Genomic DNA, 144,179 nt, shown 5'->3' with positions numbered 1-144,179 from the left:
CCACTCTTCAGCTGCTTGCATGTTCTTGTTGGCTAGTTTCTCGTACTGTGAGCGGATATCCCTCAGTGCCAGTGACAGGTCTGGCTTAGCTACCTCCACATCAACGGTGATGCTGGCTGCCTGAATCTGGGCAGAGAGTTCTGCGCTCTCCTCACTGAACACTTTCTTCAGGAAGGTGATTTCCTCCACCAGAGAGTTGATGTTGCCCTCGGCATCATTGTTGCTCAGCACCACCTTATCTGCTTCTTCCCGGATCTTCTGCAGGCAGTCTTCCGCCTCCATGCGTAGCTGGACTTCCTCCTCGCATTTCTCCTTCATCTGTCTGTAGACCTCTCTCATGTGGTCCCTCTCTCCTTCCATTCTCATTTTCTCATCAGTCTCGGATTCCAGCAGGGCCCTCAGGCTCCTCAGCTCCTGCTCGTAGATGAGGTGCAGACGGGAAGGGTCAGTCTGCTTTTGCCTTAGAGTCTCCAGCTCCACCAAGAGAACCTTGTTCTGCTGCTCCAGGTAATGGACCTTTTCGATGTAGGTTGCAAACCTGTCATTCAGGTTTATAAGCTCCTCCTTCTCCTGAGCCCTGAGATTAAGCAGCTCGGTGTTTAGGGTACTCACCTGGGAAAGGTCAAACCTTTCCATGTGGTGGGGAATGGAAGTCAGGGTAGTAGTCCTCACTGACCTTTTGACAGGAGCCACAGACTTGTGCATGGAATAGGCAGATGTAGAGATGGTGGACTTGGACGTGCGAGTGCACCTGTAATCATCCCAGGGTTTGCGAGAGCTGAAGGGGTCATAGTTCATCTTGGCTGAATAATGTGGTTGCTGGATTTTTTTTTCTTCCAGCTAAACAGCAGCTTCCCACACAGAATGACTCTGATACAGCTTTCCCTTGCCACTGCACCAATAGCAAAATGCTGCAAACCCTGCCTTTATATAGTTTTTTTCAGCCGCACATCCCCGGAGAGCTCAGCTCAGTCTTACAGATGCAGCCAATAAGAGCACGCTGCAGTGAGAAAAAAAGATTGATTCTTTGCTTCTCAGACCAAGAAAAAGCAATGAGTAATCACGAGGGAGGTCTCTTTTCCTGCTGAACAGAAACCTGGTCTTATTTTTAACAGGAGACATTTTGTTCCTGTTCTTCCACTCAGCAAAAGAGGAATATCCCATCCCAGTTCACAGGACACTGCTTAATGTGGTTAATTATCAGTATCTCAGTCTCAAAAAGACTTGTACTCAGAATCACAGTTTATAGGTCCAACATATTAACCATAAACTATTTTAGTTTGCTAAAAAGCCTGTAGACATGATTATAAATAGCGCAAGGTATAAAGCCCTATAATAAATTCAGTCAGCAACACAAAATAATACTGAAGAAGGAAATTTAATGCCAACATTTCAATATCTATAATGGCTCTGATTAATGTGTTTTGAAGAGACATGGCATAATGTAATTGGAGCATCAGGACAGAACAGCCCCGTGGACCACATTACTGGCCTCATGTTTAGATCTTGCGCCTATTTTGTATTACAGATTTCTCTGTATGTATTTTTCAGATGCTGTGTCAGTGATCAGGAACTAAAATGGAAGTGTCTTAGAGGGGTCAGAGTGGAGTGAATTAAGTCCCTACTCAGGGCACCCACTATTCTCTCGCTATTCCTCTGCCCTGGGTCACCACTGCTGGCTGAATTTTATGAGCAAAAGATTTATAACGTGCTGTCTAGTTGTCCTGTCAAGCTTCTTTAAATATATATTCCTAAAATGCAAATGATAGGGTTTTCTCCACCTGGTTACCTGACTTGCCTAAACTGTACCTGTTTGGGGGTTCCAAATATTGGACGATTTGCAGTGGTGGGAGCTAAGGTATAAAAATACCCCTTTTTGTAGGGGTTGGTATTCATCCTGAGGTTCAAATCAGGCAAGTAATGAAAAGTCTCTCTTAAAGGTTGTTGTATCGATTAAAGGTGACAGAAAACAATAGTGCCATTAATTAAAAAAAAAAAAAAAAAAACCCTCCTGTTTTGGCCTTTCCAGACGTTTATTAAAATATAATAAAATCTGCCTGCCGGGTGAGGTAGGAGGATACCTGAACTGTGAGCTGAGGATTGCCCCTCCTTGGCCTGATAACCTGTACTATACTGGGGAATACTGCCATCCAACTCCCTCTGGGAACACTGAACTGTTTGGGCCCTGTAAAAAAGAAAGGCAGAGGGTAATTTTATAACTGTACATTCAAGTAAAGTCTGCTTGTGCCTTTCATTGCAGACTTTACCCTGGCTTTTCAAAATGAACTGACGTTGGCTTTGACAATTCATGCGTAAGTGGCCTGGTACAGGCGCAAAGTTATATCTGCTCTGTCGAGGGCGGAACTTGTGCAGGTTCTCGTACCTGCATTCATTTTAAAATAATAAAAAAAACAATGGGTGGAAGGCACAGCTCCACTTCCCTGGAGCACCTCTCCCCAGTCCAGATAAAAATTATGTACAACACTGGGCTATTTTATAACAGCCATTTGCATGATTTTATGTAAGTAAATAGCTTTGATATATATATATATATATATAATTATTTTTACATTAGATGAACTGTTTTTCTTTTATTCTGCAATTTCCATGTCCCTCTTTTCATCCATTCCAGCTGCCACCATTATCACTGCTGCCATTGATTTAGTCCTATCTTTTAGTTCTTCCTTATTTATTGATTGTTTCCAAGCTATGCCTGTATTTTATTTCACTTAAGATGTTTTGTGTCTTATTTTATTTGTGTGTATTTAAATGATGATATGTATGTTACATTTTAATTTGGGAGGGGCGGGATATAAATACTTTTAAATACATAAATAAATAAATGTTCTGTATCACATTATAAAGCCCCTGGTGGCATAAGGCAAATAAAATTGCTCAATTGATTGACACTCGCGACTTCTAAATTTTGTACAGTATTGGCATGTATGATGCAATGACAGCTGAACTCTTTCACTGTAAAAATTCACCTCTGGCACATTTTTAAACTTGAAAGTTAAAAATTGTTATACATGATTAAAAAGCACATTAATTCCGTTGTCTGTACCCCCACCTTAGCTCCACATTTTACTCTTTCTTGTTTTCTCCTTATTTCCAGTCCTGCACATGGGTGTAGATGATGAAGGGTAGACCTGCCAATTTCATCATATGAGACAATCCCATTGATGTCATCAAGTGGGGCAGTCTCTATTGTTGCGCTGGAGGTGGACCCTTGGCCTGGTGCAGGATTGATACGGCCCTCTGGTCGGACCCAGAGAGTGCCTGCCACCAGGAGGTGGAGCACACAAGGAGACAGAGGCTAACTGGAGCTTCGCCAATAACAGTCCGGGTTTTCTGCAGGTTGAACCCTTGGGTACCCGGACCGCCTGGACTTAGGTGGGCCTCAGATGGTCTCCCAGAGAGGTAGTGGAGGGATGTGCCCACCACAAGCAAGGGTGCACAGCTCATGCAGAGATGATGGACCAGACCTGAACTGGAGGCTCCGGAGACCTCAGGGAGGTAACAGTTCAAGAAGGCTCTCCGGCGAGGCAGGCAGCGCCTGCGGGTCTAGTCAGGTGAAGGCCACGGGTAGAATCCAAGCAGGTTGGTCTGGTAGTCACGGAAGGCCAGAAGAGAGTGTCCGAGTGAAGCGCAAGGGTCAAAGCCAGAGTATCTGTCCAGAAGTGGTCAGCCAAAGCAGAGGTCAATACCAGGGTCAGTCTGAGCGTAGTAAAGGCAAGTGAGGGTCAGTTCCAGGTAGCAGACGAAGAGCGTAGTGAGGCAGGCAGTGATCAGTTCCAGGCAGCAGATGAAGAGAGTAGTCAGGCAGGCCAAGGTCAGTACCAAGAGATCAGTCCAAGAAGGTACTACCTGAGTAGGAACACAGGAAGGAACACAGGGCGCAGGAACACTGGAACACAGGAAGACGCAGGAACACTGGAACGGACTGGAATACAGGAGCAAGCAGGAGCATGAAGACAAGCAGGAATATAGGAACAGAGTAAACTTGAGACCCTGAGGTGTAGACCCATTTGCCAAGGCGAGGTCCTGGGGAACAGGGCCTTGCTTTTATACTGGAGTTAGGTGACATCATCGGGCTGCGTCGCAGAGCTGGTTCCTTCCCTTGGCCCTTTAAAGGGCCGGGTGATCCGCATGCCTAAGGGCGGGGCCGGCACCGTAGAGGACGCTGCGCCCCGGCGTGGAGCTAGGCCCGATGTGGAGGGCCTAGGAGATGCCGTCGCGGACGGGCGGTGCAGGCAGCGGCAGCAGGAGAGGATGGCCTGGGACCCTCTAGCACAGGAGCAAGGTGAGCAGGCCCGGGCGCGGGCCTAGCGCGATGGGATGCACAACATCTATGATGTCATCAAAGAATTTCCTTGAGATAGTTTAATAAATAGTTGGTGACTAAGGGATGTAAATATGTGATATCTTTGCATAAAAACCACCTCCATGAAAGTTGGTTTCAGCTAGAGAACCAAATTGTTGGATTTTGCAGATTTATTATGCTTTTCAGAGTGACTGACTTGACTCTACATCAATAAACATTTTCCATTAGATTATATGGAAAAACATTATAGAAGAAATTTTTGCCTTTTTGGGGTTTTTTTTTTTTTTTTTTTTGCTAAGCCAACCCTTAGATATGATAGTTTTTGGTTCGGATTACCATTTTTTTTTTAAAACAAATGCACATCCTTAATAATAAATTCAGCTGGTACTGGAACCTATTTCTTTAGTGTCTGCAATATATTATTTAGAAACGTGACAGCATGCAGCTCCTGTCCACATGTTACCTACCCTCACTATCTAAATTGACCTCCTTTCCACCCACAGTCTATTCCTACAATGTTATGACTGACTTATTATCCTGGCTTTCTTCCCATTAACATAGATATCTTCCTGAGGAAAGGTGTTATATCTTACTCTACCTATTTTGATATATAGCAAGAAATCTTACATTGGTCACTTTGTGACATTTGCTAAAGTTGTTAAATGTCAAGTTTGCCTTGCCTGTCTCCCCATTGACCCCACTCAGAAATATTACAGTAGACAACCAGATATTTGGATGGGGGTGGAAGGGACATAAGTAGAAAAATATTTGAATGACAAGTGGTCTCCATCATGGCTGCTTACTGCAAATGCTGGGTGGGCAATCCTGATCACTGCACAACAGCAACACCTAGTGGCCAGACCCAGCATTCATACAAACCAGATTCCAGGGGAAATACTATTGCTGTGATGACTGGGCTAGACAGAGATGGAGTTAAAAATTGTGGAAAAACCCCAGGTAGCAGTGGATAAAGATTGATTATAATTTAGCCCCAGTAAAGCCAGGTTCTGATTGAACTGGAAACCCAAAAGAGCAGCAAGCTACTACCAACTACTATCAACTGGTGCTTTCATGAAAACCCTAAGTTATACCCGCGGGATCGTTTGTACTAACAGCGCTAAGAATCACTATGTACAAAGTATGATGGTTTTGCATTGAAGTATCTGTAATCAGAAATCCATCTATACAGTAGCCCCTGAGGCAGCTCCTGTGTGAGCGAAACTCGGCCAGAGTCGGGCAAGTTCTAATAAAAGGCCCTTGGTACACCAATCTTCTTTGTTTCTTCGCTACTTTCCTATGGGCCACACTGTATAAAAAAAAAACTAACAAATGAATAAAACTATTTTAAAACAAAATTTTAAATAATAAAAAATGAGTAGACATTAAAATAAGATAAAAGTAAGATAATCACAAATAATAAAAGAACAAAACAAAGAAAGAGAAGACTGGGGAGAGGCAGTATGGGGAAATTTGAGAAGGCAGTAATGTCAAATCACTATAGTATTGGAGTAAGATGGTTAATCTACATTTCTCTAGTAAACCATGCAGGTACATATACTCTGGGTCCCTGGACCCCAGCTCCAGGGCCTCCTTCACTGCTAGGTGCAGGGTGTGAGCAAAGCATCATACTCCCTGATATTCCCCATTGGATATTGTCTTTACCATGTTGGAGCCATTGTCTGTGACAAAGAACCCTGCAATTTCAATTTTGGCTCTCTCATCCAGCTGCCAATCCTCCAGCATTCCTCTAATGGCTCCTAAAATATTGATCGAGATATGGGCCCCATGTGCCAGGTGGGTGTACAGGAAAGCCCACCTGCGCCCTCTTACTCCTTCCCCTGTGGAGCTGCTGCCTGTCCCTACCTCAGCCAGGTCCCACCAGTGTGCCATCAGGGAGAGGAAGGAGTGTGAGGTGTTTGTGGATGACAAGATGTCACTAGTGAAATGCACACTGCTCCCCGTGACTTCGCCAGCAGCGCCTGTATGTGACTATGACAATGTTTGTACAAACTTGGGGTGACCTTTCTACTAAAAGTGGTCCTGGAGGACACTTTATAGTTTGGCGCTAATAGCTGCAGCAAACACCTGAGACCTGTGTTCTCCATGACCTGCAGTGGCTGATTATCTAAAGCGATCATCTCATCATTAGTCCTAGTCATCACTTTGGATGCTGCCTGCCTCTCCCCATGACAATGTCACCGAGCACCACTCCATTTCCTCCATTCTGGGCTGTCTCTTCTTAGGTATAGCTGGGAACTGCTGCTGCCGGCCTGCAACCTGGCTGGTAGAAGGAGCTGAAGATTGGAAGCAGCTTGAGGAGCACCCGGCCCCTTTTCAAATAGTGTCCTCTGTCTTGCAGAAGGGCCCCCTGACTACTGCTTCTACCACCATCCTTAGGTGCATATTGAAGGGAATGCTGATTCTTCAGGTGATGCTTCATCCCAGAATTACTTAAAAAGCCCAGTTGCTTCCTTTGGCTGAAGTCCTTCACACAATAGTTACAATCCAAAAAGTGTGAGTCCTTCCTGATTTAAAAATGGCATCAGATCACAGATGTCTTTCGTAATCTCCTGCCTCTGTCTGCAAACTTGGGGGTGGATGATGCTGCTGACACTGAAGTGGTGGTGGAGACTGATGGAGCCTGAAAAACCGGGGATTTACTCATCCTCTTTTTCTGTACTATCAATGTAGTTTGCTCTCCCTCACCAACACAGCTCCTGCCTCTCTCTCCTCTGCCAGTGAAGCAGAAGCCAGCACTGTATTGGTCTTCAGCTAATGCCTCTCCCATATCTGCTTCTGGAAATCTTTTAAAAAGAAGATTCTTCAAGCTCTGATTCAGTGTGAAAGGATGACAAAACTGCTTTTATGGCCTCTACTGCACTAAGGGATTGCGCAGCTGGTGCTTTAGGTTTCACCACTTGTACTTCTACTTCTAAATGCACTGGTGGTTGTAGTCTGTGGCTGCTGCTGCTGCTACTAGTACCTGCCCTTTCCCTCTCCTCTGACACAACAGGATCTGGCTGAGACACTGATGGAATTGACATATCCTCCCCAAATTTCAACTTTTTGTGACTTGACATGTCTGTCTCTCCTGCTGATGTTTTAGATTTGAAAAAATCCCTGTTTATTTTGGTTGGGGGACTCACTGTTGTCCTGCTAATAAATCCCCTAAGAACAACTGCAGGATTCCCACATACTCTATTTATTTATGTATTTATTTTCAAAACATTTCTATACCACCTTCTCCATGGGTTGTTCAATTCAGTTTACAAATAAAGGAACATACAACATTCTTATAAAATAATAAACATTAAGTAAAACAAAATAAAAAGTAACAAACATAATAGTAAACATTAAATAGTATAAAATAAAAACAGAGATAAAACTGCAGCTGAATTAATATGCAAAGAAAATAACTTGCACATGAATACTACTAAGTAGGAAAGAACACGAAGATGGAGCTCAATCAGCATATACATTCCACAAGTAAAAGTATGATTGCTAATGTCCAAAACATTACTGCTAAATCATTTCATCACAAATGTTTTAATCTTTATTTCTATAAATGAAGTGGATTGCATGTGACACACTGATACCTCTGTGTGTAATGTTAAAAAACACTCAGAGAGAATGCACTATAGTAGAAGTATTTTAAGATTTTGCTCTGCTGACTAGTGCACTGCATGTGCATGCACACATGCAGTGCATGCATGTGTGCATGCACATGCAGTGCATGTTTTTTAACATGCATACACACAGAAAAAGCAAAGAATGGTATAATACTCTAATATGTGTGTGATACTCTAATATGCAGTGCATGTGTGCAGGCACATGCAGTGCATGTTTTTTAACATAACATACACACAGACAAAGCAAAGAATGGTATAATACTCTAATATGTGTGTGAGCACACAGCCTAGCAATAAATGCAGTAACAAATTAAATTAGTCCACAAATTGGCCAACTGTACTGTGGTGGTGACTGGCACAGACTGTTCTCTTTGTGGATGCACTGACTCTTGTACAGACACAAACCCAGACACAGACAGTTGATAGTTAAAATAGCTTCTCTATCTTGGATACTGTGGCACAGCTAGTAGCGCTGGTATTACACTGGTTCACACAGCAACAGGTTTAAATTTTAATAAATCATTACAAATGTAGCCATTGCCAGGCAGCAGCCTACCTTTCCCCAGGAAGGGAGAAGGGGATAATGGAAAAGTCTAACATTCCTCTTGGTCAGTGGCAGTGACAGTAAGATGTTAAAAAAAAAAATTTAAAACCTGTGCATAGGGCAGGTGCAAGGATATTAGGTGCCATAGGAAAACCTTCTGTCTTGCGCACTGTCCCCCTCCCCTGATCCAGGCCCCAGTTCTGGCCCTGATCTCGTTCACTCAGACAGGCACCCCTCTCTTACACACATTTAGGTTCCTTCTCACATTCACACATGCGCACTTACACTGACTCCGTCTCTTTCTCACTAACACCATTGAGTCTCTATTCTTCTCAGCCATGAGTGGGATGGGCTCTGCTTGTGGCCCCATATAGCTGCTCTTTGCTGCCCCTAATGGCTGGCACCCTAGGTGACTGTCTAGTTCACCTATTGGGACACGCCGGCCCTGCCTGTGCAAATTAACTCAGTGTGACAACAGCTAAAAGGATTAGAAAAGATGGAATGCTTCTAATGTTGAACAAAAGCACTGTTGATACAGAAGACTGTAGTAAAATACAGAATTTACACACAACAGCAAAGCACTGTGTATCCTCCATGAGAGAGAGATCCAAATGGAAGCTGTAACAGTCTGGGGATACTATAAAAAGAATAGGCAGAACAGTGATTCGCTGATTTAGAAAAATGCATCCCTCTGATACATTCCTTTGCTTTGTCAGTGTGGTTTCCTTGACAATAGATCCAGGTTCTTCTCTGACCTCACACATGAGTCGCAGGCATCAGGGCCGGTTGCTATGGAAACTCCCACATGATCTGCCCAGCCTCAGGCTCTATCTTTCCAATGCAGGCAATGCTTTTCAAAGGGAAACATAAACAAATGAAAAAAATGAGATATGTTTCATTCATGGGATTTGCTCATTCCTTTTCAGGGGTAAACGAATCAAATACCAGAAGTTTTCTGAATAATGAGTGACTTCAGAATATAAGAACATAAGAAGTGTTCTGTCCCCAGCAGTGGGTACATGTTTGTATCTGTACATATTGTAGTTTAAATGTGATTAGTGCTGAAATATGTTTTGTAACCCACAATAAAAACCTGTGAGCCTTGCCTTTACGGAAGCTTTGCCCTTAAGAGAAGTTCCCTTCCCCTTTGCTTTCTCTCACTTGGGAAGAGCTTGAATGCCTTTCAGTCTAACTTGAGTCTTCTTATGTGCTTCATAGGCTCAAGGAGCCCATGTCACATGGGTCTTAGGCTTGTTGCCATTGGACTTTGCCCCCCCCCCCCTGCCCCCAGCTTGTGGAGGCGTTTTCTGCTACAGTTCTCCAGGAAAGTCTTCAGTCTTGCCCATGCGAGCTTCAAAGCCAGCAGCACTTTGTAAAGCTCTGTGAAATAATTAGCATTTTTACATTTCTTCTTATCGCTTTGTTCTAAAAAGATTAAATCAGCCTCAGAACCCTCTTGCCTTCTCACCCTGCAACCCAAGAAACTCCGTTCTCCCCTCTCCTACCTATCTCCAGCTACAAAGATCTTTGCCTGGGGCTTCACGTTTGGAATGCAACAATTGTAAGTAATGAAAAACTACTTGTACAATAAATAATTTCAAACTTAAAGGATCTTTGTCTCGAGGACTGATTAGGAAGAAACATTAGATGTCTGGATGAGCCAGCACAAGAAGCTTTCATAAGGGTCCATCAAGCTCAGCATCCTGTTTCCAACAGTAGCCAATTCAGTTTACAAGTACCTGGCAAGTATCCAAACATTAAGTAGATCCCATTCTACTAATGCCAGTAATAGCAGTGGCTATTCTCTAAGGGGTAGATTTTAAGAATTTGCGCGCGGGCGTCCATGTGCGCGTGTTATAAAATCCAGAGTCCGTGCATGCAAGGGGGTGCACAATTGTGCACCTTGTGTGCGCTGAGCCACGCTGGCTTCCTCCATTCCCTTCCCTCTAGCCTGACCTTCCCACCCCTTCCCCTAACCTTTCCCCCCCAGCCCTACTCTAACTACCCCTTATCTTTATTTTACCTTTTGTGCCTGTCTCCAGGCAGGCGCAAGTTGCATGTGCTGGCCGATTGCTGGCACACGATCTCTGACAGCGGCAAATGGCCACTGTGCCAGGAGCCACTGACCCTGCCCATGCCCCACCCCTGGACCACCCTGGACTGCCCATACCCTTGCATTTTTTCAAGCCCTGGGACTTACACGTTTTAAAAATAGGCCCAGCGCGGGTAACCCCCCTACGCACGTAAATCCTCCTGGATTTACGTGCGTAGGTCTTTGAAAATCTGCCCCAGAGTGGGCAGATATGGAAGGATGGCGGGTCCTAATGAAAGGTTTGTTGCCACAGTAGAATGCTTGTAGCCCACAATTATATGTGAATGATTATATGAATAATAAAAGCTGTGGCCTTTTTCTTCTTCTTAAAGAAAAGAATCATGCCTGAATTTTTGGAAGGAGGAAACAAACAATGGAGTGGGGAGTTGGGATTTGGTAATGGACATGCCTTTTGTTTTGTTGCTCAGCCTTTCAATTCCAGAGGAAATGAGGAACAGGAAGAGACACATAGACAACACAGGCAGAACTTGGACCGAAGCAGTCCTGAATTATCTTACTACTTAATGATTGACCATACCTTGGGAATAAGCTGGGTGACATTTTCTGGAGCTGTCAGGCACAACAGAAAATGCTAATAATGTATATACAACTTGTTATTGGAATCAAAATTACATCACCATAGTTCATTCAGGAACACCTGTCCCCCTAGCCAGGTCCATAGTGCATATAAGTGAAGGTTTTATGCAATTCAATAAGGCTTTGTTCTTACGAGAGAAAGAGATAGCCCTTTTCAACTACCCACTCTCTCCTCAGCTTCAGTAATCTGTATCCAGGAAACAGCAATGCAGGCTCCTTTCCCAAATCTGGCACAGGCGAGGACATCAAACAGAGCATTTCTGTTGCATTCCCTCCCTCCCTCCCTCCCTCCCTCCCTCCCTCTGATGGGAGATGCTGTAGTGCAAGGACTGTGAGCAAGGGCAGCAGGAAATGCTGACAGCCCATTAAAGTGGATTGATGCTTCTGGCACAATTGAAATCAGAAACAATGGGAAGCACATCTTTCTCCCTTTGGTCTGAGAGAAACATGCAGGCACCACAGCAGTCCTCATTACAGCCCCCTCAGACAGGGGTTCTCAACTCAGGTCCAGGAAGGCCGCAAACAGATTTCGTTTTGAGGGGAATCAAGTATGGCAGGTTACCTTTGTTCTTAGACCATGTGTATGCAAATGTTTCCAATGAATATTCATTGTGTTTATTCTGAAAAGCAAACCTGTTTGTGGTTCTCAGTGTGAACCCCCCTGTCCTAGAATACACAGGCAGTGGAAATGGGGACCAGCTCTTTGAGCTCAGACAAGTCCTGCTGCATTCAACCTCCAGCCCAGAGAGATGCACTGAGGGAGTAATTGGTAGATTTTATGACATGAACTGAGGTTTTATTCTCTGCAGTTGTGATGTTCTTAGGGATCCATGCAATTCAGTCCTAAATTCCCTTTCTAACCCTGTGTTTGAAAATTGTTTTCCAGCCAGGATATAAAAAGCACAATGAACAATATACACATACTTCAAAATAATCCAAGAAACATTTTTATGCAAGAAAAATAAATAAAAACAAGTAGAACTAGACAGGGAGAGAGAAATGTCTGAGGTACTTCTACCATTTTGTGTCTTAGTGAAATGTTTAGTAAATGTTAGGGATGTGCTGTCATTTTAACAAACAAGCAAATAACAACTGCATTTATTGTTTCATTTTGTGTCGTTTCCCATTCAAAATGACACAAAAAAAAACCAAAATGTAATTTTGTTCTGTTTCTGTCATGTTACATGGGAGTCGCTAGTGAAAAAGGACTGGAATTGACTTTACAACATCCAAAATAAAAGGGTGATGTGTTAAACACGGTGGACTATCTATCTGCCAAAACCCAGCAGCATTGTAACAAATGTAACTTTCTCAGCTATATATCCATTAGGGATGTGAATCGGGCTTCGGACGATTGAAAATATCGGACGATATTTTCAAAATCTTCAGAAATCAGGGGCTCCCCCGAAACGATAGGAAACCCCCATGATATTGTTCGTGGGGGTTCTCTTATCGTTTTGGGGGAGGGTGGGGAAAACGACACACAAAAATAATCCCTAAACCCACCCTGACCCTCTAAAACTAATCCCTTAGCTTCCCCCACCCTCCCGACCCCCCAAAAAACATTTTACAGGTACCTGGTGGTCCAGTGGGGGTCCCGGGAGCGATCTGCCATTCCTGGGCCATCGGCTGCCACTAATAAAAATGGCGCCGATGGCCTTTGCCCTTACCATGTGACAGGGAATCCGTGCCATTGGCCGGACCCTGTCACATGGAGGGAGCACTGGATGGCCGGCACCATTTTTAAAAATGTTGTGCTGTAGCCGAGTAAGTCTATGCCTTTAAAAATATGGCCCCTGTAACCAGCTACAGTTGTGCAGTTCAAGCCACAAGACACCTAAGGCATTCCTGTGGGCGGGCTTTCAAATTTAGTCACTTAGATCAATATTCAATGCTAACCCACTACATTTACCCTGGTAGCTCTGCTGTACAAATGGCAGGTCTACATCTACTTGCTCAAATTTTGAACGAATGATGAACAGGAACAGGAGGACGCTGGAACTAGGAAGCTAGAACAAGGCAGGAACAGAACTGGAACAGAAGGATCCTGGAACGAGACTTGGAAAAAGACAGGAACAAGAACAGGCGTGGAGACAATCTAGCATACAAGCCGACCCGATTGCCAAGGCAAGGAAGTGTAGGCAGGGACTTCCTTATAACAGATGCTCAACCAGGGTGCGCCGCGGAGCTAAGACCCGCCCTTGGCCCTACAAGAGGCCGGGCAGAACGTGCATGCGTAGGGGCATGGCCGACAGCGCCGAAGATGCCGAGCTCCAGCATTAGGCCTGGTGCGCAGTAGAAGGCCCGGCGACTGCTGCCACGGGACGCCGGGCCTGAAAGTGCTAGCAACTGCCGCTAGGGAGGCCGACCCGGGACCTGCCCTGGGACCATGAAGGTGAGCAGGCCCGTGTGCAGGACGGGCGCGGACGGGGCACGTAACAGTATCAATGTAGGTGTGTCTCAATGTTTGGGGGTCCCAGGAATATCTTACCCTCCACAATATTTTATTTATTTATTTATTTAACTCTTTTCTATATCAACATTCATGATACAAATCATATCATATCATAACATGAAAAGTAAGAATCCCACGTGGGCAGGGGACTCCTAGTTGTGGACATAATTTCTTTCTAAAAAAATTCCTGAGATCCTCTTCTCCAGAAAATCCAACCTTCTCAACTTCTTTTTTTCCTGGAGTGAAGACTCCGATGGGGGTCTCCAGAAGAAAAAACAACCCTTACGCATAGCTCTTCTTTCCAGATGATCCGTGACTCTTGGAAGAAAAGTCTTTTGCAGATTAGCAGAGATAACCTCCTTTCTTCCCAAAGAAAAGTGATGGACAAAACTTCCTCCAAAACCAAAAAGACAAAAATCTCCACAAAAATACTCTGACACTCAAAACTGAATCACCACTGTCCTTCCAATGGATGTGAGCGGGAACAGCAGATTTTCTCTCCAAAAGATAGAATCACTACTATACATACACAGGATGGCACAGCAGGTCTTCTTTCTCCTTATCCTGCATAGCCATGGGTGTAAGGCCTAGCCCACCAGGGACAGAGAAACCAGGAAACAGAAACAACTCATTCTTCAGTAAACTGTTAGCTGAAAATGCCACCCAGGTCTCTAATACAGCCGGCCCTTGAGCAGGCTGGAGCCTACCACTGCAGCCATCACACAGTAGGCATGCACATGGGCTAAAAAATGTGTTTCATTTTTCGTTTCATTTTCAGAAGGTTTTCTTTCTCCACAAATTTCATTTTATGTAATGTTAATTCATGTCTTTTGTTTAAAAAAATGAATCAAATAAAAAACCAAACAAGAATAAATAAATAAAAAAAAGGAAACAGGACCTCTCCCGGAAAAATTCCGGGCCCTCACTTATCTGGACCAGTGGGGATCTGCTGGCAAGGCCTAGACCCAGGCCGAAGCCTCGGCCTATGTTCTACACAAGCCTGAACCTTGGAGGCCTGGTCCCAATACCTCAGTCTAGACCCAACCCTGGGGCCTAACCCGGACACAAGGGCCTCAGCCTCAGCCTAGGCCAATGCACTGGGCCCAGGTCTGATGCCAAAATTATTCAGAGTAGTTAAATCACAAGCAGATTGTGATAAATTGCAGGAGGACCTTGCAAGACTGGAAGATTGGGCATCCAAATGGAGGATGAAATTTAATGTGGACAAGTGCAAGATGTTGCATATAGGAAAAATAACCCTTGCTGTAGTTACACGATGTTAGGTTCCATATTAGGAGCTACCACCCAGGAAAAAGATCTAGGCATCATAGTGGATAATACTTTAACATCGTCGGCTCAGTTTGCTGCAGCAGTCAAAAAATATAAACAGAATGTTAGGAATTATTAGGAAGGGAATGGTTAATAATATGGAAAAAGTCATAATGCCTCTCTGTCGCTCCATGGTGAGACTGCATCTTGAATACTGTGTTCAATTCTGGTCGCCACATCTCAAAAAGATATAGTTGCAATGGAGAAGGTACAGAGAAGGGCAACCAAAATGATAAGGGGAATGGAACTGCTCCCCTATGAGGAAAGACTAAAGAGGTTAGGGCTGTTCAGCTTGGAGAAGAGACGACTGAGGGGGGATATGATAGAGGTTTTTAAAATCATGAGAGGTCTAGAATGGGTAAATGTGAATTGGTTATTTACTCTTTCAGATAATAGAAGGACTAGGGGGCACTCCATGAAGTTAGGAAGTAGCACATTTAAAACTAATCGGAGGAAATTCTTTTTCACTCAATGCACAATTAAACACTGGAATTCATTGCCAGAGGATGTGGTTAGTGCAGTTTGTGTAGCTGGGTTTAAAAAGGTTTGGATAAGTTCATGGAGGAGAAGTCAATTAACTGCTGTTAATCAAGTAGTCTGAGGGGCAGATTTTAAAAGCCCTACGCGCGCCGGGCCTATTTTCAAAATGCCCTGTGGCATGCATAGAGCCCTGGGACGCGCGTATTTCCTGGGGTTTGATAAAAGGGGAGGGGCGGGGGCGGGTGGGGGGCAGTCCGGGGAGGGGTGGGGGCATGGACAGAGCCTCCAGGCACAGCGGCCATTTGGCGCTGTGCCCGGGATCGCGGGCCGGCTGTTGGCTGGAGCGTGCAACCTATGCCTGCCCGGAGGCAGGCGCAACTTATAAAATAAAGGTTGGGGGGGTTTAGGTAGGGCTGGGGGGCGGGTTAGGTAGGGGAAGGGAGGGGATGGTGGGGGGGGTGGAAGGAAAGTTCCCTCCAAGGTCGTTCCGATTTCTGAGCAGCCTCAGAGGGAACGGGGAAAGCCATTGGGGCTCCCCTAGGGCTTGTCGCACGCAAATGCACCCCCTTATGCGCGCAGACCCTGGATTTTATAACATGTGCGCAGCTGCACGCATATGTTATAAAATCAGGGTACATTTGTGCGCGCCGGGTTGCATGCACAAATGTACGCCCGCGCGTATGTCTTAAAATCTGGCCCTTAGAGAATAGCCACTTCTATTACTAATATCAGCAGCATGGGATATACTTAGTGTTTGGGTACTTGCCAGGTACGAGTAGCAGGATGCTGGGCTTGATGGACCCTTGGTCTGACCCAGTATGGCATGTTCTTATGTTCTTATGCCAGGGCCCATCTTGGAGGCTGGGTTCCAATGCCTAGGCCTTGGCCTAGGCTAGGGCCCAGGTCCAGGCCCAATGCTGCAGCCTGGCCCAGAAGCCAGGTCCTGACACCAAGGCCTAGGGTAAGGTCTAGGCCCAGAGCCCAGGCCTCGGACACCCTCTACATAGGTCTTCTGTCTTCTTGTTTGTAATGATGCTGTCCACTGGGGTCACACCAGAGTAAATTAACTCTGGTGCATCCTCCTCAGTGGATGGCACGATTCTGCTGTATGGCATTGCCTTGGGACCCAACCTTTCCTCAACTTCAGATACTCAACAGAACTAATAAGTAATTTTTCAGGGGCCCTGAGCCGTTCCTTGGATCTTGACCGAGGACCCGGCATTGCACTCGGTCCTAGACCATGGCCCTGCTTTGGGACTCGGCCTATGCCATAGGCAAGGCCATGGCTTCAGGCCTAGGCCGAGATGCTGGCGTCACACTCAGGTGTAGCCTGCAGCACCTGTTTTGGGACGAGACCTATGCAATAGACGAGGCAAGGAATTTTTAACCAAATTAAACAAATAAGTTTTGTTTAATTTAGGGGACTCCTCAATTCAGTTCAGGACCACCCCCCCCCCCCCCCGAATGAAACAAAGTTGCCCTTATTCATTGCATTTTTGCAAATTTGGTTAAAACGAATACACATCCTTATCACACAGGGGTGTTGTAGCAAGTGGTTTGCTCCTTACCCCAGGTATTTTACTAGGGCCAACTAGTGGAAATTCCGAAGGGTATCTACATCTATAATTGCTGATAATCATCTATATAGTCTCATGAAAATAATCTCCAGAGTTTATACATGCCTGTTGAACACTTTTAACCTTTGCAGCTGCACCTTTCAGTTTTTTTCTAACTATTTTTCTCATTTTATCAAAGTTTCCCTTTTTAAAATTTAGTGTCAGAGCTGCAGATTTACTTATTGTCCCCCTTCCAGTTATTAGTTTAAATTTGATCATGTTATGATCACTGTTGCCAAGTGGCCCCACCACCGTTACTTCTCTCACCAAATCTTGCGTTCCACTAAGAATTAAATCTAAAATAGCTCCCTCTTTATACTTTCAATGAGGTTCAGTACCGCAGGGCCCCAGTCAACGTACAATCAGAATGTTGAGAGTAAATCAAGAGGGGAAGCTTTCAAACACTTCTTGTTTCAGTAAAGCAACAAAACTAAAAAGACAGAAAGGAGGAATTTTATTTGTACTTGCAACTGAGTGATTTAAGAAAGTTTCTGCAGGTCTGGTCAAGGTGGGATTTATTATACTCTGAGGCATCCAGGGCTGCTCCATTAGACTTTTATCCTTATGTCATTTTAAGTAGAGTCTTTGGTGCTGCTGCATGGTCGTTTCATCATTTTTCACCAGACACAAAAAGGGTTGAATGTTGTCTGTTACCATGTGTCCATTAGATACGCACGGAGTTTTCCTGTATTATTTCACCAGAGAGAAATGCTTCCATCTAGTGGTCAATTCCAGCACTTTCCTCTCTACCAATGTAATGGAGAAGGTGCTGTATATTTCATAGGGATACAGCCAAGAAACAGGCAAACCTATAGTTGAGAGAACATAGGTAGTACATCTGCATTACAATGCATTCCATTTAAAAGTTTAATACGGAAGTCTTTGTTCCAGCTCTAACTTCTCTGGATTGGTGATCCATGGACAAGTGAAGGATAGAACTGTGAGTGCATATTTAATGAGAATTATACTAGGACTCTGAGAGTTGCGATGCCATCCATTAACCCAACATAAAAATTATACAGAGATGTTGATGTAACACGAGGTTTTGATACCACAAAGTCAAGAATGGATGGAAGAACTGTCCAGGGGGATCATTTTTCAAAGCAAGGCCGATTTTGCGGGAGATTACAAGTGCTACCTTTTTATTTTCATTTGTTTATTTAAATTAATTTACAATAGACTTTGTAGCAAATGTATATTAACTATCTAGTACATTCAGTGCTACCTTGCCATGGACGTCCTTCCCCTTTCTCAAGAATAACATGTCAAAGGCTGCCCTTCCTATCCTCTTGCCTACGCCATACCTTCTATGCCCTTCTTCGTCCTTCATCACAGTCCCACAGTACCACACCGGCATCCTCTCACTCACCGAGGCTCTGTTAACTTTAAGTCACATTTGACATCTCTTTTTTTCTTCAACTTCATGTCTGCTCCCTTTCTAAATCTGTCACTTATTTTTTCACTGTAGACATAAGAAGACCAAACTCTACCTCCCTCTCTTTATAATCAAGCCACCAATCAATGCTATTAGTATCTCTCATATTTTCTACTGTATCCACATCCTCTTTCGCTCCTCCATCTCCCACCTTGACTTATTTACAATCCTTTTAAATCTCAGAAGCAAGAACCGTGACCTTCTCTTGCAAATCTATTGCTTCTTTCCCTTTAAAACCTCTACTCACCCCTCAATCCTCTCTGCAATTCAAGCTTCAAGTCTCTTTCTAGGCCAAGCACTCCTCCGCCTTACATTCCTCCTTACATTTTGTGCTCAGCACAGACTTTTATTCTCACTGCCTCCCTTGTCTTTTCATGTAACCCTCACCTCCAAGCCTTTTTTCTGCTGTCCTCCACATAAGGAAGACTAGTCCTGAGGGAATTCTGCGCATAAAAATGACAAATTCTGTGCAAAAAAAAAGAAAAATTATGTGCACATTTTTAAATCATGCACAATTCTGCAGACTTTATTTGTTCGGATAACAAAATTTAATTACAGTCTTTGAGTAATAGTTAATTTATAATGCATTACAGAAAGAAAGTTACTACTCAAAGATTTACATTTTTTTGCACAGAAATTTCAGTCGTAAGGCCTGGACCCTCCAGATTGCTCTCCTCTCTCCCAGGCTCAATGACCCTCTCAGCTGTCTTCTTCTTATGACTTGAACCCCCTTCTCATGCTTGATCGCTCCTCCCTTTTGAATCAATCCTCCAGTTCTGTCACTACCTCCTCTTCCTATAGGGGTGACCAACCTCCCATTCCTTCCCCCCACCAGGCTCAAATACCTGTCCAGTTCTCACCCTTTCCCCCTCACCTCAGGAAGACACAGACACACAAACACACAGACACACACACACAAGGTTTGAACCCCTTTCCTAGCTTTTTCTTTCTGTGCTTTCTCCTGCCTCAGTTCTATCCCCTCACCCCCAGCTTTTTCTCTATCTACCCCTATCCACGATTGACTAAGAGGGGGGGTGAGGAGCAGACAGAGAGAAAGTTCTCCCCTCCCCCAGTTTTCTCACCTACCATAGCAAGACCTAGCTTTCTCTCTAACTGCCATCCCCTCTTTAGCAAGACCCCAGCTCTCTTCTACCTTCCCCCAAGCTCGCCATCTTCCTTACTGTTTTAGACCCCACCGGAATCCCATTGCTCCCTTCTTTGTTTGGGCCATGCAGGCCAGGGCAGATGCTACAGGCTAATCTCTTCCAGCCTGTGTGGGCAAACACCGACCCCCCTCGACTCTCTTCCGTTCCATGTGGGCCAGCCCACCGCTGCTCTTTTCTCACGTCCAGCTGACATTGATGCTATTGCTTCCAGCCCTCACAGGCCTCCCCCTGCCCTTGCTGTTGCTTCCTTGTCCATGCACCTGATTCTGTGGGGTAAATGCAGAATCCTGCACAACTGCCACAATACGCATAAGCTTTGGAAGTGGGGGAGGGGGCCCGTAGATGCCATGCCCCCCCCCAAAAAATGTTCATCTTCAATGAAAGAGAAGCCTCATTGATGATAATCTCCGCAGTGATGGCAGTAGTCGCTGCCACAGCTTCTGCCCCTTCCCCAGTCCCTCCACTCACCCTCTATGCTCCTAAAGAGTGAGAGGAGCACAGCCTTGCAGGGCCTCAGACCTTTTCCTCCTCCTCCTCAGCTGCTGACGGCTGAATGACGTCATTCAGGCACCGACAGTTATGAAGGTGAGTGAGGGGGTGAAGGAAGCGGGTGGATCGTGGAGGGTGAGGGTGAGGGTGAATGAGGTGGCGGGTGGGAGTAAAAAGAGGTGAGTGAGGGGATTGTGGGGAGAAGGAGTGGGTTGAGTGGGGTGGTAGTGAAAGAGATGAGAAAGGGGAATGTGGTGGGGATGGAATGAAAGAGATGATTGTGGGGCAGGGAGTGAAGGAGGTGAGTGATGAGATTGTAGGGGCGGGCGTGAAAGAGTGGGGATTATGGGGGTGGGAGTGAAAGAAGTGAATGGGGGAGTCAGAATGAAGGAAGTGAAGGCATTGTGGGGGGAGGGGGGTGCAGCCCTGGATTTGTCAATAGGCACACATTATATCTGTGCCTACTAGGGTGGCAAATATTTAGGGCAGCAGGCTGGCTACGATTTGCTGCCTTCCTCCTCTGTTGAATCTCATTCAGGCAGAGAGCCTGCTACCCTGTAACAGACCCCCTTACAGGAGGTGAGGGGATGCCTAGGAGCAGCAAAATCATAAACCTGTCTCGGGGGGGGGGGGGGGGAGAGTACATAAGGGTGAGTGAGGGGATTAAGGGGAAAGGGAGGTGGGGCAGGGGGAGAGAACAAGGTTGGGGAAAGAAGGGGGCTGAGGGGAAAGGATCTGGAAGTTGATGAGAGCAAGTGGGAGTGGAGATGGTGAAGAGAGGAGGGGTTGAAAAGAGAAGCGAGGTTGAGGGTGTGAGAGATGGGATGCTGCAGGGAGAGGGAGCTAGGGCAGGAAGAAAGAGGAGGGGGCTGAGAAGAGAGGTATGGTCATCATGTTTGTTAGGAGGTATTAAGTTGGGGACCACTGAGTTTTTGTTCTTTTTCTTGGGGGCAGACCTCTCCTCTCTCTCCTCTGCTCCCAATCTTCTCCCCGCACCAGCATTCTACCTTTCTCCCCCATCCATCTCTTCTCCCTTCAGCCTCTGTCTCTTTCCATCCTTGCTCCCTTGCTCCCTTCGGCCTCCCTTTTCCATTTCCTCCTCTCCTTTCTGCCCCTCCTTCTTCTTTCCCCTGCTCCCACACTCTCCTCTTTCTCTTTCTTCTCCCTCCTGCCACAACCCTATCCGTACCCATACCCATATCCCTACCCACCACAGGAAAAACAACAAAGGATCGGTAGGCCCAACATAGTACCGTATTATGTTGGGGCTGCAAAGCCTTTGTTGTTTTTCATGGGGGCAGACCTCTCTTCCTGGCCCCCAGACCTCTCATCTCTCTTTCCTGCCTCCCCTTCTACTCTCTCCTCTTTCTCTTCAGCACCCCACCTATATCTCCATCCCCCTTCTCTTCAGCATCCCGCTTCTCTCCCTATCCCCACTTCTTGCTATCCCCCTTCTTCCCTCTTCAACACCACAAGTTCTTCCCCCATCTCCATTCCTTCTTGACTCTTGCCTCTGGTCCCATGCCCTTCCTCTTCTTTTGGTCTCCCTCCTCCCTTCTCTCTTCTCCCTGATCCCACCCCTCTCCTCTTGTTTTCCTCTTCCTGCTCCCATTCCTCCTTCTGAGGCTCTCTCTCCTTCCTTCCCCATTCCTACCCCACCTCCCACAAGAAAAATGACAAAGGCTCAGCGGCCCCAACATAATATCATATTATGTGGGTGCCACCCAAGACTTTGTAGTTTTTCTTGTTGGGGTGGGAGTATTATGCAATATAACAGCCCTCAATCCCACAAGAACAATGACTGGGGCCCAGCTTAGTATAAGAGGAAATGCATGTGTGGCCAACCCTTCGGTTTGCCACCAGATGGCTCCAGGTCCCTTATCATCAGGACTAGTAACAGCATTGGGATTTTCCATCTCCATTGAGCTGACTGTGATTGGCTGTCCCAGGGCATAAGGCAGAGCTAGAGGTAGAGAGTATGTGGTCATTTTGAGTTACATTTTGAGGAGTAAAGAGCTGTTTTCATTTTCCCCAGCTGAGTTGGGCCTACTAACCCAGCTTGGTGTTTTTTTCTTGCGTTAAGAGGAGATTCCTCATCAGTACATTCATTGTCTAAGAGGATCTGCCTCCTTTTTGAAAAGAGAGGATTTTGTAGATTTTGGTCAGGATTTTATAAGTTTTTCCTTGTTCTGGGGAACACCCTGTGCTTTGGAGAGGGGAAATCCCCCCCAAACCTGAGAGTAAGGGCTGGAGACCTGTGAGCAACACCTCTGCTCCGTGGAGGCTGCAAGACCAGTGACAGCACTACCCAGCGTGAGATATTATTTGGTTTTTCCCCTTTTTGTTAGCGTGGAGGGTTTGTTTTCCTACTCCTCTGCACACTTGTGGAAGGAAATAGAGGGCTGTAAGTAAAACTGAAACATCAAGCTTCTCTCCCAGAGAGGTCATCCGAGGTTGCTGGATCTCCACCCCAAAGGGATCAGGACACAGGCTGTGGGCATCAGACTGAACTTTGGACTCAGGTAGGATCTTTTCATGGCGTGGGGCTCCCTCTTAGGATTCCCCAACTTACTGGGCTGTTTGTACGGATGAGGAAACAGTGGCAAGCTTCCTCCCAGGAGCTAGAGATATGGACACAAGCACCCCAGCAGAGAGACAATGTAAATAGTTCAAATGTACAGTTTCATTTGTAGAATGTTTGCAGGACAGTGAATTACGTTTTGGAAATAATCGGTAAACGTAAGCTGAACACCCAGTCTGAGTCCAGTCTGTTTGTCCCTGAAGAGAATACAATATTAGAGACACACCCACATCAGGAGAGACGCTCCATCACCTGGGCCACACAGGATTTCCTTTTCCCTCCCAGAAAGAGCTCACTCCCTGGGAGGTGCAGAAAGAAGGGGGAGGATGGCACGGCTAACAGCAAACCCCTCGACAAAGGGTTACACATGTCCGTTTCTTGTGCTCCATGCAGAGTTTGGCTTCTCGAGGTTACCATTCTAGGTTTTGTCTGCATATTTCATTTTCAATTTGTAATCACTTATTTTCTGTTTATCAAGGATCATTTGACATTACGTGACTAAGGTGAGTTATTCTGCTAGCATGAAGTTTTTGTACAGGGATCTGAAGCAGTCCTGTTCATTGTGGGGCAGATTTTGAAAACTGCGCGATCGCGTACTTTTGTTTGCGCAGCACTCCAGCTGCGCCTGAAGTGAGTAGCAGAGCGTCGCTATCCAAAGAGGCGGCTCTGGTGAATCAATAGATCCAGGACCCGAATGACCACCGTTGAGGCTGGGAAAACCCAACTGGGGGGGGACCTGGTGAAAGCAGCGTTCCACTAAATGATGCCGAGGCTGGTAAAGATCTGGAGTGAGGTAGGCCTTCCCTAAGCAGACCCTTAATCCAAGCAAGGCCCCAAGGAATGAGGCGAGGTATGCTAGCGGTGTGGCCTAGCCAAATAATGTGGTTTGTTTGGCGCACAATGCACACAATGCACAGAATGCGCACAATGCGCACAATGCGCAGCTCAAAGTACAATGAGGGAAAAATCAGCTAAACACTCGAGCCACCCCGTACTGGGATCGGAGAGGACCCCTTTCCACCCATAGTCCAAAGGCACCTTGGGTCCCTGCCCCAAAGAACTTATAAATAACTTTATGTCCCCCTCTCTGTACCTGACTCGTACACTAAGGAAGGTTTCCATATCCATGATTTTGTATTTGTTCTGAAGAATGTATAGGATCTAATAAAAAGCAGGAGGAGGGATATGTGGTATGTAACTATTCTCGCTGAGCTGTTCCATTAAAGGGACTGTTGGAGACTTTCTGTTAGCCTTTGGAACCGGGGGTCATGCTGCGCATTGCTTCCATTAAACGGTAGTCTTACAACCAGTCTGCAACTCCATGACATCTTGATTATGTCTAAATAGAAGCTGGCCTAATGCCGACATCCAGGGCTGGCTGCAACACGAAGACTGTGGGAAGGGCATCCACTTATATTCTCACTCTCTCCCTCCCTGCCACATGATCCTCTCTCTCCCTCACCCCGTACATTTTACAATCTTCCCTCCCCCCCCCCAAAAAAAAAAAACGATCCTACATACCCACCCCTGCACCCTGTGCATCTCTCTCTCTCCGCTGCACCCTGCGCAATCACTCCCTCCACCCCAACCCTGCCCCACCCTCATCCCTTACCAGTCCCTCCTCTCCCCACATCCTGTTCGTGATACTACTTCCTACCGTGCAATCCTTTCTTTCTCAACCCCTCAGCGTATACGAGCCTCTATTGTTACAGATGTTAACTTATAGGTTGATGCCAGCTTGTGGTTGATTTTTATAGTTCACCATTTTCTACTTTCTGTCTGTTACTTTAACTTTCTATGTTGCTTGCTGGGTAATACAACGTGGCGCCGGTTCACTAGCAGCTTTCAGTTGTCCTTATTTCTGCATATCAAACATCTTTCTCCGTCCCACGCCCGTCACAATTCCCTCTTCCTCTATCACATCCTGTGTGTGCCTCTCTCCAGCTGACAGGAGGAGCGTGAAGCTTCGTGCTGCATCTGCCTCCTCTGGTGTCTTGGTGCACTCTGGGGCAGAATTCTGCAGGTCCTGCACGACTTCAAGGCCCCTTGGTAGGGCCTTGTAAGGTACCTGCTTAAGTCCTTTGTATTTCCTCTAAAACTCGTATAGGCAGTGTGCTAGTGTTAGGAGCAAGCCACCCGTGTTCAGCTCCCCCTGGTGGGCTGTTATAAATAGCAGAGCCTGCTGTGGTACTAGTCAGTGTGGATTTTTTAGTTTCGTTTTGGAGAAGACAGGAGTGTTTTGTTAAGTTCCTATTTCTTTCCTCTTTTCTTTATTTCTCTTTGGGAAGATCTTTATCCATCCTTCCCCTATTTTATGTATTTCTAGTACTGGTCCTGTTTTTCTTTTGTCCATGTAACCTGCTACTTTTGGGCAGTGACTCTCCCGCCACAGCAACTAAGATGGTTAATTATAATATGAGCCACCAGATCCACAAAAGAGGAGGTCAGGACAGGAAAATTGCCCTCCTCCCAGTTGGGTCTTCCAAACAAATGGAACCAAGGGGACTGAAACTTACCCAGCGAGTCTCGCAGGGTTAGAGATGGAAGGCAGGGTCTTTAATACTATAATGCTCTGATAAATTCAATGTTAAAGAAAACGGTTTATTTAACAATTTTACTCACCAAGCATTTAAAACTGAAAGTATTTTTTCACAACAGTAAATAACATGAAAGAACCTTTTTTCTCTTTCCTTTCTAGAATTCTAATACCATGTTTGGTTCCAGTACCTGCTATACAGAACTCTTTTATCAGATAAGTATATGTTTATATCTATATCACGGAATAGTAGAATTTGCCCCAATTGAAACATTGTGAATGTAAAGCATATGTTTGTTTTAAAAAAGCATGATTCTTTCCTTTTGCTTCACTTCACAGGTGTTGCAGTTTATGCACTGCTGTAGTTGGTTAAGTATGTCTTTTGTACAGGTTCCTTTCTTTCTCTGTGTTTCTCCAGTTTTTCTGAGTCCTTTAACACTTCCACTTCATCTCCTAACTCTCCTTTGCTTTCACTGTGTGTACCTCTGCATCTCTTGCTTTCTTCTTCAGTCTAGCTAGAGTGATGCGTGTATACACTTAGTTCGTCTGTAGTGAGTCCAGTGTCGCTTTGTCTTCTCACACTGTAGAGATAAATTTGCATGCCATGGAGACTCACCATATGCACGTTTATCACATGCATATTCATCGTGGCTATCCTGAAAACCCGACTGGCTGTGGGGAAGCCCTGTAGTGGTGCCCTGATCATCTTCTCCGGCCTCTGGATCTTTGAGGGCGCTGTCTGAGGTCTTATTTTCTCCTTCTTCTTCTCCTCGTCACTTGCACTTTGCCTGACTATACTTTAAGTAACATGAAACATATGTACCCTAACTGCTCTTTCATGTCCCCCTCTGTTCAGGGATTTTCTTTAAAGTAATCACTCTGATAAAATGAACATTAACACCAGCCACCAAGCTACAATTTCTTTCTCTCTCTGTTTACTTCTCTCTGTCTGAACTCAGAGTGATGCAGGTGCTTAAAACAACCACCTGAAGGAGCCCAGAGAGTTTACACAATTGAATTAAAGTGTGATTTTTTAAAATTATTTTTCTTTCATACCCTATCTTCTCTCACAAGATCTCTGCCTCCACACAGCCCAGCTGTATTTACAAGTATCTGGCTATTCTGAGTCTTACCTGGAGTTTTTACAATTAAATGCTTTAAAAAAACAAAACTTCATTCACTCTTACACATTCAAACAATGTTAGGCCTGCCTAAATTCCCTTTGTGTTTTGCACTATTGGACACAAAAACAGAGCATATGAAAGAACTCCGTCAGCAGGTCTGCTCTTCCCTGTGTCCACCGTCTCTCTCCAAGTACTCTACTCTCACAGTCAGAGGTTATCCCTGAACTGCTGATGACATCATATTACATAGTTCCTGGTCATACTTTGTGGGAAAATGTAACTTATCTAATACCTTGTGATATTCCCATCTTACTCCTGTAGTACTGTTGAGGACTTTTAAGACATTTTCAACCCCCTTCATATGATAGATGGGTTCCAGGTTCATTAATTGACACCTGAGGTGTATCCTTACGCCTGCCTTTTGACTGTAGACCCTAGTCCTTCTGTCACAAAATGGTGGAGGATGCCAATCTGGATACTGTTCAGCATGGAATCCTCAGCTGCACTGCTGTAAAATGGAGCATGCTGTGTGGAAAACCTGGACTGGATCAAGAATTATCAGGGAACATAAATTTAAGGTTTCTGACCCAATTTTTCTCTCACAGTTTATTCCTTTTATCAAGTTAAAGTGCTACAGGAAGTTTCCAAGTGTGAAAATACATTTTAGACCCTGTTTTAGGTCCAAAACATGTCATAAGGCACCACAGCAAACTTAACCCTGTTTCCATCAAATTTTATTTAAATAAAATAATTTGAGAGGTCCTTCTATATTTCTTTTGATGATCGCTTAAGGAATTTCCCTTCTTAGAGCTGTTTTGAGCTTCCTTTTTCACCATTTTGAAAGAGGATATTTTAGCCCTATAAAACTCCTTAAAAACTCTTTTTAAAACCAGATTAGTGATATAAAAGCCCTTCTCACATGTCCACCACCAGCATTTCCGCTATTTTAACTGTTTTGGACACTTTAAAATCCGTGTTTGCTGAGGTGCACCTGAAGCTTCAGATTCAATTTGGGGCTTCATCACCCCCCCCCCCCCCACACACACACACACACACACACCATCAAAACGGGGGGTTGTCTTATTTCTATGTGACCTCACAGTTCACTTTCCTGGTCGTGGCCCCATCATGCTGCTGGCACCTGGGACTTTCCCTGGCAGGGGCAGATTGCAGGAAAATATCAGCCCGGGGGATTTTTCCAAAAGCAGCTCGTACACTTTCCCTCCAATGCATGCTTCAACAGTTTCCAAAAGCAAGCCAAGCTGACCTAAAGAAGTACATCATGTGATTTGGAGCCTGGCAGAACTGAACCAAAATATCTCCAACATAGATTTCACATTTTACCTAGATATCAAAGTAGAAAACACCCTACACCAGGGGTAATCAAACTGAACTACAGTGCGTCTTTCCATCCATTCAATTGGTTCCCCCCCACCCCCCCCCCAACCATATAAATATCCTGAATTGCTGGCCAATCGGCTCTCGAACCACCTGCTAAGCAACTCTTGCGGAAGTGGACCCTTGGGCTGAGGTGGAATTTGTTCAACCTGCAGGGAGGAGCCCTGCAGGTCCCCCCCACCAGCGGGCGGAGGCAGAGACCCAACTGGAACTTCACCAACACCATTCCCCTTAGGTTGAGCCCTCAAGGTGCCAGGGCCGGCTGAATTTAGGTTCGGGCTTCTATGGGGGTGAATATCCGATGAGAGAGGATGGAGTTGCAGGCCAGGATCTGGCACAGTCGATAAGCAGGCGGAGAAGGAGTCCGGGTAGCGGTCAATGGCAGGCGAAGTTCGAGTGAAGTCAGTATCCAGGCAGAGGTCAACCCGAAGGGTCCGTCCCAAGGCAGGCAGTTAGACAAGCTGGGTCAGGTGGGCAGCACGGAACACTGAAGAAGACCAGGACACAAGGAAGACAGGAACTGAAAACTGACCACGAAGAAGCAAAGACAAACTGGGGGCAAGACAATGAATTCAGGAACACAGACGAGGACAGGCCTGAGCTGCACCAGACCCCCCTCCCCCACCCACCCGGTCGAAAGCGCCAGAACAGGCCCGACGCGCGGGACACTGATGCCAGCTGTTCGTACGCAGGAACAAAGAGCTGGGAGCAAGAACGCAGGAACGCAGAGGCAATGCACATTTTGGAGAAGTCGAACTATTGCCAAGGTGTCGGTGGAGCACTAGAGGGGGCCTTTTATATGAAGCAGGTCCTGATGTCATCAGAGGGCGCCGCGGGGATTTCCCACCATGCACCCTTTAAAGGATGGCAAGACCGGTGCATGTGTGCCTAGAGAGAGCGCGAACAGCTGGCAGCAGTGTCCCATGCGTCAGGCCTGTTCTAGCGCTTTCGACCGGGTGGGTGGGGGGGGGGGGGGGTCTGCCCCGAGAAGATGGAATCCCTGGTGCAGCTCAGGCCTGGAGCTAAGAGCAGTGGTCTGTGGCCCCGTAGCACGTACTCTCCCTCCTTTTCCCATTCCCACTTTTCTGGAGATTCACTGGTTCTACAGCCTTCTGCCCCTTCCAGAGTTCAGCCCAGCCACCTCAGACAAAAGCTTCAGTAGCACTGTACGGGCACTTCCTTCTGGCTCCCTCCCTCCCTTTCTGTGACTGTAGCTTGCCTGCAGTTCTCCAGCCACTCTTGCCCCCCACCTCTAGTGCATTCCCATTGACTGTGTGTTACACAGAACCTGCTGCTTTTATGGTTCTCCAGCTCTGCTCTGCTTATGTACTGTAGGGAGGGGGACAAGAAGTGATCCATGCTATCAGCTTTTTCTGGGGCTTAAAAAAAAAATGAAACCCTGGTTGAGATTGCACGCTTCACCGCTGCAGCTGAGACTGGAGAGAGTCACCTACCGAAAGCATTACAGCTCAAGATGGAATCCTGCTTTCCCATACAGCGGTACAGCCAGTGCAGCTAAGGTCAGTGCAAGGGCTTAGGTGCCTTAAGAGAAACTTAAAGCTTTGAACCCCCCACCTGGATCTCACTCTCCCCACACACCATTAAAATTAGGCATTTATATTAACAGATTCTGCATTCAAAGTACAGTCTTCTGAGGTAAATATATCCCTTACAGCAACATATATCATATCTACCTGCACTGCTGTGATGCCAACTTGTATGGGCTTGGCCCACAGAAAGCTATGAATTACAATATAAAAACCTCCCATACCAACACTAATGGCCAGCACTCAAATAAGCAGCAACCCAATCTAAGCAAATACACCAGGCCCTAAAACATCAATACACCTCCTATCTGGAAAACAGAACAAGCCAGGCTGTTACAGATCCCTACATAGAAACTACACACTAGCAGAATACCTCACCTCAGTCACACATGCAGAACATAGATAGACCTTCATCAATTACAGAATAATAGACATAAAGTATAGATAGAAATGTGCAGATAAAAACTTAACTGGAAACCGCAAGAAGCCAGACTCTGTATGCAGTGCAACAATGGAAAAACAGAAATGTCATCATTCCTCATAATCAAATAATAAAATCAAGAAAAACATCAATCATTATAGTAAAACCATTATATTTCAAAAGAGCTAATGAATAGAGAATCTCCAATAATTAAAAACATATATATTTTTAAAAGCTCCCAAACACCAATAAAATATTTTTAAAAAAGCAGGCACATCAAATAGCTACCAACAATTAAAATTAATAAGGATTACACAATCCCACGCTTTTCATACCTGGAAACTTTTGATGCCAGGAAACTTAAGATTGTTTTGGATTAGTCAGGGGTGGGGGATGCACACATTTTGTCCTCTCTCATATATACACAAGCATGCATGCTCACTGACACATGCACACTTTCACTCAGACATGTACTCTCGCTGATACAAACACACATGCATGCTGAAACACCACAATCACACTCTCACACATACATGTATGCTCACTGACACACCACAATCACACTCTCATTCACACATGTATGCCCGCTGATACAACACAATCACACACTCACATATACTTAGTGTACACTCACTGACACATCACAATCACACTCTCACTCACACAAGCAATCTCACTGACTCACATACAAATGCTAATTGACTCACTCACATAAGTTAAAAAAGGTGTTTTTACTTACATTAGAGGTTAGCTGGGTTCCCTGCAGAGCCCCTGGAGAATAGGGTTTGAGTGGGCTGACTGTTAATACTCTGGGAGGAAGTATTCCATGGTGTGGTAAAGAGAGGGATGCAAGGCCCCGAAACTGTTTTTTTTCTCGTTCCTTGTATTTTTGCCCTGGCCCAAGAATGACTGAGAGGCCAGCGGCATAGAATAGTGGGAGGCCTCGAGGCAGCTGTGGGAGGTTTGTTGGCTGCCTCCTCCCCCCCCCCCCCCCCCATGAGCAGGCAGCGCAGATATGAGGGGAGGCAGCGGCGGCAGGAAGGGGGAGGGCTCAGAGAGTAGTAGAAACAGGGCGAGGGAAATGCTGCAGTTGCCGTGGAAACAAAATATTTTCAGAGGGTCTGAGAGAGGAGCAGGCCTAGAAAGCCACTGCTGCCACCATGGACACTGGTGAGAGAGGGTCTGAGAGAGGTGCAGGCCCAGAGAGCTGCTAGAGAGACTGAACGTAGTGAGTGCAGGGTCTGAGAGAGGAGGGTGCTGCCATGGGGAAAATAAAAAAACTAAGAGTGAGCAGAGAGCCATGGAGGAGGCTCCTGCTTTATGTGAATAGATGCTGTGGGGCCATGTGTTGGTCGCATTGTCTTCACAAGCATGGAGCCACTGCGAACAACATGTAATTGACCTGATTGGCCCACCAGGGCATTCCCGAAGCCCCGATTGGCCAATCCGCCCCTGTTTCCAAGGGTCCCCCGACATTAACTCCTGGCTTTTTTCAATCAGTGGCAGCATCCCCAATACTTGTGCTGCAACAATAAAGGCTACTGCAGTCGTCCTGGGCTTCCCTGCGATTGCAGGGATAACGCCTCCTCCCCTCCAGCTAACCTTTCAGTCACCGCGGCCCGGGTCGGTTGCAGCCTGCTCGCTTCTTCTTGCAGCCTTGGGGTAGGGAACCATCATGGCTGTCACAATAGCCGACTCCTGCTTCTCCCGAACTGCCTTTACCGCATCTTAGCGGTCCCCCCTCTCCAGCAGCTCACAACAGGCCGAGGATACCCCAGGACCCTAGCCCCATTCAAACGGGCCAGCAGCCTCCAAGCCTACTTGGGCAGTGAGAGACCTAATTGCAGCGCTTCTCAGCAGCTTCTAGGGACACAGCCAGGTAAAATTACATTTTCCTATTTATTTTCCAAGACTGTTCTTTAAATAAAAAACATGATACCCTCCCATCCCTCTGAATTCCTTCAGAATCTCAAGCAAAGACCTGTTGAAGAGCCTGGAACATCCCTTAAAAGTTCCTGTAGAAGGAGGGAGGAGTAAAGGCGAAGAGTGACACCCAAGCAGTGTTAATCCACTTTATATATCGTCCTTGATATTTTTGAAGAGGAGTTGCAAGATGCCATTCAGGTACCAGAAGCACTGGAGAAGTTTGGAGAAGTCATCTAAAGTAAGGAATATGCAAGTTGGGAATCGAATTGGGCTAAGTACTGAATCCAAGGCTGGAGAGAAGCTCATAACTTATATTTTGAGAATGGGAAAGGATCTGGATGGTAAACTACTTGAAGAGAATTGCAGTCACAGATTTATATAGAAAACCTTTATTTGATATAAAGAGCTGTTTACTAATTGGCCTTATCAATCATGTTCACTTTATGCTTTAATCTACCTCAGTAAAATTATGTTGGAACCACGGTTTGGCCTGCAGTATAATTTTTACTAATTGCAGTAGAGACTGTGGATGGACAATGCACAGGGCCTAGGAGATAATTCTTCCCCTCTACAGGGAATCCTGAAACAGAACATGTTAGTACATAGAATAAGAGACTGAAAGGACCGTATACATCCCTGTACTGAATGGTGGGCCCTTGGACTCCCAGAGAGGGACCTCAGCCCATGCATTCAAACAGAGTAATACCAGCTGGGAAATAGGCACATGCAACATGCTCTTCTGCTGGCCCAAGGGGAGAGGATTACACTAGGGAGAAGAGGGCATGGTAGGGATTTCAGGGAAACAGAAGATCAGGAGAAGGAAAGGATTACATTTAGGGAGGAAGAATTGGGGATACAGAGAAGAGCATGGGGTCAAAAATGAGAGATGGACAATGCATTGCTCACTCAGGATGCAGGGCCTAGTGACTCCTACTCCTCAAATGCCTTAGAGTATTGATAAGGTACAACCTGCTTTTCTACCACAAGCCAGTGGAGCCTCCTCTTTATTAGCTGGCTGGCAGCTAGCTCCTCTCCGCTAAAGCGGCATCTCTTTTCTGTGGAAGCTGCATTGGGGCCTGGACGGATTCATGCAGAAGCTCTCCTAGGAGCAGGGCTGGATTAAAGCCACCTCTGTTACAGAAGAAATGCACACTTTCTGGCTCCGTAGAGGTTGGGGATTCCCCCTGTAGTAAGCACACCAGTAGTGCAGGTGTTAATCCAGCCTTATCCCCATCTGCAAACACAATGAAATACAAATACCCGTGACACGAGTTCTCTGAAGTATCTCAAGCATGAAGCGATTGATGCTCTGTTTAAGCTCATATGTTTGTCATATATGTTTCATACATACAGTTTGGTCATATGGTTATTAAAGACAGATATCTAATTGGCAATATTATTGCAGGTTGGATTAAAGCAGATTTTCAATTGCAAAGTAGCTGGCGATAATATAGCTGATAGGGATGTGCTTTCGTTTTTAACAACATTGCCTATTTCATTTCATGTTGTTTCTAAACAAACAATAAAAAAAAATCATGAAATGTTATTTTTTTAAAAATTGTTTGCACGCTATTTATTTGCGCGTATTTGTTTCCCTTGTCTTCCGACATTCGGGGCGGAGCACACGAAAAGTAAGTAAATTGTTCTAGGTGTGCTCTATTACAACTCAAATAGTGATCACTAAAGCAAAATAGTGCACAATAAATGAAAAAATAAAAAAAAACTGACAAAAAAAGGGGGGGAGGGTGGGGAGAACAAAACAAAATGAACCAAACCGAAAGCTTTATGGATGCAGCCCTAATAGTTTTCTAGATTGATCCACTATCCCTGCAGACAAGGACATAGCCGGTTGATGCTGGATTTCCTCAAGATGCCCCCAAATTTGAGCCAGCATAATACAGCCACCTGGTGAGAGTAGAAAGCTATATTTAGCCCCTCTGCAGTGGAAAATGTGTAAGCAAGGGATCTAGCTGGAACCCTTTTGAAAATAGGACTTTAGTTAGGGTGCTGACACAACAAAGGAAGTGCCATCCTTTCTACGAGGGGTTAACACTCCATTCTTTTGTGATTGCTGTCCAGGGCGCCCGAGGAGCACGCTCCAGGCAGAGTCAATTGTAATGAGTTTTTCATTTCCATTTTATTTATTTTACATTTCTAATCTGGTTTTGCCTAGAATAGCTTCATTTTGGAGATTTATCTGCTAATGGCGGTGGGCAGGGTGTGTTCGTGCTACTGCATTCTTTTGTGATGTAATAGGTTCAGTAACAAGAGATACTCGGAAAAGCTGCACCAGAACAACGTTTCTTAAGTATCACAGAGCAGTGTCTTTGCTACTGGACTCTGAACCTGTTGCATCAGAGCACAAGTTGGTGCTGCGACCCGGATGGAAATAATCAGCAAACCAACACAACATCCTGCTCCTCAAACAAATGTGGCTCTGTCAGTTGTAACCTGCATGTTGCACCCCTAAGCACTGTGCGTCTGCTGCCAAATATTGCAATCCCTTAGGCAGTGGCACTTAAGCATCGAGGCACTACAGTAACATATGCACCTTATTACATTTTAGCCATATTAGTTCCCTTTAACATGCACTTTTGTCACCTTGAAGTTTGAGCAGGAGGGTTCTCTTTTACAAATATGAGCCAAGATCACACATGATAGTGGCCACACTGTATTAAAGATCTCCAAGTGACAGTGAATCCAAAGTTGCCTGAGTAGGTTAGAGATTAAATTTGGAATGCGTTTATGTTAAATCAGACTTAAATCTGATGTCCATTGGATAGCAGGTCCAAAGTTGACATTCCATTCCAGAAATATTACTATAGATTAAAAAAAAAATAAAAGGTGGAATTTTTTTGTTTTCAAAAGATAGTTTTGTGATGAAAAATTAAAAAAAAAAAGATCATCTTCTTTAACTGTACTACCAAAAGGCAGAGCTTCATTCTCTCCAACACACTCCTTCCACTCAGAAAGGCAGCGACTGTAATCATGCACACTCTGCTCCCCATTCTTACACTTTTATCCTTTATTGGCAATACAAGTTAAGTAATAAATTACAAGCTTCAGCCACCATAAGAGAGGAATGGGGTGGCCTAACTGGAAGGCTGAGAGTTTGCATTTGGGATGGCAGCGCCAGTCCAGTCCCTTGGATTGTTCCCAAGCCACTGATAATACAGACTTACAACATGATCGGATTTGCCCTTGAGGCGGTGGGGCAGCTTCCACTCTTCTCCAGGAATCCAATGAAGATTTTGTATTGAAGAAAATAACTGGACAAAATGAGCAGTGCCCCCTACCCTGAGCACAGCAGACAGCAGGCACTGCTCATCTCATTCCCGGGCAAATCAGGGCATCCCAAAAGGAGTTCACGGGGGAGTATCTCATCAACTTGTCTCTCTGATTGACGTAAGACAGAAGGGCTTGCAATCTTGCCAGACAGCATCAGAAATGTTTTCAGTTCATTTAAGTCTGTCTTTTATATTTTATTTAAATAAGCATTTAGTTCCTGGCTCCTTTGGTGCCTCTATACGGTGAGGCTGAGGGGATGAGGATCTGACTGCCAGCTCCCATGCCAGGAAATCGTTACAGTCCCTGCTGTGATTATTGTACCTGCGCGCCGTCCTGTTCTTCATCAAACAATGGTGGCTACGCTGGAGACGTTGGTGACCTTGTTATCGTCAGCCCAGGGCTGGAGGTTTTGCAGGGCATAGAGGGAGGAGTTGTGCATGCAGAGTGGGTCCTGCTGCAGCGGCTGGCTCAGGCTCTTCTGAAAGGCTTCCTGCTGTAAGTGGATCATGAGTCGGTTGGCCTGCTGCCGCTCCGCTTCCCGTTCCTCTGCCGTCTGCCTCCTGCCGCATACAGAGAGAAAGAAAAAAGCAAGGTCAGGACGCTAGCGCACAGCACCTTCTGTACTACCCCCACTTGTCCCTACACTCACCCCGGCCTGCTAACACTGCAACCGATAAAAGCAGGTGCTATTTTTTTTTCTTACCCTTTTATCTTAATCATTCTGCACATTATTTTGGTAATACATGTAAAACTGTCATGCCAATAAATTTATCTGAGGTTCAGGAGCTAAGAGGTGTTAGTTCTGCTGTTAGGTTTTCATAGGTGGGAGAGAGAGAGAGAGGAGGGAACTGATTATAGGAAGAGGAGAACGGTGGAGAATCGGAGACAGAGATAAAGTCGGAAAGAAGGTGATGGTGAAAATAGTGGTTTCCTGAGAAATGATTAAAGAAAGAGGGAAGGGATGGCTAGAGAAAGAGGGTAGAGGAAGACGTAGGGAGGAAGTGGAGCAATAAAGGGAGGAAGAGGGCTGGAGTAAAATAAAAAGGTCAGACATGGGTAAAGAGATGACTGGAGGAAGGAGTCAGAAAGAGATATTAAGCAATGGAGAAGAAATTTGGGTGACTCTTCCACTCTAACGACCATATGGATGCACTAAAAAAAATCTCTTTATTGAAGTGAATATCATATCTTGTGAACACACAAAATAAAAAAAAGAGAGAGAAAGAAAAGCAGGATTGCGCCTTGTAGGGTTCCTGAAGTTGTGCAATGTCACTGTTGCATGCTGACTTAATGCTGAACTCTAGAAGACAGAAACTCTGGGAAAGCTACTCTCCTCTGCCCTGCGAGTAACGCAATTTTTATTTTTTTTTTTAAAGATCTGGTGCCCGAATGAGTTATAAGACACATTAGTGCCTGTGTCAAATTATCTGCCTTCATATCAGTTGAGCTCATCTGCAGAATACTGGGGTCCGAGTAATTGTACAAACTATGTAGGCGTCCAGCTGCTGGAGCCGGCGTTGCCAAAGGTTCGGGAGGAACTGTAGGAGGCACACAGTTCCTGCAGTGCTAGCCGCCCCCAGCAGGGGTCACACTAGATGAGACTGGTAGGAGTTTTGACTGCTCTACACAATTTATTTCCACAGAGTCATCGATTGTTCCTATAAAACTGACAAGCCTCATTAAGGGCCCACATCATTCAGTGCACCTACACTCACAGCTAATTCTGTTAGAGTAATCCACTCAGATGCATTCCCTCATTAGGTGTTCGTTAAGCATTGCTTCCATGTGCCACCTGAGCATTAAAATTGAGGATTATTAGATATTTCAATAACTTCCTACAATCCAGTGGTGTCTGCAATTCTCTCTCTTCCTCCTTCTCCTTGCTGGCCTTGTTTAGAGCTGGCATGCAGAGGCAGATGTTGCCTGTTTATTCAAGATGAAAAGCAAGGTTTTATGTGAGTGTTGTTATTTCCTTGGCTCTTTCTCCCTAACCCCCAAATTCCAATTGCAAGTGTCGTATAAAGGCCACTATTTCTCCCTTTTGTTCTACACTTTCTCTACCTCCCTTGTCACAATACCCATTCATGACAGGACATCTGAGTGAGGGAGTTTTTCTCTCGCTAACAAACCATTCCCAGCATTGGTGGATCCTATCCAGTATCACGTGCACAAAAAAGTTAGGAAGTTTCCCTCACTAAAGACCCATCCCTGAATCGTCTCACCTCAGAAGCAAGCAGCTTCATGTCCACCCTGTCTCGACTAACAGCAACCTGATTACAGCCAGCAGGGAAGAGCTATGATGCACTTAAAGAGACATGTCTTCCAAAAAAAATTGATCAGTGTAAGTTAGAGCTTCCCAAACTGTGGGTTGGGACCCCGAATGGTGTCACAAAACCTTTAGCTGGGGGGGGGGGGGTCACAAGTGCTTCAAATAGCAGCGCTCTTCAGGAGTCAGCAGTAGCAGCATCCATAGTGTGTGGAAGTCGGCGTGGGACCTGTGAGCCAGCAGACACTCATAATAGGCCCTGCAACGTCACTGCCTTTGCATGAGTTTCTGTGGTAAAAGGAAGCCCGGCACGAGCAGGGATCAGACCACTGCAGGGCCCCGTGCTGACTTTCATTACTAATGTTGCTGACGCCTGAGGATCATCACCAAGCTTGGAACCAGCCACGAGGGGAGAGGCGGACCGAGTATATAATATAGGTCAGTGGAGATTTTCACTTCTTTTCTCTTCTCACCCACTACTAAACCTACCCAAGAGAAAAAATATTGCCCCTGTCATTATGCTGCCCTCCCTTCCCAGCAGTTCTCATCCACTTTTGGCCCAGCGCCCAAAGGAAAATATTGCCACTGAGCCTGGACTAGGAGGATGTTTGGAGGAGAAGCCATCTGAAGGGAGGGATGAGATGCAGGAGGAGTTTGAGGGTTTGACTGTGGAGGGTGAGGTGGGGGGGGGGTGGGAATGACAGATCACCTGGGGGATGTAAGAGAAATTAAAGGGGATAAGGGGATCAGCTGGGGGGGGATGTAAGAAGGGAGAAGGTGAGGCTGGTAGGTGATATAGAGGGGATGGGAATGAGAGAGGAGGGAATCAGAGATGGGGTGAGAGGGAGAAGGTGAGACAGAATCAGCTGGAGAACAGAAAATGAAGAGGGGTTGAGAGAGAAGGTATGGGCTGAGGAAGTGAGGGCCATGGAGAAGAAGTCAGCTGGAGGGAAGAGGGTTAGAAGGAGGTGCTCTAGAGAGGGTGCAGGGTGAGAGAGGATCAGCTGTCGTGCAGGGCCTTTGAGAAGGAATGATTGTTGGAGAGGGACCACACCCGTGGTAATTTGGTTTGGAAATCCTCTGGGGCCCTGCAAATTTTCAAGTGCTAAAATGGGATCACTCTGGTTAAAACTTAAGAAGATGAGAAGTTGCCATACTGGGTCAGACCGAGGGCCCATCAAACCCAGCAACCAGTTTTCAACAGTGGCCAATCCAGGTTACAAGTACCCAGCAGCAAGTGCCCGAACATTGAACAGCTAGTAATAAGCAGTGGCTATTCCTTAAGTCAACTTGTTTAATAGCAGTTAATAGACTTATCCTGCAGGAACTTATCCAATCATTTTTTTAAATTTAATCTTTATTGGTTTTTAACAATTTACAAAGCATTAAATTTAGTTAATGAAACAGTGTCATCATGTCAGGATCCAAAAGGAAAATATATATCTTATATCAGCATCATTACTACATCAAATTGTAAAATTCCCGACATTTACAACATATTAGACCCCAAAACTATGAGGGGCGAAGTACCTGCAAATTTGAGGAGTTTATAAATAAAAGTATTAACTATGAAATCATGCGACCAGATCAAATAGCATTATTTCTAATAGACATCATTATTTACTACTTATAAGTAGTAAAGCTTTCGTTGCTTCAACAAAGCTTTTCAGCTGTTCGGGGTGAAAAAAAATATAACTATTATTCTCATACTTTATTACGCATTTGCACAGGAACCTAAGAATATAGGAGGCTCCCAGTGCCAATACGTCCGATTTCAAAGCAAGGAAATTCTTCCATTTGGTTTGTGTTGCTTTCGTAAGGTCAGGAAATATTCTGATCCAAGATCCCATAAACATTTCATTGATTTTCTTGAAATATGCTCTCATAATTATTCCCTGATCACTTTCATTGTAAAATGATATTTTCAGCATCATTCTCTCTGCAATCTCATACTCAGAGGATTCGAGAAAATCAGTTAAATTTTCCATAACGTTTTGTGGCATTTGTATTTGTTTTAACTGTGCTTTCCGTACTGGCAGGAAATAATCTTTTTCTAGGGGTGGAATCTTCTCTATCCAAGCATTTTTAAACTCAGCTACACCAAATGCCTTAAATACATCCTCTAGGAATGAATTCCAGAGCTTAACGGTGCATTGAGTGAAAAAGATTTTTCTCCATTTTGTTTTAAATGTGCTACTTGCTAATTTCATGGAGTGCTTCCTAGTCCTTGAATTATCTAAAAGAGTAAATAACCAATTCACATTTACCCGTTCTAGACCTCTCATAATTTTAAAGATCTCTATCATATCCCCCCTCAACCGTCTCTTCTCTAAGCTGAACAGCCCTAATGTTGCTTATGTGGACCCTTGAGCCGAGACGAGGTTGGTCCCACCACTGAGGGAAGGCCAGTGGTCCTCATAGTTGGGGTGAAGAACACCCAACTGGAAATTCACCTTTACCAACCCACGTTCCCCTCAGGTTGAGCCTTTGGGTGCTAGGGCCGCCATGACTTAGGTGCGGGTCTCTCGTGTAGAAGAGTCCAAGAAGAGGGCAAGGCAAAGTCAGGCAGACCGGGATGAGGCAGGCAGCAAACAAGCAGGACGATGTACTAGGCAGGAGTCAAAACCGGGGAGTCAATCCGAATGCAGGAGCAGGAACGGAACTGGGACAGGAACACAGGATCAGGAAGACAACTGGAATGCAGGATCAGGAAGGCAAACTGGAAGCAACAACACACTCAAGGCTGAGCAGGACCTGTTGCTGAGGCGAAGTGCAGAGGTCTGAGCCAGGTTTAAATACCCGGGTGTGGTGACGTCATTCTCCAGGTTGCGGCGAAGTTTCCAGCCGCAGGCCCTTTAAAAGGAGGGAGAGGCACGCACGCACACCTAGGGAGGCAGTCATTGAGGCCGAGTTGGCGGCGTCCTGTGCCACGTGGTCAGGCTGCCGCTGCGAGGTTTGGAGCCTGGCCGCCCCGTGTCAAGAGGGAGAGGGCCGGAGCTGAGTGCCTGCCAGAACAGGTAAGGGGGCCCAGCCGGGGATTGCCATGGCCGGGACTCCTAACAGTACCTCCCCTTTACGCCCCCTCTTAGAAGGGCCAGGTTTGCCGGGGTATGCCATGAGGAAATGTTGGAGGAGCATCTTGTCAAGAATGTAATCTATGGTAAATAGTTCTATTGTAAATACATACCTCTGTAAATAAGTTCCATCTACTTTAACGGTTGCTCTTTTCTATCTCATGCTACCTATCTTTTCCCTCTCTTCTCCTGTCTCCCCTTCCCCTCTCCTCTTTCTGGCCTGTTCCCATCCCATGCTCCCTGTTCATTGTAATTTCCTCCTATATTTGAGTTACCTGTAAACCGGCGTGATGTGCCATACGAACGTCGGTATATTAAAAGTTGTTAAATAAATAAATAAATAAATAAATAAAGGCCGTGAGCACCTCAGGTGGCCAGTGTCTTGCGTCGGCTCCCTTCTTCGTAAGGGCTGTGAGAGGTGCCACCAGGCATGAGTATTGGGGAATAAAATGTCTATAGAAATTGGCGAAACCAAGGAAGCATTGTAAGATGAGGAGCCACAAGGGCTGGGGCCAGTCCCGAATACTGGAGATCTTCTCCAGGTCCATGTGGAAACCCATGGTGGAAACTATGAACCCCAGGAAGGGGAGTGACTTCCATTCAAAAAGACATTTTTCCAATTTGGCAAAGAGCCTGTGCTCTCGCAGGCATTTCAGGACACATTGAACCTCCAGGCGGTGCGTGGGCAAATCCTTCGAATAGATAAGGACATCAACCAGGTAGACTATGACGTTGGTGTGTAGCATATCGCGAAAGACCTTGTTCATGAAGTTTTTGAAGTCCGCCAGGGCGTTGCATAGGCCAAATGGCATTACTAAATATTCATAGTGGTCATCTCGTGTGTTGAAGGTGGTCTTCCACTTGTCCCCGTTTGATGCGGACCAGGTTATAGGCCCCGCAGAGATCCAGTTTGGTGAATATCTTTGCCCCTTGGGGGCGGTCCAGCAGCTCAGGAATGAGAGGAAGCGGGTATCTGTCTCTACGGGTGATGGCATTTAGACCCTGCTAATCAATGCAAGGTCTCAGAGTGCCGTCCTTCTTTGCTACAAAGAAGAAGCAGCACCTGCCGGCAAGGTGGACGGGCGGATGAAGCCCTTGTCGAGGTTCTCCTGAATGTACTGCAACATAGCCTGAGTCTCAGGGAGAGACAGCGGGTATACCAGGCCCCTGGGGGGGGGGACGTGGTGTCTGGAAGGAGGTCTATGGTGCAGTCGAATGGACGGTGCTCGGGGAGTGTCTCCACCTTCTCCTTGGAGAACAAGCCCACGAAGTCAGTGTACTGAGCTGGCAGGACCGACGAGGTCATGGCAAGCAGAAGCCTGGGTTGGGGTATGTCGCGGAGACAGGTCATCTGGCAATTGGGCCCCCAGGAGGCCAGTTACAACGTCTCCCAATTCAATGCAGGGAGAGTGTCTCTGAAGCCACAGGAGTCTCAGTAACACCGGATGTATCTCCTCCTCATGGAGAATCCCAGTATGAAGCCTCACTGGGGCGGTGACATGGGTAACCCGGCCCAGTAACTGGTCCCCTCGGATGGAGGAGATCACTAGCGGTGGTGTCCTGGGGATGACGGGAAGATTGAGTTGTTTGACTAGGTCCGAAAGGATAAAGTTCCCTCCAGCTCCGGAGTCGATGAAGGCCAGCGTGGAAAATTAGCCCTCTGGGTAGACAAAAGTTACTGGGGTGGTTCATTGGGGAGCAGGGTTTATGCTGCCTAGGGTCATCTCCCCTGTGACACCTAGGCTCTGGAGTTTCCTGGCCTCTCTGGGCACTGGACCAGCATGTGACCCTTGCCGGCACAGTAGAGACATAAGCCTAAGGTCCGGCACCGTTGTTTTCCTCTGGAGTGAGGTGACTGCGACCAACCTGCATGGGTTCCTCTCCCCGAGTCTGAGCTGGCTCAGGAGTAAGAGGTGGAGCCAAACACATCTGACTCTTGAGATATGGCTTGCATATGTGTATATGCGTTGATATATGAATATTTTGCTGTTTCTGTTCTGATTTGATGTTAATGTATACCTGTACGGGCAAGTACCCGAACAAAATAAACAATAAAAAAAAAAGAGGTGGAGCCAAGGGATGGGAGAAGGATGGCACTAGGGGAATGGCCTTACGGCCAGGCTTCAGTTCCCGTAGGCGCTATTGGAGGTGGCGGCCGATTCACCCGGTAAGGTCGATGAGAGCCTCTAAGTCCTCCGGAAGCTCCCGGGCGGCCAGTTCGTCCTTGATTCTCGAGGCCAGGCCCTCTAGAAAAATGCTGCGAAGACTGTCCTCACGCCATCTTAGCTCCGAAGGTCAGCAAGTAGGGAATCCCCGCGTTCCCACAAGGGGAAGGCCCAAGCTTGAGCCTTGCCATCGAGCAGTGACAGAATAAAGGTGGTCTTGACCTGGTCACTGGTAAACTGTGCCGGTTGCAAGGAAAAATGCATGAAGCAATGGTTCAGGAAGCCGTGGCACTGCTTCGGGTCTCCAGTGTAGCGGGGAGGTGCTGGAAGGTGGAGAGGTGTGGTGTGAACAGGTGCCGCCACGGGCACAGGTGGAGAGGCGCCGGGCATCGGTGCTGAGTCCAGTCGATTGGCTAGACATTCCACTGTGGCTGCCCGGACATCCAGGCACTCTTGCTGTTGCTGGAGCCGCTGAGCCAGTCCAGGGATGGCTTGAAGACAACTCAGGTCCGCCGGGTCCATGGCCTCTGCAGCCTGTTGCATATGTGGATCCTTGAGCTGAGACAAGGTTGGTACGACCACTGAGGGAAGGACCCCAGTGGTCCTCATCGTTGGGGGGTGGTACAAGGTGGAGAAGAACCAACTGGAACTTCACCTTTACCAGCCCACGTTCCCTCAGGTTGAGCCCTTGGGTGCCGGGGCCGGCAGGACTTAGGTGCGGGTCTCTCGTGTAGAAGAGTCCAGGAAGAGGGCAAGGCGGTGTCAGGCAGACCGGGTCGAGGCAGGCGGCTAACAGGCAGGATGATGAGGCAGGCCGGAGGTCAGGACAGGCAGCAAACAAGCAGGACGATGTACCAGGCAGGAGTCAAAACCGGGGAGTCAGTCCGAAGGCAGGAGCAGGAACGGAGCCGAGACAGGAACACAGGATCAGGAAGGTGAGGCTGGAAGGCAGAATCAGGAAGGCATCAGGAAGGCAATCTAGAATGCAGAATCCGGAAGGCAAATGGAACGCAGGATCAGGAAGGCAAACTGGAAGACAGGATCAGAACGTAGCAACAACACACTCAAGGCTGAGTAAGACCTGTTGCTGAAATGAAATGCAGAGGTCTGAGCCAGGTTTAAATACCTGGGCGCAGTGACGTCATCCTCCAGGGTCACGGTGAAGTTTCCCGTAGCGGGCCCTTTAAAAGGAGGGGAGAGGTGCGCACACGTGCCTAGGGAGGCAGACACTGAGGCCGAGTTGGCGGCGTCCTGTGCCACGTGGGCAGGCCGCCGCTGCGGGGTTCAGGGCCTGGCAGCCCTGTGTCGAGAGAGGGCCGGAGCCGAGTGCCTGCTGGAGCAGGTAAGGGGGCCTGACCTTGGGTTGCCGCGGCCGGGAGTCTTAACACCTAACCTCTTCATAGCTAAGCCATTCCATTCCCTTCATCATTTTGGTCGCCCTTCTCTGTACCATCTCCAGCCTAACTATATCTTTTTTTGAGATGTGGCGACCAGAACTGCGCACAGTATTCAAGGTCAGTTTCATCATTGAGCAGTAGAGAAGCATTATGACATTCTCTGTTTTATTCACCATTTCCTTCTAATAATTCCTAAAATTTTGTTTACTTTTTTGACTGCTGCAACACACTGAGCTTATGATTTCAATGTATTATCCACTATGATGCTTAGATCTTTTTCCTGGTTGGTAACTCCTAACATGGAATCTAAGAACATAAGAAATTGCCATACTGGGTCAAACTAGGGGTCCATCAAGCCCAGCATCCTGTTTTCAGCTATCTTGGAGCGGAAGCCTTTCATCAGTTAAACAGTTTTCAGATAAGTAATGGGGTGAAGAAAAGTCAGAATATATATGGATCATAGTGTATTTGCACAATAAGTGGATCACAGTGTATTTGCACAATAAGGGGATGTGGCACAATTTCTAAACAACTTGAAAAAAATGAACTTTTAATGACCAATGATTAAATATAAGGCTGAGTTTGAAAGTGAATTGTAAAAAACTTTACGATGAAGCCTATTATGAAGGTCATAATTTCAGAGGTTCGTTGAGTATAAAAAATAATTAAACACTGGACTTATTGATACCTTCTACAATTCATTACATGTTTGCCAACGGTCCAACTGTGAAAACATTCTAAGGTTACTGTGGTGATTTAAGTGACTGCTAATTTTTATGCATGCAACTTTTGAAAATTAATCTATAAATTAATTTTTGCTTTGATCTATTCTCAGGAGGGTGTTGGGGAGATACCTATGCTATAAACATTCTTTGATAGTATTGATTCAGTGGAATTGAATCAAATAATAATGAATTAGGAAAATATAATATAAAAGTTGACAAACAAAAGAATAACAAATCACTGGGCCCAGATGGTATATACCCCAGAGTTTTGAAATAACTCAAGAATAAAACTGTAAACAAGTATTCTTCAGCTTCTTATTCAAATCACCTATGGTAGTTGAGAAACTGGAAGTGGGCCTATGTAACACCCATTTTAAAAAGAGCTCTAGGGATGAACTGGGAAGCTACAGTCCGGTGAGCCTGACACTGGTGCTGGGCAAAATGGTAGAAGCTATTCTGAAGAATAAAACTACTGACAATCTGGATAGACACAGACCAATGGGACAGAGCCAACATGGATTCACCAAAGGGAAGTCTTGCCTTAAAAAAATCTGTTAGATTTTTTTAAAGGGGTTAACAAATATGTGGACAACACTGTGTTGGTTGATCTGGATTTTCAAGGTGTTTGACAAAGTATTTCATGAGAGATTCATCAGGAAGTTGAAAAGTCATAGGATAGGAAGCAATATCCTATTATGGACTAGTAACGGCTAAAGGACACAAAACAAAGAATGGGGCTGAATGGTCATTTCTCTCAATGGAGAAAGATAGATAGTGATGTATCATAGAAATCTTTATTAGGACAAGTGCTTTTTAAAATATTTATAAATTATTTGGAAAAGGGACTGATGAATAAGAGGGTCAAATTTGCAGATGACACAAAATCATTCACAATCGTTACATCAGCCAATTGTGAGGAACTGCAAGAGGACCTTGCAAGACTCTGGGACTGGTGATCTAAATGTCAGATGGAATTTAATGTGCACAAATGCAAAGTGATGCATATAAAGGAAAAATAATCCAAACTATAGATACACGATGCTGGGTTTCATTTTAGGAGTCACTCACCCAGGAAAAGGATTTGGAATCATTATGGAGAATACTTTGAAATCCTTGGCCCAGTACATAGCTGTGGCAAAAAAGCAAATAGAATGTTAGTTAATATTAGGAAAGAAATAGAAAATAAAACAAAGGATAGCATAATGCCATAATCCATGGCGTGATTGTACCGTGAGTATTGTGTGCAGTTTCTAGTTGACTTATCTCAAAAAAGCAGAAATAGAAAAAGTACAGAGAAGGGCAACTAAAATGATAAAGAAGATGGAATGGCTCCCCTATGAGGAAAGGCTGAAGAGTGGTCAGGAGAAGAGATGACTGAGGGAAGATATGAAAGAGGTCTATAAACTTTGAGTGGGTGGAATGGGTAAACAAACAGGGAAAATTATTTACCCTTTCAAACTGTAATAGAACTAGGGGAAACTCCATGAAGCTAATAGCACATTAAAAGCAAATTGGAGAAAGGATTTTTACACTCAGTGCACAATTAAACCGTGAAATTTGTTGCCAGAGGATGTGGTGAAAATAATTAGCATAGCTTCATATAAAAAGGGTTTAGATAAGTTCCTGGAGAAAAAGTCCATAAACCATTATTAGCCATGTAGACTTGGGAGAGCCATCGCTTATCCGTGATTATGAGCAGGAAGGATTGGATCTATTCTTTAGGAACCTGCTGGAGTTGTGACCTGGATTAGTCACTGTCGGAGACAGGATGCTGAGCTTGATGGTCCTTTGGTCTGACCCCGTATGTCATGTGTCTTATGTAAGGAATGCTCCGATCCCTTGCTAATAAATTTAGTCTTTTGGCTCACACTAAGAGATCGCCGCTAAAAGTTTCCTTCTCTCAAGGCTTACAATTGCTCAGCCTTGCCCTATATATTGGGGTTGAGAATGTGGATTGGTAATCTTGATTTGGAGAGAGTGGTGGCAGTGTTGACAGAGGAGTACTGTTGAAAGGACCATTTTTAGCAGGCATCCCTGACCCATGCTATTGAGGAAAGAGAGTGTTAAGTCTTGAGGAGAATTTTTGTTGTGGACTGGTGTTCCTTCAAGAAGGACGCCCCCTGCCTGAGGGGATATGGGACAGGGTGCTGCTCTACCCTTCTACCCTCTGAAGGGTAGAGCAGAGGCCCTAGAGAAGAGAAGTTTTAGAGAGGAGTTTGTGTTTTGGGAGAATTGGGAGCATTGATTACCTCTGGAGAGACTGAGACCAGATTTCTTTGCCAGGAGCCCACTTTCACTCATTTCGGAGTGTGGATTTTCCAAAAGTCCCTGGCTCAGAGAACATCAATTTGATAGCAGGCACTGAAGACTTTTGTGTTAATGTGTGAAAGATTCATGGACATTGAATTGTATTTTTCCAAATGGACTGTCCAAGTTTATTTTTGGTTGCAGTAAATGTTTATTTTGAAAACCATTGGAGTTGCCCTGCCGGTTATTCCAAAGGAAAGCATCCTCACTCAGAGATTAAGGACTTCACCAAGGGTGAGAGAGCGAAAAGAGTGAGAGTGGGCCTCTACCTCTGTGCTCTTGGGGCCTCGGAGGCGTATCTTCCTACCTGATGGGACAGATCCTGGCACCCCGGTGGCTTGGGAGACCTCTCTGCATATAGAAAGTGGAAAGAAATAGAGGTCAAGACAGGTGAGTGGCCCCAAGGAAACTGGGTGCCCCTGCATTCCGGGAGTCCTCCAAAAATGGAATTGCACTAATATTTTGGTTACTCTGAAAACTACACCTCCCTGGGGGTCTCTAGGGCTGGAACTGAGAGACATTCATCAATGGTGTGGACAGCCACCTGTCCCAAAGCATCCATATCATTTCTCCTCAGTTAACACCCATTGTCTGACCATCAAGGGACAACTCTGAAATAAAGAATTCCCTTGACCAACTGATTGTTATACATGAGTGGGGACCTTCGTTTTCAGTTTTTATTTTATTTTTCCTGGGAATTTCAATGTTTATAACAAAAAAAATCAGTGAAAAAATGACCTTTCCACTGATTTTTCTCCTGTGTATAAATAACAAAGTCATTTTTCCGTTAATGTTTTTGTTATAAACATTGAAATTCCCAGGAAAAATAAATTTCTGGTACACAACTTCTCTGTGAGACCTTCTTTCAAGGCAGCTTTCCTTCTGACTCCCTACAAAGAAAATCTTTCTCCAAAACAATGAAGACATTTCTCTCAGGGCCTAATGTAATAAGCTGTGCTCAGCAGAGTGCACAGCTTTATCCGCAATTGTACGTACATTTTTTGTTCACCTACTTTGCTTCCGATGCAACAAGGAGTTTTGTGCACTAAAAATGTATGCATAAAACTATGCATATTGGTTAATGGTTTGGTTAGTGCCCTTGCATGGAAATCTGAATCTAATGAAGGCATTAGCTCTAGTCCTTCCAAAACAGAGAAGTACATAGGCTTAACCCATGTTTTATTAATGCTCAAAATGTAACTCCTGGTTAGAGGTGGAGTCAAGTTCCTGGGGCCAGTGTTAGTCTATAGGGCTGAACCTGGAGTTGGTAATGCAAGGGATATGGACTCGGGATTTATGTGCAGAAAAATGATTTCTGCACAAATTGTGTTTTCTGTGCATAAAATATGATTTATACTCACACAAAATGTTTTTTTTTGTGCAGAAAACATTTCATTGTGTTGTGCTTAAATCATATTTTATGCATGAAAACAAATCATACTTTCTGCAGGTAAATCCTGAGCATAGGATGCCCATATAAAATATGATTTATCCACACAAAATGTGTGCTTTTTAATACAATATCTTTCATAGAATTTTACAATGAACAGCGATGAGAATCATATTTCTTCAAAAATTCAATATCCAGTAATACATGGGAAAAAAATTGAACATAATATTCCAAACCGCATCTCCCCATCCCCATCCCCATCCCCCAACAATATCCCTTCCAACAAAATGTGTTTTTTTTCTGCACAGGCATGCACATTATTCATATTTTCTGTGCATAAAATATGATTTCTGTGTACAAAATGTATTTGCCCAGAAAACCCTTTTTCTGTGCATAAATCATCTTTTTATGTGACCAGTTTTAACACATAACCTATTAGATTGGGCTCTCAGAGTACGGATCTGACTGCTCTCTTCCTTGAGACCACTTCTCTTGTTCCGTGGAATATCTCAGAAGTCCACTCTTGGACCTCAAATCAAATCTCCCTAATCCTAAGGGTCTGGGAACCCCACCCTTGGATCCATCAGTCTCCATCTCAGGACAGGAGGCAGGAAGGAAGCAACTGAACTGAACTCTGTGCCAAAAGGTTTGTTAAACCACTCATTCCGAAAACATACTTCCGAGTGGGGAGTGTCAAAAACATCCCTCTCTCCTACTCTCTCTGACCTCATCTACCAGTGTCTTTAGCATGGCTGCCCAGATTTTCAGGACAAGTTGATCCAGTCCTGGTTTTATCCCACTGCATGCAGGGACTTGTAGTTTGGACTTCTTTATGAAAAGCAAGACTACAAATACCAGCATTCAATGGAGTAAAACTAAAATTTGAGCAACCTGTACTGAAAATTTGAGCCAATTGCCAACCCTAGAGTTTGGAGACACTGGTCAACAGTAAAAAAAAAAACAACCCCTTTGTTGACACCCTTACATATGTTTATACACATCTACCTATCCCTGAAAATGTGGTTGCTGTAGGTTGAATGGTTCGGGAGATAATGTGTACAAAGGAAAAAGTGATATTTTTTTCAAAATTTTGGCTACATCCCTAAGTTTGGGAAAATATTATTCTGGTTTCTAACTTTTATATTGCTCTTTCTAGCCTGAAATTTTGGTAGTTTAGACTGAATAGTTCAGGAGATAATGTGCATAAGACAGACAAAGAAAATACATTTTTTTTAGGAAAAAAGTGCCATAAATAGAAACACTGAGGTGAATTTTCAGAGTAATGCACATAAAAATAAGCAAATATGTACGTAAATAGCATCTAGTTATGTATATCAAACATATGTGCATATTTCTACTTTTGCATGCAAAAGGGAGCGGTCTAGAGGTGTTCTGAGGCAAAGTCAACATTTAAACACATAAGTTGCTATTTTGAAAGACGCGCGTAGATTTGGCAACTTACAGTTTTAGATCTGATAATTGTCTTGCGTAAGTGATATTAAACGTGTTTATTGTGTACTGTTGGTTGGGTGGGAGGTCTAGGCGAACTGTGGGGAGTTCAGGCTGAAGAACCAGGAGGGTCTTGATGAGCTGGAGAAGGACTGGGCAAACTGGTGAAATAATTAGTAAAACCGGTAACTACAGTTGTGCCTGTATATATTAAAATATACTGACTTAATGGCAAAAAATCCCGATTTATGTAAGTCCTACTTTATTTTTATATGTAAAATATATGCACAAATATTTTTAAAATAGATAGATAGATGGGTTCAATGCACTGAAATACTCATTTTTGGTGCAATGAATGTGTTCGTGCATAAGCCTATATATGTGTATATTTTATAACACACTCATAGCTGCTTTGTGCAGATTATAAAATTCTATCATAAATCTGCACGCGACCATATAGGCGTGTATATCCCATTGCACGCAGTTGTTTGAAATTTATCCTCACAGTATATAACCATTTAAAACATTCAGGTTGGATACTCCAAAACATAAATTGAAAATAAAATCTCTCTTCAACCTTTACTGTCTGTTTTTGTTCTTTGTCTCTGTTCTTGTGGGTCTTCTGACTCTTCATAATTCTGCTTTCCATTACCTTTCATTTTGTGTTACTTCTCACTTTTCAGTCTCTCTTTCCCCTCTGTTGTTGGGCACCTACTTTTCCTTCATGCCGCTTCTCTTCATCGCCCTCTTCTGTGTCCTTCCATCATCAACTTTTCACTTCATGGTTCCCCACAATTTTCCTCTCTGTTCTCCTACATTTCCTTCTCTTTTTCATATTCCACCAGTCCCTCCCCACCTTTATTCTGGGCATTCTCCCCTCTCTCCTTTCCTCCTGCACTCTCCCTTTCTCCCCTTCGATTCTGTGGGTGTTCTTCTCTCCTCCTGCTGTTAGTCTCTCCTCTCTCCCTGCCTCATACTCTTTTTCCTCTCCCTTACCCATCTCTTCTCTATCTTCTCTTTCTCCTTATTTCTCTCCTTATTCCTGTCCCTTCTCTCCCATTCTGTCCTTTCTCTCCTTTCTCCCAAACCTGCTTTCTTTCCTTCCTCCCACTCCTCCTCATCCCAGCAGGGGACAGTACTGGGATTCCTGTTCTTCTGGGAGAAGGAAGCAAGAAGCCCCCTTAAGGAGCAGCAGCAGGAGGCCGCAGACATGTGAAGTAAAGATCACCTGATCCCAGCCCCAGTGGCAGAAAGAGACCACTGAAAGGAGTCCCTCAGGATCCCATCAGCCCTCTCAGAACTCCTAGCAGGGGCATAAAATAGGACTGGGGGAGGTGGTGAAGAGCAGGAGTCCCTGGCCCACATCAGTAACGGCAGGAGGTGGCTGCAAGGCCCAGCCCCGGTCCCAGTGGCAACAGGAGACAAAAGGGGGTGGAAGGAGCAGGTTCCACTGGCCCCCTAGCAGCAGCAGGAGGAGGCTGCTGGAGAAGCCGAGCCCTCCAGCCCCACAAAAGCACTGGCAACAAGGAAGCAGGGGCGGTGGAAGGAGGAGGAGGAAGGTCATCTTCACCCTCTCAGCATAGATCAGGCTCAAGGGGTGGCCCCCAAATCCTCCTTTCCCCATCCCAGAGGAAATAATCGAGCAGTGAGTCCTTTACCAACAGTGCAGAGGAGGAGAGGGTCCCTGGGCCTCTATAGCAATGACTACCACAGTCCCTCCCGGGAGCGGGTCCATTCTGGTCCCCACTCATGATCCGGGCCAGATTCAAGATTTTGGCTCCCAAGGGCAGAGGACCAAAGGTGGGAGGTTTTGCCCCCAGAAATCAGACAGCAGCAGAGGAAATTTGGTTCCCAAGGCGCATGACTGTGCTGCCTGTGCCTAAATCCGGCCCTGCTCATGACAACAAGATACTGATTTTCATACAGTCAGTTTATAGGCTGTGCCAGCGGCCAGCCTCTGGTAGGGGATACTGACCAAGGTAGTCAAATACCAGCCAGTTGGCAACCCAACCCTACACCAGGCTGCAATCTTCCGGGTTCGAGTTTGACTTTGACCCGTTTGCACATCCCTGTTTAGAGCCTGCCGCCTGCCTGAATGTGACTGTCAGGCATCCCGTTTCTGAAAGCTGATCATTTACAAAGTCTCCCCGGCACAGATGCATCTTTGCATAGTATCGTGCTGTGTGTGTGTGTGTAACTGCAACAATGGTTTAAGAAGTGAGTCCAGATGCAGAAGACTGTGACATGGAACCCAGGGACCTGGGAGAGCTTGAGACGCCTGAGGGGAACATAAGGGTACTTACCCCACCCAGCTCTTACCTCACCGGAAAGAATTCTGCAACAAAAGGGTTATAAACCTACTGCAAACCTCCCTATGGCTTGTAGTAAACAAATGTTTTATAATGTGTAACAGAAGAAATGCTTATCTGTGAATATACAGCAGTATCCATCATGCAACATAAAGCTGCATTCGGCAGGAGGCCTCCACTTTCGCAGGCCATCGTCTGCACTCCCGCCCAGGCAGCCCAAACTCCCACTGAAACCACAGTGAGCCCGGTTTTTAAAATGCCTTAGAAATCAGGCTCGCTTTGGGCCCTATGTAATAAGTTGGATTTGGTAGCGTGCACAGTTTAACTCGTAGTTGTGTGCACATTTTTTTTGTGTGTGTGCAAACTTTACTCCGGATGCAGCGAAGAGTTCTGTGCACAAAAAATGTGCCCACATTTAATCTGCATTTAAGTTGGTGCCCTCACAGGGAAATCCCATGCTAATGGTGCCATTTGCTTTACTCCCCAGTGCAGAAAGCTGCTCCTGGCTTACCTGGCACTTTCTTGGCGCTAGAAACTTAACTCCTAGTCCAAGGTGCAGTAAAGTTTCCAGGGCTAATGTTAGTCTATGAGCGGAAGCTGGAGTTGATTTGATTTGATTTTTTTTTTTAATCTTCAGCCCTTCAGACACTTCAAAGCAGGACCTGTAGTTGGGATTTTATGCACAGAAAACGTTTTGCATACAAAGCATATTTTATGCATATAAAAATAAGATTTATGTGCACAAAAATTGCTTTCTTTGTGTTCATGCCATATTTTATGCATAGAAAACTTGATTTATGCACAAAAACCATGTTTTCTGCACAGAAAACATGGTTTTTGTGCATAAATCCTGCCTTTATGTACACTAAGCATTTTCTTTACACAAATTTTTGAGTCTTTGAATACATTGTAACTCCTGATGCATCAGTGTACGATTGGCTTACTGCATGGGTATAAAACCAGTTTTAGCTTCTGCATTAAGAAACCGTGTGCTGAAATCCAGCAGACAGTTTTAATATTCAACGTATTATATTGGCCCTGTGTCAGGTGGTCCCTCCTCCTCTCCCCCTAGAGCTTCCTAGTTGGAGGGAGGGAGGGAGGGCAGGGCGGGGTCAACACTTGGCAACTCAGAACTTTGGGTGTCCTTTGTATTCCCATCCCTGCCTCCTTTCCGTAGGGAGAGATGGTGGGGGCAGCACCGACTGCCCATTCATTTCCCTGCAGCTCCAGCAGATCTCTTAACAGCAACAGCTCTCTCTGCCTCACCCCCTCCCTGACTGTGTGCTGGGGAGTCTACTGGAGAGGTAAAGCAGCACCCAGAAAGGGATGGGAGAGAGAGAGAAGTAAGACAGGGAGAGAAACACAGAGAGTACAGGAGAGGACGAGAGAGAAACACAGCGGGAGGAACACAGGATAAGGAGAGGGGATAGAAAAGAGAGACAAGAAGGCACACAGGAAGACACAAAGGGAAAAAGGGAAAAAGAGGGACGAGAGATGCATATGAGGAAGAGGGGAGAGGACAGAGACACAGAGAGATATGGAAGGAAAGGAAAGAGAGACAAGAAGCACAAGGGAAGGTGAAGAGAGGGAAAGGAGAGAGATGGTGAGGAGAAAGGGACACTTGGAGAGAAAGGGAAGAGAGATAGGAGGCTTGGGAAGAGAAATAGAGGATGGCACAAGAGAGGACGGGGAAAGAAGCTCTGGTTGCTGTGTGTGTGTGATTACGGTTGAAATAATTTCTTACATTTTATTTTTTAAAACTGTGCTGGGGCAGGAAGGGGAATAAAGGGGTGGTGGTAGGGTAGGGCTTGTGCTGAATATCTCCCTCTTAAAAATTGCTTCCCTTGGCAGCTCTGTATGATAGTATGCATTCTGTAGAGATAACGCTAGCTTTTTAATAAATGACTGGCATTTCAGGGTAGCTAAATTCCAGATCATCTGTGCCAGCCTGCTCATTTATAAAACACTATTGTACCAGAGGAACATAACTGCTGTGGTACAGCTCACTGGTGGCTACCCACATTCTGTGCTTTAGACCTGTTCAATCTGTGGGGATTTGAAGTATGACATAATGCAGCCATTTTATTCATGCGCTAATCAAAACGCGAGTTCAAAGAAAGTGCCACGGTCACTGCTCCTCCGACACTTCCTCTGAACCAGAGCAAGGCCAGAACCTGGGTCTTACCTCCATTTGGTCCGACGGTTCTGGAACCAGGTCTTGACCTGAGCATCGGTCATCTTGAGAGCCTTGGCCAGGGTGGCCCTCTCGGCAGAAGCCAGGTATTTCTGTCGGTGGAAGCGCTTCTCCAGTTCACAGATCTGCACTCGGCTGAACGAAGTCCGAGGCTTTTTCCTCTTAGGAGGTGTCCGGTTCTGGTACGGGTGGCCAATTCGCCGGGTCACAGAGAACGGAGACAAAGCAGCTGGAAAGGAGAGCAGCAGAGTGACTCTTCAGGTGAATGGGCCCCTAGGTATAAGCATCTGGCATCCAAAAAAGCAGGCTATTCAGATGTGGTTACAGCATACATTCAATTCCTGCCTTGGACCCCATAACATATAAATTCAAACAGACCTCAGCTCATCTCTTGTGGGTCTGCTTCCTTAAGGGGATCCCTCATGTGTAATATAAACTTAGTTTAGTCTCGGCCTACCTGCCAGGGCAATGTTTCGTACCCGAGATGTTGGGACCCTGTAACGTATCAAACTCTGTTGGGTTCCTCCAGCCTATGTCTTGTGAGGGATGGATTCCTGTGCAGAATCCTTTATGTGTAAAGATGTCTGGTAGGTCTCAGATTATTTCTTCGGTGATAGATTCCTGCCTGGAACTCTGGGCTTTATCCTCAGACGGTAGAACTAATTGTCTCCAGCACCACTCGCTGATGGAATGTGATGTGACTGTGCTCAGGGAATTTGCCGGTGAGCCTTTTCCTTCCTCTAGGGCTTTACTTCCACATAACACAACTCAGCTACATCACTATCGATGTTAAACTCTGATTTGCTAATGAAGTTTAGCTAATGCTGGATCTTTTTTTTTTTTTTAGATTAGATTTTGTCTTGTACCTTTCCTTCCCAAACAATATTATCCAGAGGCGAATATTTCAGACTGTGTGTCATTTTGAAACAAAGCAGTCGTATCCAGTTTGTACAACTACAGTTGAAAAATGGAGAAATAATCTTCCCCTGTGCTACCTTGAGTATAAATATATAACTACGGGTACAGTAATTTACTATCAGTTTCTTAGCAAAGAGCTCTCGTCAGTTGTATTCCACCCCTTGAGGCACTCCCCATTTTCACAGTTATTTAACAAGGGTACATCTACTGCAATAGCAGAACTGCAATAGCAGAACTACCAGATGGTTCCATATGATCCAGAACAAACTAAGCCAGAAGTGGTTTTAGATTCCCATCTTACTTCTTATATGGACTTGTAGTGCTGATTTTTTCAGGGAAACCAAAACAAATGTCTAATGTTCAAAGCAAAAAAAAAATAAAAATATATATATATATATATATATATATTACAGAATGTGTTCTGATTTGTTACTATTGAGGAGTCCAGAACTTTGGCCTCTGTGAAATGGTCAGGGTGAATTCTAAGCAGATATAATATTTATTTTTTTCTAAAGTTGAGGGCAATATTCAAAAAAAGCAGTGAACAGACAACTTTATCCAGCTAAAGTTAGCCAGACAAGTTGTCAAGAATATTCAAAGGAATACATATCCTGCTGAATATCCTTGCCTAAAGTTATCTGGATAACGTTACCAGATCATCTGTGCCAGCCAGTTAGGTTTAAAGCCATGGCCAATGGTGGGAAGGAGTGGGTGGGGGAGAAAAGGGGAAGATAGACAGAGGTGGGGGAGGAAGCGGTAGCTGATAATGGGCTGCTCATGTTGACGGTACTGTGTCAACATGAGCTCACACTTTTCCTCCGCTGCCCCTCTGGCTCCGGCCCTCCTCCTCCTGCCTCCTCTCCACCAGCATCTTTTTCGAGGAGACTAGATTGTTGGACTGGAGGGCAACATTCCCTTTCACCAGTGGGGCCCTGCAGCGTGGCTAGCATGTACGGATCCTGGCAGGTGAGAGGTTTGAGCCTATTTTCTGATTGCTGCTGGAGGTAGTCCACAGGTAGCAAATCCTCTGGTTTCAGTTCCTGTTCCTGCCTGAAACCCCTTTAACTTCTCCTCCAGTATATTAACTATGGGGATGACCTCACCCAGGATGGCTCTGTCAAACTCAAATCCCTCCATGGCATCCTTGAAGAGCTTTAGAGCTTGTACTGTCTGGGTCATGGGTAACCAATCATGGTGTCCTAGGGGGCAATTCACCCCAACTCGGTTTCCATAGACAAGTCGTGAAGGGCAGATGTTGCTCCCCTAACCTCTGTAGCATCAGGTAGGTGGAATTCCACCCAGTGCCTACATCCTGAATAAGTCGATGCAGGTGGGTCCTCACTGCTTTCTGCCTCTCATGGTGCTGCTGCTGCTCACTTTTCACGTTCCAGTGAAAATGTATTTATTTATTTAAAGTTTTTTTTCTAGACCGACATTCGTTGAAGACATCATATCAGTTTACAGATAAACATAACAGCAAGAAACTTTACAGTGCAACAATGTTGAAAACAAAGAAAACTAGCAGCAAGGGGGATGATAACATATTGGTGGATACAGGATAATACATTTTTAAGATTTACTAAGTAAAATAGTCAAAAACATAGTTGAAATTAAGCAAATTATGTGTACACAAAGTACAAATACGAAGTGAAAATGCCCCACCATTTCCCTGTACCTCTCCATCAGTTCATTCAGGACTTAGCTACCATATTCCATGGATGGTGGCAGGGGTTTGTAAACTTCAGGGGCACACCATCTGAGTCTCCCACATGGGGGAGCCAAAGCCATGAGACTCCTTACGTACTCACTCTGCTCCCCTCCAAAAACATTGGAACAATCCTTCTGATAGAGAATTCTTTAGGTTCTCTTCACTGACTGTAAGAAAGTGACATGCACTAACTCTATGTGTATGTTTTGATATTTATGTAGTGAGAAATTTATTTATGCAGAAACCTCGTTCTGAATCCTTTAATCTCAAAGCAATTATTTCCTAAACTGGAGAAATTACTGAGGAGGCGTTGACATAGCTGGATAACTTATCCAACTAACTCACGCTGGATAAATTGACATAGCTGGATAACTTATCCAGCTAACTCTAATATTCAGAGTTAGCTGAATTAAGTTATTTAACTAAATTTGGATGTACCTTGGAGCAGGGTTAAGGTTATCCAGAAATGTGCTCTCAGGTAACTTTGCCTTAACTGGCTACATTCAAAATATAGCTGGTTAAGTGGCAGTAAAATAAAGTAAAAAAAAAAAAAGGTTTGCAGGCCTGTAAGCCCATTCCCCCCATCCCCACCCCCGAACAAACTGTAATTAATGTCAGGCCTAGCAACTGACCCCTCAAGTCTCCCCAAAAAATTATAATAACATTGCAGGTTTATTGGCCTAGGAAACCTCCCTACCTCTCCCCTGAATTCAGCAAATAAATGTGCTCTCCAGGCCCCTTGCTTATGGCCACCCTCTCTCTCTCTCTCGCCAGCAACTCCAGCCACAACCTCCCATCCCACCTAGCACCCTCAGGCCACCCAGACTGTGGTAGGATCAAAACGTAAGCTACAAGTGTTGCAGTCAGAATTGCTGCAACCCTGCCTCCCTATGGCCATAGCTACAGCAGTTGGAAGAAGAGACCATCATATCCCTCAATATAGGAGACCTCTGCAGAAATTCTAGTCATGCGGCACCTTACAGAGCCCATTGAGGACATGGGCACAGATCCATTGGCATACTGATTACATAAGACTGCAGTCAGGCCAGAGCTGGTCAAGGTGGTCTAGCATTTCCTTTTCTACCCACCATCCAGCATGCCTAGTGAACAGGTATTCTCAATGGCAGTGGACATTGTGAGTCCACATTGTTCATGGCTGACATCAGAGTTGGTGGAAAAGTTGGCCTCCTTAAAATAAAATACAAACACAAAAATTACTCAGTCGAATAGTGACACTAATATAATATTTACAAACACTGAAAAAAAAATTAAATTTCTTATACAAATATCATGACCATTGAAGCTAATTTTCTGTTTGCTGGGTTTTTCTTAATTTCAGCGTGAGTGACAGGAAACTGAGTGTGCAGCCTTAATGAACCAGTGCCCATACTTGTTGCTCTCAGTGCCTTATTGTGTTAGTGCCAGTTGCCCCTCTTGCTCTTGCTGCCCCTCCCACCCATCATCTCTCCTAATTCAGTGCCTTGCCATGTTATTTCACCACTGTTGGTGTCTGACCTGATCCTGATGGCAGCTGTAAGCACCACAATACTGTCCTCCGTATGCCCTTTCTCTCTCCCAGTTCAGTGCCTTGATTTGTTATTCTGCCATTGTTAGTGCTTGGCCTACTCCTCTCTCCCCACCTTTCTTTTGGCTGTACCGGGATGTTTTGGCCCTCAAAAATAAAAAAAAAAGAAAAAAAAAAACCTTCTGCTTCAGTGTCTTGTTGTGTTGTTCTGCCACTGTTACTACCTGGCCTGCTCCAGTCTCTGTCGTGGTGCCATGGAGTATTCTTGCAGCTTTGGTGCTGCTTTGCCCTTCTCATGGTGCCTTAGGCTCTTCATTTCACGGTTGTGGATGTCATTTGCCCCTCTTGAGGTATTCAGAGCACTGTTTGAGCTGCCATGGCCCTCTTTTGCCACCATGGGGTGTTCCTCCCAGTGTTGGTGCTGCTTTGCTCCTCTTATGGTGCCCTTGAACTGTTCATTTCACTGTTGTTGGTGCCTTTTGCCCCTCTTTTGGTATCTTCAAGCCCCAGTTATTGGTGCAATTTGCCCTTCTCATGGTGCCTTGGGGCATCCATGCCACTCTACTGATGCTCTACCCCTCTTTTTGTGCTTTGGGGTGTTCATACTACTGCCCTTTGCCCCTCTTTTGGTACCCTAGGGTCTTCATGCAACTGTTAGTGGCACTTTGGCCCCCTTATGGTGCCACGGGATGTTTATGCCACTGTTATTGATATCTTAATGCCCTTTTTTGGAACCTTGGTGTGTTCTTGCCAATGTTGGTGCTGCTTTGCAGCGTCACAGTGACTTGAGCTATTCAAGCCACTCTTGATGCCACTTTGCCCTGTTCTTGGTGTCTTGGAGTACTGTTCCCTCTACTGCTGTCTGCCCCCAGTTTTACAGCCGAAAATAGGGCACAAATAAATGAATACATTTTTTGGGGCTGAACTGAAAAAAACCCCAACAAATTGCCAAACAACAAATTGCCAAACCAAACAAACTGAATGAAAGAATCGAACCAAAACATTTTTCCATGCACATGCCGATTGGCCTCTCTGCTGATTACCCACACTCATGTAGCCCGAATGAAGGGAGGTGTCCCGGGGGGGGGGGGGGGGGCTGGAAAACAGTGCGCGTACATCGAACATTCAAATCTACCCATTTTGTTCACCATCAAAACACTGCCCACAGAAAAAGCAAAGGCAAAGTCCTCTGAGTTCATGGGCAATTTTCAAAGAGAAAGTTCCCACGTAGTTTCCCCTTTAACAATTAGGTCCAAGATCTGTACTCACAGACCCTTGCAGCTAGGATTTTGTTTGGTATGAAAATTGATCCCCCCCCCCCCCCTCTCGATGTCTCTTGGAGGTAAACAAATTAATTTCAGAAAAGTCCAGACTGTTCTATCATGACTAACACTCCTTTTCAGAAGCATCATGACAGCCTCTGCTTCAGATGAATAGTGTAGCTCATGTCCACGTTCCCCCTTCACCCCCTCCCAACAAACCACAGAACTCGCCACGACTATATTGCTTCAGCCATGGGCATTGCCAGAATCTCCTCAGTGGCAGAAGACTCCCCAGGTACATCTTCCACTTTTATCATTCACTCCTTGTCGGATCAGGGGTCTCAGATGGAACGTTTCTTATTAAAATATGATGCTACTGAAACTTTTCTTCCTGCTGTGCTATCCTTCTCAGTCCATCTGAAGAAAGACTCCCTAGGTGCACGTCTCCATCTGTGAAACCTCTCTGCAATCTAAAAGAATGGAATGGACAGTGAAGTATGGATCAGGCAGAAGTTAAGGATGAACAGAAATGGAGGGGACAAAATGGGAGTCACGGGGGGCAGACAGTCAGAGGCGGTGGAAGAGCCTACTAGATAGGGAAAGGTGAGATGGGAAAGCAGGTTGGGCAGACAGGGAAAGGGAGACAGAGGAGTAAACAATTTAGAGAGGGGAGAGAGAGGATTTAAAATGGAAAGTCAGAGAAGGGACATGGAGAAGAAATGCAGTAAATGCAGTCAGGATGCTTTTGTTTTTAAAGATGTGGAGGAGTGAATCCTCTAAAATGTGAAAAGAAATGCCAGATTAGATTATACTGAAAGATAACAAGATTGGATTCCTTTTTAAAAGGAGGACTGTAATGATGATGCATTAAATATCTGTGCTGGGAAAATTCTATTACCAGTTCCATTCCACTTCACATACTGAGCTGGAGTGTTTTCTGCCAATAAAAAGGATCTGAGAACCCTTTCCTTTAGGATGGCTTTTGCTTGATTTTTTTAAAAAGATGCAATCTCTCTTTCCCTTTAACGAGTCAGAGGAAGTTTGTAATCAGTCTCCTGCAATCAGGGCTGGCTCTTCCATTAAGGGGCCGCCTAGAGCGCACTGAAATTTTGGGGGTGGCATCGGGCTGTTCTCCCTTTCTTCCTTCAGACATGGCTTGCAAAGAGCCAGAGAAAGAAGAGTTAAAGATCTCATCAACGATAAAACAGAGTCCCCCCTAAACTTACCTGAAAATAGATGCCACGAAATAGCAGTTTTTTAATGACAAAATAGCATTACTGAGAACCAAAATCCCTAATACAACCAAACAAGAAATTAAAATGCACAAAAGAGACGCCACACAATGGTCCAGTTTCGATGAGACAACAGACTTTGAAGTAGAAACCTTGCTGAAAAAGATAAATCCGGCCCCACATACAATTGACACCCTGCCCACTACTGCCATTTCAAAATTAACTAAGATAATAAACCTATCCCTTACAGAAGGATCCATGCCGGACACACTAAAAGGGGCAATCATTAAACCAATTCTAAAGAAAAAGACAGCGACCCCCTTATCCTGAGCAACTACAGACCAGTTTCAAACTTACCATTAATCACAAAATTAATAGAAAAAACAGTACAGAAGGAACTGGCTGAGCATTTAGATAGTAATAATATACTGTACCCTGCACAGCATGGATTCCGCAAACACTACAGCACTGTGACCTTGGTGCTCTCACTGACAGACAACATCCTGAGAGGATTCGATAGTGGAAAACATTACATCCTGATGATGCTAGACCTATCATCAGTGTTTGACACAGTAAATCATGACATACTTTTAAAAAGATTAGAAGAAATAGGACTACATAATAAGACTATAGCCTGGTTCAGATCATACCTAAGTAACAGATTTTACCAAGTCTGTATAAATAACGTATTGTCAGAGAAAATAAATCTACAAACAGCAGTCCCACAGGGATCAGTGCTTTCAGCTACACTATTTAGTATTTACCTGCTGCCACTATGCCACCTCCTGGTGGGCCTGGGAGTCATACACTACATTTACACTGACGACATTCAACTACTACTATCTACTGATGACACATTGGAAAAAACACTAAATCTAGCAAACATGTACCTGGACATCATCAAACAGCTACTAAACCAAATGGAATTAGTTATTAACATCGAGAAAACTGAATTCCTTCTTTTAGAGTGAAAAAAATCTGACGATCATCCAAACCCCAATACTGATAAAAAATAATCAGAAAATAGAATTAATTGAAAAAGTACAAAACCTCGGAGTAATAATAGACACAGAACTTAGCCTCAAACAACACATATTACTAAAGATCAAAGAAGGTTACGCCAAACTTATGGTTCTCAGGAAATTAAAACCTTTACTAACATTGACAAACTTCAGAACGGGGGGTGGGGGGGGGGGGGAAGCAGTTAGTGGCAACGATGAAGATCTTTTTCTTCCTCCCCATGGCCAACAACTGATTCTGACCAGATTACGACCCCACTCCAGAAGACTCTCTGCGTCTTTCTCCTGCGCTGTCCCAGGCCTGCAATTTGAAGGGCAGCACACTGGGTAAATATATAGCTGTTATTGACCAGCTTCCCCAAGAGGAGGAGTTAGCAATCTGTTGAAGACCAGCTCCCCCTAGGAGAGGAGCTAGCAATTTGTTAGTGATCACGCCGCCAGGGAGGCGGAGTTAGCAATCTGTTATGAATCTGCTAAGGAGTTAGCAAACTGTTATGGATCACCTCCTCCAGAGGGGAGGAGTGAGTAATCTGTAATACTCCGTAGGCAGGGTCCATGATCTGTTGTGGGTTGGCTCCCACAATGTGGCAGTCTATATGATACCGCTCTAGTAGTGTAAGAAATAAACACTTGGAAATTGGTGAATCCTTGGGCCGATGGCATATGGAAGCAGAGGCCCTGGGAAAAATTAGAAAGTGCTATAAATTCCCTGGTGCGATAAGTCCCTATCCCCCCCCCCCCCCCCCCCCTCCTTCAAATACCCAGTGCTTGTTTCTGTTCTCTGGCCTTCCCACTCCATGCCCCAGTTGTGATGATCTGTGGCTCTCCACCTCAACCCAGTCACTCTAGCTGCTGGTGCCTCTCCTCTTCCCCTTGCATGGTTTAATGATTAGCTGTTGAAATACGGAGGGGGGGGGGGGGGGAGTCTCTGTAGTATAGTGTACCCTACAGTACAAACAATTGAACATAAAACTGTGCAGGCAGAAGAAGAGAGGTGCAGGAGCTTGGGTTAGGGTACAGAACTGTATACTGTTATTGCCGGGGCATGGAAGGGAGGGGAGGGAGAGAAAGATATTAATAGTTTAAAGCCAGGTAGAGAAGAGTAGATATTAAGGCAACAATGGAGTTTTGGGGGGAGAGGAAGTGGAGGGAATCAGTGGAAGGGGGGAAATCAGGCATTTTAAATGGGGAGGCTGCAAGACAAAAAAAAGATGTGGAAAGGTGGTGAGGAGAGAAAAGTAGAAATTGGGATAGAACTGAATTACAAGTGGTTATTGGAAGGGGTGAGAGGGAAAAGAGAGTGGGAGAAGTGAAAGGGATGGGTGGAGGGAGTCGGAGGCGGGTGATTTGAGAATATCATAAAAGAAAGCTGTTTGGGGGAAGGACAAAGGAGGCTGGTGAAGAGAGCTGGGGTGGTGAAGAGTTGGGAGGATGAGGAGAAGATGGAATGAAATCTATGAGTATACAGAGAGGCAGAAAAAAGAAAAAGAAATGAACGTGAATGATCTATGTCAGAGATAAATGTAGGGGAGGTCAAAGTGAAGAAGATAGGCGGAGAGAGAAGAAACCAAAAATAAATGGAAAGGCGACTCTGGAAAAGAGGTTAGACGACCAACAAGAAGAAAGCACTAAAAAGACACTGGAGCCATCACAATTCAAAACATAAAATGTCCAGACAAAAGTAGTGTAAACAATACTTTGTGGGGTGCACTGAATAAAGGGGGTTTCACATAGTTCCCAGGGCTGTCCACTACTGTCCTGGACCCCTCTTTTGCCCAAAATGTCTCACAGCAGTTCCCAGGAATGCTGGGGTTCAACCTCCAGGGCCCCAGGTGTCATATTGGATAATACAGTCTCTGGCATTTAACAGTCAGTATATATTCACAAGCAGATCGTCTTCAATGGACAAAGCCACTTGTAAATAAAGCACAGAGTCCAATTGTGCTGTTCAACTGAAAAATTTTTTACTTTAACTTAAAAAGAATGATCCAGGATAGATAGCAAAAATCATGAATAGCAAAATGAAAATCATGACAACAACCTTTGTTCCCTCTTATTTTAAGTAAGCCAAATCTAAAATCCCTTCCCATGTAGGGTAGGGTAGTTCTCTTCAACAACCAGCATCAAGCAAGCTTTGGGATGGAGAAAATACCCTTGCCCCCAAAATTAAATGTCTTCAAAATATTATCTAAAAAGTCCTTTCCAAAAATCAGCAACCTTATCCATTGGTTACTGGTCGTGCAATAAAAAAACCAACTTCCAATTACTACAGCAAGGTGATATTGGGCTTATTGCAAAACTGATCTAAAAAGTCTCCAATTTACTATCTTCCCTCCCAGAGTCTATGCCTTGCTATTTACTGGCTGCAGCAAAAATCCCCATATCACATCTGCTCAGTCCTTCTAGAGTTGCAGTTCTCATCATGTGTGTTGGGACACACTGGTGTGACACGAAGTCCCAGAAGATGTGTCACGGGGTTAGCAGTAGGCTGCTCTCTCCTCATCAGCCCAGATGGGAGTTGGCCAACTTCTTTATTGGACACGAAAGGAGGCTGCGCTAGCTTCCTTCCTCTTCCTGGTCCAAAGGGAGTCTGTTCCCTCCTCCTTTACCCAGATCAGAGTGAGACATCACCAATTCCTGCTCTTATGGGCCCGGCAGGACACCACATTTATCTTCCCCCTCCAAGCACAGTAATGATGTTTCTGAAGATTTCTTCCCTCCATAGGACCCAGAAGTGACAGAGAACAGGAGCAAAAAGGGAGAGAGATGTGTGCATTGATTCACTATCAATTTCCACTGCCGCTGCTTTCTTCTCTCTCCCCAATGCTTCTTGTCTTGTTGCCAATAAGGAGGGAGGGAGATTGTGAAGTGGACTGGAGGCTTTTATTCTGGCTGGAGGGAGAAGGAAATTTGGGTGCTGTGCCTTCTAGGCAGGGAAGAATGGGAGAGATAGGGGATCTGGGGTTTGTTGAGTAGGGTGGTGGGATGAGGGGTTTGGGCAGGCTGCTTGACATGGATTGATGAGAGAAATAGAGGGTGTGGGTACTGTTAGGCACTGGGTGGGGTAGGGAGGAGAGAGACAGGGCGTGGGTGCTACTAGGCAGGGAAATGTGCAGAGATAAGGGCTCAGGAGTCTGCTGGGCAGGAAGGCATAGGAAGATAGGGAGTCAGGAATCTGCTGGGCTGGAAGGCATGGGAAGATTTATTTATTTATTTATTTATTTTTAATTTTTATATACCGACATTCTTGCATACAATGCAAATCAGGCCGTTATACAGTGAAACTGAATAAGCAGGAAATATAATTCCTTAGTCTAATACATTGAACATCTAAAACGAAACAAATGTTAACAAAACAAAAACCTAAACAACTTTAATAAAGGTTAATTAAAAAGAAAAACATAAATAAAATTATTTTAAAAGAAGCACAAAGGTTAGCACGAAGGGGAGCACAAAGGGGAGAGCTCCTTTGTCGCGCCCCTTCGGAGATAGGGAGTCAGGAGTCTACTGGGCTGGAAGGCTTCCCCCCCCCCCCTTGGTCCAGACTATGAATTACCCCTATGCTTGGGGTGGGGAGTACCACATGAGAAATGATATTTACTAATAGGATTTATCTTTGGATTTGTAGCTTGAGTGGGGTATGAGACAGGGTCCTGGTCACCCCGATACCACAGTTCTGTGCCCTTCCCAAAGAACCTCTCACTTGTGGCACTATAGATCAGATAAAATCATCACACCAGAATAAAACAGTAATTAACCCTATTACAAGCATTGTGTTAGTAGACAGTAAATCCAACCAGAACATTAAATGGGAAAAGTACAGTAGTGAAGTATAATATAAACTTGCAGTTTTATTTTATATCAAGCATTGCAAAAATAACAAATAACATACTCATATGGATAGTAAAAAATATAGGGAACACTAACTGAGAAAGGTGGGGGGGGGGGGGGGCGGAGGCACTGAACTGCATTCAAAAATTGTCTTTACTATTAAGTACTCAAAAAAGAGGGGCGGGAAACAGATCCATCTCAACGTGACCAGTTTGTAAAGTTTGCATCCTGTCCAAAAGAAACAATTGTGTGGAAAAAAACAACCAAGAAAATGAAGAAGTCTTTCTTGATGGTGGAGCTGGCAAGATGACAAACCAAACAGATGAACACTGCAGTGTGTGAAAGATCTCTCTCTCTCCTGGGAAGCATCCCCAAATGGTTTATTAGGTACTAAACTGAAAGATGACCTGATTTCAGTCTCTTATAGAAAGACCTTTGCCTATCAGTTTTCCTTTCCCAGCAAGGGTTTATGCTTGACTTTGGTTGAAAGGCTGAAGTGATTAAGATGAGATACTGATTTGGGGACAAAAGGCAAGGAAATAAACATTCTCTCTCCTCTGCAAAAATATTCTCTGTGCAAAGTTTAGATTAGTTAAGAATATAAGAACATAAGAAATTGCCATACTGGGTTAAACCAAGGGTCCATCAAGCCCAGCATCTTGTTTCCAACAGTGGCCAATTAAGGCTACAAGTACCTGGCAAGTACCCAAACACTAAGTAGATCCCATGCTACTGATGCCAGTATAGCAGAGGCTATTTCCTGAGTTAACTTGATTAATAACAGTTAGTGGACTTCTCCTCCAAGAACTTATCCAAACCTTTTTTAAACCCAGCTACACTAAAGGCCAGATTTAAAAACCCCGACGCACACAAATCCCAGGGTTTACAAGCGCAACTAGGCCTTACGTGCGCCGGGCTAATTTTCCATCAGGCCCAGCCACGAGCGTAAACCTCAGGACGCGTGTTAGTGCCAGGGCCTCAAAAGGGGGTGGTCCAGGAGGGCGGAGCAGGGCTCCCCAGGACAGCGCCATTCTTCGCTGTCCCAGAGCCTCACGAGCCGGACAGATGCTAGCGCGTAAGTTACTTCAGGTCGGGCCCTGAAGTAACTTGCAAAACAAAAGGTAAGAAAATTTATAAAAGGGTTTTAGAGGGTGGGGAGGAGAGAGGGAAGGGGAAGGGAGGTTAGGGTAGGGGATAGGAAAGTTCCCTCCCAGTCCGCTCCTTAATTGGAGCAGACTGGGATGGAACTGGGAAAGGCCCTGATCTCGTCGCCACGCAATTTTGCGCTATTCCACCCCCCTTGCGTGTGCCATCCGGGATTTTATAACATGCGAGCGCCAGTGCACGCATGTTATAAAATCACGTGCCGTTGTGTGTATGTGCGTATTTTTTTTTTTAATCTAGCCATAATGGTACTAACCCCATCCTCTGGCAACAAATTCCAGAGCTTAACTGTGCATTGCATGAAAAAGAATTTTCTCCGATTAGTTTTAAATGTGCTACTTGTTAACTTCATTGAGTGCCCCTTAGTCCTTCTATTGTCCGAAAGAATAATCAATTCACATTTACCCGTTCTAGACCTCTCATGATTTTAAAGACCTCTAACTTAGCCGTCTCTTCTCCAAGCTGAACAGCCCTAACCTCTTTAGCCTTTCCTCATAGGGGATTTGTTCCATCCCCTTTATCATTTTGGTTGCCCTTCTCTGTACCTTCTCCAGTGCAACTATATCTTTTTTGAGATGCGGCGACCAGAACTGTACACAGTATTCAAGCTGTGGTTTCACCATGGAGTGATATAGATGCATTATGACATTTTCTGTTTTATTTACCATTCCCTTCCTAATAATTGCTAACATTCTGTTTGCTTTTTTGACTGCCGCTGCACACTGAGCTGACACTTTCAATGTATTACCCACTATGATGATTAGATCTCTTTCCTGGGTGGTAGCTCCTAATATGGAACCTAACATCGTGTAACAATAACATGAGTTATTTTTCCCTATATGTATCACTTGCACTTATCCACATTAAATTTCATCTGCCATTTTGATGCCCAATTTTCCAGTCTCACAAGTCCTCCTGCAATTTATCACAATCTGCTTGTGATTTAACTACTCTGAATTATTTTGTATCATCTGCAAATTTGATTACCTCACTCATCGTATTCCTTTCCAGATCATTTATAAATATATTGAAAAGCATGGGTTCCAGTACAGATCCTTGAGGTAATCCAGTGCCCACCCACTTCACTGAGAAAATTGACCATTAATGTTGCAGTCTGGGAAGCTGCAGACCAGGTGTGAACCCTTGGGCCAAACTACCCCAAGATAGGGCAGGTCGGGAGGCGGAGCCACAGGCAGAGGTCTTCACCCGGGAACCAGGAACCCCCAGGAGGAGCCCGTAGGGTCCTAGAACCTTGGGACTTAGGAGCACAGTGTAAGTCTCTATAGTAGAAGAAGGCCTGGGCAGAGAGTAGGGTAAGGTAGTCCGGTAGACTGTGGGCTAGTTGGGTCCAGCGGTGCTGGAGCAGATGGTGAGCAGATACAGAGTCTCTAGCGTGCCGAGCACTGAAGCAAGCTGAAGCAATCCATGAGCAGGAACGGAGTCTGTAGCGTGCTGAGAACTGAAGCAAGCTGTGAGCAGGAACGGAGTCTGTAGCATGCTGAGAACTGGAACAGACTGTGAGCAGGAACGGAGTCTGTAGCGTGCTGAGAACTGGAACAGACTGTGAGCAGGAACGGAGTCTGTAGCGTGCTGAGAACTGGAACAGACTGTGAGCAGGAACGGAGTCTGTAGCGTGCTGAGAACTGGAACAGACTGTGAGCAGGAATGGAGTCTGTAGCGTGCTGAGAACTGAAGCAAGCTGTGAGCAGGAACGGAGTCTGTAGCATGCTGAGAACTGGAACAGACTGTGAGCAGGAACGGAGACGAACCCAAGTCAGGCTGGCAGCCGGCTGGAGCGGAATCAGGCACGAGCAGGGTCGGTGGCCGGCGGCGAGCAGAAGCGGAGTCAGGAACAGGCTGAAGTCAATGGCAGGCGGCAGGCAGAAGCGGAGTCAGGAACAGGCCGAAGTCAATGGCAGGCGGCAGGCAGAAGCGGAGTCAGGAACAGGCTGAAGTCAATGGCAGGCGGCAGGCAGAAGCGGAGTCAGGAACAGGCTGAAGTCAAATCAGGAACGTGGAACAAGCGAAGCACAACTTAGAACTACTATCCAGTAGCGACCCTCGTTGCAAGGCAATGAGATGGTAACCGAACGCCGGTTAAATCGGGCTTGGGGCGTGGTGTCGTTAAGCCGGGCGTGGCCAGACTTCCGGCGGCTGTGCGTCCATAGTGCGCGTCGCGGCAGGGAGATGAGCCGGTAATGGCGGACGCCCTGAAGGGTCGGCAGAGCCGCGGGAGCGGTGTTTCCAGCACTGTAGGTAAGCGCCGTGCAGAGCGGGTAGAGGGGAAGCGGTGGAGACCGCAATAATTAATCCTATTCTCTGTTTCCTGTCTTTTAACCAGTTTGTAATCCACAAAAGGACATTGCTACCTATCCCATGATTTTTTACGTTTCCTAGAAGCCTCTCATTATTGACTGTCAAACGCCTTCTGAAAATCCAAAAACATTACATCTCTGGTTCACCTTTATCTATATGTTTATTAACCCCTTCAAAAAAGTGAAGCAGAGTTGTGAGGCAAGACCTGCCTTGGGTAAAGCCATGCTGACTTTGTTCCATTAAACCATGTCTTTCTATATGGTCTGAGCTTTTGATCTTTAGAATACTTTCCACTATTTTTCTTGGCACTGAAGTCAGGCTAACTGATCTGTAGTTTCCCAGATTACCCCTAGAGCCCTTTTTAAATATTGGGGTTACATTAGCCACCCTCCAGTCTTCAGGTACAATGGATAATTTTAATGATAGGTTACAAAGTTTTACTAATAGATCTGAAATTTCATCTTTGAGTTCCTTCAGAACCCTGGGGTATATACCATCTGGTTCAGGTGATTTACTATTCTATTTGTCAATCAGGCCTACCACATCTTCTGTGTTCACCGTGATTTGGTTCAGTCCATCTGAATCATTACTCATGAAAACCTTCTTTGAAACGGGTATCTCCCCCAATATCCTCTTCAGTGAACACCGAAGCAAAGAAATCGTTTAGGGGTAGATTTTCAAAGGGTTACATGCGTAAGATACGCGCGTAACCCCTGAAAACCTAGCCCTACGCGTGCCGAGCCTATTTTGCATAGGCTCAGCAGCACGCTCAAGCCCGGGATGTGCATATGTCCCGGGGCTTTCCAAAATGAGCAGTCCGGGTGCGGGAGGAAATGGGGAAAGCCATCGGGGCTCCCCTCGGGCTCGGCGCACGCAAGGTGCACATGTGTGCAACCCCTTGTGCGTGCTGACCCTGGATTTTATAACATGCGCGCGGTAGCGCGCGCATGTTATAAAATCGGGTGTACATTTGTGCGCGCCGGGTAGCACGCACAAATGTACCCCGTGCGCGTAACTTTAAAAATCTGCCCCTCAAACTTTACATGATGGCCTTATCTTCTGTAAGTGCCCCTTTAACCCCTCGATCATCTAATGGTCCAACTGACTCCTTCGCAGGCTTTCTGCTTTCGATATATTTCAAAAGGTTTTTACTGTGAGTTTTTGCTTCTACTTCCATCTTCTTTTCAAATTCTCTCTTAGTCTGTCTTATCAATGTCTTACATTTAACTTGCCAACGCTTATGCTTTATCCTATTTTCTTCTGTTAGATCCTTCTTCCAATTTTTGAATGAAGATCTTTTAGCTTTTTTCACCTCACCTTTTAACCATGCCGGTAATCGTTTTGCTTTCCTTCCACCTTTCTTAATGTGTGGAATACATCTGGACTGTGCTTCTAGGATGGTATTTTTTTAACAATGCCCACGCCTCTTGCACACGTTTTACCTTTGTAGCTGCTCCTTTCAGTTTTTTTCTATTTTTCTCATTTTATCAAAGTTTCCCTGTTGGTGCATGACACACCTATTCTCTAGTTGGTTGTGTCTATGCACCACTATGCACTATAGGTGGGACACTTCTGGCAGTGCTACCTTTTCCTAGGTAGGGCAATTGCAGAATGAGTTCTGGGAGGGAGTCCTGTTTTGGTATGGCAGGTTTGTTACATACTATAGATTTCGAGTGTGTTTTAGCAGAGTTTTCAATATTTGTTTTGGTTAGCACCACAGCAGCGCATGTAAATATAATATATGTGTCACAATAACTGATAGTTTTTATCTCAGGCGACTGTATTTTAAATATTATTTGCTGTTTTAAAAAATTTCATTTTTTATATAAAATCTGTTAGTATAAATACAGAATTGTTATTCATGCTAATACAGAATGTTAATTTTTGAAAGATAATTCTATGTGTGTGAGTGTACAGAGTGGGGGAAGTACACAAAGTTAAAAGTTTACTTAGGAAGCCACAGCCCTAACCAAAATTTATAAAGGGTGATGATGTCTATTTTAAATTTTTCTAGATATTTGTTAATTTATGTACCTTATGATGATGCTGTATTAGGTTTTTAATTAATGTATGATGTAATTTGTATGCTGATCTATGTCATCATGAATGGCAATGCTGTGCTTTCTTTTAATCTACTTAAGCTGCACATTACTTTGTGCCTTATAGGCTAGGCAATTAATAAGAGTTCTTAAATAAATAAATAAATAAATAAATAAATAAATAAATAAATAAATATCTGTCAGAAGCAGATGTGCGCCTTTGCTTATGTGTTAATATATGTATTTGTGCAGCTGCACATTGGACTATGTGTGTTTGTGGGCATCTTACTAAGTAATTTTCTAGCTCCCTCTCCTCTTCCGACACTAATATTTTCCAGATTTATTTCTTGTTTCATCACAGGTCTAGTACTGTATTCAAGAATAAGACTGAAAACCACTATGGCAACAAGAAGTGACTAGGTCACCATGTTTAATAAATGTAGCACACGTACATTTATATCACAAGAGAAATCTCCAGATCTGTCACTCTGCATTTCTCCAGTGGTAGTGGGATAAGATGTGGAACATTACAGGGCTGGTGGGATGAGATGGGATACAAAACTTCCTGTGGCTGGCACTATCAGAACCCCTAGAGGGAAGTTCTGACCTCTTTATTCACCATGACAAATAAGAGCCATTTTATTTATTTGGTTTTGTTTTTTTTTTTCATTTGAAACAGTAAAAAAATAAGAAATTCAGTTATTGCACAGGAGTAATTGTGCAGCCAATTAGTGCAATGGAACTGAGATATATGAAGGTGAATAATGAGGGGGACACAGTGACTGACCTTCAACAGGAGTGAAAGTTGCAATTTGTGGGATGCGGAATTCCACGTGGATCATTCTATATTCTGCTAAAATTCCCTGATGATGATGAGGACCAGCCATAGAAAAACAACATTGTAGTGGTTGGAGTAATGTGCTGCATATCAGGAGCACTGCTGCTTTAGTTTAAAGCCTTTCTGTCAGGGACCCTGAATGACTTTGGGCAAGTCACTTGATCTTCCTTGCCACCGCATGCTCAGCTCTGGTCAGACACAGTGGTCACAGTAACAGTTCCTCCTCCCTTTGAGAGCTTTTATCCAGTCTGACTGCCAAAAGTATGCCACTGAGATAGCAGGCATGCTTCCGAGGTGCTGTGATTTGAACACATATTGCAATCTCGTTGGAAGGAAGGGTGTTATCAAAATAAAAATTACTGCTAATAATCATTTTAATAGCTTACTTAATAATGGTTTGGCTGAAGCTGGAACTTCCAAGGCCAGCTCAGTGGCACGGGCTTCTGCCACTGCAGTAGTCTCTGTTTCTAACCACTGCCACCAGGGACAGCACTGGAGATGGAAAATCTCTCATTATTTTAATCACTTTTTTTGAACTGACAGCGATTCCCCTTGGTGTATATTACTTTCCTCTGGAATCTAATAAATTTAACTGACAAGGACTCAAAGGGGAGTACTAAAATAATATCAGCTACAAGCAGTTCTATTTATTAGATGAGCAGATACATTTTGTAATAGAAGAAAAAGATGCTGTTTTTTGTTCTCTGAGAAGCTTGACATGAGATAGGTTTGTCACAAAGTGGTCCCTCTCTCTCTCCCCCCCCCCCCCCCCCCAGGCAAGAGCCGAAGACTGCTTGCTCAGCTCGGATGATTGTGCACTGCTGTAAGTTGATTCTAAGTCCATCATGACAATTCAGGTTGGGATAACACAAATTGCTTTGGGATATATCGTCCCCAAAAACTCTGAAGATTTGCCAGTCAGACATTTCAAGCGAGATTCACTGCAAAACTATGAGCATTCAAGCTTTTACATAGCTAGCTTAGCAAACTTCCAAAGTTCCAAGCTGGCTGACACTGCAGACCTTGAACGTTTTACAACTCCTGGATGGCACCAGCTCATGCAAGAAGAAAAGCAGAATCCGACAGTTTTCCAGTCAACGGGAGATGCTATGTTGCATGTGGCCTTCTCTGAATGTTAACTATTGTCCCTCTGTTTCTAGAAACAAAACATGGATAATTAAAAAAAAACAGTTAAGCTTTAGATTTGAAATCATGGAAGAAAACAATGGGATCTGATCGCAATAGTGGGAAAATATAATTTTGAAAGAACTAATCTCAAACTGACATAGCTGTAGCAATTTTGTGCTTCTGGAGCCAAAATCCAGACATTTCCTCTCCTGGGATATAGGATTGTTTCCCCTTCATCAATTAAAATCTGCGAATTGGGGGAAAAAAACAACAGTCACTACTCCATCTAGACTTATAAAAAGAGTCTGGAAGAACAGTTACCTTATGGAATGCACTGAAATCAGCATCTACAAAGCCTGTGTTGACTCTTCTATGGCAGCTAGACATGAACACTATGCTCATATGAAGAGAAGAGGCTGAACGGTTTCCATATATATTACCTTTGGCACATCTTTAACATTTCTTGGAAGGATAAAATCCCAAACTCCAAAGTCCTGGAGCAGGTTCAAATTTCCACTATCTTCATTCTGCTAAAACAGAGATGTCTCCAATGGCCTGGGTATGTCCATCATATGGACAATGACAGAATTTCAAAAGACATCCTACATGAGGAGCTAACCTCCTGTAATAGGGTAATTGGCCATCCTCACCTGCAATTCAAATTTGTGTACAAATATAACCTTAAGGCCCTTAACCTTGACATTAACATCTGGGAAACATCTGCAAAAGATCATAGCCTTTACAGACATGAACTCCACAAGCATATGAGGAAAGCCTAACATGGATCCTTATAGAAAAGAGAGCTCGCAGAAAGAAAATCGCCAAAGCTCAGACATAGCTGTGACCAATTTCTGCTGGAGTCACTGCAACAGAGACTGCCATTCGCAAATGGATCTTTATAGCCACAGAAGGCGCTGCCTATCTAGAGATTGAGATGACCGTAAAGAGTGCTTATCCGTGGTCTTTTGAAACCGAAGGAGCCTAAGAAGATGAAGCAACAATTATCCAAATGTTGCAGGATCTCGCCTAAGATGCAGGATTGTTGTCTGTGCCCTAGAGAAGGGGAAGGAGGGTGAGTATTTACTGTCCTCCCCCCAATGGAAAGGGAAGAAGAAGGAGAGAGTAATTCCTGTCCTGGGAGAGCTAAGGATGGAATGATTCCCCTATGAGGAAAGGCTAAAGAGGTTAGGACTCTTCAGCTTGGAGAAGAGACAGCTGAGGGGAGATATGATAAGAGGTCTACAAAATAATGAATGGAATGGAACAAGTACACATTATTCACTTATTTACTCTTTCAAAAAGTACAAAGATCGGGGACACACAATGAAGTTAATAGGTAGTACATTTAAAATTAATAAAAGAAAAATATATATTTTCCCCAATGCATTATAAAGCTCTGGAATTCATTGCTAGAGGTTGTGGTGAAAGCTATTAGTGTAGCTGCATTTAAAAATGATTTGGACAAGTTCCTGGTGGAAAAGTCCATAAAGCATTGTTAAGGTGAAGTTGCAGATATCCACTACTTATTCTTGGGATAAGCAGCTTGGAATCTATCTACCCCTTTGGGATCCTACCAGGTAGAGATGTGAATCGGAACTGGAATCGGTTTGGTTCCGGTTCCAATTCAAATCGTGCATTTTTTTTTTGTCCGGCCCGATCGTTTTTTTTTTATCGGCTGCGCCCGATCTGATAAACAAAAAACACACCGCAACCCTTTAAAACCACTCCCTTAGCCTCCACCACCCTCCCGACCCCCCAAAAACGTTTTACAATTATCTGGTGGTCCAGCGGGGGTCCTGGGAGCGTTCTCTCGTGCTTGGGCTGTTGGTCGATAAACAAAAAAACTACCCCGACCCTTTAAAACCGCTCCCTTAGCCTTCACCACCCTCCCGACCCCCCCAAAAACATTTTAAAATTGCCTGGTGTTCCAGTGGGCCCCGGGAGTGATCTCCTGCTCTCGGGCCGTCGGCTGCCACTAATAAAAATGGCACTGATGGCCCTTTGCCCTTACCATATGACAGGGTAACCGTGCCATTGGCCGGCCCCTGTCACATGGTAGGAGCACTGGATGGCCAGCACCATCTTTAAAAATGGCACGGGCCATCCAGTGGACGGCTGGTGCCATCTTTAAAAATGGCGCCGGCCGTCCAGTGCTCCTACCATGTGACAGGGTAACCGCGCCATTGACCAGCCCCTGTCACATGGTAGGAGCACTGGACGGCCGGCGCCATTTTTAAAGATGGCACCAGCCGTCCACTGGATGGCCCGTGCCATTTTTAAAGATGGTGCTGGCCATCCAGTGCTCCTACCATGTGACAGGGGCCGGCCAATGGCACGGTTACCCTGTCATATGGTAAGGGCAAAGGGCCATTGGCGCCATTTTTATTAGTGGCAGCCGACGGCCCGAGAGCGGGAGATCGCTCCCGGGGCCCACTGGACCACCAGGTAATTTTAAAACGTTTTTTGGGGGGGGGTCGGGAGGGTGGTGGAGGCTAAGGGAGTGGTTTTAAAGGGTCGGGGGGAGGTTGTTTATCGGCCGACAGCCCAAGCATGAGAGAACACTCCCGGGACCCCCGCTGGACCACCAGGTAATTTTAAAATGTTTTTGGGGGGGTCGGGAGGGTGGTGGAGGCTAAGGGAGCGGTTTTAAAGGGTCGGGGTGGGTTTTTAGGTTGTGTCCTAACTCCCGTTAGTGTGCACTAACCTGATTAATGATTTTTTCACGATAAATCGGTGGAATTTCTATTGTATCGCACTCTTTAACGATTAATGACGATTTAAAAAATATCGGACGATATTTTAAATCGTCAAAAAACGATTCACATCCCTACTACCAGGTACTTGTGACCAGCATTGGCCACTGTTGGAAACAGGATACTGGACTTGATGGATCCTTGGTCTGACCCAGTATGGCAAGTCTTATGTTCTTAAGAATGTCTTTTGTCTCTTAAAATAGTTTTGAAATAAATTATCACTTTTGTGGTGCACAATGCAAAGACATACAAATTTCAATATAAATACATTCTAAAAATAGTATAATAAAATATTCACATTTTCTATGTTATGATTCCTGCCTGCGGAGTTTCCCCCGTGAGCAGGCCTCTCACGTTCCCATGCTGCTTGTTCCCCGATTCGGCCGGACGCCGCCGATGCCGGGCCTTCATTTGCGTGTTGTAAAAGATAACTGTATATAAATATGATGTATGCTTGAGTAATAAATTCAAAATAGCATCATATTCAAACAACAATATCGAATAGCTGTTACCATGTAGTCTTATATCTTCCATGCAGAGGTAACCTCATAAAACTATGGCGGGCTGTACTTCGTTAGCCCAAATTGCCAATCATATGAAGGTGCAGTCACAGGTAAGTCTTTGGACCATCACTGGTTGTTATAATCATCGGTTACTCTGCAAGGACCAACTTTTTTTTAAATTATTTTTTTGTGTGATTTTTTCAAATTTTAGAAACCAGGTTGTGTTACCGGTATCCAGGCAGTGCAATTGTACTTTTTTGTAGCAGGATTGGAGCAGCTCGGATATCAAACTGGCTCGACACGGCTCGTGTTTCTGATAAGCTTCCTCAGGGGCCGGGTATTGCCAAATCTAAGTTTAAAGAAACAGAGTTTGTTTAGGTAGCGCCAGGAACTAACCTTATAAACTGCTATTAATTGTATACATACGATTCCACCATCTGTCCAGAAATCACTTCTGCAACCAGGATACAGCTTTAACCGAACAACTGGATCCGCCATTTGACAAGGGGATTTAAACCTGCTTACTTCTTGGGAAGGAACCAATCAGAGAATAAAGTTTGGTAGACTTGGTAGACAGGAGCCGCGGACTCTGCTTGCCTCTTGCAGCCTGGAGGCCACCCATCAGATTCCTCTTCACCACGGCAGGAGCCACGGACTTCAGTGCCTTCTTCGCGACGGAGCCACCGACATCCTTGCTGTCCTGCGGCCCAGAGGGGCCTTCATCCCCGGTGTCTTCCCGAGGCTGGAGCCGCTCTCCTCTGCTTGTTTTGGTGGCAGGGCACCGCCATTCCTGTGTCAGGGCCTGCCTGCGCAGAGGCCCAGTTTCTCCTGCAGTTCCAAGGTCCTGCCTCCCTTCCTAAGGAGCGGGCCCGCGTTACCTTCCTCTTCTTAAAGGGACAGCATAGGTGGGGTCCTCCTGGCCCCACCAGAAGTCAGCTCCACCCAGTTTCCTGGTTCAGCCCTATAAAAGGGCTTCTTCAGCACTCCTGCTTTGCCTTGCATTGGAGTTTCCTGCTCCTGGAAGTCTCGTCTTCCAGCACGCCGTCAGGTCTTCGTTCCTTGGTCTTCGTTGGAGCTCCATGTCCTGTCTTGCCTGAGTCTTCGTTGCTTCCTGTGGCTTCCTGATGTTCCATGTCTTCATGTTCCGAGGTTCCTAGTCCAGGCTTCCTGATGTTCCAGACTACCTGATGTTCCACTTCCTGATGTTCCATTTCCTGATGTTCCGAGGTTCCGTTCCTCCTTCGTTTGTTCCGAGCCCTCTTGACCCTCCAGCTCCTTTGGTTCTCCAGATGACACCTTGTTGGGGTAAATCTGTCTCGTCAGTTCCTTTCCTCATCATTGGAGTCTCGTATCAGCTGGATTCCCTGCCTGCGCTTGTCCCGCTATCTGCTTGGCTGGGACCAGCCTCTCCAGGTTGGGTAGGGTGCGCAGTAGGACAGGGTGGTTTGTGACCAGCCCATTGCGTCCGGCTGTGTAGGGCACCCTCAGAGACAGTGCCAATTTCTGAACCTTCCAAGCTTCTTGTCTTGTCCAGAGTCTTCCAAGTTCCTCGCCTCATCCAGAGTCTTCCAAGCTCCTTGGCCACATCCAGAGTCTTCTCTTCCATGTCTTGAGTTTTCTTTGTCAGAAGGCTTCCGTCTGCCCTCATCCTCAGTCCGGCGTGCTGCTTCTTGCCAATACCCAGTGAGAGGTCCGAAAGGGCTGGGAACAGTTGGAGGACTGTTCAAATACCAACATAGTGTTGTTGGCTTCCAGAAGCATGCAGGTCTGGCTGAGGGTCAGACTTTGTTTTCACCCATGCTGGGACACATCTCGCCAACCCTCGGCGCTGTCTTGGAGTCTTCTGGGGTCGTGCCGAGGCCCAAGGGCACACAATCCCCTCAAGATGGAACCGCTCTCCTAGCTGTCCGAAATGTAACATTCTAATTTCTAAAATTGCCAGTTTTTCTTGTCCTAGGAAAAAATACACCAAAACTATGTATTACCTATCATTAATTTGTTTTCCATCATTTATAGACCGCTTTCCAGCTCAGAAAGATCGCCCTAAGACATGTACAATAAATTATATCAAATTAAAATACAAATCACACAATATTAAAAAATAAAGAGATCCATATTCAGTTGCTATCCAACTGAACAAATAGCAGCATAAATATATATTTGGTTAACCTGCCCTGGATATTCAGCGGTGTAGCTGCACCACTGAGTATTTCTGGATAACTAATTGCCAGATAATTTATCCTGCTAAATTTATACCTGCTATGAGCAAGCCTAACTTATCAGAGTAACTTAGCTGAATAAATCTAAATATTGCCACTTAGCTGACTAAGGCCTAGATTCATCAAATGCTATAATTTTTGCATTGATAACACCCATATATGAAAAAGGGGTGTGGCTATAATTTTAGAATTACTGCATGCTATGTTAGTGCTTCACATAGGTAGTTTATTGTGATATGTGCTAAATGTTTTGCACCCTGCGGTACTGGTACTTGGCGAGAAAGAGAGAGACTCTTTACAAGACCTTTATAGTAGTCAACTATTTATATCACTATAGGAGGGCCAGCTAGTAACTTCAACTTGAGGTGAGGTTTTGGTGGTGGTGGGTTTTGTGGCCAGTTTTACATGCAGAGTGAGACGTATGAACAGCATAGTAGACTAAAGTGAAAATTTGACGTCATTTGGAATGAGGAAAATCAGACTAAGATGAGATTACTTCTATGTTCACTCACCCTAGCTTGATAGTACCCTGGTAGAGAGTTCATCAGGTTAGGGCAAGAGAACATTGTAGAAATCTCATCTTGTGTGACTTTCCTCACTCCAAATGACGTCAAATCTTTACTGAGGTGTACTGTGCTGTTCGTATGTCTCACTCTGCATGTAAAACTGGGCCCAAAACCCTACCCCCAACACCAAAACCTCACCTCGGGTTACTAGCTGGCCTTCCTATAGTAGTATAAATAGTTGACTACTATGTGTGCCACCCAAAAGGTTCTCTCTCTCTCAGCATATCGCAGAGCTTAACACCTGCAAAAAAGGCGTAGTTATTTCTGGCGTGCAATAGTGTGTGTTATGTTATCACACAGTGCGATAATGCCCCTCATTTCCATTAATCCTGCCCAAACCCCTCCCCAATCCTTCCCCTTTGAATAAATCTGCACTCGCGCTGTGATGAATATTGCAGGTGTTAACACCGTAATACACTTTGATAAATGACCCTGCATGTTGGATAAGTAGCCACATCTCTGAACACCACTTGGCCAGATAAATAGTTATCCAGGTAAGTGGCAACTGCTGAACATAGCCAAATATTCAAACAGTGTCACTTAGCTAGATAAGTCCACTCTCCCTGCCCCTTCTTGATTTTCTGATATGATCTCATCTCACTGTCTACCCCCCCACCCCCACACACACAAAAAGAGACCTCAGATCCTATTACTTAACCCCCACAGACCTCCAATTCTATTCCCCTCCAGGACCTCAGATCTGATCCCTCAACCCCACAGCCTCACCTGTTGACCTCAAATCCCATTCTCCTCCCTCAAATCCAAGCTCATAACCTTCTTCCCAGCATACCTCTGATTCCATTCTCTTCCCACCTCCTCTACTTCCAATTTCATTCCCCCTCACCTCAGATTTGATCCCTTAATACAGAACTATACCTCACACCATTTCCATAAACCTCAGATTCCAATTTCCATACCCCACCTCCAATTTCATTTTCTGCCAGCCTCTGGGCTTAAATCTAATCCCATAACAAATACCCCTCACCACCACCACCAAAAGCAGATCTCCCCTCTCTCCCCTATAATTTCTACTTCACCCTATTCTGTCCCATCCTACCTTGAATACCATTCTACCCTCTCCCTCAGATCCTATCCGTTAATGCACCTAGAGACCTCAGCTTCCATTCTCTAACCTCCCCTCCAACTTCTGAATTTATTATTTCTCCCTCCAATTCCCCATTCCTGATGTGTCTTGTCCCAGCAGGAGAAAAGAAATCAGGCCCTGAGTCTTCATCCCCATAGGCCACATGGAGAGGAGGAGTGGTACTGATCCTTTTTTTAGCCTCCACTCTCAGGCTGCATCCATGGCTCAGCAGCAGTCAGTTATTCTTCTGCACTGTGAACCGCCTCAAGAGTGAGCAGCAGTGGCTTTTCTATGGCCCTACAGAGCCACAACCAGAAAAGTAGAAGAGGAACTGAAAGGATAGAGGGCATTCAGTTTACTGAACCGGGTCTCCGGTGCACTCAGAGTGCACCTGTGCAGCTCTGTCAACTCCAGCTCTTGGAAACTGCACAGGCTCAAATCAACTGAGCCATGTAGGCGTCCTTTGATTGCTGCAGTTGTTCAATACCCTGTCCTCTCCTTCCATTCTTTATCATAGGAGGAGGACACATCTTGATTTTATCATTGGAAGAAGTCCAGTTGAGGTTAGGAAGGGTGGGTTGGCAATGGCTCTTATTCCATCCCGAGTCCAAACATCAGTGCTGGAGTCTCAGCTGTGGCTGTAGTCTCTTTTTCCTGAGCAGGTCCAGCCAACTCAGTTGTCTCTTCCTTAGCAAGAGTCATGACTGAGACTTGGGGCACTGATGTTTGTACTTAGTGGCATGACCCTCCTGTGCCCGGTGCTAACAATGCCCCTTAAAACACTCATCGTGTCAATGAATAGTTAAAGAAATACACTCTTTTGTCTCCTGGAATCCAGTCAGTCCCAGCCTCTTTGTTTCCACTCCAATGCTCTGCTCATTCAATGATTTCTCCCAGTGATCCATGGATCACCTTTACAGATTTCACAGAGAGACACTGTCAGTGGGGATGGGTCATGTCACTCACTCACTACACACTCTAAACCCATAGACACTCCTTTAGCTTGAATCTTCCACATTATAACCATTAGTGAGATGTAGTCAGTCAAAGCTGTGATCTTAAGTTTACAACCATGTCATGTGGTAAGTCAATCAGGAAAAGGCAGAGATAGGAGTGCTCTTGCCTGCCCATATTATACAAATATATTCTGTAACTTTCTCTGGTGTTTGTAAAGTGGACAAGTCTTCCCCCCCCCCCCCTCTCTCTCTCTCTCTGGGATGTGCAGCCGAGACAGACTTACAGACTTTTTTGACCTCTTTGATAAGATGATTCACAAATGAATAGGTGGTAATGATCGCATGAATGGTTCTCCACTGCAGATCTCCTAAGTGTTTCTGTATAAGGGCTTGGATAGTGTCCTCGTGACAGGCTTTACAGATTCTTTTGCTGAACGTGTTTTCTCCATTTTCAAACTGGGAGCTCTATCTGCTTTCCAATGTGCTGAACATTTACACATAGAGGCCTAGTTACTAAAGTGTTATAAGTTGGGCCAAATATCTCATGATTGTGGCCAAACATACCCTGCAGTAAACTTGTCGTGCTTTCACAGTATGTACTACAATAATTTATGCCAAAATTCCCTGCAGTAAATTTATTGACTTTTCACATGGTTTGAATATTTTTTATTGAGTTTCCTCACATCACATACAATTAAAACAAATTAATAATTGAAAAATTAAAGGTAAAATAATATTATTTTAAAATACAATATGAACATTAACAATATCTACAATTTTCACCCATCTCCCCAACTATTCATCCCCGAAACTACTTCTCCCCATATCTATAAGAAGCCCAAAAGAGTAGGTTTCAACAAGTTACATGAATACATTTTTTTCTATAAATATCATTCCCCTTTAAATATATTCAATTAATATATAAAGTCACATCTTTCCACAATTGGAAATATTTTTTTAATTTTAATTTTTATCAAGGATTTTGAATACCTTTATCTCTTTGAATCTCATAAAATTATGTTTGACGCATTAATCTACTCCATATTTTATATAATGGGCCCTCTTCCTCTTTCCATGACAATACATTTTTCTTAGCTAATGATATACACAAAAATTTTCTTTCTCCACTGTATAATGTACTAGTTTGTTCATACAAATGTAAATACGATAGTTTACCTGACCATTCTATGTCAATATTTAATACTTTTTCCAACAAACATTGTATTTTACTCCAGTAAGTTTGTAATTTAAGACATCCTGTGAACATATGGCAAAAATTACCACTTTGATACATTGATTACATTTTAAAAGTAAATTATTATCCCACTATTTCATTCAAATACCCATTTCTCTAGTAATATAGCTTCTAGGAAGAATTTAAAATTGAATTTCTCTCATATTAGCTACCAATAAATATCTATAGACTAGACAAAAAGCAAAATTAATTTCTTTTGCTGTTACCAATATTCCCAAATCACTTCCCCACAAAGTAGCCATTTAAGGGAGTTATTTTCCAAGCCGCGATAGGCCCTTATTGTCTGTGTTAGGGCCTTATCGCATGCGTTAGGGCCTTATCACGGCAGTAAGATTTAAATTAGGGAGAGGGGAGAAGTCAGGGCGGAGTTAGGGAGGGAATTATGCTAAGAGACAGCGGCACCGCTGCCAGCGATAATGTTTCTAACATTATCTGCGGCAGTAGCGCGGGGAATAGCACCACCATTTACGGTGGCACTATGTCCGCGATAGCCTGCAGCCGGCCACACCGTGGCAGGCGAAACCACACTGCCATGGTGCGGCCGGCTGCAGGCTATCGCCCGACCTCCCCCTGCAGCGCAGGGTTTATCATTCCGAACGGAATAATGAAGCCTGGCCTAAGTGAGATGATTTTAATTCCTTTTTTAGAGTCATAACCCATAGCACAATCTCATTAAATTTTGGTGTTGTATCAAAAAATATATCTTCTATAGAAAATATTAATTTTTCAATATCAATTTTACTTTACTTAAACAATAATATTTTGCATGCAAATATGCAAACAAATGTCTTTTTGGTATAAAAAAACCCAATTTTTTGAACTTCTTGAAAAGATAATAAAGTTCTGGTGGTGACATTAAAAAAACTGTTCTATACTATATAATCCCATATATTTGCAAATTTTTATTTATGGCGAATTCTTGATTATTTAAGAATGTGAAAAATGGAGAAATGCAAGAATCTTTTTTGTTAAATTTTCTCCACCACCATCAAGCCTTTCTCAGAGTTGTATGCCAAAAAAACCTTTATTTTTATTTTATTAGCAAATCCAATAGGTAAATGTAATAAATGTATTGGATTATGTGGAAAGAAACTAGATTTTAACAAATTTTCCAGGTCCCATTGAATTCCTAGTGAAATCCATTCTTGAATATATCTCAAAAGAGAAGCAACATTATAAATACACCGATGTTTGAGGTAAAAGGCCATAAGAGAGAATTTCAAATTATCACAGGAAACAACATCCATCTTTAAAAAGTACAAAAGGCAAGACTTTTCTAGGTCACCTTCCTCAGAATTGCAAGGAGGGTGAGAAGAGCACCTGGATCTAGGTGAAGAGGGGCTGTTTTTAGAAATCCATCATTTGACTTCTGAGTGCAATGTCTTGCTATTTTTCTTTCCTTTTTCGGTTTTGCTACTTTTTTTTAAGGTAGAATGAGTGTGCTCATAAGTACGTGTTTATAAACTACCACCACCTACCCTTCTAACTGTACACTCAGGAATGACAGCATGGAAGGTATCCCTTTATCACAGTGACTAGATTAAGAAAAGATGCAATAGGTATTAAATGACCACTATTAGCTAGTGATCACATGGCAGGGTGATTTACATAAATAACTCTACCTCACAGCTGTGTTACTAAAATGGACCAATCAATAATGCCATTATTGACTTCCAAGGTTGTCTTGGAAGTAGGGATAAGAGATTGGAGCATATAAGTAGCTGATCAAAAATATTGCAGTGCATTTACTTTGCATCTATTCACTTTCATTTTACACATTTAACAACTCATACTCTATAGAAGATGTACACACTTTCTTACAGTAAATTGAAAATGTGTTTACACAGGAACACTTCCTTTTCAGCAGCTGCAAAATCAATATCAGGTAGGTATCTATTTATCCTTGTCACTAGGCAATATACATCACCAAATGTATTCTAGTCATTAATTTATGTATTAATTAAAGCTGTAGCTCAAGGTGATATATAGACTAATATTTAAACAAATCAAACCAAAACATAATTTAGCACAATTCAATCAAATTAAACAATATAAATAATTAAAAAGCAAATCATGAAATAAATCTAAAAATATACAAAATTACAAATCAAACAAACTGCCATAAATATTTATAAAATCTCTATTCAAATATAGCCCTGAAAAGCCTGGGTAAAATAAAATGATTTTAGATCTTTCTTGAGCTTTAAGTAATCATGCTCAAGACACAGTTCCCCTGGAAGGGCAATCCAGAGGAAAGGTACTGCAAGAAAAAAAGTCAGTTTTAATTTGAATCCATTTATATTCACTGGATGAGAGAATAGAAAGATGGAAATTCCTACACGAGCATAACAAACAAGCAGGAATGTGAGGGTTCAGCTTATTAACAAGATAACTTGGGCCCATATCATGTAAGGCCTTAAAGGTCAGAGGGTTTGGAACTGAGCCTTAAAAATAACAAGGATATAGTGAAGACTAGCCAAAATTGGAGAGATGTGATCGAGAACAGAGGTACCAGAAACCAAATGAGCAGCTGATTCTATACCATCTGTAGCTGGTGAATATTTTCAGCAGGAAGACCTATTAAGGGAGAAGTGCAGTAATCAATCTTAGAGATTACTAATGACTTCACTACGTGCCTAAAGTGAAAGCCAATCAGGAAAGCTATAGTTAGTGTTTCCAATTCACTTCCTCTTCTTACAAACAGACCAATGCAATAAGACGCACGCTCAAATTAGACACTTGTATTGAGCGCCCATTCTCCTAACACACGTGCAACCGCCTCCCCTGGATGCCCGATACAGTATTTAAATGAGACGGAAGGCAGGGCATTGTAAAGAAGTGCATGCAATGGGAGAATTGTGCGTCTGTAGAGTGTGTAATGTTCAAAAGTAGTTTATTGCATCTGGTGCTGACCCACACTCACAACAGACAATCAATACAAGCATTCGTTTTGATCCGGCTTCTTTTTTATTTTGCTAAGGATGCTGGTGTATTAGGCACCCATTGCTATGGGTGTCTAAATTGTGTGGCCGTAAGAGAAGTGGATCAAGTCAAAATACATTTATTTTTCTCCACCGCAAGCAGGAAATTCAAGAGTCACCATGATACTAAGGAGGAGGCCACTCTAATCGCAACACAGAGGACCATATTTTTTTATGTTTCTCATGAGTCCTTGACTGCGAGTTTACTTTATTCCGCCTCCGGGGCTGGAGTTAAATTCCCGGCATTAATATGTGTGTGTTGGGCGTCCAGCCTTTGGGTGCATTTTCCTGAATCGGGTGATAATAGCTAATAGCCTCATCTACATAGAATCTAAATGCGGTAGGCGCTGATTGGGACGTGTTTGTTAGCATGCACATTATGGACACTCTAATCCCCTTATTGCATTGGACGCTAGTCTACTGTGCCTAAAACGTGCTTCCCACCACAAGTAAACCTTTGCTCTATGCTGGGCACACTTTATTGCATCAGCCTGAAAAATTGCCCAGAATTAACAAGGAAGCAGTCCTACAGTTTATAGACAAATGATCTAAAACCTCCTCCTTCAGGTAGACGACAAAATAATTTTTGATAATTTATTATATTCTTATCACCAACTATATACTTTTTTCTTATAGATGTGTCCAACTATAAAAACAACAATAAAATGTATGCAGTTAAATTAATCACAATGCTTCTGTGTAAAATCTGTATCACTAGAGCAGTGGTTCTCAGACTTTTTTATTTCGGGACATACTGGCAGATGATGCTCATGTGTGACACACTAAATCCAGGCTTGGATTTGTCACTTGGCACACTAGACCCATGCCAGTTCAAAACTGCTGAACTAGAAACAGAAATACATTTCTTCCTGCACTAAGCAAAGTATAAAGATAGAAGTTAGGGATGTGCAGCAGGGACAGATTCGCCCATTCGGTATTTGTATTCGTCGGGACCCAAATCCGTTGCATCCATTCTCGGGGGACCCCGATTCGTTCATTAGTTACATATGTATTTGTTTCCCCCCAAAAAAACCCATCACAACCCTTTAAATTTAATTATCTACAACCCCCCACCCTCCTGACCCCCCCCCCAAGACTTGCCAAAAGTCCCTGGTGGTCCACATGGTAGGAACACAAGATGGTGCCGGCCGTCCATTGCTCCTACCATGTGACAGGGGCTGACCAATGGCACCGGTAGCCCCGGTGACATAGTAAGGGCAAAGGCTATCGGCGCCATTTTGAATACCGGCAACCGACAGCCCGAGTACAGGAGATCGCTCCAGGACCCCCGCTGGACCACCAGGGACTTTTGGCAAGTCTTGGGGGGGTCAGGAAGGTGGGGGTTTATTTGTTAGTGATACGTTGTATTCGTGGGGTTCGCCATACATTTCGTGACCCCACGAATACAACGAATATGGCATGTATGTTGCGGATTGCCAATAAATTGCAAACGAATGCACACTCCTAATAGAAGAAATGCACATCCAAAAACTGACATATTATGGCTCTTGCACTGTTGCACATCATCACTCCCTGACTCCTCCATACCCACATTTAAATCTAATAATAATAATCCCTCACTTCTTCCATATACTCTCTTTCAATCATCCCCTCACATGCTCATTTCCTTGCCCATTGCTCCTGACCCCTCCTCTGCATCTTCTTCCACATGCTCCCTCTCTCTGCCCCCTTCTTCCCTTCTCCCCTCCCTGCCCAGCATACTCCCAACATCTCTTTCCCACCCCTTCCTGCTCAGCATCCCCCTGATCTCCCCTCTCCATCCAGCAACCCCCATACCCCTTCTCTCTTCCATCTATATCTGCCTAGCAGCCCAAACTCCTTTCCCTACCCCTTCCAACCCAGCAGATTCCTGACCACCTGTCTCTCCATGCCTTCTTGCCCAGTAGAATCCTAAACTCTCTCTATGCATTTCCCTACCTACTGCCTAACAGCACTCACATCCTCTCTTTCTCTCACCTCTCCATGTCCAGCAGCTTGCCCAGACCCCTTATCCCACCATCCCATTCAGTAAATTCCTGATCCCCTATCTCCTCCATTCCTCCCTGCCTAGCAGCACCCACATTTCCCTCTCTCTAGCCAGCATAAAAGCCTCCAGTCAAGTTCAGAATCTCCCTCCCTCCTTACCGGCACCAGATAAGTCCAAGAAATATTGAAGAGAGAAGAAGAAGCAGCACTAGCAGAAATTGGTAGTATATCAATGCATGGAGAATACTTATCTCTTTCCCTAGAGCTCCTGCTGTCCATCACCTCTGGGTCCTTCAGAGTGAAGAAATCATCAGAAACATCACTGCTGTGCTTGGAGGGGGAAGATAAAGTTGGTATGCCACCGGGCCCACAACAGCAGGAGTTGGTGATGTCTCATTCTGATTGGCTAAAGGAGGAGGGAAGAGACTCCCATTGGGCCAGGAAGAGGAGAAGGAAGCGAGCGTAGCCTCCTTTCACTTCCAACAAAGAAGTTGACCAACTCCCATCTGGGCTGATGCAGAGAAAGCAGCCTCCTGCTAGCCCAGTGACACATCTCCTGGGACCTCGTGACACATCAGTGTGTCCCAACATACATGTTAAGTACCACTTTGGAAAGATAAGAATTTAGTAATTTCAATTAAATCACTTTACCTTTTTAAGGTCCCATTTCAAATTAACCAAATATGTTATTTCAATTTAAAATTTATAATTATGGTCAGAATTGTGTATGTGGCTTTACAGTTCAAGTTCATGTGATCAGTGGGGGGATGCCAGATGAATCCTGTACAGCTCTATGATGAGAAGCTAGGCAGTGATCCTGGCTGCTTGGCTGCTTCTACAGTGGCTGCGTTCTTTCGTCTAGGCCTCAGAAACCTGCTTGACTCTCAGAATACTACAAACTATTCTAAGTATCAAAGGTAAATAAAATACTTCTCTAAACCCATGCATATATGGTTCTTCTGATCCCTATAACATACAGGCCGATGCAATACCATGCACCCACTGCACTGTTCGGCTCAACATGCGATTGGATGCCCGTTATGGGCACACATCCATAACCCCCAAAACAAAACTGGGGTTAGCGTGGCCAAAAGGTGTGTCCAACCGAGCATGTAGCTAATAGCGCTCATCACACGTAAATTCATGTTGATTAGGCTATTATCTATTTCCTCCGATGCAAAAAAAAAAATGTGCACCCGACGCACAAATTTTTACCCACAAAAATTAACGCCTGATCTGGAGCAAGTGTTAATTCTTGAGGATCCCAAAACTTTTACAGAAAAGCAGAACATACTGCTTTTCTGTACTTCCTCCAACTTAATATTGTGGCAATATTAAGTTGGAGAAACCGAAAAAGGAAAAAAACTTAAAAAAAATAAAAGTGTGCCGGCAATCAGGTTAGGAAAAGGGAAGCTCAATTAACGCGTGTCCATTTTCCTAACCCACTGACAGCCACCTGCCCTGGGCGCCCACTGCCAAGGAGGCGCTAGGGGCACACAATTTCCTCTAGCTCCTCCTTTTTACCATGGTAGCCCATTTAAATATTATATCGGGCGCCCTGGAGAAGGTGCATTGGCGCATGTTAGGAGGGCGGGTGCTCAATCATGAGCGCCCGTTTTTTGCGCATCGATATTGCATCGGCCTGATAGTACACCTGACATAAAATGTGTTTGTACTATTCTTAACTGTTTCCAATAAGCTACAAATAAAAAATATTCAACCAGATTATTTCATTAATATTTGTTATCACAAAGTGTATTCTGAAAATTGAATTACCTACACAACAGCCTAATCTCTTTCCTCTTTTAGCTAAAACAATTATGCATCAGACAATTCAAGCTTCTTTAGAAAGCTCATTTACTTTAAGATAAACAAGATAAAGCAAGGACGGATTCACTGTTTCTCAATACAGTAACTTTACTCTATGATTTTGCTCAACAATTTTGTAACATTGCACATAAACTAACCAGCAAATATACCTATAAGTTACACCAATTATCAAAGCAAATTCATGTGTAGAGGTCCACTTTGAAAATGATCCTGCCAGATCTACCCCCAGACAATTACACCTGTTAAAATGTATCCAGGAATGTTTTGACAAAATTAATGTGGATACTTTTTAAAATATTAGTACTACTATTACTACTACACTACTTAACCCTTTTATAGATCTACTTGATGTATGCAGTGCTGAACAAAAAACCTAAGAAACAGACCCTTCTCAGTAGAGCTTACAAATTTAATCAATACAGAGCAAAAGAGACTTTGGGAATTTCACTTATTAAGACAATGATTAAAATTAAATGAAGCTGTAAGTGGGACGATTGGTGGTTAAGATTTAAAAGCAGCCTAACAAAAAGGTGGGCTTTTAGACAGGATTTAAATAAGGCAAGAGAGGGAGCATGATGCACCAGCTCAAGAAGTCTATTCCAAGCACACAGTGCAGCCAGGTGGGAAAGCACCGAGTTGGGAATTGGCAGTAGAGGAGAAGGGGGAAAAAGCTTGCACATAAGTACAAACCCCTCCCCAACTCCACCCCTAGGAATTCCTCCACTCAGTCTGGGTGAACACATGAGTGAACAGGACATACGCATGTAAACTTTCCCGCATATCAGGAGGCCAATTTTTCAAAAAAGCCCATTTCTGCAGGTAAAACTGTTTTACCCATTGAAATGCTCTTGAAAATTACCCTCCCTATGACTTGGTTATAGCTTCTGTATCAGAAGACCTACGAGGAGAGGCTGAAGGATCTAAATATGTGCACCCTGGCGGAGAGGAGCTGCCGGGGAGATATGAAGCATACCTTGAGATACCTGAAAGGTATTAGTGATGTAGGAAAAGAAACTAGAACTAGGGGGACACAAAAATGAAACTTCAGGGAAATAACTCAGATTCAGCAACAGGAAATATGGTAGATGCCTGGAATGCCCTACCAGAGGAGGTGGGTGAGGACGAAAATGGTAAATGAATTCAAAAGGCATGGGATAAACCCTGCGGATCCCTAGATGCTAGTATTGGAAATGAAAAAGGGGTACATAGGGGTAACCTGCGTGGAGTAGCAGTTACCACCCTTAACATAAGGCATGGGTGTAACCTGCACAGAGCGGCAGTTACTACCATAGGCAATTTACTGAGCAGACTAGATGGACATGTCTTTATCTGCCATCATTACTATGCTATGACTTCTACCTCTTTGAGGCTGAGAAATTACATAGAAACATAGAAATGATGGCAGTGGAACCAGTTCAGCTACAAGAAAGGGACTTGGAATTCTCTTCCAAATTCTTCCTGATTCCAACCATGACAACTGGTCACCAGCTCAACTTGGATCTCAGGAATCTCAATGAATATTTAAAGAAGTAGGCATTCAAGATGGATTCCTTGGGCACCATCCTTCCTCTTCTAGAGAACAACAGCTGGCTTTCTTCCCTACACCTCAAAGATGCTTATACACACAGCTCACAGAAAATTTCTCTGCTTCATCAAAGTGAATGACCACTACCAATATCATGTTTTCCCATTTGGCTTCTAAGTGGCACCCAAAGTTTTCACAAAAAACCTTGTAGTCGTTGCTGCTCATTTAAGCATAAATGTTTTTGGCTTTCCCTACCTGGACGGCTAGCTCATAGCAGAATGCTCCCTTCAGGAAGCTCATTCAACCACCTTCTGAATAATGAACTCGCTACAATCCTTAGAGTTTCTCATCAATTTTCCAAAATCAGCCATGAAGCCATCTCATTTATAAACTTCATAAGGGCCCACCTGGACAAAATGCAGCTAAATGCAATTCTGCAATTCTGCTGATCAAGAGTAAGACTGAGGAAGGACAATGCATGCTCAGAAGGACCTCCTTGAATTTTCTGAGCTCCAAGAGAACCTTTTCCATCTTGGCACAGTCAGATGATATCATTCACTTGTGGAGCGCCCCCCCCCCCCCCCCCCCTCAGGTAGCACAGGAAAACCTGCCACCAAGGCAGGGAGGTAATACTATAAGAGAAGAACCTCACCTGCACTTACCATAGAGGGACAGAATTGGAATTGCAGGGGTTTTTTTACTAGCACTGGGAGAGATGAATACAGCTCCAGTTTTCTCCCTGGTTCCCCTCTTTTGTTTCCACACCGTAATAATTATCACCTCACACCATATGCAATCACCATAACAAAGGAAACAGTTGATAATTTTACTGGCAACTTGAAAGAAAAAAACAATTATCAACAAAAAAGCAATGACGTTAACAGATATAGAACAGCGCTACTAGAGTTAGAATTCTGGCAATTGGTACTCAAAATAAACAAAACAGAAACAGCAATAATAATGAATAAATCGTGGGTAATAGCCTCTTATGGCTGAGGATTAATTAAATTATGCAAACACAATAACTACCCCAGAATCGATTTATCACCTAGTATCCAGGAAATTAATATCCAGATTGGCTGTCCCCAGTCCTATGCATGGGTGTGCACAAAAAAGAAAAAAAAATGTGGTGGTCCCTTGAGGTTAATGAGCAGGCAGATGATAAACAAACCCAGAGGGTACTGCAGTGCTTGAAGTGTCTCTTTCCCTGGGCTGCTTAAATTATTAACGTCCCACAATCAGGGGAAGGCTTGAACTCTCTACCATCAGCAGTCACCTTCTCCTGGGGTTTGCCTTCTTTACCCAGTCTTGCACAGTTTCAGCAGGCTGTAAGCACCAGGAAGCGGTCTGTAGTCAATTTAAACTGAACTGTTACAGCGTTAATGTGAGCGGGGAACCTCTCCTCCTCGTCGTCTCTGGAAAGAGTATTTTTGCTTAGCTCAGTCCAGCAGAAAGGGGATCCAGCCACTCCTCTCCAGGTTTTGGGAACACCTGGATATCTCCTTCTTCTGGAGCATGCAGACACCTTCCTGCTGTGTGTCTTGGTCTCACACTGCAGCTTGTCCCCCTCTCCAGGCATAGCTCAACACTCTCTCTCTCTCTCCTTCCCTTTAACTGTTCGCAAACACTATTTCGTCTGCTCTTTCTAGCTCCATACTGCAGAAGAGTCATTATCCACACCCTTCGAAAGCCCAGGAAAGGAACAGAAAGATGCTTTTTTTCTCTCTCTCTATTCATAGGCTAAAGTCCGTCAGACGTCCTCAGCCTGAGCATAGTTAGCTCCAATTCGCTCAGGTGACCCTTTTGTTTTTCTGTCAGGCCGATACAGTAAAGTTCGCTGTCCTGTGCGCGCAATACAGTAAAACAAAATATTTAAATTAGGGCCCATGGTAAAAAGAGACGCTAGGGACACTAGTGCGTCCCTGGCGCCTTTTTTTGAACAGGAGCGTCGGCTGTCAGCGGGTTTGACAGCCGACGCTCAATTTTGCCGGCGTCGGTTCTCGAGCCCGCTGACAGCCGCGGGTTCAGAAACCAGACGCCGGCAAAATTGAGCGTCCAGTTTTCAACCTGCGAGCCCCGGGCTGGTTTTAAATTTTTTTTTTTTAACTTTTCTTTTTACTTTTGGGGCCTTCGACTTAATATTGCCATGATATTAAGTCAGAGGGTGCACAGAAAAGCACCTGGTAAAGTTAGTTACACCTCAAGAGGTGTAACTAACTTTCCGCCAGGAGCATTGCCAGGCTAAGTTACCCAGTGATGCCCTAGGCCCACCCTCTTAAAGGATCCACAAGTTCCTATGGAAGCCCCCACTCCCATTCCAAAAATAATCCCAAGCGGTCGGTGGTATCATAGATGCCCCCTGGTTCCCTATCCCACCTACCAGGCACATCCATGGTCATTAGCTGGAGTCTCCCCATCAAAGTAAGCCCCATCCCTGGCCAATAACCCCTGGCTACCATAACTTGCCTCCCCTACTCCTCCCAAAGCTCCCCACTCTCCACTGCTTTCCCCCTCCCAGCTTACTTATAGCACCGGGGGCAAATGAGAGCTTGGGGGTCAACCAGCACCAGTTGGAAGGACAACTGGGGATTGCTTCTGCCCTCTGAGGACTGTAGAGCTCTCAGCTGGGGAGGAGTGAGCCAGAGAGAGAACAAAACGAGTGCAAAATAATAAGCATGATTATTTGAGGCTGGAATGCTTCCTGCACTGTATTAGAATGTAGATCCTAAGATTATGGTTCTGTTTCTTTTATTAAGTTTACCCTTTTACTTGTCTTTGGAGCTTTAACCTCTGCTATCTTATTTCTCCTCCCCATCTGGCTTCATTGAGTATGGTTGGTCCTACTCGATTCGAGAATACACTTACAGTATGTATAATGTGTAGATTACTACCAGCAGCTGGGATGCAATCGGTACCTTGGGCAAAGTGATCCTAGGCTTGAGAGATGAGTAGCACTAGTCACGGGCAGATTCAAGAATTTGGCACCCATAGGCAGAGTGCCATGGCAGTATCCCTTTGAAGCTGTGCCGGTGCAGGACCCCAAAGCAAGCAGGACCAGGCTTCTCTTTGGCTTTGATATTTGATATCTTCGAAATGTAGCACCCTAGTCAGCTGCCTATGTTGCCGATGCCTAAATCCAGGCCTGGCACTAGTGCATTGCCAGAGGCTCAGACTCCAGTGCAAATGAGAGAGAGGGGCATGAACAGAGCAGAATCTGATTTGAAGGGGGTGTGAGCCACCTTATTCAAGGGCCATGAAACAATTTCATCCTGCTTACAGTGGTCCAAATGCCCAGTTGAGTAATCACAAACTGATGCCAGCCTGCTTCCTTCTGTCAGCTGGTTACAGAATGGCAGTAATCTTCTTAGAGGGAGTAATATTGTGAAAGTGAAAGCTAAGGCATACTCCCTTGCATATACAATATCTGTGCATGGATATATATTACCCACCCCCTTCCAAATGCATGCACTAATATGGGTCAGGACACTACTACTTTCTACAAAGTTTGCTGTAGCTGACTTTCAAGCTCCCTCCTCAGCAGCAGAGAGGCGCTGAAGAAATCTCCTGGAATTGCAGAATATTTCACTTTCACAAATTATCTACTTGTTAACTCTTCCTTTCTTCTGGATGGCATAAAGCCATCCAACCTCTTTTTGTGGAAGTCGGTGGAAAAAAAAAAGAAAAATTTTTTCTGGAGTCCCAGTAGAAAAAAAAAACACTTAATCCTCATGACACAAACGTATTTCCTAAATAGAGTTTTGATAAAATAAAGATGAGGAGCTATATTTACTTCCAGATGTAACCACTTCGGTTCAAGCAATAACTAAAATTAGACATTGATGTTACTTATAAAGCAATTTAAACACAGTTTAAAATGAATAGGGTTAAAAAATAAAATAAAAAAGATCAGGTTGAGTTTTGCTTATGCTTAATATGACAATTGTGTGTGCCTGTTCCTGATAAGTCTTCTACCAGGGATCAAAAAATGGAAGTACTGCCCACATATCAGATCTGTTCTTCTGAAACTCTCCCTCTCCCTCTGTGCCACCCCCTCAGATGGTTTAGGAAAATGAATAAAAAAAATTGCTCATTCTCTCTCCAAGTCTTGCAGACCCTCAGTCTCCGAGCTTGGGGGATGGGGATGCCAGTACTGCTTCTCTCCGTGATTATCACCAGAGCAGTGGAGGAATATGAGGGTACCCTATGTATGTCTCAAACTTCCTGAGAGTCAAAGAAGTCCATAGGAGACTCCTGGGCACACACAGTGCCTCCTCCCACCCCCCTAAGAACAGCTGGAACGGGGGTGAGGCTGCCAGCCAGAGCTTTAAAACCACTGCTTTATATAGCTCCATCATTGTATTCATTTTCACGGTTAAGAATTTACAGTCTTAAATTGTGCAAATGGAGATGAAATGGGTTGCTTAAGGTCACCCGGGTCGGTGGAGGCGAGAGGACACGCACTCAGGTCTGTAAGTAAGCGGCTAGTGTGCTCCAATCTCTGCTGCATCGCCCGCCCACGAGGAAATGAAACAAAAAAAAGGTTCTCAGCCATGCATTTGTATTATTTAATTTTGCTCATATGTACAGATGGTTTGACAAGAAAACGCAAACGAATTCCATTCTTTCCGATTTCAGCATCCTAATAATCTTTGCTTTCTTTTTTGTTCTTCTCCTCCCAAATCGCTATCTGATTACACCCGTTTTAAAGCTGGACAGGGGCTTACTGCTGGTCCGTCAGCCGCAGCAGAAGGCTCTCTTAAGGTAATGGGTTTGGAGAGCCGGTGTCGTTTCTGATAAAAAAAAGAGCAGGGCCCTTTAAATGATAAGAACTGACAGGCAATACCGAAATGAGAACAAGGAGTGAGTCATACAACATCTCCTGAGTAACAGCAGAAAATAATACAGACATCCCTGCATGAACTTCTATTTTTAATTATGGAGAAAATTATCATCAGTGGTAAAACATCTCCAAAAACTGAATTAACCTCTTCCGAGACTTATTCATTTCACTTACATTTACCTATTACTATTAAATAAATGATCAATAAGTGTTCCAAATAAACTCCTTTTCTTCCATCCTTCTTTCTCTCACCGCCCCTTTATTTGGTGCTCTCGCTGGACATTTTTCTCGTTAAATACTAGTTAGGAAATATATTGCAACTATAATCAAACAATATGTTCCAGAGATCTATGGTTTTACTACTTAGAGACAAGAAAAAAAAAATACTTTGTAATTTAGTCTGTTACAGATGTCAATATGTAATGGGTAAAAATCATTTTTTCTTTCCAGAACAAGGATACTTTTAATATAATAACTTAAAAAATCACGTTATACAATTTTAGAATGATAATGCAGTATCAACGAAAGTGATACTACAGCAATAAATGACACTGTAAAACCACACAGAAACAGCATAAATAAATCATTCTAAAATGTGCAAACGAAAATGCCACTTTTAGAAAAAAAAAATGTTTGCAGTATATAACAGTATTTGAAAAGAATAAGACGGGAAACAATTCCTACCCAGTGTTTTGTTTTTTTTTTGCACTGAATTAATTTTAAAGAAAAAAATCCAAATGACAACAAATACAACGGGGGCCCTTCATCATTTCCTCATTTCATTAACACAATGGAAACAAACCAGACAGGATCATAAAGGAAGCAAGAAATCCCGATTTATACCTGTCATCAGTGAGAACGCATGAATTCACTCTTACTGCTGTGATCGGTTGCAGGATTTTCATGCGGCTCTTTGCGGTTTACTTTGGAGATGTAAAACTTCCAAGAATTGTCCCATAATTTCAAATTTTGCATCAAATTAAAATAAAATATATATAATTTATAACAAAACGCAAACTATTCAATTCTGTGTTCTCAAAAATATCCTCTGGTTCATTATTTTGTTGTAATAGTTCAGTTACTATTTATAATAGTTCGGTGTTTTGTTTTGTTTTTAAACCCTTTTATACGGTTTTAACCCAACAAGATCCTAACTGGCTTTATAATTTAACTCCTCAGAAGACTGCAGCGGATGATGCAGCAGCAAATATCTAGAGTTTGGCTAGTATGGAGGGAGGCAGGGAAAAGGAACAGAGAGGAAGGAGTGGAGAAGGAACAATATTATTATTATTATTGTTACTATTGACCATTTACAGTTATTACATTTAGGCACAGAGATGTAAAGTGAGTTGCCCAAGATCACATAGATTACAAGCAACAGAGAGAATCTGAACAAGCAAGTACCAAGATTTTGCCTTTCTTGAAGTTCACTAGCCCAGCACAAGGAACAACAATCGTTAACATTGACTGCGTTGTTGATCTATGTTGCATAATTAAATCTGCCACCTAGTTAGTTAATTATTTTGCATGTTGCTATTTCTATTTACAGGTTGTTAAACTATAAATGTGGTTTCGAGAAGGACATTTCGAGCCCCACGTACTCTGCTGTATTCATGATTTCCTTGAACCTAATGTTTCAGTGGCAGGCAGAGAAATTAGCAGGGTTTATCTTTGCACAGTCTCGGTTCTGCTCACGGTTACGGTGCAAAGCCGATCTTCAAAGGAATTTAAGGCATATGAAAAGGTAAGAGAGATCGTGCAAACTACAGGACACTTCTTGTTACATTTCTAAGCAGATATGTGCGTTACCTCCACATTTTTATGAACCAATTACTGAAATACGTGAATGAAACACTTCCTTGCATGTTTTTAGCTCATTTTGCCAGATAAGCGTCTGATCTTCTATCATTTGCATTTCGGGGGTTAAACAATTTCTCCTTTATTTGTTCTTTAACATTTCTTTTAAATTATGTCGTAATATTCGTTTCTAAATAAATGCAAGGCTAGGAGTTGTCAGCACCACAGACTGGAGGAATTAGAATAAAATACATGTGTAACCAGTAGATGCGATCACTACATTTCGGGAGCCGGTTCTGGCTTGGTTAAAGTTGAGGGGCTATCCAGGAACGTAGCCGGGACCAGGCAAGACCGATGCTAAAATAAAGCAGTGTTTTGTTTAACTCGTCCAAATTCAAATGCAATAGTTAAACAAAAACTGTCTTTCAAACAAAAAAAAAAAAAAAGAAAGAAAATCGAACCCTGTTCCTTCCTTATAGAAACCCCCAGATATGCTTGATAAGGAAGCTTGATAAGGAAAAAAAAAAGGAGGAATGCGGAAAATTCACTTTAAAAGTGTTTGGATTTCAAGCTCATTCAAAGTGAGGAAATGTTAAATGTTTGGGGGATTCTCAGTCATTTTAGTGTTCCTAAAGAGTAGATTTTGGAGTTGGTCATGTCCTACTTTGCGTGGTAAACTTTGGCATAGATTCAGGTTTCAGATACTTATTTTAAAAAAAATGTGTTTTTGTTTTGGGGGGGTTTTTTTTGCCTTTCCTTTTTTAACGAAAACTCAGGAAGGTTAACAGACGGATAAGGCTGGAACCTCTCACCTGTGAGCCTGTCCTTCGCGAACCTCCTGCTGCTCTCCATCCAGGGAAAGGTGAGGCCAGGCACGTCGCCCATGCCGGGCATGGCGGGCACCGCGGCAGAGATCCCCTGGGGGTGAGAGGAGGGGGGCGGGGGCACGGGCCGGTGCGCGGGCACCCTGATGACCCCGCCAGGCCCCCCGGGGTTGACATTCACGTTCATGCTGACGTTCATACTCATGTTCACGTTGTAGGAGCCCGGCAGCCCGGCCAGGGAGCAGGCCGGGTTGTACACGTTGTTGTAGCCGCTGGCGTACACGTTGGTGGCCACATGGTAGTCCGGCTCCCCGGCCCTGCTGGGGCCCATGCAGCTGCTCTGCTGGTCCGAGCTGTTCAAGATCTGATCGATCCCGAAACTTATGGGCTCGTGGTGGGCATGGGGCTGACTGTCCTGCTCCAGCCCGGGGTGATCCATTTAGTATATGGCCGAGGCTCGTTATGAAAAAGACATGCGGGAATGTATCCGGGTCCACCTGTGTATCCCTCGGCTTTGCGCTGTTTGTACAGATCCAGCATGGGGAATAGACATCCACTGAAGTAAAAAAGATAAATGTTTCCCTAGAATGACTTGGGGTTTTGTTTTCAATTAGTTCAAAGCATCTGCGGGTGGATTCCAAATAATGATGACCAAAAAAAAAATATATATATGAGAAAAATAAATCTACAGCAGGGCAAGGCAGCCGAGCTCCCGGGTCTGTTCAGCCCAAGAAGCTCGGAGAGGAAGTCTTCAAGTTTCGCGAGCGCTTGCCCCCTCCCTGTTGCTTCCCCTTCTCTTCTCGTTTCAAAGCTTGCACGACCCCACGGCCCTGGTGGTCACGGAAGGAGACCTGGGCGCCGGCAGCTGGGGTTTTGGCCCCCCTGATCCTCTTTTCGCTGCCATGTCCGGGGGCCCAGCGTGAAACAGAGAGAGCAGAGCGCGGTAGGATCATCTGCCTCCTTATAAATCCCTCCTGCTGCTGCTGCTGCTGCCGCTGCCCCGTCCAGTCCTCTGCTGTGAACTCTGCCTGGTGGGAGCGAGGCGACAGCAAGGCGAGGCTGCAGGTGCCTCTGCACTTCTGCTCTTGGACACCTTGATCCTGAAGAAAGGGGGTCAGGTCCTCGGGATGGGTGACATCATGCCCGCAAAAGTGCAAGTTTTGCCCTGTTTGCTCCCCTATAGTTTGAGTGGTGTAAAAATATTCGTAAGCCAGCAGGGACTCCTTTAGCTTTTTTTTTTTTTTCTTTTTCCTGTTCAATGAGCTGCTGTTCTTTAGCTTGGATCTCGCTGTACAAAAAAAAATAAATATATCCAAACATCTGCTCTCTGATTGGCTCCCCACTGGCAGTGATTGACATGTGCTTCCCCCAAAATGGGCGTGGGTAAGGAGTTTAAAGGGAAACCTCCCGATTGTGCAAAAGACTGGCAGATCAGAACTGCAGGGTGAGGTACCACGGTCTTTCCACAAACTCTGCACCGAGTAACTTGTGACAATCATCGAGCATCCTACCCCGTGGAAAGAACTGGTACCGTTGAATAACAAGCGCCTGGCTACCCCTTTTGTGTTTCAAGGGAGAAGGTAACAGAGAGAAAAAAAAAAAGTGCATATTTGTTACTAAAATAATATTGCAGAGCAAGAACGCCACATTGGAAACCCTCGTCATTTGTGCCTCAGGTTAATCCAAGTCTACTAAACGTAATCAAAATAAAACAAATTATAATCTTTTTGTGAAGTCTAAAATAAGAAATAAATACTGCTCAGAATGCAACTGATGTTTTTCCTCCTCAAACTTTAGCTAACTTCTATCTGCTTATTACCACCTACAAAACAAATGTGCTCAAAATCTGAGGCACACACACACATACTGTTAGAAATCTAAAATCTAAGAATACATTAAACAGGGAGGTTTTACGCTCCCTGTTTAATGTAACTTTACTTTCTACCTTGATGTTAATTGGTTTCCCCTCAGTTACATTGTAAACCGGTACGATAAGACCTAGTCTTGAGCATCGGTATAGTAAAAGAAATTAAATAAATAAATATATATATATCCCAGAAATGCAAACGATACAAGATCAGAAAATGTCAAAAAGTATTTTATCTGTCAAAATGACATCATTCTGAAAGCGTGCAAGGAAATGTTGCATTCACATCATTAAAAATGTAGAGGTAAGGTACATTACTGCCTAGTGGTATAACAGTTCCCTTGTCCCTTGGTTATAAAACCTGATTGAATTATACTACACTATTTTATATTTAGATGCTAGATGCATTATTAAATGTTATTGATAGTTTGCATTTTGGTGCTCACATGTAAACATTTTATTATTTTCTTTTTAATGATACAGAACTATCAGAACTGTTTTTCATTACTTTCCATGAACAAAACAAGTTTGCTCACACAAATATGTCTGAAAGAGATTTGTCATTCACCGGACGCATTTCATCTCGGGGTCCGGAAATTTCAATGAAGATACTTCAAAATGAGTTTGGCTAGAACAGTTTGCATTATCTGGTCTGTTTTCTTTCTATTTCTTTCTTGGTTTTCTTTTAGTTATTATTCTCCTGCCATTTTTATTGTGCACACTGCTAGTTATAGGAATACTTTGGGTTGGCATATAATCGTCATTAAAAAAAAAAAATCTGCCTTCAGAAGGGGTGGGGGGTGGGGAGAGAGAGAGAGAAAGAATCAATCCAAATGAAAAAGGAAAATGTGATCCCCTGTCATAAATCCATAAGAAAGGCAAAAGGGGAAGCAGCTTAAAGGTCGCTGAGGCAATTGCACCGTCCCAGCTTTTCTCAATGATTTTAAAGGAGCTGCAGAAAAGTAGGTACAGGCTCAGAGGAGTTCATTAAAACAGAAATCGATGTTGCATTGAAATCTATAAATAATGACAATGGTTTTCAGCAGAATGTTTGTAGTAGGAAAGAGAGGGAGAGAGGGGGTCCGGCTGCTGAGAGCCTGTCTGCAGAGCTGGTGTTTCATATTTTCCAGCAGTAGCTCTAGATGCAATCTGACGTTTGCTGCTCTGGCCAGTTCCAGTTCTGTACTGTACATATATATAGAGAGAGAGAGAGAGAGAATTAATTTACGTCTGCAAAGTGTATTCATAAATTCAGAGCCTGCAAATTGTATCTGAAATGGTGAGTCTAGAAATTTCACTTTGTTTTTCATGAATGTATGCGCAGAGAGTTCGGGCATTTTGTATGTACAAACGCTGGGTACCACCCACTGCCCTCTTTTCTGGATGCATTTAAAACGGCTTTGCTGCTTGTTGATATATATAGTACCAGAGAAAATATAACAAGTAAAGAATTCTGGACTAGAAAGAATGGGCAGCAGAGGTGGCTGGGCTGGGTAGCACCTTATTATTTTTTTTTCTTCTGCAGAATGCAGCTCTCTCTTCCCTGGCACGATTACATCCCCAGTCCGGGCAGTCTCCCCCTCGTCATAGGATAGTGCTGGTTGACCTATTGTTGTCTTACGACCTGTGAAGTGGCCTCTTCATTTTACCGAGGAATCGAATTCTTGTACTGAGGGAGGGGGTAACCTGTCACCGGGCCTCTGCCTGTGGGCCAGAAAACTCGCCAGAGATGCAAAAAGAAGACCAGCAAAATATTTTAATGAGTCTTATTCTAGAGACATTATGTGTTTGTCTTCATAAAATGTAAATGGATCATTGTTCTATAGAACTAGAGAGAATAGCGTATATATATATATATATATATATATATATATATATATATATATATATATATATATATATTATATAAAAGTCTCTCTCTCTCTGACACACACACACACACACGTACGTATATTATTTATAGCACGTATTTTTCTATATTTGCATTATCGCATCTGTATAATTATAAACTAAATTCTGAAATATATTGTAGAAAATCTGTTAGTTAATTATGCCTCATGCATAAAATGACCGTAATTCATTTCACTTTAAACTTACAGCGTGGAGGTCTCAGGCTCCTAAGAACGGGACAAAGTGCATGTCACCCTGCAGCTGCGAGACTCCGTCTCGAATGCCCCTGTCATTGCCCAGCCGGGCAGGTGCCTCTCCCTTCCGCACACCTTCCACGAGGCCCTTTCGCTTCCTGATGAATGCTCCCGCTCTCCCAGGGCTCCTCGCTTATTACAGTCTGCATGGAAAGTATTTACGGCTCCTTCCATTGCACTAAATTCAATTGACACAGCTCTAAACTGTTAATGAAAACCGCTGCAGACAAACTGGAGTTTAATAAGTGGTCATTTGCACGTGAATGCAGACGCCTGAAATTGAATAGACTGCAGCTAACGCGGAGGATTCTCGTTCTGCTCCGAAACCGCCGAAAGAATAATCTCGCAGAGTGCGTGGTGGATTTTAAATGTTGCTTATTAAAAACGTTTGCTATCTGCTTGTACAACGCTTAGGACCTCACTTCCAATTTTATTCGTTTTGGCTTTTTTTTTTTTTTTTAAGAGTTCATCAGCACGTCCGATTATTTTAGCGAAAATAAAGATGTGATAGAAGTAGGTTATAGAACCGAGATAAAAGTAGAACTGAGCTTGTGCATTAATTTATTTGGCCTCAGACTGTTTCCTGGTGATGCATTCAACCCCCACATTTTAAGCCCGGATAAACTTTATTTTCCCTATCATATGTCACATGTACCACTTATTGCACAGGAGATGTTCCTGGCGTCATTCAAACATAATAGAATACATATTATCATTGCTATTCATATTAGCTGAATATCCGTAATGCTTTCTTGAATAGATGATCGCTTTATTCTGATACATTTGTTATTCTGGTTTTCTATTGCATAATGCTGAAACGCTCAGATATACCGATGATAGAAATACTATTGCAATTCGTTTTTGTTCAAGATTATTGTAGTTTATGAAACCCTGTCAGTGTAAGACAGTCCTGCAGCTCGACTTGGGAAGAATGATGTAAGAGCTACAATATTTCCTTTACGTTTAGAAATGAGAATTAAGCAGTTTTTTAAATCATAGATCTTATCACAGCAGGGCTGAACGCAAGCCCTTGAAACACCTGACAGTGTGTGGCGGCACTCTGGTGGATTCTTGTAATTAGTTTTATTTCAAGAGAAATAATATTTTCTCTTGTTCTAATTTTTATACAACTTTATAGTTTGACTAAAAACAGAAAACGAAAGTACACATTCTCTTTTTGTGTACATATAATGAAATTCCATTTCTTATATAATCAGGCTTGTAATGTTTATTCCAAAATGATTACAGCTATATTGGATACACACTTTTTATACATACAACGCCATATTGAGTAGGCTGGAACGGATTATGTATGCTTTCAAGTGACGTGACATCTTGCAAATAAAAAAGGCAAGAAACGTTTGAGACTACAAATGTATTTGTTTTATCAATATTTATGACTAAATTCGAGGTGCCAAAGCAAAAACAAAAAAAGCAACAAACCCCTGAAGTGAAGTGAGGACCGGATAGAAGATCGTTCCCAAGAGCCGGCCGGCCTCCTCTATGCAGCCAGGGGATGACTACGGGCTCAGGACCTCGGAGTGAAAAAGCGAATCCTCCCCCAGCCAACCTTTATTAAAGGTGAATACAGCCTGGCCCGGCTGAATGATCACTTTCTGTCATTTTATAGCCGGAAATCGTTTCTTGTTTTGCCAGCTCCTTGACGGAATCCAGGGTGCACCGGCGGGTCAGCTCAGCTCCCCGGCCTCCTCGCAAATTGTGCACTTATGAAGAAAACAGCAGATAATAATAACAAATCATTGAAAAGAATAAACAGCGAGCAGTAAAACAATTCTAAAAACACGAACGTCAGGGAAAACTATATAGTATGCAGAGTTAATAGCGATTCAAATAGCAGAACTAAATTTCATATAATAAATAATAGAAGCATATCACTTTGAGTACTGTTAACGAGGATGAGCAGCTGAAAATATACAGGATGCAATAATATGATTCACCATGTTAGAGGGAAAAATAAATGTCTATTAGAATTAACAAATACCAGTTATAGTTATCATAGCAAAATAAAAACAGTGGTTTGAAGTAAAGCACTATACAATGAAGTGAAACTTTTTTGCACAAGAAATAGAGTTTATTCAGATGTAGGCATAATTATGAAATGAAATGCATTTGATATATTCTTTTTCGATTACAGAATTATTAGCGCACATCAAGAATTTTCAGCATCTTCCATCTACCTGACTATGACAATTAACCTCCTCCCCCCCCCCCCCCCCCCTCCCAACCCACACACTCTTTAATAATATTGATGTTTGGAGCAACTCAAATGTTATTATTGGCCTGTTTGATTTTGTTTTCTAGTTTATTGATATCATGTGGTAGCAGAATTGGAAAAAGATACGCTGTGCTCCCTAACGCAATTACACCATGACGGCAGAATCCAGGCGCTGCTAATTATTACACTTGGCGTCTCTTGTCTAGGGCAAATAGCATTATTTTTCATAACCTTTTGTCTTTCCACTTGTAAATGAGTTTGATGTATAGATGCAGAGTCCTGGGTCCCGGGGCTAAGAGCAGCTTGCGCTCCTCCCTCCTCTGCCTTTTGAACATCCAACAAGTTGTTAATAAGCTGCCGGGTGTTTGCAGGGCTGCCCGGGGCTCTGTGTCTGCTGCGGGTGCTGGTGGAAGGCTACAGATCCTGGCTCTGTCCCATGCAGTGATGGATGGATGGCTGCAGGGCATGGGGGCGGGTGGGGGGGGGGGGGGAACTAATCCAGTACCAGCTAGCCCAGACGCTTCAAATGGGAAGTCTGGCCTTGTCCTAGATGGGGACTCCCTCCACTGGGAAACGGGAAAGAGGCACAGGGATGCTGAGGGGTTGCATCTGTAGTTTTAATTATTACCCTCATCTCTCCCCCCCCCCCCCCCCCCACACACACACACACATCCATCTCTCTCTGTCTCTCTCTCTCTCTCTATATATATATATTGCATATACCTATAAATGACTTTCATGGCACATACGTGCTTGATATATAAATGTTTGCATGCAAAAAACAAAATAATAAGTGGATATATAGAAGTCTCCATGCTGGGGTATTTCTTCCAGTTTCCTCTGGTTTTATTAGTATTTAAATGTAGCATCAACTGCCACAAATTACAATGAGCAGGTGATAAATACAACATGCAGTATCAATATTTGGTCCAATAACAATTTTAAAACATTTATAACAGTCATACAATTAATCCTAAGGTATACTGCACATTCCGGTTTTTTTTTCAAATTCTATTTCAAATTATAATCCAAGAATGTATTAATATAGGAAGTACTATAATACTAATGAATTCCCTTTTCTTCCTCCTTCATTCTCAGAAAAAGAAAACCAAAAATGCTAATAAAACAAACATGCCACTTTTTTCTTTTTTACAATTCTTAACAATGTAAATGCTAATCATTACCTTAAATATATAAAAACTAAGAAATGACTATCTTTTTTGTTTAAATATAAACTATCACTATTAATTATTAAATCCAAATATTTAGCTTATTTTATCTTTCATTGGATAAGCATTAAATATTATATTGCAGGTTTTATTTGGCAGAGTATTAATATTAAGGCTGCTAAAGTCGCAGAAACTTCTCCTAACTCTGATTTGCTATCTTGTCCAGAAAAACGCTCCATTACAATAACCTGGTGTAGCCTATTCTCCACATAGTTTGGTCAAGTGCTATATCATCCAGCTATTAGAAGACATTTCTGAAGGACTAGTTTAACACATTTCTCCTTAGGAAAATTAGTATCTAGTATTCCCAATATATAGAGTTGAAATGAGTGTAAACTTAACCATGGAACTTAACTCATGTCTTAGTGAACAACCAAATGCAATGATATAAGATTAAGTACCCATATTATTTAAACATTTGGGCATTTATCAGAATTGGCTTTGCCCGCTTTAAGTGTTTGAACAAGGGGTATATATATTCTGTGTATCATCTTAAATTGTATCTCTCTCAAGGCTATATTCTCAGTCAAAGTGTTAATTTTAGTAAAACCCCAAACCAAAGTATGGGTTACTACCTCAGTACCTGCATCAACCTGCCACTTAGCCACAAGTCTGTTCAAGATATTTACCAAGTGTAAATTAGAAAATATTTTATAAACTGTCAAAACTGACAGTCTCCTTGAACAAGGGAGCTTAAGTGCTTGGTCAAAGGAATTGAATGTAAACACATGTTTGTAATCCCCAAAATTGAATTTAAATAATATCTAACCTGTAGAAAGGTAAAAAAAAAAATCACAATTTTCTAAACTAAATTTAATTCTGAGATCTTGAAATGTACAAATAATGTGTCCGTTAGATGAGAAAAATACTCTCATTAATATCAATCCATATTTTCTCCATTTACTGAATATTTTGTTGGAAAGGCCTGGTTCAAATGCAGCATTACCTTGCAGAGGTAGTAGTCCCACTATTTTCCATGCTGTAAACCAAGCCCATCTGACCAATTTAATCAATAGGTTGTTGTATATTAAATCCAGGAGATATTTTACTTTTGTATGAAGAACATAGCTAAGAGGCAAAGGACTCACTATTCACATTCAATATTTCCAAAATCCAATCTCTAGCATATCTCATCAGGCAAGATATGTTGTATTTTCTGATATCAGGAACAGCGAGGCCTTCCTCACTATAACGCAATGTTAAAGTTTTTATTGGAAGCCTAGGGGTTTTTTTCCTTTCTAAATAAACTTAGCTTTATTAATTCTTTGTATATCAATCTTATGTATTGCCAATGGTATTGATTGCAATAAATAAAGCCATTTAGGTATTCACCCTATGAATGATACTGAAAGATTCTGCCAACTCATTAAAAGTTTTTCAAAAGTTCTCAATTGCAGGAAAAACATTATGGGCCCGATTTTCAAAAACTTGGTTATATGATGGTTACTTTAAAAAGGGCGCATGGACACACATATATATGTGTACATGGGTGTGTAGCCAGATACGCAGCAATTTTATATTCTGCACGCATGTTATAAAATAACCCTGGTGCGCATATGTGTTCTCCTAATTTTAAGCTTGTGTGCACTCAGTAGTAGAGATGTGAATCGGAACCGGAATCGGTTCTGATTCCGGTTCCGATTCACATCGTGGGGTTTTTTCGTCCGGCCGATCGCAGTTTTGTTTATTGGCTGCGCCCGAGCCAATAAACAAAAAACCCACCCCGACCCTTTAAAACTAATCCCTTAGCTTCCCCCACCCTCCCGACCCCCCAAAAAACTTTTTACAGGTACCTGGTGGTCCAGTGGGGGTCCCGGGAGCGATCTCCCGCTCTCGGTCCGTCGGCTGCCACTAATAAAAATGGCACTGATGGCCTTTGCCCTTACCATGTGACAGGGTATCCGTGCCATTGGCCGGCCCCTGTCACAGGGTAGGAGCACTGGATGGCCCGCGCCATTTTTAAAGATGGCGCCAACCATCCAGTGCTCCCTCCATGTGACAGGGGCCGGCCAATGGCACGGATACCCTGTCACATGGTAAGGGCTAAGGGCCATCGGCGCCATTTTGATTAGTGGCAGCCAATGACCCGGGAACGGGAGCTCACTCCCGGGACCCCCACTGGACCACCAGGTACCTGTAAAAAGTTTTGGGGGGGGGGTCAGGGAAGCTAAGGGATTAGTTTTAAAGGGTCGGGGTGGGTTTAGGGGTTATTTTTGTGTGCCATTTTTCCCGCCCTCCCCCAAAATGATGAGAAACCCCACGAACAATATCATGGGGTTTTCCTATCGTTTTCGGGGAGCCCCCGATTTCTGACGATTTTGAAAATATCGTACGATATTTTACGATATTTTCAAAATAAGCCCGAGTCACATCCCTACTCAGTAGTGTAAATTGGCTTTTGGCCATGCAATAGAGGGAATTTTATAACAGATGCGCGTCCAGGCCATGATCAGTTTCACAAGTTTATCCAGCAGTTTGCCTGGTCTAGAGCTAGGTCTTTCAAACTCCCCTGGTTCTTTAGCATGCACTCTCCCAGTTAACCCGGACCCCTCAAATCCTTCATAGATGCCTAGAATTAGTTTTATTAAGACTTATACCAGTACCTCATCCATAGCAGAAGTAACTTTGCACTGAAATATATCTCAGCGTGCATCCAGGCGCATAGCTATTTGCACACCTATCTCTTGGCAACGCCCTAGAACACCCATGCGCCACCCACATCCCGCCCCTTTTTTCCCAATGTGAGATAAGCACGCATTGGTACTTGTGCACATATGTGGCCAGCTTATAAATTATGTGGACTCGCGCATGTGCTAGATGTGCACCAATCTCCCGATTTTGGCATCGCCCGGCTTTTAAAATTCATCTTTTTATGTATAAATGCACTTTACCCATGTAAGTGAGCTTTTGAAAACTACTAAAATATATGCCATTGAATTGTCTCTAGGTTTTACTTGTATTAAGTGCACTTAATGCAGGTAAATGGCTTTTGAAAATTGCTATGATAGTATGCTACATTTACATGCATAGCTCCTTTGAAAATTCACCCATAAGGCCATAAATTGCCCCAAAATAATTTGAAATCTTAACCCCCAAATATTTAATATATCCTTTTATCTACTGAAATGGAAAAGAATCTCTCCATCTTTCTTTCAGAGTCCCAGCTGGATCGAGGGCTATTGATTTATCTGCATTTATTTTATAAACCAGAAAATTTGTCAAAATTCTCCAATAACATCATAATTGATGAGAATTTTTTGAGTTGGAAATAAATAAAATTACATCCTCTGCAAATAGACAATTTAATCTTCTCCTTACCTATATGAATACCCTGAAAATCAGTTTAACAAAGTTAAAATAAAAAGCAAAAAAGGAGAAAAAGTGACCTTGTTCCTTTAGACATAATAAATTCCTCAGATATCAGGCCGTTTACAACATTTGCTGCCTTGGGATTATAACAAAAGTATTTTAATTTATCTATTATTTGGCCTGATATACCAAATTTGCCCAGAATATACTTCAATTAGCTCCATGAGACTCTATCAAAAGCCTTTTTGATATCTATACAAATCAACAAATATTCAGTTTTGGTTTCTGTGAAGAGCTATAGCTGCCAAACTTTTCCTCCTATTCATCATTGAATGTCTACCCTGGACAAATCCAACCTGATTTTCAGATATAATCAAAGGAATAACTTGCTTAAATCTATTTGCAATAATCTTTTCATACAATTTAATGTCTCCATTAAGAAGAGAAATGGGGCAATAAGAGTATTGCGTTCCTCCCGTGGCTGGAGCCACGGGAGGCGCTTACCTGCATGGTCGGAGGCCGCAGAAGCTGGGGCCTTGCCTGATTCTCGCGGCCCAGAGCTGCCATCGTACCTGCGTGGTAGGAGCCGCACCGGGGTTTCTTTCAGGGCAAGGAGCCGTGCTTGTCTTTTCCTCCGTGGCCCGATGACCACCACTGCCACCTACTCCTGCAGCGTGGAGGCTGCATCCGTGATGTTTTCTGCAGCAGAGGAGCTGCTCCCGGAACCTGCTTGCGGCTTGGATGCCACCGCTCCCTTGTCGGGCCTGTCCTGAGGCCTGCTCCGTCTCCTCTCCGGCTCAGCGTGCAGCAGCAGCATGGCCGCTGTCCAGGGTCCTGCCCCTTCCTTCCTAAGGGCTGGGCCCGCCCTTCCTTCCTAAGGGCTGGGCCCGCGGCTTCTGCACAGATTTAAAGGGCCAGCCAGATGTAGCCCATCTGAACACCTCCCAAGGAGTTGCCTGTCTTCAGCCCTATAAAAGGGCTTCTCCATCAGTCAGTCCTTGCTTTGGCAAGGAGCTAGTCCTCCTGGGCTAGTCCTCCCAAGGACTCCTTGTTTCCAGCTCTTTCCTGGCATCCTGATTTCGTCCATGGACTTCCATGTATTCTGTATCTTCGTATCTCCATGGTCTCCTTGAAGTTCCTGATGTCCCTAATGTTCCTTGATGTTCTGATGTGTCATGATGTTTCCAAGTTCCCTGATGTTCCTTGATGTCCTGATGTTCCTCGATGTCCTGATGTCCCAAGTTCCTTCATGTTCCCGGTCCTAATGCACAGGTCCAATGGGACCCGTGCCTCCGAAGATTCCCTGCTTTTCCAAGCTCCAAGGTTTTATCTCATTTCCCAAGTCCCGACTCCGGAGGATCCGAGGGGTTTCTACTAACCTGCGCTATAAGACTTCCTGAGCCTGTCCCGTTCTCCTCATGGTCCGTGACCAGCCATCCAGCTGTGTAGGGCGCGAAGGGGACAGTGTGGTCCGCGACCAATCCCACGTGCTGTGTAGGGCACCTGAGGGTCTTGCTCATCCCTCTAGTTTCCTGTCTTCGTCCCAAGCTCCACATCAGAGTCTTCACTCCAAGTTCTGGTCTTCATCCCAAACTCCAGTCTTCACTCCAAGCTCCAATGCCTATGAGCTCCTTCCACCGTGACCTCTGTCCGGCCTGCAGCCTCTGCTACACACTGTGGCAGGTCCAAAAGGGCTTGGAACGGTCAGAGGACCATTCAGAGACCACCATTGCATTGGCGGTCTCATAGGCGTGCGGGTCAGCGGAGGATTCAAGGTTCCTGACTCCCAGACTTGGACTGTGTTCACCGCAAGGGCACACATCCTCCTTGTTCCATGCTGGAGAGACCTAGGTTGCGCTCCATCCCATCGTCAGTGCAACAGGAGTGCCAAGCTTTGAATATCCCGAGCTCGAGGCCGATGCAAGCTCCAACAGAGAGCTTGATTGTCCAGTCTTTTTCTGGTTTTGGAATTAGTATGATCCAAGCTTTAACAGAGGACAGGAGCTCTCTACCAATTAATACTACTCTATTAAACACATTCCTAAGAGAAGGCAATATAAATTCTCCTAATATTTTATAAAATTCAGCTAAGCCATCTGGACCAGGGGATTTGAAGCTTTTTTTCTCTGTAATTTGAGGGATAGTTTTTTTTGTTTGTTTTTTTTTAACTGCTCTCTAGATTCTATTTCATCCAATTCTGAGAAATATATCTGGTAAAAAAAAAAAAAAAATGGAGTAATGCAGTATCCCATCCTTACCTACAATTTTTGTATTAGTATTTATTTGAGCTTTGATTAAACAATCTATTAATCTGCCAGATTAGTTACCAAATCTATAGAATTTATGCTTATCACAGTGAAAACTGTGCTCTTTGCTGCAATAAACTATTAAGGGTAGTTTAAACTGCCAAAAAGTCCTCGTTATTGTCCTTAGAAGGATTATTTGCTAAATTGCCTTTAGGCTTATGTACTGTAATTCTTTTTCTAAGTGCAAAATCTTATTAATATCATGTTTTCATCTAGCCATAAAGGCAATAGTTCCACCTTGCATTACTGCTTTAACCATTTCCCAGAAAAAAATAGGATTTGTAGTATATGCTGTACTAAATTCTGCACATTCTTTCTATCTGGTAACTAAAAAGTCCTTACAGATTGGCTGAGTTAAGCTAATAGGGAAATCACTAAATTTTATGCTTTTTAAACATTTCTGCATGATATATTAATCAACACTGAAGTATGATGAGAGATAGCTAAAGGGCCGATTTAAACATTACTTATTCTGAAAAATAAAACTGTGGAGAAAAATGTATTATCTACACATGATTGCATCAAGTGTACACTAGAGAGATGTGTAAACTTTCTTTCAATGCAGTACTCACCAAGCATCTACCATTTGTAAATTGTCAATAGAAATGGAATACCTTTGCTATTAGGGATGTGAATCATTTTTTGACGATTTAAAACAATCGTCAGATATATTTTAAATCGTCAAAAATCGTTAGAGCCGCGATACAATAACAATTCCCCCGATTTATCGTCAAAAAATCGTAAATCGGGGGAGGGCGGGAAAACCGGCACACCAAAACAACCCTAAAACCCACCCCGACCCTTTAAAACAAATCCCCCACCCTCCCGAACCCCCCCAAAATGTTTTAAATTACCTGGGGTCCAGTGGGGGGGGGGGTCCCGGCGCGATCTCCCGCTCTCGGGCCACGGCTGCATTAATAGAAATGGCGCCGGTGGCCCTTTGCCCTTACCATATGACAGGGCAAAGGTAGCGCCGGCGCCATTTTGGTTCCTGACACCCGACGTCACGAGTGCAGGAGATCGCTCCCGGACCCCCACTGGACCCCCAGGGACTTTTGGCCAGCTTGGGGGGGCCTCCTGACCCCCACAAGACTTGCCAAAAGTCCAGCGGGGGTCCGGGAGCGACCTCCTGCACTTGCGCCATATTGCCAATATTCAAAATGGCGCCGGCGCTACCTTTGCCCTCACTATGTCATAGTGAGGGCAAAAGTAGCGCAGGCGCGTTAATAGACATGGCGCCGGTGGCCCTTTGCCCTTACCAGCAGGGGTCCGGGAGCAACCTCCTGCACTCGCGCCGTATTGCCAATATTCAAAATGGCGCCGGCGCTACCTTTGCCCTCACTATGTCATACGGGTCGTATGACATAGGGTCGTATGACATAGTGAGGGCAAAGGCGCCATTTTGAATATTGGGCAATACGGCGTGAGTGCAGGAGGTCATTCCCGGACCCCCGGTGGACTTTTGGCAAGTCTTGTGGGGGTCAGGAGGCCCCCCCAAGCTGGCCAAAAGTCCCTGGGGGTCCAGCGGGGGTCCGGGAGCGATTTCCTGCACTCGTGACGTCGGGTGTCAGGAACCAAAATGGCGCCGGTGCTACTTTTGCCCTGTCATATGGTAAGGGCAAAGGGCCACCAGCGCCATTTCTATTAACGCAGCCGTGGTCCGAGAGCGGGAGATCGCGCCGGGACCCCCCCACACACTGGACCCCAGGTAATTTAAAACATTTTGGGGGTGTTCGGGAGGGTGGGGAATTTGTTTTAAAAGGTCGGGGTGGGTTTTAGGGTTGTTTTGGTGTGCCGGTTTTCCCGCCCTCCCCGATTTACGATTTTTAACGATTTAAAAAAAAAAAAAAACCAAACATAACGATCAGATTTCCCTCCCCCCCAGCCAAAATCGATCGTTATGACGATCGATCACACGATTCACATTCCTATTTGTTATCATTGACACTGAATGTGTCTTGCCTGATCTCTGTTGCATTCGGGGGTGGACGCTTGTCCTGGAGCCGTGGAGAACGGCTCCCTGGTAGGGACCAGGAAGTACCTGCCCCCAGGGGGCGGAGCACTGGAGGAGACAAAGGCTAGGATGAGCTTCACCACTGGAAGCCCGAGGTCCCCCTGGGAGGAGCACGTAGGGACCCAGGCTGCTTGGACTTAGGTGGGCCTCGCAGGGTCTCCTGGAGAGCTGGAAGTCTGATGTACCCACAGACAGGAGAGGAGCACAGTCAGGTTCGAGACCGGAGGTCAGCTGGAACAGGGAGGACAAGAAAAGCGTAGGTGATGACAAGGCTAGGCACAGAGCCAGAATCTGGAGACGTGGTCAAGCAGGCAGAGGTCAGAATCCGGGAGTCAGTCCGAGGAGTGGTCAGCAAAGCAGGGGTCAGATTCCGGAGGTCAGACAAGGTCACAGGAGGCTGAGGTCAGAAGGCAGGCTTTTTAACAGACAGTGCACTAGTTTTGGCAAATATAATGCCCTACTTCTAAGCACAGATAACAACCAAAAATGGACTTAACTTTAGCAGAAAAGGCTCTGGCTCATGAAGATCCCAGCTCCAAAGTGATTCAGTTCCCAAAGCACATGAGACTCTGGCTACTTTAATCCAATTACTGCCTCCCCCACAAACACTGGCTGAGGAGGAAGGGTTTGCTTTGAACTAATGGCTGGAACAGGTAAAACTGATTACAGCACTCCCAAATTTCTATTTCAGTTGTGCTTCTTTTTAACAGACAGTGCACTAGTTTTGGCAAATATAATGCCCTACTTCTAAGCACAGATAACAACCAAAAATGGACTTAACTTTAGCAGAAAAGGCTCTGGCTCATGAAGATCCCAGCTCCAAAGTGATTCAGTTCCCAAAGCACATGAGACTCTGGCTACTTTAATCCAATTACTGCCTCCCCCACAAACACTGGCTGAGGAGGAAGGGTTTGCTTTGAACTAATGGCTGGAACAGGTAAAACTGACTACAGCACTCCCAAATTTCTATTTCAGTTGTGCTTCTTTTTAACAGACAGTGCACTAGTTTTGGCAAATATAATGCCCTACTTCTAAGCACAGATAACACTACCACTGGTTCTTTCTTTCCTGAATGCTCTGTGGGCTCTTTCCAATTTGAGCATCTGTATTCCTTCATTGCACATGATGTGGTGATATATATTTTTTTTACCAAGGCAAATGCGTCTTCCTCCTCTTTAGTCTCAGGTACTCCCAAAACGTGAATGAGTGCCTGTTTTCCAAATCATCCAAGATGATTTGGAAAACAGGAAATCAGCAGTCTTTTTTTTTTTTTTTTCCAGACTATTCATTTTTCTGCAAAAGTAAGCCAAGTCTTTTTGTTAACTGATGTGAATCTCATTCTGCGTCACACATTCTTTTAAGGATTTAACCTCCCCACTGATTTTATCTAAGCAAAATCTGACCTTAGTAGCTTCTTTTCTGACATGAGTGCAATAATGTCAGCTTTGCTCATTGGAACATCGAGGGCATGTGAAATAGTGCTGTTTGCTCTATCCTCAAGAGTTTCAGCCATGTTTGACTCTGATTTTAATATTATTATTGTTATCATTAATTTTGTAATTAGTTGTAACGTCTTGTCGGTACAAAAGCACATGCAGGTTTCTTGCTTGCCACTGGATCACACTCTGAGCAACACTTATACAGCCAAGTTTTCAGCAGGTCTGCATAAGTTTCATCGCATCCGCTGATACCAATCTTGCTGTTTCTCTGCTTCAGAGTGTACACTCACTTTCATGCACTTTCACAGGCACCATTTAAATGTCTTAGCACCATATAAACATCTCCTTTTCATATAAGGTGAAACAGGGCAAATGGTATGCTTAAAAAGTCTCAAAAATCATTACACAGCATTCCAACTTCAGCTCAACGAGTTAACTCTGCTTCTCTGGTTGACCGTGATTTCCTCACAGCTTTATTTTCCCGCCAAAATTACAGGTCCCTGGTCTGACTGAGCATACAGACGCAAAGTCCCATTTCCAAAAATAGAAAGCTTTCCATACGAAACTCCTTAGCCAACTCTTTAACTGATACAAAGTCCTGAAAAGTTAACAGTTTGCTGTAGCAATCAGGTAGCAAAAATTAATCACAGTCTTCAAAACAACCCCCCTGCACCACAGAGAGCAGGCTTGTCTCCTCAGAAAATGATATAACCTTAAAAAAAAAAAAAAAAAAGACTCCCCAAAAAATGAATGGCTCTGCATGACCGACCTTTTGTAGTTCAAGTATTATTATATCTCTTTGTAACCAATTCTGCCAACTGAATATAAAGTATTAAACATTTAGCCCAATGGATTTTTTTATTTTTGTTCCCCTCTTGCCTTCCTGCTGCCTCTTCCTGTAGCCTTCCTTACTCAGTTTGTCAGAACTTCAGAAATTAAATCTTTACTGATCTGCTTTATGTTCTTCAAGGTTTCTACACTTCTGAATCCTTTCTGTAGCTGTTCCTTATGAAAGTGACCGCTTTACAGCTGGTTATGATAACATTTTGCATGAAAAAAAAAAAAACCAAACCCCAAAACCCCAGGACCAAGGGAACTCTGAGGCTAAGCAGCCATTTCCTTGGCTGCTCTGCCACCTCCCCCTTCCCTCATCTTTAAAACATGGGGGACGCTTGGCAGATGCAGAATTTACCTGTAAGCGACTAAATCTCTGCCGATCATTTACTTATGAGCAGTATTTTACTATTATGACTATGGCGATCCTCCAGCTTGTAAATGATGCAATGTAATGTAACACTCTGCGTGCATCACAGAGCTGCCCATCAATGGCAGCGGTGAAGTTCCCTGACCTGTAATTCCAGGGCTTAACTTTTTTTCCTTCCTTCAAATGATGCTTTTTCTGATTATTAAGAGACTGTGAAAAGAAAAAGAGGGGAACATTTAAACAGAGAAGGGGAAGGAACCGAGCACAGCAATGGGAGCTGGGAGTTAGAAGAGGGGAAGAGAAACGCAGACGCTCCTGCCAATATTATAATTATAATCAAGGATCCCCCAACAGGGTACATCATGAGGAACCAGCACAGCGGAAGGGGTGTCATGGTCTCTGTTACCCAGATTCAATTGCCACTGCGATTTTACCTACACTACTGCATGCAGATATACAGAGTTGGCTGTGTGCCTGTTCATAGTGCAGATGTTAGAAACAGCTGCCATCTGTTATGCATTGCCCTAAGTTTTGCTATGGCTGATATTTGATAGAGCTCTATTAATACACCTGAAGCCATGGTTTTAAGCATTCCTGTTTGCATAAGATAATAAATGTACAAAATCAGTTCAAAACCAAGCCAAGCCATTCCTTCTTCGTGTTTGTTTTCATTTCTCTCTTTGCGGAGGTTAAAACACGTAGAAACAGGGGCACAGGTTTTGCTCTGGATACTGTTCTAAAAGTGCAATTGCATGGCCACATTCACTAAGGTAAGTCGGAACTTGTTCGTATGCTTTCTACATTTATTTTCATTTGACTCCACTGTTATATCTCTGATATGGGCCATTCTAGATCTGCAAGACTTCTGCAGTATTTCTCTGTAAGATTTCCAAGCAGTCCATGTTATTTTCTGATCCTTAGTAATGTTCTTTATTGATGGTCCTTCCCGAGGTAAGTCTTAATCTGCGCATATGTGACCTAGGGTGCTGCTTCCTGGGAATCCTTAGGGTGCTGCCAAAAATGGGGAGGGAACATATCTGTGTTCTGCAAAAAGAAAATAAAACGTCAGTTTGATGGACAGCATGTACCACTAACTAAGCATCTTCTGAGGTTCTGCCTCGCTTTTCTCTTCCCTCTCCAACCCCCCCCCCATCACTCAGTCCAAGCTGCACAGGTTGGCCCCTTTCCCCAAGCAAATGAAAGGAAAAACATAAAGCAGATTGTGACCATCTCCCTGTCAATCACATAAACAACAAGAAATAGGTTATTTTATCTTCTCATGTCTGATAGTGATTTGTACTTCTAGTGCAATAGACTGAGTTAATTATTGGCAGGGACGGAAACTTTCAAAGGATCACACGGGTGCGCATTGACCTAAGTGCGTCATGCCCAGGGACATGGCTATTTTATTACATACACTCACATATGTGCATATGTTATAAAATAGCACGGGCACTCATATGTGTGCACCCTATTTTTACAGCTGGGCGCACAGCTGCACACATCCGGGTATGAGCCGCGGAAGTTGAGGAGTTTTATAACTGGCGCGCACCCACACCACGACCAGTTTCACCAGTTCATCCACCAGTCTGCTCAGCGCAGGGCCAGGTCCTCCAAACACCCCTGGTTTAATAGCCCACACTCCCCCCAGTTACTCCAGACCTTTCAAACCCCTCGGAAACGTCTGTTTGTTTGTTTATTAAAGATACACCTCCACCATAGCAGAAGTAACTGGACCTGGGCGTGCACACTTCCCTTGGCCCCAGCCAAGAACGCCCGTGCCCCGCTCATGCCCCTTTTGGAACTGGAGTGAGATATTCACGCCTCAAGAGATGTGCGTGCATGCAGGTGGCTTTTAAAATCTGCTGGGCATGTGCACATGTACTACATGCGCGTACATCTCCCGATTCTGGTGCATGCTGGGCTTTTAAACTTTACCTCTTAGGATTTAATACTGTGAATCATTTGTTTTTATTGCTTATGACATATTGGTACTTGTTGGAAGATAAAAGGTTGCCTCCATCTCTTGGCCTGGCAGGAAGATTCATTCCTATCTGGAAACCTGAGGAGTTTTGCTTTGAAAGCATGTGCCTTATTTACTATTACTATTCTGGCTGACAAATAAATACTTATTTCCAAAGGAAGGAGACCTAAAGATCCAATACAAGATCGAGAAGAAATTAAACTCAAGAACACTCCTGAAGCTTTGCATTTTAAAGTAATAGTTTATTTTTAATGCTGTATTTCTGTTACATTTTCTGAATATAATAGCTTTTGTTCCTGCTTGCCAGGTCTTCTACTGACCACAGGCCTGGACGAAAATCAAAATGCCTTTTGCTGTCAACTCATGTCTAAGTTGGGTCACCTCATCTGCCATTATCTTGCTGCAGTGCCCCATAGCTCAGGCTCTCACTTACAACAGCAGGACGACAGGCAAAGACAAATAATTTAGTTGTTACAATTCTCATTTTTCTACCGATTTTGTTCCCATTTCTCCCATTTTGTAATGCCCCCCTCCCCCTTAGACAGCATACCCAGGCAACACCAGATCTCGACGGGTTGAAGGCTGGAAGGATATCTGCTTCGAGACATATTCTCATGGTTGGGCTTGTGCTAGCAAGAGTTACTGCAGTAGTAGCAGCAGTTATTGCTCCTCCCTCTCCAGAGCCAAAATGCATCACCTTCATGATGCACTCAAGAACCTTCCAACCTTGTTGGACAAAAGACTCAAATCCTAGTCTCTTGGCATGGAGAACTATGGCTGAGCCATGAAATGCAGCCTTTTGGTCTGATATTTACTTAATTTAGGAAGAAAAGTATGGGGTAGATTTTCAAAACAGTGTGTGGGCGTACATGTGCACGTGCTACCCGGCGCACACACATGTAAGCCAGATTTTATAACTTGTGTGCGCTGAGCCACACTGCCTTCCACCGTTCCCTACCCCCCCCCCCCCACCCCACCTTCCCTTCCCTCCCCCGCCCTTTCCCCCTACCTTTTTTTTATTTTTCCTTTTGTTGTAAAACTTACTTCAGCCCTGGGGCTGAAGTAAGTTGTGCACACCGGCCAACTGCCGGTGCGCGATCTCTGGTACAGCAGCAAATGGCCGCTGTGCCGGGAGCCTCTGACCCCGCCCCACCCCCGGACTACCCCGCCCCCATCCCTGCCCCTTTTTGCAAGCCCTGGGACTTACATGCGTCCCGGGGCTTTATGCGCATCACCGTGCCTTTTAAAAATAGGCCAGGCGCGCGTAACCTTTTGAAAATCTGGCCCTATGTGTTTAAAGTTTTTGCAAGCTCATCCTATTTTTCCACTCCCAACTTTTATAGATGAACATTTTAAAATGAACACGTGTGCACCCATACATGCGCGTATTGACATGGAAGTAAAGGTACGCTGGAACGTTAAATTGAGCGCGCATTTATGTGCGTATGTTTTAAAATACACCAACTGCATGTAAGTATGCTCCTAATTTTAAGAGGTTACTGAAGCACAGCTAGCGTGCATGTCTTCCATAGGACTTTGTCGGTTTTTACGCATGTATGTAGGTGGATTTTAAAACATGCTTGCATGAGGGACAACCCAGTTTTTCCCATTAATCCACCAATTTGCCCAGTTAATATCGAGGTCTTCCAGACCCCTCTGGTTCTTCATCCTGCACAATCCCCAATTAACCCAGATCCATCACCCTGACCTGTAAGCCATAAATCCTGAGATATACAGACTTGCTCCTCATCTGGAGCAGCAGTAAAGTTACGTGGATAACAAGCCAATGCGTGCCAGAGTCTCTGGTTTCAAAATACAGAATTATGCACGTAACTGTTGGCCCCACCCTAGAATGTCAATACAATGCCCATTCTCCGCCCTTGCCCCACCCTCTTAATTTTGATGCACACACTGATTTATACGCACATACTTTGTGGCTTTTAAAAATCTGACATACAAGAAATGGAATATAGCAGAAAGCAGATCTAGAAATAGGGCCAAGGAATTAATACAGCCAAGAAACTGGCATGTTAATATTTCAAGCAACTTAGTGATACATTTTTAATTGGAACCAAGATCTGTAATTTTACATTCTTCATACATTTACTGTCTATTAACATAAGAATTGTCTATTAACATAAGGATTGCCCATCAAGCACAGTATACTGTCTCCAACAGTGGCTAATCCAGGTCATAAGTGCCAGGCAAGATCCTGAGGTACTTGTGACCTCAACTTATGCTTATTTCTTAATCCAAACGGCTAGGGGAAATCTAAACCATGAATTATGAAACAAGAACAAAATCTCTCACCTGAAACCTTGATTCTCTATTGGTCTTGTTAGAACTCTTTCCTTCCACGTTTAGGGCCTGATTCATTTTCCCATAGACATAGAATGGGAGAAATATCTTAGTGAATCAGGCCCTTAGATTGAAAAGATAAAAGTATCCTCCTCAGGAAGCTGAACATATCAAGGTGGGGTGCAAACTTATCGACGCCGTGATTGCTGTGCTCTTTTTCTGTTGAATACGCACTTGTAGCATGGGAACAATCTTCCTACGCAAGGAAGCTTGACACAGTATTAAATATTAGCTTTCATTATGTGACCGGATGCCTTATGTCTAGCAGAATCAATACTCAATATGCCCTTGCCAATATTGCTTCGCCCTAGCCAAGCTGAACACATAAGGGCCCAAGTTATTTGTAGTATAGCAAAGCCAACCTGAGATGACTGTAATCTTGAGTTTGTGAAGTTACTTGAAAAGACTCTAGAACCAGAGGCAGTGGCACACCTTTTAGGTTGTTGGGGGGAGGGATATCAAACAAATCAATCAAGATCTGCCCCTTGTTCTGCCAAAGCTCACACCGCCAATTTATTATTTTTATTTTACAGTTAGTCATTCTTTCTTATGTGCATTCTTCATGAAAATCATAGATTATAATTATTCATTCCCAGACTAACACAATACAATGATGCTAAAATACTAGACATAGTGATAAAGGAGAAAATGACAAAAACATCATTGCTAATAAATGGGTCAGTACTTAGTGACTATTCTGTACTATGTATAGAAAGAGAGAAGATTATTAAGAGACCAATAAAATGTGGCCTAAAGATACAGAAATAGTCCTAGTTGTATGGGTACTACTTGCCTGATTACAAAGAACTCCCAAGCTCACCTCGATATGTTACACTCTACAAGCTTCAGAAAGAAGTTGTCAGGCATAATGCAAGGCATGCACTCATGCAAACACATGCACACCTTCAATAAGGAAGCAGAGCAGGATGTTTCCCCATACATTTCACCATAAAAAAAAAAATCAATATTCTGATTCTGGTGTCATTGAAATAACAGTAACATAAGCTCCCTCCACTACCAGACACTTTGTGAATAATACAAAATCCTGCAAAAAAAAAAGAAAAACATTCAGAACATATTTAGCTAACTTTCTATACCTTAGCAACACTAACTCACAGGACTCCAGCAGCAATAACCAGACCTTTGAAGAGGCAGCACTGCAAATATTATATTGGACCTTACAACACTAGTACACCTCCTGTTGGGAAAACACAATGAACAAGACTGCTACAGATCCCTACACACTAGCAGAATACCTCAACTTGGTTACACTTACAGAACACAGAAAGACCTTTACCAAATACAGAATAGTTGACCACAAATTACAAATGTGCAGAGAAACACTGAAATTGAAACACCAAGAAGCCAGACTCTGAATACAGTTCAAACTAGTAAAACAGAAACAAAAATGCATTTCCTCCTATACTTAAGACAAGCCCCCATCAAAATTCTTGTGGGGAGTGAGGAGCGTTATGTTGAGCTGCTGAGCTTCCATTATTGTTCTTGTGGAGAATATGGAGTGTTTTGTTAGAACATAAGATATGCCATACTGGGTCAGACCAATGGTTCATCAAGCCCAGTGTCCTGTTTCCAACAGTGGCCAATCCAAGTCATAAGTACCTGGCAAGTACTTAAACATCAATCAAGACACAAAGAGAGGGAAAAGAATCACAATCCAATCACAAAACCATCAAAATTTCCTTAAAACGCAAATGACAATATCATAAAGACAGCTCTCAAATTTTAATCTGCAGCCTCTCGCCGCACAATGGGCTGCAAGCTGTATTCAGCCTTCAGAGCAATGTGATGTTTCAATCATTTATTGTCATTTGCCAAAAACATTTTTCTTTAAATTTTTATTCCCAAAAATTTTTTTTAAAGAACGTTTTGTTTAAACTTCCAAAAATTTTTAGTTCCCACATTTAAACTACCCAAAGTTTGTTTCAAAAATTCCCACACCAAGAATGTTGAAAAAAGAGAGAATACTTAGCCCAATTAATGAAAGCATTTAAACCGAGCCAAAAATAGCTTTTTCATCGTAATTCATAACTTTCCCGACATGATTCATGTCGGGAAAGTTATGAATCACGATGGTGGGATGATAACATTTGCCTATATTGTGGTGGAGTGTTATAGGGCCTTCATGTTTCAGGATTCTTGCCTCCTTAATGAATCCACAGACAAAAGGCTTGGTCCCTGTGTTTACCCACAAACTATCAAACCTTTCTCTATGAATAACCTGGAGCTAAATTTGATCTTTTCTCTGCTCTACTCTCCCCGGAGCCTAGGTAGTGTTAGGGGGCAGGTCTCTTTGTTTTGTAAGAACGCCTACATTCACAGCTACAACAATAGAAGGCGAGTCTCACTGGTCAGGTCACCAGATTATAGAGGAACTCTTGATTAGCCCTAGTGGCTCTGTTTAGAGCTGTACTTAAGACACTCTGTCCTCCAGAAGTCACATGAACAGTGGAGAATTAACTGTCTATGAATACATAAGAGCATAAGAAATTGCCATGCTGGGTCAGACCAAGGGTCCATCAAGCCCAGTATCCTGTTTCCAACAGAGGCCAAAACAGGCCACAAGAACCTGGCAATTACCCAAACACTAAGAAGATCCCATGCTACTGATGCAATTAATAGCAGTGGCTATTCCCTAAGTAAACTTGGTTAATAGCCGTTAATGAACTTCTCCTCCAAGAACTTATCCAAACCTTTTTTGAACCCAGCTACACTAACTGCACTAACCACATCCTCTGGCAACAAATTCCAAAGCTTTATTGTGCATTGAGTGAAAAAGAATTTTCTCCAATTAGTCTTAAATGTGCTACTTGCTAACTTCATGGAATGCCCCCTAGTCCTTCTATTATTCAAAAGTGTAAATAACCGAGTCACATTTACTCGTTCAAGACCTCTCATGATCTTAAAGACCTCTATCATATTCCCCCTCAGCCGTCTCTTCTCCAAGCTGAACAGCCCTAATCTCTTCAGCCTTTCCTCATAGGGGAGCTGTTCCATCCCCTTTATCATTTTGGTTGCCCTTCTCTGTACCTTCTCCATCGCAACTATATCTTTTTTGAGATGCGGCGACCAGAACTGTACACAGTATTCAAGGTGCGGTCTCACCATGGAGCGATACAGAGGCATTATGACATTTTCCATTTTATTAACCATTCCCTTCCTAATAATTCCTAACATTCTGTTTGCTTTTTTGACTGCTGCAGCACACTGAGCCGACGATTTTAAAGTATTATCCACTATGATGCCTAGATCTTTTTCCTGGGTGGTATCTCCTAAAATGGAACCTAACATCGTGTAACTACAGCAAGGGTTATTTTTCCCTATATGCAACACCTTGCACTTGTCCACATTAAATTTCATCTGCCATTTGGATGCCCAATCTTCCAAGGTCCTCCTGTAATGTATCACAGTCTGCTTGTGATTTAACTACTCTGAACAATTTTGTATCATCTGCAGATTTGATTACCTCACTCGTCGTATTCCTTTCCAGATCATTTATATATATATTGAAAAGCACTGGTCCAAGTACAGATCCCTGAGGCACTCCACTGTTTACCCTATTCCACTGAGAAAATTGACCATTTAATCCTACTCTTTGTTTCCTGTCTTTTAACCAGTTTGTAATCCATGAAAGGACATCGCCTCCTATCCCATGACTTTTTAGTTTTCATACAAGCCTCTCATGAGGGACTTTGTCAAACGCCTTCTGAAAATCCAAATACACTACGTCTGCCGGTTCACCTTTATCCACATTTTTATTAACCCCTTCAAAAAAATGAAGCAGATTTGTTAGGCAAGACTTCCCTTGGGTAAATCCGTGTTGACTGTGTTCCATTAAATCATGTCTTTCTATATGCTCTAAGATTTTGTGCTTGAGAATAGTTTCCACTATTTTTCCCGGCACTGAAGTTAGGCTCACTGATCTATAGTTACCCGGATCGCCCCTGGAGCCTTTTTTAAATATTGGGGTTACATTGGCCACCCTCCAGTCTTCAGGTACAATGGATGATTTTAATGATAGGTTACAAATTTTAACTAATAGATCAGAAATTTCATTTTTGAGTTCCTTCAGTACCCTAGGCTGCATACCATCCGGTCCAGGTGATTTGCTACTCTTTAGTTTGTCAATCTGGCCTACTACATCTTCCAGGTTCACAGTGATTTCGTTCGTCTGACTCATCACCCCTGAAAACCATCTCTGGAACTGGTATCTCCCCAACATCCTTATTAGTAAACATGGAAGCAAAGAATTCATTTAGTCTTTCTGCAATGGCCTTATCTTCCCTAAGAGCCCCTTTAACCCCTCGGTCATCTAATGGTCCAACCTTTCTAAACTGGTATTGCATTAGGTGCACAGCAGAGCCTTTTCTGTTTCTATCACATTGTGCTTAGTTGGATATGAGTGGGAAATGTTCAGAACTTTCTGAGGTGAAGGGGAGCCAAGACAGCCACAGAAAGTTTGCAGATATGCAATTATTATTTTCATGGTGAAGAAGAAATTATGCATTTGGGAAACCATTGTATTTCCCCCTACCCTTATTTGCAGCTACAGATGCAATATTGAGTTGTTTCCTGCATGTCAGTGGGTTATTCAAGATAGAATTCTTCTGTTCGATTTAATGCTACCTACATCAAATTACAAGGTAAAAATGCTCATATAGACATGATTGTAAGGTTGTAAGACTGTTCGCATTTCAGCATCCTGTGAAACAGGCTGCATAGTGCAGTGCTTCACCATAGAAAGGGCAATTATAGGTGGGGTCAGGAAGTCCCCTGCTTCGAAGCGACGTGCAGAGGCCACCGACTTACTGTCATGGCACTGGGGCTTCCTCTTCCGGTTTGCATCCGTGCCGGCATTCTTCGGTAGCAATAGGCGAGCTACGCCCTTCTGGGTTGCATTTGCGCTGGCACGCTTCGGAGTCTTCATGCGTTAGCGAGTTTAGAGTGCCATTGTGCATTATATCACAGCTACGTTGCTTAATGTGGGGACGCCTTATGCCTAAGATTACTAGTCCAGCCCACTACCAGTTTTTGGCATTCTGCTAGAAACTCTCCTAGAAGAAGGTCTGCAGAAGAAAAGTTGCAGATCAAATGTTTCGGAGCTCACTTATTCCACATTTTAAGATCTAAGTTCTCCTTCCACTCACCACTGTCATACAATGTCATCTGATGTCGTTCTGTGTATATATTCTGCCACTCATTCATCTCGCTCACCAGAAAAACAACCATAAGTGAAAAATTTGGCCAAGACTATCAAATGCCTCGTCCAGGGGTAATACTTGGCGGGGCCAGGAGATCCCCCTGCCTCGGCGCAACGCACAAAGGCCACTGACTCATGACCTACATTTACAGCTTTGGCACGTCTTGCCCTGTTAGCAATAGGCGAGCTCAAGACTACGTTCTTCTGGCTTGCATTCGCTCTGGCATCCTGTGAAGCCTGGCACATTTACAGTACCATCAGGGAATGCATCACAGCTAAGAACACCCCAGCTCCAGATCGATCAAAGGTCCCAACCCTATGCCCAAAAGGGGACAGTCTGTTTTGCTTCAGTGCGATAAAACCCCCAATAAACCATTATCAGTTTTTGAGAAACCCTAACAATGTCTAAGTCTCTACCCTTAACCGGTTGCATAGATAATATCCAAGTATACTTCGATGCGTAAGGAGCCAATGGTTTGGTGTTATGTTGAAGAAGCTTGGTGCGCATCCTGCTGACCAGACCACTGGACAATGGGTTGCTCAACCAGGAACTTCACAGCTATCTCCCCATTGTAGTCTCCCCATTGTAGTCAGCACACGCATCTAAGGTGATGTGCTTGGTCACTGACGGGGGTGTTTTGGTATGGCAATGCATGGTGATCCGGTCAGCAAATGAGCAGGCTTCCGGGAGCCCTAGCATTGGAGTTGCAGAGGGATTTCGTGTTCTACGTGTGCATGTACATTGTGGCACGAGCCAGGATGAGCGCTGGAAAGGAACCCAGACAGCTGTGCTTCTTCAGAACCGTAGGGCATGCGAGATGTGGCGATTTTTCTTGGTGTTCTTTATTGCGATAACAGGTTCCAAAGGGTCTCTTTATTAGCCGCATAGTACACACCAAACAGCAGTGACCATCCAAGAACTTGGCACTTTCGCACCTTGCTACCCGCTCAAAGCTGGAAATGGGCTGTGCAGAGCTCTCATTACCACTTCGGCCCAGGGACATGTCTTTGAGGGGCTGGATGTGTGGCAGACTGCCCAGGATCTCTCTGGTGAAAACGGTCATAAGGGGTATTCGTGGCAAGCAAGACCCTGTTCGAGGGGCACAAGGCCTTCTGGCCACCCCTGGCGCTTGGGCCATGGGTGCTAAGGTCAGGCCCGGGGATTGGGCCTGATGAATAAATGGCTGGACATGTCTGTGAGGGGGCCCTGGAGGGTCTTGCTGTGTGGCAGACTGCCCAGGATCCTTCTGGTGAAGGCGGTCATAGCAGGAACATCCCTTGACGCTTGGATTGTCGGAGAGGAATGGACAATAGAACAGACGATCAAATGGCTGGGTCAAGGAGACATGTGTTGGCATCTGCTCTGGCCCATGCCACAATCGAGAGGAATGAGCCCAACAACGCCTGACCTTATCATCATTCACTTTGGTGGCAACGATTTAAATAACGGCGTCAGCATGAATCACGGAAGACCAGAGCTGCCTTTGCCTCATCATTGCTGTCCTCAAGAATCCGCTGGCCAGAAGCCATACCTCGACAGAGCATTAAATGCACTGGGGTGGGGAAGGTACCCTGCCAAGTTCAATTGGCAGGTAGCCAAAGCCATAAAACGCCAGGGTGGTGATCACTGGCGACATGATATTTATCAATTGCAACAAGAATGGGTGGACAGTCATTGCGCAGAATTATATGCCCTGGACGGAGTACGCTTGTTGAACTTGGGAAACGATCTGTTCCTGCAAGCTATGCAGAGGCTGTTCACCCATCCGATGCAGTAGCCATAGCCATTATTTGCGGAGAGCCCGTCACATGCGGGCAGAAGGCACTTCCATGTCTGCTCATGCCGGGTCCCTTTGGCGGCGGCGGTGACCAAGTCCAGGAGAGCATTTGTAAATGCAGAGGCATTAGAAGTAAGGTGGGAGGTGCCAATATATATATTGGAGGCTTAAGGGCCTTCACTCATTGCCACCAATGATCAATGTTGGGCACAGGCACAACCTCAACGGATATAGGGCTGGTACGAGGGGAGGGACTCTGGTGAGACTTGCTTTGTAGCGACCGGTCCAAGATCCCCTCTGGCAGATGGGCTTTGGCAGGGAGCTTGCTTTGTGGCTACCCAAGCCGGGGAGTCCATCCGTTGCTTGGCATTCATGGCACCTGTTCCGGGGGCCCGCTAGGGGCGGGGCCCCATGGCTCTGCATGGGCGGAGATTAATGTATCGGCACCTGCCCAGCCGCAGTTTCTGTAAACGTTATAGACCAGATTCGGTGCCTGATTAGGATCCCTTGTTAGGGATTCTATTAAATGACTGCTGTCTTTGCATCCAAATTATGTGTTGTGTTTTCCTTGTGTGCAATGGGTGAGTCCAGCAGGGCTGGGGTGTTGGTAGATTAGAGCCCAAGGGTGTCCGGGCTGTCCGATTAATGGGTGGCCCCCCAGCACGGATGTGCGGGCACTGCAGATAACTGGATGTCCAAAGCACCCTTGCAAGAGGCCACCCCCCGCCGCACTGATGGCTTGCCTCCTATCAGAGATGGGAAGGTTCCAACACCCTTCCCCCTCCACGTGGTGCTCAGAATGGCGCCACTATCATGCTGCCGGCACCGCAGGGTGCTGTGGCACAGTGGCACCACCTTTGACATCGCGCTTGGCTGATTGGCCCGGTGTTGGGAGCGGCAACGTCATCAGGATGTGCTCCGACACCGGGGCACCCGATTGGCCGGGGCAGCATGTGACATGACATCAGGGGGGGGGGAGGGGGGGCTGGCAGGAACTTGAAATCCCGCCGGCTCCCTGTGGTCCAGCCTCTTCCTCCTAGGCCCCGACCAAAGCTGTTTCCCCACCCATTCCCCCCCCCCCCCCCCCACCTGTTAGATAGCTGGGTTTACACCTATCTGTTAACTTGTCATGGCAGCGGCGACCGAGTCCAGGAGAGCATTTGTAAATGCAGAGGCGTTAGAAGTAAGCTGGGAGGTGCCAATATGTACGTGAGAGGTCTAAGGGCCTTCACTGGTTGCCACCGATGATCAATGTCGGGCCTGAGCGCAGCCTCGATGGATCTAATAATTTCCCCCTACAAATGTTTTTCTGATGTTTTTCTGATATCCTGGTATGAATGCCTTTTTGCCTGCTGATTTGGTACTGTGCACTAACTTGTATATAGTTTCTGTTATAGTTCAATCCCATAGCATATACACATAGCATTTACTCATTGATGTTTGTATTTCTTGTAAGGGCTCCTCCCAAATATTATTTATATGTTGCCTAGTTTACTATGTTATCTGTTATTTGTAAGGGCTCTGCCCAATGGTTTTCTGTTCACTGTAAACCGATGCGATGTGCGAACGGTCATCGGTATAAAAGAAACGTTAAATAAATAAATAAATAAATAAATAAATCTAGGGTTGATACGAGAGGATGAGCTCCGGCAAGGCTTGCTTTGTGGCTGCCCGAGCCAGGAGCCCATCCGTTGCTTGGCAGTCACGGCGCCTGTTCCCGGGCCCCGCTAGGGGTGGGACCCTGTGGCTCAGCAAGGGCGGAGATTAAAGGATTGGCACCTGCCCAGCCGCAATTTCTATAAACGTTATGGAACGGACTCAGCGCCTGATTAGACTCCCATGTTAGGGATTCTAATAAACGGCTGTGGCCTTTGCATCTAAATTATGTGTTGTGTTTTTCCTTGTGTGCAACGGATGAGTCCAGCAGGGCTGGGGTGGGGCAGATTAGATCCCGAGGGTGTCCGGGCTGCCCGGTTACTAAGATACCAGGAACTTGAAAATGAGATCTCCTTTTCTGCTCAGAACATCTATCAGTGTGATCAATTATCTACTTATGGGTGTTATCAAATATTAATAATATTATTGCATTTCCAGTTTTAAAACTTTCGTCTAGTCCAAGCAGCTGAAATAGAAACCACAGAATTTGTCCTGATGGAGTATGGGTGTTTGTTTACATTTTTTTTTTCAATACGAGATGTTTCTTTAAGTAAATATACCTATAAATGCAAAAGCCTAACTGCTTTCCTTTTTCAGTATTTCCTGCTCCAGTTTTCCTAACAGGCTTTTGTACACTAAATTGGCTACTTCCCTTTCGCCTTTTCACCAGAATAAATAGGCTGATGTCAGACACCTCTGCTCAGCATAATGGCATTGAAGTTGACAGGAAACAAACACCATTACTGTATTTAGAAATAAGCACTTTCTTTCCATGTTTGACAACTTGACTTCCCAAGGGCCCATGAAAAATATTAAATTACAAAATGAGAATCTATGGGGGCTTTGATGTTAGGTTTAACTATTTGCTGTTAATTCTGCCTTTCTGTCTGTCTCTAGATTGAACCTCTCCTCTTCCCCTCCAATCATTCATACAGTGACTACAGAGAGGCAGTGACAGGTTTCTGTCCATTTCTCTCTCTGGGTTAATTCTGGGGTAATTAGATTGAATTCTTCCTAGATTGGATTACATTAGGCTACATTTCGTACTCCAGTCCTTGACTTGCAGTTCCCTGGGGAGATACTGGCGCCTCCTGCTTCAATCAGACACTTCTAACTGCTGGAAACACTCCCAGACACCCAAATGATCACCCACATCTGGAGCACTGGCATACTCGGAGCATGTTGCTGCAATATATGTATTTCTGTGTCTACACATGTGCACTCCAATGTGCATATATGTTTTTTTATGTTCATGCATGTGTGTGTCTGGCATATGTCACATTGTCTGTTTGCTGTGTATGTCTTATAAGTGTAATTGTTTGTGCATGTTGCATGTTTATGCTTGACTGCACATTTCTGTTTCTGTTGTGCTGTGTATTTTTATCTCCTGCTCCATGTTACATACAGTAGATTTATTGTGTGCATGTATATATGAATGTAACCAGTTGCTTGTGATTATTTTACCTAGACAGTGTACTTACTGCTTTCCTGTTTAGACAATTACATGTGATTGGCTATTTCAGACAGGGAAATCTAACTTTTTCCTACTTGAAAATGTTTTGATTCAGGGCAGACAATTTCCCTTGTTTTATTCTTTCCAAAACTAGCCTTATAGGGTTGCCAACTTTTCCATAGACCAGGACTGATCACTGGAGAAATGGAGGGGAAGAGATAGTGGTTTACATGCTCATTTCCATAAATTGTAATACATTTACATAAATGTTAAATCCTGCCTTTGAACTACCTTCCAGCCTCTTAGAGCAATGAAGGAGATCCCCTGCCATTCAGTTGCTCCCCTCCATGGGGCAGGCTGCTATAGATCCCTACACAGAAATTACAAACTAACAGAATACCTCACCTCAGTCAGATATGCAGACAGACCCTCGCTAAATGCAGAATAAAGAGCCCATAAAGTATAAATACAAACGTGCAGACAAAATCTAAACTGGAAACTGCAACAAGCTGGATTGAATGCAGTGCAATTGAAAAACAGAAACATCACCATTCCTCATAATACAACAATAAAAGCAAGAAATAGAAATCATCAATCTTAATAATAAAACCATACAAATAAACTGAAAAAATATTTCAAAACAGCCGATGAATAGAACGTCCAATAATCAAAATTTATATAAAATGTTTTAAAATTTCCCCAAACACCTATAAAGTATTTCAAAACAGCTGACACATCAAGTAACACACAGTAATTAAAACTAAGGATTTTAAAAAATCCCCTGCTCTCCCTAACTGGGAACGTTTGATTTCCAATCACCGTGAGATTGTTGTGGATTTTTGGAGAAGGCTTGTGTGTGTGTGTGTGTGTGTGGGGGGGGGGGGGAGTCTCCTTTTTCTTATAACACACCCATTCATTCTCTCACACACTCCGTCACTCATAAACACCAGGCTTCCTTCGTTACACACACTCACACATGCTCCCTTCCTCACACACTCTCTCTTGCACATACTTTCTTCCACACACTCTTCCACATGCTCCGTGTCAGAAGGGGTACAATGTACAAAGTCTGGGAGAGAGGCATTGATGCACTCATCAAGGGGCTGGGTTCCAGCACTGCATGCCATCACAGTAATGGCATGAGCCCTCCTTAGTCCCTATGCAACTCCTGCCTCAACTGGCCAGTCCTGTCACACAGGGAGGCAGCCCACATGACCAGCCATACTCCCTGTACTGCCTGGGCACAGGGCAGCCCAGCAACAGGTCTCAGGAAAGCAGGGCGATAGTAGGTAGGAAAGTGGGAGACCGAGATCGTGTAGGGAAGAGGGAGACCGGTTTCAGGGCTGGGGATGCTGGGAAGGCAGAAGGAAATAGAGGGGATGCTGGTCAGAGGGGGGGGTGTCACATTCAGTACACTCATTTTTGTTTAACATTAGGTAATTCCAACTTGCTAAGGGGCAAGTTGCCTTTTACTTTCTTTACAAAAAATGACTGTTTATCTAGCTGAATTGTCTGGCTTCAGCTGCCACAGTAGCAGTCGGAGAAGAGATAATAGCTAGCCAGCAGAGGGAGGAGTGCCAGCAGAGCAAGTAGAACAAAAAAACATGTTGGGGAGGGTCTGTCAGCCCGTAGTAATGTGAGGCTAAAGCAGCCACCAAAGTGATACCAGAGGGAGAGAGAGGAAAGCACAGCCTACAGTGAGTAGCAAAGAGACAGCCACCGGCAGAGCAATTTCACAGACAGCCTCAGTGAGGTGGGAAGAAGAGGCTGCAGTTCTCGTGGGTTGAACCATGGGTGACGAGGCAGCTAAGGTGGCAGGCAGTGTAGGTCCCGGCCAGGAAGGGGAAGGACAGCGGCAGGGGGTGGGGCAGCATTACCGATGAAGCTGCCGGAAGCAGAGGCAGTGAGAGGTAGCCGTGGAGCCAGCTCCTGCGTGCAGGCACAGATTTTGCACGCCTCTCCCTCCGGCTCCTCCCTCTGTGGCTGCGTCAGCTGCCTGAGACAAAGAACAGGCAGCTGATTGGAGGACTGAAGCTAGACCAGCTCTGATTGGGTGTGTGCAGCCAGCACAATTCAGACGCTGTCCTGGGGCCATGCAAGCAGCTTAGACTGGACACTCACTGTACAGTTAGCTTGAAAACCGGGCAATCTGGTCCATATTTGGGCAGTTGGCCACCCTATAACCATAAGACTGAAAGGTTTTTTTTGGGGTTTTTTTTTTTTGCTAAACAGATGTACTAAAAGGTGACCATGGGACCTTTAAAGAACTGTTTTCTAGTTTGTCAAGGATCTACTTTAAGGAGTTTGGCTGTGGTGGTGGAGATGATGGGCTGGGGGAGGAGCGAGGGTGTGAGAGTACAGCTCTACATCTCATAGGGTTTTTTGTTTACCTTTTCTAAGTGAAGCTGAGAGAAATTTGTTACTGAAAAATGTGTCTGTTGTCTTTTCATTTGGACACTGTATTGCGAGTGGCATAAGCATGAGCCCCTCTTGCTATGGTGCAATTGACGCAACCTCACAGACAGACTCCCCTAAAATCTGCACTTCTGGCAGGTGAATGAGTGTTTACGTGGGCCAGGCTATGACAAGGTCCAGAAGTCTGTGAGTATGGTCAGATCTGAAGGGCAGGCTAAAGCTGAGACTATGGTGGAGGCTGAAGCTGAAAACTGTGACAGAGGCCGAAGCTGAAGACTATGGCGGAGGCTGAAGCTGGAGCAAGGCTGAAGCAAGGTGACCTGTTGCTGAGGCAAAGAAGGAAGGTCAGGAAAGCCTTTTTAGGGCAAAAAATCAAGGTGTCATCTAAGGGTACTGCGGGCCCATTTAAAAGAGCTCACTTTGGGAACGCGCGCACCTGGGGGGAAGTCCAGAGGCAATGATCCTGGTGGCGTCCTGCCGTAGCGAGGCCCGCCAATCCTGGGGTGAGTGCAGCTGCTCGCGGGTTGTCTGTGAATGGCAAACATAACACTCTGCTTTAGTCATTGATTCTTCTTGTTGCACTCTACCTTCAAAATAGCTACATATCCAGCCCATATCATGATGGCTAGATGTGTAATACATTGAAACTTTCATAAACCAAAAATAAAGAAAATAATTTTAATAAAATGGTGCAGAAGCGCCACTGAAATTTCCCATCGTACCTTCCATGTCTAAGCACTAACTACAGCTGGATCTTGGGTTTAATCTAATCTAATCTTTGATTTGTTTCAAACCTTTCTACAATACTATATTGAAAGTATATTCCATCATTATACAAAATTCACCATAATAACAAAAAACTTGTTATAAAATACAATAAAACACCAAAAGCCCTGCCAAGACAATAGGTCATAGATCCTTTGAAGGCTCACTTCAAAGCAGCTCTTAAGATTGCAGAGCTCTCAAGTTCACACAGATCAGTAATTGGCTCTGTCCTTCTTTTGTCCCTCAATGCATAGGTACTAGGGATGAGCATTAAATTTATAAGAATGTGCAAAACGCATTGAATAAGGCCAAGGTTTCATTTGGGGGGCCCCAAAATGAATTGAGGGCCTCCCGACTGAAACAAACCTTATTAGTTTCATTTGTTTAAAATGAATGCATCAGGCCTAGGCTAGGTCCTCGCCAAGGGCATAGGCTAAGGCCCAAAGCAGGGACTGCAGCCAACACCTGAGCATGACCCTGGTGCCTTGGCCTAGGCCCAAAGCTGAAGCCCTGAATTGGGCATAGGCTGATGCCCAAAGCAGGGCCCAAAGTCTAGTTCTGAGCCCTCTGAAAAATTTCACTTCCCTGATCGCTCGAGTATCCAAAGAAACTGGCAGTATTGGTCCTGAGGCCAGGCCCTTGACCTGGAACCAGGCCCAACACTGGGCCCCAGTCTGGAGGCCGGGTCCCAATGCCTGGGACTCAGTCTAGGCCAGAGCCTGGGCCCAAGCTAGATGCCACAGCCAGGCCTGGGTCTCAATGCTGGGGCCTCAATCAGGACACAGGCCCAATGCTGGGATTTGACCCAGAGGCTAGGTTGCAACACCTGCGCCTCAGCCTAGGCCAGGGCCCAGTCCTAGGCCCAACACTGTGACTCGGCTTGGTGGCGAGTTCCCAATGTTAGGGCCTCGGCCCGGAAGCTGCATCCAGACTTTGAGGCCTTGGCCCGGATCCAGGCCCAATGCTGGGGCTTTGCCTAGAGGCCGGCTCCTGATGCCTGGAACTAAGCCTAGGGTCAGTCCCAGGCTCGGAACCAAAGCCTTGTAGCAGCGACGAATGTGTCATCTTCTTTCTTCTTTCTTCATAAATTGACACCATCCGCTGGGGTTATGCCAGAAATAATTAACTCCAGCATTGCCATATAACGCTATACATCAAAATGTTGCCACCAGCTTGGGTGAATACACCAGAGTTAATTAACTCCAGCTTGACCCCAGCAGACAGTGTCAGTTTACAAAGTAAGAAGAAAGAAGAGGATGCTGTCGGAGCTGCAAGGCCTGGGCTCAGGGCCTAGGCCTGACCTAAGTTGAAATCCAGACATTGAGATCTGGCCTCTGGGCCAGGCTCCAGTGTCGGGTCTGGGTCCAGGCCAAGGCCCTGGCTTGGACCCAGCCTCTGGGCTGGGCCATGGTGTTGGGAAGGCCGAGGCCCAGGCATCGAGACCTGGCCTCCAGGTCAGGTCCTAGAGTTGGGCCTGGGCCTGGTCCTCGATCTAGGTGGAGGCCCATGTGTTGGGACTCAGCCTCCGGGCTGGGGCCCCAGCGTCGGGTCCGGGTCAAGGCCCTGGCATCGGGACCTGGCCTTTGGGCTAAGCTGCATCATTGGGCCTGGTCCCGGGCTTTGGCCTAGGTCAAGGCCTAGGCATCGGAACCCAGCCTCTGGGCCAGGCTTTGGCATTGGGCCTGAGCTCAGGCTCCGGCTGAGGCCGAGGCTTCAGCCATGCATAGGCCAATCCGAGGTTGCAGTGACCTACCATGTCTTCGGCCTACGGAAGGATGAGGCTTTGGCTGGACCTAGACCTTGCTCAAGGATTCCTATGGGGCCAGGTAAGTGGGGGCTGGTGGGATCCTGGTCCCAGCATTATTCCTGGTGGGAATGGGGGGCCTTAGGAGGCCCTATTTTCTTTTTTTGGTTCATTTTTGGGGTTGATTGTTTTTTTTATTGTTTGATTCATTTTTTTTTCACACAAATGAAATGAATCAAAACATTCCATGAAGTGAAATTCATGGGGAAAAAACTGTCCGAAAATGAAACAAAAAAAAAATAATTTTTTTTATCCCTGCACACACCTAGTAGGTACCGGGAGTCCAACAGGTCCAAGGGTAAAGAATCTGAGGTAGAAATCGAGGCTATACTTCCAACTTGGGAGTATAAGGATTAGCCAATGTGTATTATAAAGGCCCCCACACCCTGAATATTTAAGTGTGTACAACAGCGAATACAAGTAATGAAAGCTGTTTATACCGCCTTTTCTGCAACACCATTGAAACTGAGTGGTGTTCACAAAGGGAGTTATATAAGGCAACGACAAATTACAGGGCTTTCAAGCTTCTGCATTGGCACTAACAGCAACAATTAATTTATTTAAAGGTGCTTATAAACTCAGTGAGAAATTTTATTTTTTCAGACTTATGTCACATATGTCCAAAAGAGAATTTTCTAAAAAGAAAAGGTGATGTACAACGTAGCTCAGGAGTAAAAACCACCAACTTGCCTTCATTAGAATATTCAAAAGACGACAGAGCGAAAAGATAAAAAGGGGCAGAATAGACTGGGATTTTGGATTTTTGGGATTTGATTTACTTAAGTTCTCCATACCTAAATTGAAAATGAATTACATTTCAGGTACAATAGTATTTCCTGGCCCCAGAGGATTTACAATCTAAATTGTATCTGAGGCAATGGAAGGTGAAGTGGCAAACAGACAGAATTAAGGAAGTTATCAAGGCAAATGCACCTCAGAGGAGGAAGATTAACACCAGCAAAGTATAGTCAGGAAATAGGTGGCACAAAACCCTAATTCCTTCTCCCTCACATTTCCCTCCATTAGTATAAAATTATTCTGAAGCTATAAGAAAAGGGTATAGACTTGGCTGTTAATCACTGTGTAAATATCTTTAGCATTCAGATAAAGAATTCTGCAGTTCAGCCTGCACATAATTAGACAGTAAAAATTATTACTTTTTTTTGGTGTACATAGCACTTAAATTATATTTATTGATTTTTCAAACACTAATTTCAAAATCACCTTAGTGCTAAAGAGAGAAATTTAAAAGTTGTAAGTTAATTAAGGAAAAAGTAATCAGTACAGAGGAAATCTTTCACTTATATAGGAGCAAAGATGTCACTTTTATAGCTTTTACTAACCATTCTGTACATGGTATCTTTAATAAAATGAACTACAAAAATGAAAGAATGTATTAATAATAATTAAAAGGGGACATAATATAGAATATTACAATAATTTCAGGAAGTATGTTTTTGTTTTGTTTTTTTTGCAAAAATATGGTATGTTATACGAACATAATAACATAGTGAATAACGACAGAAAAAGACCAAAATGGCCCAAGCAGTCTGCCCAGCAACGACCTGTCCACCTCAGGCAGATGCACACACAAATTCCCTTATGAAACCCCCACAACAGTTGCCCCTACACCATATCCTTCGCCTCTCAAGTAGTACCATTGCCTTGTTGGGTTGTAAGTGCCGCTGCCATGTGGGTTACCCCCATGCCTTCTGTTTGTTACTGCTGCTCCATGCAGAACTAATATGAGAGAGAAAAGAGACAGAATACACAGATTTTTTCAAAGGCTTATTTAATTAATTACCAATTTGCTAACATATAAAACTTTTCCACTCTAAATCTCCCACTCTTCGTATTAGCCTATAACAAGTAAGTTTTGAAAAGCTAAAATTAAAATGTTTAACTTGATTAGCAAGAAGAATAAATATGCTGAAATCGTCTGTTCAGTGTGCTGCGGCAGTCAAAAAAGCAAACAGCATGTTGGGAATTATTAGGAAGGGAACGGTGAACAAAACGGAAAATGTCATAATGCCTCTGTATCGCTCCATGGTGAGACCGCACCTTGAATACTGTGTACAATTCTGGTCGCCGCATCTCAAAAAAGATATAATTGCGATGGAGAAGGTACAGAGAAGGGCTACCAAAATGATAAAGGGAATGGAACAGCTCCCCTATGAGGAAAGACTAAAGAGGTTAGGACTTTTCAGCTTGGAGAAGAGACGGCTGAGAGGGGATATGATAGAGGTGTTTAAAATCATGAGAGGTCTAGAACGGGTAGATGTGAATCAGTTATTTACTCTTTTGGATAATAGAAAGACTAGGGGAGCACTCCATGAAGTTAGCATGGGGCACATTTAAAACTAATCGGAGAAAGTTCTTTTTTACTCAACGCACAATTAAACTCTGGAACTTGTTGCCAGAGGATGTGGTTAGTGCAGTTAGTATAGCTGTGTTTAAAAAAGGATTGGATAAGTTCTTGGAGGAGAAGTCCATTACCTACTATTTGTAGTGCTGTACAGAGACACATAAGAAAGTTCCTGCTCCTTGAAGCTTACAATTTAGTCAAGCCAGACTGACAAGACATACAGACAAAAGCAAATGAGAGGCTTTGAGTTAAAACAGTGATTGGAAAGAATTAAATCATGTGAGTTATAGGTGGGTTTAATTGAGGAAGGACCATATTTAAGGGAATGAAATTGCAAGGAAGGAGGCCTCTTCGGAGCCTATATAAGTGTGACCCTTTTTTGGAGGATTTTACTGTTTCCTGACTGTACACAAAATAATTTATTTCTGGGTCTGTCTCCACAGACACCCTTTCCGTTAGCTGAATGGGTTCTTTCTGTGGAGGGGATGTTGGGAATCCCGGCCACGGTCCGTCACAGCTGTGTCCCCCTACCTCCACCGGCAGGCGCCAGCAACAGCCCTCCTTCGCGGCACTCCGGTGCAGGCTGCTCCGGGACCTGGTCACGGTATCCTCCCCACGAGGGAGACGCCGTCGGCTTCCTCCTGGGCTCCGGCCCCTTAGGCACGCGCGAGCAGCCAAGCCGGCTTCTTAAAGGGGCCGCGGCGGGAAACCTCGGTCCGGCCCCCAACTCTGACATCATCAGCTGGGGCTATTTAAACCCAGTTCCTGCATCCATTCCTTGCCTTGGCAACAGGTCAGCTCCTTGAGAGTAGCTAGTTGCTTGTTCCTGTGTTCCAGCCTCCATTCCTGTGTTCCTGCTTGTTCCAGTTCCTGAGTTCCTGCTCCCGTGGTTCCGCTCCTTCTGCTTCCTGCCTTTGGTTTGTCTCCTCGGTTCTGACTTCGGCCTGATATCCTGATTCTTCTGTCTTCTGCCTGTCCTGACCTTTAGCGTTTTCTCCGGCTCCTGCTTGTCTTCTGCCTGTCCTGACCTTTAGCGTTTTCTCCGGCTCCTGCTTGTCTTCTGCCTGCCCCAACTTCTGGCCTGGTTTCTCGTGCTGCACCGCTGCTGCCTGCCTCGACTCCTGGACTGTCTTCGTTTGTCTGGACTTCCACCAGCCTCGACCCGGACTGCCTACTGGACTTCCCTCCGCCAGGAGACCTCCGCCTAAATCCTGCCGGCCCCGGCACCCAAGGGCTCAACCTGAGGGGAACGAGGGCTGGTATAGGTGAAGCTCCTGTCAGGTCTCCTGGTCCTGCGCCGCCTCCTGGCTATGAGAACCACTAGAGGGCCTCCCCTCTGTGGATACACCAGCTCTCGAGCCGGCTCAAGGGTCCACAGCACTAACAGGGGAAGGCTGACCTTTCTTGGCCCAGGCGTTGGTGTGAATTTCCCTTCAGTGTGTGTGTAGTGCAATGTCTGTCTCTTTCTGTGATGCTGTGCTTCAGTGACCAGACAGGATATGGTACTGGGAGTTCAAAATAAATTTGACTTCAGTTCTTCAGAAATAAAATCAATTTCTAATCATCAATTAACTGTAAAATTACAGCTGTGCTTCTTACACTAGTTTCTGTCTGTTATCTCTTTCTCTTTGTAGATGTCCTTTCTCTCAGGTTCCTGGGATGAGGCTTATCACTCTTATGCCGAATGCATAAACTGTCTCAGTGGGCCAGGGGAAATGACTCAGGGGATCTCCTATATCTCAGCCAAACTCCTACCTGAGTCGTTCTGTCTTCTCTTCCCAACCTGTGTCTGTGGGCTGGAGATCCAGTGCTGTGTCCCAAGTTCCTTATACTTTTCTCCAATCTCCTGATAAATGTGGCCTCTCTGGAGGAAAGGTCTGATGTTAGAAATTGCATCCCAGCTCTTACAGCACTAGCTCCAAAAGTGGGAAAAACTCTCCAATCCAAAAATCTCCTCTGGAGTGAACACTGTCATTGCAGCTCTTGCCCTCACTTGAACAGGGGCTCGCAGGTCATCAGTTCCCTGGCCTCCAGATTTAGGAGAAGGCCATTACCAGGAAGGACCCAGGTTTCACCTCCAGTCAAAATCCAAAAATAGAAAAATTCTTAACAGAGTTTCTCTTCAAAAAGGAAGCAGATCCTCACAGGCAGATAGTGCACTGTCAAAAATCTCCTCTATAAAGAAAATACCAATTCTGGGTTTTAGGCCCTAACGCAGCAGAGTAATCAAAATTAGCTCCTCACTCTTGAAAGGTTAACTCAAACTGACCACACTCTCTAAGGGCCTGACAACCCCCCCCCCCCCCTTTCTGGACAGAGATCAAATTACCTAAGACAAACTCAGAGGGAGTTGCTAAAGGGAATGATCTGTCACTGTACTATCTAACTGCAAGGCAGGATTCTAGAGCCATCTAGTGGACATCTGGGGGTCTCTACATAAGAAAATAGCTAATAGGATAGCTAGGATCTAGAAGAGAATGGTTATTTGGGGGTCACTTGAGGACAGGGACCACTTAATCTAATTGGTTAAAAGTTGCAAGAAATCAAGACGATACCCAGGAAACAATCATGTTCTTATGTCAATGATTACTGTAAATTAACCAAATGACTATCATGCAGTATATTTGGGTAAAGAAAATCTAGATCTAAGCCTTGGCTACTGAGATATCTATCATCTGTAGGTTGCTCCAGGAACAAGCCACCTAATGTCTGGAGAGATAAGTCCAGGCAACCAATGGTGAAAACAGTTGGGTGTCTTCTGCCTATGTCAACAGCCTTCCCCTCAGGTTGAGCTTTCAAGTGCTGGTGGCTGGCGAGCTATAAGGAACAAAGGTAGCCCCTGATATAAACAAAAAGCCAGAAGCTTGGATCAGAGTGGGATGCTGGAGCACACTAGGAAACCAGGAACACAAAGAAGATCAAGGAGGAAGTCTAAGTCATAAACCGGAGATGAAGAACTCTTCTGGATTCAGATAACAAGGATGGAACCAGAGTATGAGGACCAGGCAGTAGGGCCAAGCTCTGGCAACTCACTGAGGAGAAAACAGTATAAATGCATGCCAAAGAAAGAAATAAGATGGCCACTGAGGAGGGAAGTGAGGGACACAGAGCTGGGAGGACTGGATAAACAGTTCAGGTAGCTCTCAGTGCTACCTGCAGGCCAGAGGTGAAGTTGGCAATGGATCCTCATAGCTACTATTGTCATGGTTTAATGCTCACAAGAACTCCTAAATCCCGTCATGAACTCTTCATATTACTTGAAATCAGGTCCAGTGGAAGGGTGTCCAGCTGCCCTAGGCGGTGAAGTCATTATTACTTTCTCTCTCTCTCTACCCCCGCCCCAAATCACACACAACCTACCTCCACCTATGTTTGTGTTACATTCGCCGCCCGCAGCAGCCCCACGGTGCAGCCCTCTCACCTTTCTAAGCAACTTCTAGGCTATAGCTCCCCGTCGCTTGCGGCAGTGGACCGCTGGCTCTGACCTCAGGCTCCCGCCAGCGCCTCTGGCCCTGCTCCACTTCCTGGGACTTCCAGCCAGGATGCCACCATCCTTCGGGCCTCTCCGCAGGGTTCGAGGAGAGACGCTGCCAGCAGCGCTGCACCCCTCCCTAGGCACATGCACATCAGTAAACCTTTTAAAGGGCCCATGGTGGGAACCTGGCCACAGACCCGGATGCTAACGTCAGATCCTTCAGCGTATAAATGCTCAGGCATCGCACTGAAGCGTGGCCTTTGCAACAGGTCTCCTTGGTTCCCTGTTTGGTTCTGAGTACTCGTTGCCTCCATGCTTCCTTGATCCTTGTTCCAGTTTGTCTCCAAGTTCCTGTCTCCTCGTTGTCTCGTCTGTCCATTGATTTGACCTCCTGGTGCTGACTTCTGCTAAGTCTGACCTCGCCTGCCTTCTACAAGCCTGACCTCTGCTATGTCTGACCTTGCCTGCCTTCTCCAAGCCTGACCTCTGCTACGCCTGACCACGCCTGCCTTCTCCGTGCCCTGACTATTGCTATGGATGACTAAGCTATAGACTCCTTTGTCTCCACAGTTTGCATACAAGATCTCCTCCACCTCGCCTCTCCCGTCCACTTTCTGTGCCATAAACGGCCACCTAGTATGCCTAATGAGCTCGCTGGCCCTGCTTGAAATGTAGCATTTGGTTATGAATCCAGCTGTTTGGATATGGCATTGTAAGGCAGGCAAAAGACTCCAGGGATGATTCTGAATGTTACCACCAAGAAGGACACCAAAGAAATACCCAAAGGGCCTGCCAGTGACCAAAGGAAACTATCAAGTTGGAGATGACACAGACAACTACTACCATAGCAAATGACATTCTGGAAGCAGTGATGAAGGAGATGAGGACACTTGCTGACTACTAGGTGTGTGCAGCAGGAAAAAAATAATTTAATTTCAAAATTCATTTAATAAAGTCCCTAATTCATTTCTTTAGTTTCAAATTGAAAAAAAAATCTTTGGTTTTTAGTTTGATTCATTTTCATTTGCCATAAAGTCAATGGGGGAGCACTACAGGTAATTTACAGCCTATTCTGGGCTCCAGAATAGGGGTTTCTAATCAATTGTCTTAAAATTTATGGGAAGAAACCAATAGAAGGAAGAAAGAACTCCAAGGTGCATAGAAAGATGGAGGAGACTGGATATTGGCACCAAAAGTGTCATGAATAGCTTATGACTCCGTAAAGGGGCAAAGGGGTACCAGCATTGGCAGGATTTCACCAGGTCACTGTGAGAGAAATATAGAAGCAGAAAAAGTGGGAAGAATACCCCAAGGAATCAGTAAGAGTGACATGAGCTCTTGATGGCATCTCAAGTGGCACTGGCAAACTGGCACCCAAAGTGGCATTAATGCATAAGTGTTGGCAAGTTAAATGTAAGAGATTGATAAGACAGGCTAAGAAAGAATTTGAAAAAAAGTTGGCTGTAGAGGCAAAAACTCACAATAAAAATATATCTGAAGCAGAAAGCCTGCAAGGGTGTCAGTTGGACCGTTAGATGATCGAGGGGTTAAAGGGGCACTTAGAGAAGACAAGGCCATCGCAGAAAGATTAAACGATTTCTTTGCTTCGGTGTTTACTGAAGAGGATGTTGGGGAGATACCCGTACCGGAGAAGGTTTTCATGGGTAATGATTCAGATGGACTGAACCAAATCTCAGTGAACCTAGAAGATGTGGTAGGCCTGATTGAAAAACTGAAGAGTAGTAAATCACCTGGACTGGATGGTATACACCCCAGGGCCCTGAAGGAACTAAAAAATGAAATTTCAGACCTATTACTAAAAATTTGTAACCTATCATAAAATCATCCATTGTACCTGAAGACTGGAGGGTGGCTAATGTAACTCCAATATTTAAAAAGGGCTCCAGGGGCAATCTGGGAAATTACAGACCAGTTAGCCTGACTTCAGTGCTAGGAAAAATAGTAGAAAGTGTTCTAAATATCAAAATCACAGAACATATAGAAAGAAATGGTTTAATGGAACAAAGTCAGCATGGCTTTACCCAAGGCAAGTCTTGCCTCACAAATCTGCTTCACTTTTTTGAAGGAGTTAATAAACATGTAGATAAAGGTGAACCGGTAGATGTAGTGTATTTGGATTTTCAGAAGGCGTTTGACAAAGTTCCTCATGAGAGACTTCTAGGAAAAGTAAAAAGTCATGGGATAGGTGGCGATGTCCTTTCATGGATTACAAACTGGCTAAAAATCAGGAAACAGTGAGTAGGATTAAATGGACAATTTTCTCAGTGGAAGGGAGTGGGCAGTGGAGTGCCTCAAGGATCTGTATTGGGACCCGTACTTTTCAATATATTTATAAATGATTTGGAAACAAATACGACGAGTGAGGTAATCAAATCTGCAGATGATACAAAATTGTTCAGAGTAGTTAAATCACAAGCAGATTGTGATAAAATGCAGGAAGACTTTGTGAGACTGGAAAACTGGGCATCCAAATGGCAGATAAAATTTAATGTGGATAAGTGCAAGGTGATGCATATAGGGAAAAATAACCCATGCTTAGTTACACAATGTTAGGTTCCATATAAGGTGCTACCACCCAAGAAAGAGATCTAGGCGTCAGTGGATAACACATTAAAATCTTCGGTTCAGTCTGCTGCGGCAGTCAAAAAAGCAAACAGAATGTTGGGAATTATTAGAAAGGGAATGGTGAATAAAACAGAAAATGGCATTATGCCTCTGTATCGCTCCATGGTGAGACCGCACCTTGAATACTGTGTACAATTCTGGTTGCCGCATCTCAAAAAAGAT

The 144,179-nt window shown here is 44.3% G+C and overlaps 2 protein-coding genes and 1 long non-coding RNA gene across 3 annotated transcripts in view; all 3 read right to left on the bottom strand.

Moving 5' to 3' along the window:
• LOC115087958 (neurofilament light polypeptide-like) overlaps positions 1 to 880 on the bottom strand; it is a 15,729-nt gene extending 14,849 nt beyond the window's left edge. Inside the window, exon 1 of the mRNA XM_029595752.1 lies at positions 1 to 880. This exon is cut by the window's left edge and continues 207 nt beyond it. Within this exon, the coding sequence (XP_029451612.1) occupies positions 1 to 798 (798 nt within the window). The 5' untranslated portion in view covers positions 799 to 880.
• A 33,825-nt stretch (positions 881 to 34,705) lies between these two features.
• TLX2 (T cell leukemia homeobox 2) lies at positions 34,706 to 99,227 on the bottom strand. The gene is made up of 3 exons (XM_029584741.1): positions 98,341 to 99,227; positions 54,245 to 54,482; positions 34,706 to 35,537 (listed from the first exon to the last, which is right to left on the bottom strand). Exons 1-3 carry the CDS (start codon positions 98,789 to 98,791, stop codon positions 35,321 to 35,323), a joined length of 906 nt encoding a protein of 301 aa, XP_029440601.1. The 5' UTR covers positions 98,792 to 99,227; the 3' UTR covers positions 34,706 to 35,320.
• Positions 99,228 to 116,748: 17,521 nt separating this feature from the next.
• On the bottom strand, positions 116,749 to 132,514 carry LOC115080525. Its single transcript, XR_003853590.1, has 2 exons — positions 132,425 to 132,514; positions 116,749 to 117,144 (listed from the first exon to the last, which is right to left on the bottom strand). It is a non-coding gene; the product is annotated as an uncharacterized LOC115080525 (long non-coding RNA).
• Positions 132,515 to 144,179: the final 11,665 nt, after the last annotated feature.

The sequence above is a fragment of the Rhinatrema bivittatum genome, chromosome 1 (genome assembly GCF_901001135.1).
Source record: "Rhinatrema bivittatum chromosome 1, aRhiBiv1.1, whole genome shotgun sequence".
Taxonomy (NCBI): domain Eukaryota; kingdom Metazoa; phylum Chordata; class Amphibia; order Gymnophiona; family Rhinatrematidae; genus Rhinatrema; species Rhinatrema bivittatum.
This window is presented reverse-complemented; position numbering and strand designations above follow the sequence as displayed.

Bases quoted from the DNA above. Each gene is read 5' to 3' on its own strand.
- TLX2 (XM_029584741.1), bottom strand. From the start codon at position 98,791: ATGGATCACCCCGGGCTGGAGCAGGACAGTCAGCCCCATGCCCACCAC. The intron at 54,483-98,340 runs GTGAGAGGTTCC...TCTCCTTTCCAG, and splicing joins CGCGAAGGACAGGCTCACAG to CTGCTTTGTCTCCGTTCTCT. The intron at 35,538-54,244 runs GTAAGACCCAGG...TGTATGCGGCAG, and splicing joins AACCGTCGGACCAAATGGAG to GAGGCAGACGGCAGAGGAAC.